Source organism: Castor canadensis, chromosome 14 (assembly GCF_047511655.1).
Source record: "Castor canadensis chromosome 14, mCasCan1.hap1v2, whole genome shotgun sequence".
NCBI classification, from domain to species: domain Eukaryota; kingdom Metazoa; phylum Chordata; class Mammalia; order Rodentia; family Castoridae; genus Castor; species Castor canadensis.
In genome coordinates, this window is record NC_133399.1 from 64,117,603 (window position 1) to 64,261,781 (window position 144,179).

Consider the following 144,179-nt stretch of genomic DNA (forward strand, 5'->3'; position numbering starts at 1 on the left):
GGGTAATAATGACACTAAATTGGTATAACATTTCACACTGGTCTTAATTTAAAATGTCTATTTCTTTCTGGTCCTATCAATGTGTGAAAAGAATGGAAAAATTCCAGAGGAGAGCTGCAAGGAAAGGCGAAGCAATTATTTTGTCCTACTTCAACATTACTGTTCTTGGATGAATTTCAGCCCTCAGTTTCCTGCTATCACTTTGAAAAATTCTATCAGTCATCTTGCTGGGGGAAATTTCCTTCAATCATTAATGGGGCTGGGGGCATGGCTCAAGCAGTAGACCACCTGCCTAGCAGACACAACAAAGTTCAAACACCTGTATCACCATAAAAAAAATTATGGTTTGCTGATCATCATGGCTCAAGTCTGTAAGTCTAGCTACTCAGGAGCAGAGATCTGGAGGATTGAGGTTTGAGGCCAATCAGAGCAAAAAGTCTGTGTGACCCCATTTCAATCATTGACTAGGCACAATGGAATATGCCTCTTATTCCAGCTAGGTGTGGAAGCACAAATAGGAGGATCTTTGTTTAGGCCAGCCTGGGCACAAAGTGAGACACTATCTCAAAAATAACCAGCATAGAAAGAGCTGGCAGAGTGACTCAAGTGGTAGAATCCTTACCTAGCAAGCATAAAGCCCTGAGTTCAATCCCCAGTATTCCAAAAAGTGAAGAAAAAAAAAACCAGTTGTTGAGGATTTCTCTATTATTATTATTGGTATAGTCTACATGACAAGGGTCAAATGCAATTATCTGATTGAACTATAATGTATAAAAACACATAAATATTGTATCATATAGGATGGAATAAAAATTAATGTTTTCAAATTGCCCCCCCACCCCATTTGTTTTGTAGCTGACCCACATCTAACTTCAAGAGTGGGATAAACATCTGTTTCCAATGGGGCAAATAGCTCATCATCCAGGTGTTAGCTAGGAAGATCAGTGAGTACAGGGTGAGGCTGGGAAGGAGCAAAGAAACCCAGGAACCTCAAAACCTACAGGCAAATCTTTTTGCTCATGGTCCAAATCTCCTATTGGCAGATAAGGTTTGGATTTGAGATAAGGTTTGTCACATTATCCAAGAAATAATCCATCATTCAAAAATAACCCACCATTAATTTTATCTAATACATTGATAGATCACATGTTCTCTCATATTCTCTCTCTTCCTCTCATATTCCTTCTCTCTCTCTCTCTCTCACACACACACACACACCTCCAACTCTGACCATTACATTTGTAACAGATATTTAGCTTGAAGTACTTTTTCTCTTGATTTTAGTAAAGCCATGTTTTCATTATTTCACAAAAGGGAGAAAGAACTTGGCTGCAGGACTTTTCTATTTCTTGCCCATCACTTAGCATTATTAATTCAGCTTTGTGTCCACAGATGTGCTTTTAAAAGTCTTCGTAAATACATATGACACTGAGCTTTTCAACAGCTGCTGTTTTGTGTATGTTGGGCTCAGTTGTGTTGGTGATATTAGCATACTTTTGTCTGTGCCCGTGTCTCCAGCTGGAAAACAGATTCATGTAATTCACTTCACCTTTGTTGACAGGAGGTCAGCAGTTTGAACGATTTTATTTATTTATTCTCTTGCCCTTTGTTTAGGTTTTAGTGGGGGGGACGAATTGGGTCAGGATGATGTTGACATATTTTTTATAATGATGATAAATACGCAGTCTGAGTTTTAGAAAATTGAAATAAATTTGCATGTGTCAATTATACATATACTTTATAATATATAATTTGACTATACATACAGCAACTATGAAGTATGGGCCAATTGATTTTGAGGAATACAAATTAATTTTATTCTACTTATACTCTCTGTCCTTAAGTCTGATCTTAAAGAAGACACTAAAAATTGGGGTTAAAAATACATGTGTGCGTGGCCAAGCAGTAACAACACTCTTGAAAGATTAAGGATTAACAATAGGAAAATAATATGTGGCATGGAGTCTTCTGCCACCTTCCTGTGCTCCTACTTGAACCTCAATCCCAATGTTTTAAAAATGGATAAACATATGAACGCCATGTTGAAGAACACATCTGTACATGGAGTTAGAGGATGCCCTCAGGATCATCACTCCCAGCTTAAGCATGGCCTTTGTCAACAAGCTCTAACTGGACTTGAGAATCTTCACCAGGATTTTAATTAATTGATGAGTGCCTTTCACTGGCATCACACCACAGCAACACCACGTGCTCTGTCTGAGCCTAACCCAAATCTTACTCAGTATGGTTACAAGAGGCATCTGTGGTTCCAATCTAGACTGACCAGAGGCCTTAAGACCTTATGGTGGCTACACTCCTCAGGTAAAAACAGGATGGTACTAAGAATCTAAGAGTATCTAAGATTATAAAAGGTAGTAGTTTGCAACTGTTAGTATTTGTATTATTTTCTGAGTGGCATGCCATATTCCCAGGGGTTAAGTACCAGCTCTTTCTGCTTATTAGACTCTGCCCCAAAGAAGATGTTCTGGTCAAACTTAATCATAAGATTAACTTTCCTCAGACTTCTCTTTTGGAATAGGATGGATGGAGTCTATTTTTCCAACTACCATCTTTCTCTTTTCTTTTTTATTGAGCTGGGGTTTGAACTCAGAGCCCCGTGCTTGCCAGGTAGGTGTTTCACCACTTGAGCCATGCCCTTAGCCCTTTTTGTTTTCATTATTTTGGGATAGGGCTCACATTTGTGCCTGAGCCAGCCTGAAATACAATTGCCTTCCTACTATTTACCATTTCTGTGTAGCTGAAATGACAGGCACATACCATCCTGCCCAGTGTTTACAGGTTGAGGAGGCCTAGTCTGGCCTCTTGAATAGCTACCAGTATAGGTGTAATCCATACACCTGGCTTCCAAATATTACCTTATGAATTAACAACTGCATTTCAGATCTGTTATTCCATTCTACCACAAGCCTGTTTTCTACCAGTTTCAATTCTGTTTACTTCTTCAATCTCTACCCCACTAGCCTTGGTTTTTCTTGCTTAGATTTTTGGCTATTTAGACTCAGGTGGACTGTTTTTGCATCCTTGCTCTGTGCTTGGATGTGCAGTACAGTAAAATAAATGAAAGAGGTCTTCCCTTTTTTTTCCAATTTTCTTTACCAACAAAAATTGGAAAGAAAGAAAACCAGTCCTACTTCCCTGGTATAGACTGAATTGTAGCTCCCCAAATGCATATATTGAAACCCTAACCATCACTGTCTCAGAATGTGACTGTGTTTGGAAATTAAATATGGTTTAAGGAAAAAAAATAGGTGCCAAGTAAACTTGTGTTCGTCAATGTTAAGTGTCAACTTAGTTGTACCATAGTACGTAGGTATTTTGTCAAATATCCTGAATATTTCTGTGAGGATGTTTTCAGATGAGATTGGCATTTAAATTGGTGGACTTTGGGTAAGTCGGATTGCCCTCCATGGTGTGTTGGACTTCATCCAGTCACTGGAAGGCCTGAATAGAACAAAATACTGACCTCCCTGAAATGAGGACATTCAGCCTATAGAAAGCCTCCATACTTAAACTGCAATGCTGGCTCTTCCTCAAGTCTCCAACTCACCTCCCCCCATTCTGTGAGTCAACCCCATTATGGTGTGAGTCAATTCCTTAATGAAAAATTCAAAAAACTAGATAGCATTTGTTGCCCTCAATGCAGAGAAACTAAAGCAGATACTTTAAAGCAACTGAGGCCAATAGGAGAAGGGGACCAGGAACTAGAGAAAAGGTTAGATCAAGAAGAATTAACCTAGAAGGTAACACACATGCACAGGAAATTAATGTGAATCAACTCCCTGTATAGCTATCCTTCTCTCAACTAGCAAAAACCCTTGGTCCTTCCTATTATGGCTTATACTCTCTCTTCAACAAAATTAGAAATAAGGGCAAAATAGTTTCTGCCTGGTAGCAAGGGGTTGGGGGGGTAAGGGAGGAGGCAGGGGGGAGAGAAGGGGGGAGAAATGACCCAAACAATGTATGCATATATGAATAAAATAAAAATTAAAAAAAAGAAAAATACATACAAACACATACATGCACATGCTATTGGTGCTGTTTATCTGAAGAACCCTGACTAATATGCCCTGCCACATCCCATCTTAGTACACTGTTCCTATTTGCTGAGTCTAGAAATGACACATGGGAACTTTCGCATTGTATCTGTTTTTGCAGGACTTACTCTATATAGATGGTTCTGAGGGTGAGGAGTCTCACTTTTCAGATTAGTCTTTATTTATGTAATTAAAAATAAATCTATTCCAATGCATAATGCTTTTATTGCTATATTTCTATTAGACATTTCCCCCACATATCTCATTATCCCAGTTTAGGTGCAGGAACTGTGTTTCTAGAAGAAGGTGAGGGATGGATTGAGGAATAGGACGGCTCTGTAACTTCAGCTTTTCCTTAAGAGGAGGGTAAGGGATGTTCTATTTTTCACCTTTTCCCTTGGGGACTTTCTTTCAATTACCAGGATACCTGCGTACTTCTTCCTTTGGTAGAATCCTCAAGTCCAGGAGCAGAATCCTAAAATCAGATGTGAGACTCATCATTACAGTGAGGATCCTTTTTTTCCCCACATGAAGATTGGACAAAATAAGAAAGAAAGTTCTCCTTTAAAGCCATGATAAGCACCATGATTTATGCTCTATAGTCTGATATTTTAAAAAAAGGTATTATAGACATTGCCAAGTAGATGCATTTTAAGCTTTTTAAAGAAATATTTAAGTATTTTTGGTTTTTTCTTCTGTTTTTCTCTCAGCCCTGAGTCTTATCTCCTATGCTATAAATATTCTTTATAATTTTGTTCATATTTCATTAAAAAAGCATTCTATTGTCTTAGCCAAGTACATAGTTGAATATAGGTTTGTAGGAATGCAACATACAATTTCTCAAAAATGTTGTAATAAACAGGCACTGAAAATGATTTCAGGAATGACCATAAATACATTATGAATCCTCAACATTTTATTCCCACAGCATCATTTCCATCTATATCATTCACATCACCTTGTCCCATGTGGGAACAAACCTATTGCCTGAGGTTTTGCTGCATTCATTTTGCAACTGAAAGAGAAAAAATACTGTATATGCCAGTTAATCATCCCAGATGAGCACCAGCTGCACCCTCCACTTTGTTTATGAGCTTATTTTACTTCAGGTAAACACTGGAATTCTGGCAGAAAATCCTGCCTGATGGATAGGAATCCTGTCCATTACGTATTCATTATTTTTTAAAAGAACATTTACATTTGTACAGGAAAGAATGTTAAATTAGTGGAAAGGGAATTCGAGTTCTTGTCTTGGCTCTGCCACTTTGATTTAGGTAAGTTAATTAGTCTTAGTTTCCACATCTTTAAATTGGGATAATGTTATTTGCTTTATAGGATTGACATGAAAATCAACTGAAATAATTTTTGTGAAATTTTGAGTAACTGGGTATTGCTTTTTTCCAGTTAATTCTTGTTTAGCCCATTCTCTTTTGTTGTGAAAATAATTATGCCTGTTTTATTTGTTCAGCAAATTCTGAAGGAAAAATGTAATAATAACCACAAATATTCTTCAGGGTATCTTTGGAGGGAAATGCACATGTTAACTATGGTCAGTGTGTGTGTGTGTGTGTGTGTGTGTGTGTGTGTGTGTGTGTTGTGTGTGTGTGTGTGTTTGTGTGTGTTTCATTTCTCATGCATACACATTCTGTGTTGAATACATTAGTGTTTCTAGCTGTACAACTCCAATCAGTATAACTGGTACTTCTTGCTTCCTCCCATGTGCATGTCCCAGCTTTTAAGCCCAGTTCCAATCAGTGTGAAAAATGTTAAAGTGTTTCAGAAATGGCTGACATAGTTAAGTCACTGTTCTTGTTGGAAATTAACAAATAACTGCCAGTTAATATCTTGGTTCAGTCCTATTGACAGAATCCATATGCATAGCAGAGTGGTAGCCAGCTGGAGTAAGCCCTTAGCTGAAAAGAGAGTGTGAGCCATTAATTCATTTTCTTGGGTTTAGACAGTTGGAGTACATTCACAGACTTAAATAGGAGTGAGGTTATGTCTCCAGAAAAGCAGGCTGGAGACAAAAGAGAATTAGAGCTTTTCATTTGTTTGTTTTCCCTAGAAATGGAAAAAAGTTAATAAACAAAACTTAGCCAGGTAAAATCTCTCCATTCATAAAATCCAGGTTCTGCTTCATTTGGTCCAGATGCATAACAGATGACAGAACTCAAGGTCAGATGCCACCATGAATACTGAGGGCTACCCTAGAGCAATACATATGTCAAAGCAGTTCCTCCCAGATACATATCTATTGCTTAGAAAGATTTTGCCATTGGTGTGTTTTCTCATTGGTGAGTATGGAAAAGGACAAGACTAACATCACCAAATATTATTCTGCATGTTAAATTCAATTTTTATTTTAATTTTGGCAACACTGGGGTTTGAACAGTGGGGTTGCCTCATGCTTGCTAGGCAGGTGCTCTACCACTTCAGCCACTCTGCTAGCCCCTGCAAAATCACCTTAAATTGCTGTGGGAAGTGGGCTAATGATTTCTGAGTTAGTTGGAAGAAGCTCATTGTTTCCTACTGGTCTTTCTGATGGAGTTCAAGAGAATCAACCTCCAGTAAGAGCAGCTGATCTTTGGTCCACAGCCTCATGTATCCCTAATTATGGACCAAAATGCTTACCATTTTTATAGTGAAACCTGAACATTTATTTATATTTGTTCTCATCAAACATTCTCTTAGTGTTTCTCTTTATCTGGCATATAGTATCTGTATATGGCTCCTCAATGTTCTTAATATCATAAATTTCAAACTCAAGGTATAACTAATTTTTAAAAGCTATTTTATAGATTATTTTATGATACCGCTTTTAATTTTATTCTACCAGGTTCATTTTTAATTTCACAAGCAATACACAATCAATGTAAAAATCCTTAAAATCCCCAAAGCTCAGAGAAGAAAACAAAAATTATCACATGATGCATTCACTTAACCTGCATTTATTGTGCCTGTTAATATCTGTGGTCGAACTGCAGAAATTCAGGCAAGTGAGTATTAGTAATTACGCTTGCAATAGTTCGACATTTTTAAAAAGAGGACATTCAATTTCATTTGTCAAGTTCAACCACGATAGTATTATGAGAATAATGTTAAAATTGAATCAGAAGCCTAGACTCTAGATTAAACAGTTTTACTAGTTAATTAATCTAAGGCAAACTACCGAAGTTTTCCTTTTACCCTTTAGTACCGTCGATATCTAATAGTCCATGAATTTCACTACCAGTAACCAACATAAACAATTCTTTGCGAAACCAGTAATTCAAATGTTATGTAGCGTTATAGCTTCAAAATCAATATTAGGGTTTCTGTGTCAACAATTTGGTGTAAGTACAGGTATACTTACCATACACTTGGTTGTTCCTTAAAGTATTTATCTATGTGACTTAATTTTATCCTTGATTTGTGACTTACTCACAAAAAAATGGACAGAAACACTTAGCTTGAACTATATAATACTCTTGAGACTTCTCAGAATAATTTTCATTTTGCTATTTAACACTAGTTTTTAGCATTTAGAAATATCAAGCATACTTTTTGTTTGTTTGTACACAAAAACATTAATACATGGTCAGTCAGAGACAAAAAACAAGCCAAAAATGGTCAACAAAAGCCAGAGCTGAATAAAACCACTTCATTTTTTAATCAGCACTGCAAACTCTGCAGGGCCCTGAAACCAGCATATTTCTGATGGTCAGAAGGAACAAACCAATCTGGATAACGTGAATGACAAATACCATCTGACCCTGTAAAGGAGTACCTAAAATATGTGGGTTAAAAAAAGAAGAAGAAGAGGAAAAAATAATAAGAATATATATATACTTAATTACAGTGAAAATAAAAAGAGAAAGAAAGAAAAGTGCTATAGTTTGAATGTGGCTTGTTCTCCAAGGGTTCATGTGTTAGAAGCTTGGTCCTCAGTCTGGTGACATTAGGAAGTGGTGTGATGGGACCTTTAAGAGGTGGCTCCTAGTCTGTGTCATTAGGTCATTAGTTTGCTCAGTAGGCACTGCCCTTGGAAAGACTTAATGTGGCTCCTGCCAGATCTTGGTTAGTTCTTTCAAGGGAGTTGCTATAAAAGGGCAAACTTGGTTCTTCCCTGCTCACTCTAGCTTCTCATCTTGCGACGATCCCTCTCACAAGCATGGTCACCATGATGCTGTAGTCATAATGTAACACAGCCCGGGAGGTTCTTCACAGAGTCATGCCACGCTGTTTGGAGTTTCAACTTCTGAAACTGTGAGCTATATAACTTCTTTTCTTTAAAAATACCTGGCCCTGGGTATTTTATTATAGCAATAAGTAATAGACTAATACAGAAAGAAGATATAACAGTAACTTTCTGGAGGATCACCCTGTCTAGTCATATTTGTACACTACAGTAACCTTTTTTGTTCTTAAAAAAACTTTTGTTTACTAGTATAGTATAAACACTTCCCTCAAACAGGCCTGACTTATTCTTATTACACTGGCATTAGTATTAATACTTCTTGGCTTAAGTGTAAATATATAGTCAGTCACAGAGAATTTGGGGAACTTATTTTTGGGAACATAAAAGCTTCAGATAAATGCTTAAGGTTGTCTTTATGGACTATCTCTACCCCAAATCTGCCTTTATTAAGGAACAACACATGGAGCTTACTCCAGCCAGACCCTGTTCTAGAACATTATACAAAGTAATTCATTTGCCTGCTTACAGCAACCCCATGAGGCAGCGGCTATTATCACTCTTATTTCACAGACAAGAAAACTGATGGAATTTGTCTAAAGGCACACGGCAAAAAGTAGCATACTTGAAATTGGAATTTAGGCCCTCTGAATCTAGGGATCATTTTTTTGGTACTGCATGGCTTTCAAATGTTTTTCAATTTAAACTTGCTATATTTCTTTACTGTTCATATTTATTAGGAAAAAACCATTAGTTCAATGATTGATAGTAACTGATTCTTAAATCCCACCAAGTAGTTTTAAAAATATGACAATGAATGTAATCTACAATATTCATTCTTCTCTCCACACTGCCATTTCTATAATGAGATTAAGTGGCATAAATATTTTACATTTATCAATAAAGAGGGTAGAAAAAAAAGAATATGGCTAAAAAACAAACCAGATAACCATAATTCCCACATCCATGGTCCTATGTATCCTGACCAACAAGATAAATACCTGGCCTTCAGAAACATATTTCTGTTGATAGAAGGACAAAAAGCAAATCTATAAAACTTTCAATGAACCACTTTGCAGGAATCATATCCCTTGGTTTGCAATTAAAATCTCACGGTTTTCTTTAAATGTATATTTTAAAATATTTAAACATAATAATATTCTATAATTCTTGTTGAGCTTGACTCTCTGACCTTTGCACTTACAGGATTGAAGAGAATAGGACTGTTAATGGGAGCTGGAAAGAAGCCAAAAATCCCTCAGAAATAGATGTAACAAAATTTGTGTCTTGTAGTAAAGAATGGCACCTGTTTTAAGGATGGTGAGAGGCCATCAGAGAAAAAATTAAGTCTTAGTCAGCATGCTGGTCTAGTATAATAGTTCTTAGAAGAGTTATATTAATAACTGAAAATATTATTAACTATTTATGTTAATTAACTATGACCTTTTGGTGCTTGCAGTTGAGAACTGTGGTTGCCTGAATTAAATTTCTAAATTTGTGCTTTGTCATAAACTGATACCTAATAAGTCATCTGCCCTTGTTCTGGATAAAATATTAATTGCTATAAATGTACATCACACTATGTTAAAGAACCTGACAAATGAAATAGGACATGAAAAAGGAAAACCTTTCTATGGTTGCTTGCATAGTGATAAAGCATCAATGAAAAAATTATATAAATTACCTGAATGCATTATTTACCAAAATTAAATGAACCGTGTATTTGAATGAAACACCTGGGTCATTCAACGAATATCTGACATTTATCCTTATGTGTAGGATCACTTGGATGCAGCCTAAATGTCTATTAACAAATGTGTAAATATGTTTTCTCAGGAAGGAAACTGTAGCTTTCTATCTCAGGTTCCCCTTCTGTAAAACAAGGATGTTATTAGAAACATCATTTACCTTCCAAATAACTGGGCTTCAGAAAAGAGAGATACACAGAAACAGTGTTTGTGTTGTAATGTCGTGATAAAGAACTATGCCACCGAGAAGAGCTGGGTGGAATTCTGCTTTTTAAGGATGAAGTCCAGTACTTTTCCATTTTTATTCCTGAGTTCTATTTTCTACATCTAAGATTAGTAAGCCTTGGTATATTTTGGCAGAGCCTAACCTTTCTCCTCAGTTCTAACTTCCCTTTGTTAACCTGAGATGAAATTCTGTGAAGTTCAGAACAGAAAAATTACAGAACCAAATGGAAAAGTTACATTAGTTATCTTCTGCTCCAAGCTTCTGCTTAATGCTTTAGTGAAAAGATAGAGAATGACATGGAACACCCTAAGGTAAGAACGGAAAAAAATGAGGTGCTAAAGAGATGCATGTGTCTCTTAATGGAATATCTACAGAGATAGAAACCAGAACTTTCTTAGTAGTAGTTTCCCTAAACAACTGACTTCCTAAAAATAGCCTCGGCTATCTCCTTGACCAAATTTTTTCCCCAGACCTGATGTCATACACCATATTTGGGACAATAGCTAGTTTAGGAAGATTTCACCTGTTCATTCAAAATTTCTCTTCACAAAGCAACAGATGTTAGTAACATAGAATTGAACAAGGACCAGAAAATTTAGCAAAAGTCTTGAAATCACAGTAAGTGGAAGGGATAGGGCTATGCAGAAGTTGTAGTCATGATTGTCAACAGGGAGCTACATACTTTTCAGAAATTAACAGACAGTTAAAAAACTTTTCTTATTTTCCATTAAGCAACAGGAACTTAAGAAATTGAAATGAACACTCACTTAAAATAAATCTCAATATTAGCGGTTATGTTGTTTGCCTTCTTCCTTAAATATGCTGCCAATTTAAATCCAGAAATTTTTTAAAAACAAAATTGGAGTTAGGTAGCCTATTCATTATCAATAAATTATGTTAATCTATAAGTTTGATGGTACTTCTTTTTGGCGGAACTGAGGTATAAACTCAAGAACTCCATACTTGCTAAACAAGCACCCTACCACTTGAGCTATGCCTCTGAGACTTTTGGCTTTATTTTTCAGATAGGATCTCATGCTTTTTTCCTAGTCCAGTCTGAACTACAGTCCTCCTACTTATTCCTCCTGATCTCCTCCTGGGAGTACAGGCTTCTCCCACCATGCACACAGGCCCTTGATATGAATACTTTGTAAGAAAAATTAAAAAGGAATTTCAAGAAAGCTACTTAACAATTTAGAGTAAAAAGATACAAAAGAGAATGCTGGACACGTTTATTTTCTTTAATTGGAGATGATAAAGAATTCTTCTAGAGATGCAAGATCAGGGAAGAGTAATTCGTTTGGCATCACCCCAGATTACTGCAATCTAGAACTTTATTTTCCCCGAAGAAATAGACCCAAAGAGGAACAGAATGATGAAAGGCCTCTTACCCCTTTATTGTTGTTTTTCAATCCCAAAGATATTTATTCATTACTTATTTATTTTAGAATCTTAAGTGGTTCTCTGGTGCTCTTTTGTATTTTGGCAGTCCTATTATGAAAAGCGCCTTCTCACAATGAAATCTGAAAGAATGTCTTTGGATGAAAGATATCTCACTGGAGTTCATGTACTGCTGAAAGCCATGTTCTGCTTGCTGTTTAACTGCCAGTATAATTATGAATATGTGGTGACATCTTTATCATGGGAAAAGAAGGTGTAAGAACCTGAGGTGGGGGAGAGACTGCCTTTCTTCCTGTTTTCTTTATTTTACCATCAAAGAACCTCAGAATAAACTAGCAATCTTTGTAGACCTCTGTCACCTAACCAACCACTTGTGCTTTCCTGAAATGTGAAAGTGGCTCTCACTGATTAGACTCACATTATATTACTGATCTAGCTGAATCATCAAAACCACTTCAAAACCAGAGTTGCGATAACTGAGTCCCATGCTTTGTAAACAGAGCTGAGCTTCAAACTCAGGTTTATTCAATCCAAAGCTGTGCTCACCCTGCACTGCATGTGCTCATCAACGCCATTGCAACTTCTCAGGAGTCTTTTCTCACTGGACAGATTTTTCAAGAGTAGGCAAGCACTAGGAATTCCAAAGTGAACATGACAGACAACAATTTTACATTTAAGGTGGTCAATGAGTGCAATAAAACAATGAGCAAACACAAACAGATGAAGATGACGGCTATGAAGGAGGCTGAGACAGTGATGGGCTGGTGCCCAGGCAGGGTAGAGAGCAGAAAGGTGGGAAGAAGTGGTTCTGCCAAGAGCAGAGAGCTCTCTCACAAGCAGAGAGAGCACGTGCATAGATCCCCAAGTGGCAGATCTGGGTGCACACTGGAAACTGAGGACATAGTGAGGCCGGGGTAAGTGGGAGGCAACAGTTTAGGGGTAAGTGTGGGGAAGGTGTATGAGAAGCAATGGAGAGAATGAGAGAGATCTGATTTGATGTCAGCTTCAGTTCAACTTAGAGTGAAATGGGAATTGTGGAGCAGTCTTAAGCAAGGGACCCTCATGATTTGATAATGTTTTATCTGCTGCTTCTTAGAGAATGGGTTGTGAGGTTAGAGTGAAGGCATGGAGACTAGGGGGACAAGTTAAGGGATTTTGCACTAGTCTAGGTGAGAGATCAGTGTAATGGACTAGGGAGGTACAGGAGACAGGGAGGTGAATGGATTTGAGATATATTTTGAAGTTGAAATAGCAGGACTTGTTGATAGGTTGGATATGGGAAGTAAAATAAATAGAGATCAAAATCTACATTGAAACCAGGCACAGTGGCACACGCCTGTAATCACAGCTACTTGGGAAGCAGAGATCAGGATGATCATGGTCCAAGACCAGCCTGGTATGCGTCCAACTTTCAATAGTTAAAATTGCAATGGTAATTGATTATTGAGCATCTGTCAGCTAATATTAGACTCTTTACCAGACACTTTAAATATATTATGTCACTGACTGGCAATCTTGTGGAACAGGGTTGTAATGGACACTTTTACAGCTGGCAAAATTGACATTCAGAAAAATTCAAGTAACTTTTCCAAGGTATCAGTCTGGAAAGTAGTGAAATCCAGGTCTGTTTGGCTTTGAAAACTTGATTTAAACTATTGAATAGTAGATTTTCTATCTATCTGGCTTCCAGTTATAGCTCATATCTAGGTCTTATAGTATATTCTTATTATCTATTTATTACCTAAATAACTACATGCAATTTTACTATGAGTTGATGCTTCTCAGAGATTTGCACATGTATTCTCTTCCAGTTGACATCTTAACCTATGACACTATTTAAGTTGATTCATGACTGTCTTTAAATTAATGCCTGGCTGGGAAATGAACTGCTCTAGTTATATCTCTAGTTATATTCCCATGTCTAAGGTCTTTGTGAAGAAAGAATTGTGGGTACACCACAATGATAGCATTTAGAAGGAATTATAAGAGTCTCAAAGAGAACTCAGGTCCTCAAGACCACTACAGGGGGTCTAGGAAAGGCATGCTTACACACCCTAGATGACTTGAGTGCTGCTTTGATTCTGCCAATACCCCCAATATGAGACTTCTATACCCTCAAGTTTTCTTGTGGATTGACTCCAGTTTTGGGGTCACGAGCATCCCTACTCTGGAGTACACTCTCCCCAATAGGGCCCACTTCACTGTCAGGGATAAGGCTACCCTGGTAGCACCTTTAGTGTTTCCTCTTCTCCAAGAAAATTTCCCATCCTCATAGCATCTCAACTATAGTCTTCATTTCTGACACCCAGCTCACCAGTTGGTTCTACAAAGTGCTATTTAATCTCAGCTGGTCAAAGTATAGGCTTCTCTGCACCTCGCCTCCAGGCAGATGACATACATCTGGAAGATCTCCAAAAAATTCTATGCTTCTGTACTTCACTGCACTGTAATGCTGATTTCCCAAGCACCCATTCTCAGTGATATCCATCACCTGCCCATAAAAATATGTATTATTCTAACTTGGATCTTATCCCTCCCTTCCCAACAGGATCCAAATGTGTAACTCATCCATTCTTCTTTGTCTTGCTGTAGGGGATTATGTGTCAAACTCAGATAAATCCACTTAGAACTCTAGAATAATTCCAGTAAACACAGTTCTGGTATATAAATTTGCAGATAGGCCCCAAAGAACCTTTCACCACTTCTTCAAGGAAATAACATCTGGCCATCCTTAAGACACTTCTGCTTTACTTCTTGCATATCAAGCTACATAAATTTCTTAACACCATCCCTCACAATTGCCATCTTCCTCATGCTTTAAGTTTTGCCATTCCACCAACTACACCCAGAATTCTACACATGCATTCTTCACAATGACAAAGAGTGTGTTACAACAGATTTTCCACAGGGACCCAACCCATAGTAATGAATAAGATTCTCAACTATCTCATTTGGATTAGACTGGCAATAGCATTGAAGTCTGCATTTGTAGCTAAAGGTGGCAGAAAGGAATATGACTAAAGGACACACATGACATCCATGTTCATAACAATATAGCAGGCTTTCACTGCTAACATCAGCATATGAAGCCCATGCCTCACCTCTACTTGGTTGAAGAAGGGTCTTGAGGGAAGAATATATGGCAGATTTATGTGTCTTAATCCCAAGAGGAGTAAGACTATGCACAGACCAATGCTCCTAGCTCTCAAAGAAGCCCTCCAGCAATGAATCCTTCATTCTGTTAGTCCCTCTGCTTGTCTACTCATTGAGACTACTTGTTGGAGCCTAGGAATGGCCCTATAGTCAGTCATGCACATCTTTGTTGGCTGTCATCCCTGCCACTTCATCCTGTGCTAACACAATGTTTGACTTTGGCCACCTTCCCTGATACTTTGTTTCCCAAGCTAAATCTGACACCCTGTCCAGGTTCCTTTACCTTATGACCATATTTTTTATGATGGTTGTTCCTATCTTAGCATGCCCATGTGCTATGAGTCACTGAGATAAAAATTCTCAAACTTTAAGAATAGAAAAAAAAAACTTATCTCAAGGCCTACCCTATATATCTTATAGAAGATGGAATTTAGTGATTGATTTATCCAGCATCACAAATTAAGCTAATTAATTACTTAGAACCATGCATTCTGACTCACAGAACAATGATCTTTACATTAACCATGTCATCCCAGTTTTGGAAAACATGTTCAGCAAAGAAGGGAAATCCAAAGAGAGTGTATCATTAAAATTTGAGTTTGGGAACAAATGACTCATTTTGAAGGTTATATTCTATTCTGGGAAACTACATAAGCATTGAAAAAGAGTGACAATAGCTAATGCATACAGAGAAATACATTCAGGTGTTTTCGTCTTTAAAAGTTTCTACAAAATTTGTCAAACTAAATCCTGATGGGAGGAAAAATGTGAGTTTTTCTTATCTTTATAGCCAATTAATCAGCATAGGAATAAATTCCTACATTTCCCCACTAATCTTGGTTGAGCAATATAGAAGACATAGTTCATATATTTGGAAAAGTAATCTTTTCTCCAAGTGAGGTGCCCTAGTCTCCTGAGTGTGGAAGAGCTTACTTGCTATGTGAGGAGTCTTCTGAGCATCAAATGCCTGGCAATCAGCTCCAAAGTTGACATTCACTCTCAGGGTCAAATATTTGTGGCTACACAGTCCCTTCCCATCTAGACTGCTTTTGTCCTTGAGAATCACCATTGAAGAATCAGAAACAGCTTGGGGATAATTATGAGCATTTTCATGTCTTTTAATAGAAAAAGCAAATCAACAAAAAGAAAAAGATGAAAACTTATTATCTCCCAATTTCATTTTTTTCTTTGACTTTGGTTGTACTGTATAAATTTTTGCTATATACATTTTTGGCTTTTCAAGTTACATTTTCCCCTTCAGTTTCCCTCACAATTATATTTGTTTCTCTCACAGTTAAATTGCTATTTCAATGTCTGTACTTAAAATGTTCACCTAATACATGGTTCTTATTTAATAAGTATATAAAGTTTTACACTGTGTGTTTTTTTCACTAGTAGTTCTGATTCTGCTATTTAGTAGCTGTCAAGCATAGAAAAGAGGTGCTAACAGGGCCTTACTGGTATGTGATTTACTTCCCCAGAGGATTAGCTTAGACCTGTGTAGTCTTAGCAAATATTTTTCCTTTATGATAATCTATACATCTCAGTTAATAAGTCTTTTCTTATCAACCTGTTAATCACAGACATTAGTAAACATTAAAAAATCTCCATGCAGCTGGAATTTGCTGAATGCTATGGATCCTGGTGACTAAGCCTCCCCTATCAGGACAGCTGATGGGTGGTGAAACTGTGAGGCTTCACAGTCATCTCCCGAGTCATCATTGTTGCCAGCTAGTACCACTAGTTGAATTGCAGAGTAGGTAACAAATGGCTTTTGGCAGGCAGATGAAAACCTAAAATCTCAAGAAATTAGTAGTTTGCCACACACTCACTGCTTTCTGGTGATGCACTTCTTTGCATTATGTCCAGACCATCTTTCCCATCCTGACCTGTAGTGAAATCTGATCATTTTATGCTGTCTCGGCACCCATTTTGTCATCTAGCTTAGATGATAAGTTCCCATTTCAAATCATGTGGTCAAGGTCAGAAGGTGAGAAGGTCAGATAGCTCTGGCCCCAGATCCTCATACTTAAGCCAGATTTCAAGGTAACACCTCTTTGACAGACAGGCTTTTTAGGTGAGTTTGTTTCAAATTTCACCAGCTTGTTTTTAAAATGTATACATGTATATTTTTTGATTTATCATACTTTAATAATACAAGGAGATTTCATTGTAAGAATTCCATATGTGTATATATTGAACAAGTTCATACCCTCCATTATACTCCCATTCTCCCCTCCTTCTTCCTCCCTCCTTCAAACAGTGTTTGGTGGGTTTCTTTATGCTGTTTTTTTATGTATATATGCCATGTACTTCCATCCTCTTCACCCATCACTATCATTTTCCTTACTTTAAACTGCTCAATCACTGCCCTGTTCCCTTGATGCTTATATTTCCCACCCCAGACCTCAATACAGGCAAGTGTCCCAGGTCTATGATTTCCCTGTCTGCACTCCCTGATTCCCCTATGTGTGGCCTCTGGGCATGCCATGAACTCCCAGGTCCTGTAAGTGATAAACTCTTTATTTCTGTCATATGTCTCTCCTAATCATTGAAAGGATTTAGGCTCTTTATCTAAAAGATCTTAAATTGAAACATGACCTGACCTAATGGGTCTTCACAACTTTATTGAGAACCTTTAAGTATAGTTTTTCTTAGCTAAATGTTTTCATTTCTTTACAAGATACTACTTGTACAGATATAGCACAGATACATAATAACTGAATTATTGACAGGTAATTCATACATCCAAGTTTTCCCAAGACAATCTCAAATTAAAGTCTGTTGGTCCCAGGATAATTGTTAAGATCACCCCCCTTTCCCACCAGTTTGAACAATACGTTACACTGTCCAATTACCTAATACAAGTGACCGATAATAAGAAATTCTTCCATCAAGCACCAGTCATACTAACAATTTGCTTACTCAAAAATGTTTTTCTTTCACTTAGTATCATCTTGATTGAGATCTTTTCCCACATATGTTTGTTGCAGCTTCTTTCTTCTGGAATTTGTTTCCTATGTTCTATATAATAATTCTATTTTCAGTAATACTAAACAAAGCCTATATAATTTTATTTTCACATTTGATGTTCTTAATCAAGTAAAAAATTTAAATACTGGTAATCGACTCAGAACTGACCATCTTTTAGGTTATCTCAGCCTTGAATTAACATTTCTAAGAAACAATAGTCTGACAACTGAAAATAACAAACATTTACATCTTTACAGTTGCCTCTATAAAAATGCCCCAAACAACTTTTGTTATATATAGTACAGGATCCTTTTCCTACTTCTCTCACATGTAGTATTTTTCTCCAGGCATTCAATAAAGAAATGACTGCCCTCAATGGATTTTATCTTAGCCTATTTCACAGTATCAAAAATTAGAGCAATTTAAACTTTGAAGGTTGCCAGGAGAAAGGGTTTTTTTTAAGTTTTATTGTTAAATTAGCATACAATAATAATATGAAGGGATTTTATTGTGATAATTCCATACATGTGTATAGTGTACTTTCGACAAGATCACTCTTTCCATTATAATTCCATATACCCCTTTCTCTTTCTTACTTTTTTCAAGTGTTTGGTGGGTTTCATTCTGCTGTCTTCATATGTATACATGAAGCATATTTCAATTGTCTTCATCCCTCAGTGTCCTTTCCTTTACATATCTCCACTCCTACTAATTCCCCCTAGACAGTCCCTCATTTATATTCATGGTCCACTTTTATTCATTTGTAATTGTCATCATCACTATAATAATTTTAGGTCTAGGTTCCACAAATGACTGAGAACATGCAACATTTCACCTTTTCAGCTTGGTTTATCTTATTCAGCATGATGATCTTCAGTTTCATCCATTTTCCAGCAAATGATATAATTTCATTTTTCTTTTTGGCTGAGTAATATATCCCACAGTATGTGTATGCATATTTTTTCTTTATCCATTCATTGATCGTTGGGTACCTCAGTTGTTTCCACAGTTTGGCTATTATGAAGAGTACTGCAATAAGCACAGGTATACAGGCATCTCTCTTTTATATTGATTTAAACTTGTTTGGATATATACCCAAGAGTGGTGTGGCAGGGTCATAAGGTAGGTTTCTTTTTAGTTTTCTGAGGAAATTCCATACTGATTTCCATAGTGGTTGCCATTCCAACCAGCAGTATATGAGAGTTCTTTTCTCCCCAGCATCCTTGCTCCCATATCTTGTTTGTTTTCTTGATGATTGCTAATCTGACTGGGGTAAGATGGAATCTCAGTGTGGTTTTGATTTGCATTTACTTCAAGGATGTTGAACATTTCTTCATGTATTTATTGGCCATTTGTATTTCTTCTTCTGAGAACTGTCTGTTCAATTTGTTTTTCCATTTCTCAATTAGAATATTTGTTCTTTTGCTATTTGGCTTTTTTGAGCTCTTTGTTTATTCTAAGTATTAATTCCTCAGCTGCTGAAGATTTTCTTCCATTCTGTGTAATGTCTCTTGATTCTGGTAACCATTTCTTTTATGTGCATCAGCTTTTTAAATTTGATGCACTTCCATTTGTCAGTTCTTGCTCTTAATTTCTGGGTAATTAGAATCCTTTTCATAAAGTAATTATCAGGCGTATTCCTGTCGTAGTTTCAGGTCTTACATTAAGATGATCCATTTGGAGTTGATTTTTGTACAGGTTGAGAGATAGGGGTCTAACTTCAATCTTGTGCATGTAGATAGTTTTTCCACCACCATTTGTTGAAGAGACTATCTTTTTTTCCCCATGTATGTTTTTGGCTCCTTTGTCAAAAATGAGATGATTGTAGTTGTGTGGTTATATTTCTAGGTCTTCTATTCTGTTCCATTGCCCTTTATGTCTGTTTTTGTGCTAGTACCACATTGTTTTGTTTATATGGCTCTGTAGTATAATTTGAAGTTCAGTATTGACCAGTTTTGCTCTCAGGATTACTATTGCTATTTGAGGTCTTTTATGCTTCCATATGAATTTTAGGGTTAATTTTTCTAGCTCTGTGAAGAATGACATTGCAATTTTGGTGGGCATTTCATTGAATATATATAGATTGCTTTCAGTAGTATAGCCATTTTCATGACTTAATTCTGCAAAGCCATGAACATGGGAGTTCTGATGTCTTCTTCAGTTTCTTTCTTCAGGTTTTATAGTTTTCACTGTAGCAGTATTTTACCTTCTTGGTTAAGTTCATACCTAGGTTTTTGTTTGTTTGTTTGTTTTTGCTTTTTGTTTGAGGCTAGTGTGAATTGGATTGATTTTCTGATCTTTTTTCTCAGCCTGTTCATTGTTGGTTTATAGAACAGCTACTAGTTTTTCTTATGGATTTTACACCCTGCTACATTTCTGAAAGTGTTTATTAGGTCTTGGAGTTTTTTGGTAAAATCTTTGGGGTCTTTTAAGTATAGAATCATATCATCTACAAGTAGGGATAATTTGACTTCTTTCCTTATTTGAATCCCTTTTATTTCTTTCTCTTGCTTTATTGTTCTATTTTGAGTAAGAATGGGGAGAGAGGACATACACCCCTATCTTGTTCCTGATTTTAGAGGAAATGACTTTAGTTTTTCCCCACTTATGATGTTGACTATAGGTGTATCATGTATAGTCTTTATCACATTAACATACATTCCTTTTTTTCCTATTTTTTTCAGAGCTTTCTTATGAAAGGATGTTGAATTTTGTCAATGGCTTTTCTGCATCAATTGAGATGATCATGTGATTTCTGTCCTTGATTCTGTTTAAATGTTGCATTACATTAATTGATTTATATATGTCAAACCATCTTTGCATTCCCTGGAATGAAAACAAGGTATATGATGCTTTTAATGTGTTATTGAATTCTGTCTACATGTATTTTATTGAGAATTTTTGCATTATACTCATTAAAGAGATTAGTCTATAATTCTCTTTTTTTGTTGTAATCAGGGATTTTCAGCTAAAGAAGTAATCAAATGAATTGAATAAAACTAATACAAATTGCATCTATGTTAAGTATAAACAGAACCAGAAAAAAGAACCCATACAGTTCTTTTAATGGACTCTATAGAATGATTTGAAGTTACCATTTAAAAAAAAAAAAAAGGACATGTAGTCAAGTGGAAAGAAAGAGACTACCACTTAGTGAGTGCCTTCCAACATTAGGGGAAGACCAAGCACAATTCTCACAACTTAGAAAGACAGGGTCTTAACTATTCTTCATTTCAGAAAACTAAGCCTCAAAGAGATTTGTCATAACCCAAGAACACATACCTCTATGATGGACCTAAAGTAATTTATCTGGCTTTCAAAATAATGGACCATCAAGCTGTAACACAGGTAGACTTCATCTGTCTTGTGTTATCTTTAGCAGAGAGATGATTAATGAAAGGGAAAGTAAAAATATAGCCAGGAATGCTCAAAGTTTGGGCAAATCAGAACTCAAAGCCAGGACAATGAATTCACAACATTTTTCAAATGCCTCCCTCATTTTCTAAAAATGTTTATTATTTCCTCTGTGAGAAAAATGAGAGAATTTTAATATTAATTGAGAATAGTAGGAAACTATTAGAAAGTAGCTCAAAACTAACAGGGAATGTGTCATCTATATGGAGCTGTTACCTTGAAATCAGGATGTTTATGGAGAAAATTAGGTAGCAACCTAAGAGACAGGCAAAGATGGATGCATGGCTGTGATCCTAAAAACTTAGACCATAAAAGGCTTTTCTTTCAAAAAACCTTGTATCATATTTATCTTTTTCTTTTTGACCAACTAAACAGTTTGACACTGGCCTATCTCATCCATATGCTACGGAACTGAGCTTTGATGAATGAAGTTTGCTGAAACTTATGAAACTTTCATGATTTCAAATTTCTCAGATTTGAAATTTTTTAGCTAATCTCAGAGGTCTAACATCAACTCTTAAAATATTTTTAGATCAGAACTTAGGTACTTTTAGAATAGTAACAATTTTAATGAGAATAGAGTTAGTATCTGTTACTTGAAAAATTATGTGTGTACATATAAACTCATTGTAGTTCATTTGCAGCAACTCCAAATTCCAGATGGTGGATCCATTGAGACAGATATTATATAATTACAGTTCACCCTTATAATTATTTCTGATAATTCATCCAAGAGAATTCAATTGTCTTTCTAAGATCCCATAGCTAATATTAATAGCTGTAGAACTCAAGTTCTGGTCCCATGGTATTTGAAATATGTTCTGTTATGTTGTCACTTAGACAGTAACATGTATGGATTCGTACATATTTCAGCCTGCAAGACAGAGCCAAATTTACTTTTTAGTAAATCATTGTATAAGCAAGAATGCAATAAATGTTATCTATTGAATGCTTACTACCCATAACCTCTAAATTATAGAGTTCATATACTCTACTTGCTTTAAAATAAATCTGAAAGGTAATGTTATTACAATTATTAGCTATTTCCTTTCTCCATATAAGGAAACTGGGCATTAGAAAAGTTAAGCAAAGAGTAAGACAGGACTTAAACCAAGGTCATTCTATTCACCCACAAGGTTTTAGGCACTATACCACTTTGGGACACGAAAGATGAAACAACTGAAGAACAGACTATAAAAGAAATCTATTTAACTCATATAAAAAATGCACCATTGTATGTAAGTCATTGACATATTCAATACAAATTAGATTTTTCTAGATGCTAACATACAGCAAAAGGTCTGTGAGAGGCAATAGTTTAAAGAAACAAATGTCTATTAGTAACTGTTCAAGTTACTACATGTTTCATATTACTTGCTTTTATGCTTAAAAACTCATTCATATTTATTCTATTAGAACCATGTGATTTTTCCAAAGCAAAACAAAAAGCACATTGTAAATAGTCTCCACTTCGGAAGTTTTCTAATACCCAATAATTGAAATCTTTCATGATTTTAATTTGCTACAATAAAATTAAAATTAAAATTAATAAAACTTTCTTATTTTTAAAAACTAGATTTTTCATTCTAAATATGAAAATGTGCTAGATATAGAATAAAACTGAATTTTTAAAATTCTTTTATTCACACATGCATACATTGTTTGGGTCATTTCTCTCTCCTGCCCATCTCCCCCACACTCTTCCACCTTCCCCCCTCAGTTCCAGGCAGGTCCTATTCTGCCTTTATCACTAGTTTTGTTGAAGAAAAGAGTCAAGCCTAATAAAGAAGACAAAGTGTTTTTGCTAGTTGAGTTGAGGATAGCTATCCAGAAATATTCCTAGCATTTCTTTTGTGTATGCATATTATGACCCATGTTGATTCATCTCTAACTGATCTTTACCCTGGTTACTGATACCTTGCTCATGATAACCTCTGTTGCTTTAAGGTTTCTGTATTAGCTCCTCTATAATGGGGACATCAAACGCTTTCATGTTTTGGGTTTTCTACCAATTTCTATATCACCCTTATCATGTGATCCAAGTCCAACCACATTGCTGCATTTGCCCTAGATCTAAAGTCCGCATATGAGGGAAAACATACGATTTTTGGTCTTCTGAGCTTGGCTAATCTTGCTCAGAATGATGTTCTCCAGTTCCATCCATTTACCTGCAAATGATAAGATTTCATTCTTCTTCATGGCTGAGTAAAATTCCATTGTGCACAAGTACCACATTTTCTCGATCCATTCATCAGTAGTGGGGCATCTTGGTTGTTTCCATAACTTGGCTATTGTGAATAGCACCGCAATAAAATGGGTGTGCAGGTGCCTGTGGAGTAATCTGTGTTGTATTTCTTTGGGTATATCCCCAGGAGTGGGATTGCTGGATCATATGGCAGGTCTATGTTTAGATTTTTAGGAAGTCTCCAAATTTTTTTCCAGAGTGGTTGCACCAGCTTGCATTCCCACCAGCAGTGGATTAGGGTTCCTTTTTCCCCATATTCTTGCCAACATGTCTTGTTGGGGGTTAAAACTGAATTTTAGCCATTTAGTGGTTGGTACACATTAAAAGTAATGTTCAACTCTATCATTTTCAGGATGTACCAGGAGAGATTAAAAACAAAGACAGATACTAGAGAATTCCTAGAATTAACCATATTTAGAAGCAATCAGATTTTTGAAATATATTTTATATTTTAAACATTTAAAATAAATATTCTAGATTAAAATATTTATATGAGTTGAGGATGTTTTGCAGTGCATCCATGGTTTCTATCATTAGATAGATGCATTTTTATAGTGGTGCCATTATTTCTACTCTGTGTGTTCTCATATTATGTGCCCACTCAAAAAAAATGCCATTTTTGTCCTCTAAGAATTTACTCAATTTCCAGAATTCCTTTTTCTAAAAATGGCACCAGCATGTTTTTGATGCTTTGCCTGTCTCCATCCAAACTTATCTTTCACTCTTCCTCTGAATTTATGCAATTTTTCCTTATAGCTCATTGCTGAAGTCTTTTGCATTTTCCCATCTTAGGTTTGCCTGGCTTTTTCCACTCATGTCTTAGATCACATATAATGTGCATTCCAACATATTCCACTGCATACAGAATGAGAGAACCCTATCTCTGAAAGGAGTTCTATAAGATTGCCCAGTAGAACCTTCTTGTTTTAGAGATGAAATAACTCAGGTTCAGAGAGGGTAGATGTCTTCCTGTACTGTACACATAATGAGTGGCTGAACTGACTTTACAAGCCAGTACTCATGTCAGTTGTTATAAATAGCACTTGTCAAACCATGGTATTTATCTACATGAACACAGCCTAAAACAGTGCTAAGAGCATGGACCCTGGAGTCAGATTGCAATGGCTCAAATGCTAACTCCACACCCTGATACTTTTGTGATCACACTCACAGAATCAGTCACCAACTAGGTGACATCTTTAGATTGTGAGCACAACTTGTGATTCATTTAGTAGCCATTAACTCATCCAACAATTTTTTATTGACTAGTTGCTATTGGCCAAGCTCTGCAAGGTACTAGCAATGGCAGAAGAAAGTCAGGATTCCAGATCTCAGAGAGTCGGTCATCCAAAACAATCAGAATGCTACAAGAGAGGTTGTATTAATGGGACATATCAGAAAAGCAACGGCAATGGAGAGGCAAAGAAGGCATCCAGGTGCACCTGAGAAGGTTAGAGATGTTTCACTAGGGAAATAGATCTGGAGCAGACACAACAATGAGTGTCAGGCCAGAATTAAGTACCATTCCTAACCCAGAATAGCACATAGGGACATGTTTGTGAAATGGACAAATGGAATTTGTCTTCCCTAGCTAGAATGGGGGAAAACAGACATTTGAGTGAACCCTAGGAGGACAGCATTCTTCTCTAAGTGGACTCTTAGGAAACACTCTAGAATAAGCCCTCATTGATTCTACAATAACCATTTGTTGAACTCTGGTGAGGCTTAGATTGCTCAAGGCTATAGCAGATATATTCAAATAATGCTAGAAATTTATATAAAATTAGACAAAATTAGCACCTCCAAATTTGAAGTCTAAAGAACTGTGTCTTAATATACCTTCCAAAACTCAGAAAGTTTTGTCACCCAGTAGCAAGACAACCTTAAGAAAAGCTCTTTCTGCTCCATCTGAACAACACTATAGCACCTTTCTTTCCCCAGGCAAGCAGGCTATGCTCTGAAGAAAGGTCTGTGGTGACATACACACCTCCTGCCAGAGAAGTTCTATGACAAATGCATGAGTGAACTCGAAATATCTCAGAAAGGACCTTTTCCTTTTAAAAGGTCACTACTCAAAAAAAGTAAAACTGTCTCTTGCAGCATGCTCTCTTTCCCACTGACAAGCTTCAGAAGTGCCTGAACTGAGGGGATCCTTTTTGCTCCAAAGCTGGTCAAGAGACTTTCAGAATTTCATATTCTCAGAATTTCATATACTCAGATATCTGTCATGTTATATCATTTTTCAGGAACTCTTTTACTGTCCTAGGCAGGCACCTCTGTTTTTGTTTTGGCTAGATTTTATGTTATAATTTCTCCCTGTGATTTACATTTCAAAATGGCACAACATATTTGGCTCATATTTTTCACCAAGCAACAGAGGCATCTCTTATACCCTCTTTTGTAAAGCAAGACTCTTCCAAAAGTTCACTTGGCCAATGACTACTTACAATGCCTCTGTTCTTTAATTAGCCTCACTATGTGCATTTATCAATATGAAATGCACTGAGATGTAACTTTCCTAGTTATGACAGGAGAGAATAAAAGTAAGTCAGCAAGCAGCAGATAATGGGGAACAAGAAGTCTGATATAATTCATGACCACCTATTTTGCTCACTTTTAAATGTCACCAGTGAAAGACATATGGTGAACAGCATTGCATATGATAAACTAAAGTGAGTATATTCAGAGATCACAAGAGAAAGAGGACCAGCCTGACACTGTAATTGTTACAGGGTCTTAAGGAAAAATATGACCTATCAAGTAGGTAAAGAAAGCTCAGAAACAAATGTGAGCACAAACTGATATATTGAGAAATAAGTGTGTATAGCAAGAGGAATTCCAAGGATGAGAAGTTTATTACATACTCAGAGGTAATACCACATCAGAGGTAAGAATGATAACTATTACTTTGGTGTTTAAAGAAAGTACTTCAAATCCTAAAAAGCAAAGACAAAAATATATACTCATTTTAAGCAATCCACTAAATGTCATTAATTTGAACTTAAATGCTAGGAATCTTTTCAATGAACTAGAAGTCAGGCCATTTGTTCCTTAACGTGTGTATGCATGTGTATATTTGTATTATCTATTCATCTATATCTATACATAGCTATACGTGTATGGACACATACATGTGTGTGTGTGATCCTAACCTACTTTTTGACCTAACATTAAACGATATTTATGTTTGGGGAAAATCTGTGTTGAATTTTTACCACAAACTGAAAATACCAACAATCTAAATACAGAAAAGAAGTGTTTTGCAGAATAGAATCTAAAATTAGAAAGAAAAAGTTGGACAATGTGTGTAAGACTAAGATCCTCATTTCATCTCATGGGGAAGAGATAATGTTGCATATTATCAGAATAAAAAATGGCTTAAAGCTTATAGTTATAAGAAGACAGATAGGAGAGCCGAGTATAAATGAGCAAAATCCCCATTTTTCAAATTGCAGAATCAATTGCCTAAGTTTGAAAAGAAATTATTGAGTTCTGTATTAGATTGCTAAAATAATAACCACTAAAATTTTTCAAAAAAATTAAAATTAAAAAGACTCCTTTGGGTAATAAAAATGTGGCTGGGGAACATGGAGTGGGAAGGCAGCATGTCATACTACTTAACACTTGTTAAATAGTCTTACAGCCCTTTGAAGTATCATCATAGTATAGTCATGCCATGAAATACTTTGAAGAGAAGTAAATGTATATTTGTGTGTACAATACTTTTCATCGTAACTATTGCAACACATGCAATGCATCAGGCACTGATATAAGCAGGATCCTTACTTATTTTATAGGTTGCATACTATGTTCATATATCAAGCTTTATGCAAAGCCTTTTACACAGACATTTCCCTTGAGCTATAACTTCAGTTCTCTAAGTTTTCCTTCTTCTTTTCTTATATTCTTTTTTCTCCTTTTTTTAATGCAAAAATTCCAATAAGATTTACATACAGAGATGTCATTCATTGAAAACAGGATAAAGAGTCCAGAAAGACAATATGAGGAGTCATTTTGCTCATTTTATTATTTCAATAAAGTCCTTTATCTGCGTAGACTTTTAGTTTTAGAACCCAGTAAGTACTTAGTTTATATTTACACAGAAAGAGTGAAAAGTTCAAAAAGACTGAACTGATCCTTAACCCAGTGACCTAAAGGACAGGGCATGTTTACGAAACCATTCTCTTGAAGTTGGAAAATTAAGAAACATGGGGGATGGGGCAGAGGCAGCAGTGATAAAATTCCTTAACCATGAACATTTCACTCAGCCCTCTTGATATATCTTGTTTAGACAAATTCATACCCAGTGGCCCATATTAATGAGGTGACAATTAAATCACAGGCTAAGTCAGAAACTGAAGGATGACTTTAGGGCACATGTTTACTGTGCTCGGCCATGTGCAAACCTTTGAACCTTTGTGAAGTTCAAACTTGCAGCAGTGTGGAAAGAACCAGGCCCTTCCCCAGTGTAGGCCTCAAGACAGAATACATAAATGAAAAAAGGAAAGCAAGTTTAATTAGCCAGGCTAACTCAAGAAAAGAAGCATAGCAAGTAGTTGTTGGCCAGGTGAACTTTTGGCAGAGTCTTGCTTATAGAAGAGGGTATAGACAAGGCCTCTGTTGCTTAGTGAAAAATATAAGCCATATGTGTTTTGCCATTTTGAAATGTGAGTAACTGGGAGAAATTATAAAAATAAAATCACATGACAGTTCCATTATCACGATCTTTACCCATAAAAACACTTTCTTTAAAGGGATTTATTCACACAAATTATATATGCTTGTCATATTGGATTAGGCAAAGAAACTAATCATGTTTGGTCATGAGTCAAAAATTGAGTGTGATTATTCTGATCTTTTTCCAACTTTGTTGTGAGGAAGCTGGTATCTTTGGATATGGGCACCCAGAAACTACATGGGGTGACCTTCTGTATGTCTCTGGTTGTGTAGTAGGAGATGGAAGATAATTCCAGAGCTAGTCCATGAACACATCCAGATGATAACGGAAATGAATCTATTCATTTATGCTAAAAAGTACTTCTATCCTTCAAATCATCTCTTTACTGCCCTGTCTCTAAGACAGAAGAATTTAGTTCTTAACATCTTCGAATTCCTTTTTTTTTTTTTTCAAAGCAAGTCTTATTTGCATTTCAATCTGTACTATATATTAAGGGCAGAGAACACTATTATTTCCCCTGTGAGCCTTGTAATCCTGTGATTTTTGCCACTTGGGGAAATATCAGGGGTTTTCATGTCAAGGGCCAAACTGAGTTGACTAACAGGATTTGAAAATAGAGGATATGATTAAACAAATATAGGTTAGACCAATAAATTAAATGTGTTTGATTTGAGTATTTGGAAATACTCCAAACACCAATAAAGACTAGAGGGAAGTAATCTTAGGGCTCAAGCAATGAAATATGATTGAAACTGTATAAATCAATATTGTGGCAGACAAACACCTACTCCAATATATCATGCCCTTTTTTGGAGAGAAGTAGTTGGTCATAAAAATGAAGAAAAAGGAAAGGCGAAAAACACACACTGTATTACCTACTTTGATCACAGGGACTGAAGTAGCACGGTTTTCATGGCAAGGGCAGCTTGGAAGAGGTGGAAATGCTAAAACCATCTTAGTTGGAAAACAAAATTTGAGACCAACTTATTCCTACTGTTTTGAATTCACATTCTCTAACAACTTTCAGAAAGTTTGGTATCTTGTGTCATTAACCTACAGAGAGAATAAATTTATCCCAACAACCCACGCATATTCTCGTAAGACAGATGCAGTTCTCATTATGAATTGATAATTTGGCATTCTGATCATATTGTGGATTCCTCTGTTGCTTGTTTGTGGGGAGAGGATACTGTGAATTGTTGACTTGAGCACACAGACAATTTCACAGTTATATTTCTCATTTGTAAATTAATATATTCTGATTGGTATTTAATATAACAAATACATTTTGTTAACATAAATCTGATTCTGAGAAGTGGATCCACCCCTACCTACGCAGCTAACAAAATCACACTTTTCAGCCATAGTCCTATGGGAATAAGGCATTGGATTAAATCAGTAAGAAAAACACCATCACTATATGGACAGTCAACTCTCAAGCAAGTCTTCCAGTCTCTCAGTATAATTTTGAGTTAGAAGATAAAGGGAGATGTTTAATTTTAAAGCAGCAGATGAGAACGCAACTAGCTATTCAAACCAAGAAAATGTGTCAGAATATGTAGTAAGCCTTCCCATAGGCTTTGTGGCAAGGAAAGAAGGAGGGAAGAAAAAAAAATAGACTGAGATTATATAATGTGCCAAATGTGGTTATAGAAACTTTAGGTCCTCCTGTATATATCTTCTGAAAAATGCTTTGCCTTACTGTAATCTCTAGAACAGCAACTTCACTGGAATTATATTTGAAGAAATAGAGTAGAGACAGGGTTTAGATGGGTCCCTTACACATATGATAGGTGTATTATATGGGTTCCCAGGGGGAAGACAGCTTAATTCTGAATAGAGCTGACCAGTGTCAGACAAAAAATTCTTGCAATTAGCACATTACCTAGATATTGAAATGTATCATAGAGACAGAATTTTGTCATCAACGTTCAAGAGAGAGAGAGAGAGAGAGAAAGGAGAGAGAGAGAGAGAAGAGAGAGAAAGAAATTCATCTTAAAACTGTTACGGAGGGTTGAGGATGTAGCTCAGTGGTGGAGCAATTTCCTTAGCATGTGCAAAGTACTGGGTTCCATACCAGAAATACAAATAAAGAAGTACCATGGATCATGCCTTTTATTCCAAAACTTTTGAGGAAGAACCACAACATTCCAGCCAGGCTGGTTCTGAGTAGAGGCTTCTTCTGGAAATTAATCTGCTTTGTAAGGATGGGGGCCTTTGAATTCAGGCCTACTCAAGACAGAGCTTACGTGGAAGAGACAATGAAATCTCAGACAGGTGATGCCAATTCCGTTCTATGTCAGAGTGTTTACAGTTACCTTTTGCCTTCATTACCTAATTAGCTGACTTGTAAGGTAGCAATAGCCCCAACATCATAACCAGAAAGTAGAATGGAACTTCCAAAACTTGGTCAAATTTTCTCTAGTTTTACACACAATTTTCAAATGTTATCATTCTAAATGCTTTAAAATGATAATATATTACTAATACAGGCATTTGTGTAGGCATGGAGCTTAAAGCTTTTATTAATGATTGCATTAATACCACCCTTGATTAATTCATATGCATCTACTGTCATGTGCAATAAGTTCCTTTACTCGAAGCAAACATAGTTACATTGAGGGTGCTGTATTGCATAGCATTTTAACTTTCTAGGTTAGTGTTTTTTCATTTATTAATTTCTACAATGAGTCCATGCTATTTTTATAATCAGAAAAAAACAATAAAAATTAGATAAATAAAAGTCAACAATAAAGAACTGATGGACATTTTAAATTTATTTGTGCTGTCCCACAAATAGCACAGATATATAATTATCAAAGCATTTAAATAATATTAAGCTCAATGTGGGACAAAAACATCCTAAGCAGCCTATGAGAACTTCTACTCACCATGATGTCTCATAATTCTTTTTGCTCATGTATCTAACCTACCAGAAACGGTTATAACAACAGAAATGTAGTAAAAAGCCCTTTGCAATTCACCTTTAATCTTTGACCCTTGTTATGTCTGTCACTTTAAATACATGTGGTCTCTATGGTATTAGCTGACATGTTTGATAACTAAACACATCATGTCAGAGGCCACCCAGTTAGTTAGCTTTCATGATGAAAAGAAGCCTGATCCCCGAAACATGACCCCCTCATCCTGGTTGTTCAGTCCAATTCTAGTGCTGCAGTTATTACACAAAGTTGAGTGGCTGAGGCATGCCATGTGTAAAGCTTAATCCAGAGTTCCTGGAACTCTTCATGTTAATTTTAGCCTCAATCCATGGTTGCTAGTGGAAAGTTCACTCTATTTGTTCACTCATTCACTACAAACTTGTAAAGCATATGTCTACCAGGAGCTGGCATTGTGGCCAGCCCTGAGAACTTAAGGCAAGTAAGAATGAAATGGGCACTGCCCTCACAAACCATTTTGTAAAGCATGTATACTCAATGGCCACAGAGCAGCTCTTTAATAGTCAAACCAATAGCCAGGTGACCCTGGCTATTACCCTAGCAGGTAACTTTTCTCCAAAAAAGATCAGCATCTGTCAGTTCTTATGTTTCTATCATTCACTGTTATTCTCATGTACTTTAACTGAAGAGTGTTTTCTTCCTTTCAAGAAAGTTTATTCTGTTTTAATGCTAAGGGGGAAGACGGCATCAGTGGAAGCTAACGTTGGGGATCAACATGGCTGCAGAAGTGGGAGTTTCTTCCTCTTCACACATAATATGACAGGTATGGAGAAGAGAACCCTTCACTTTCAGGGTGTTTATAATGAACTATGCATAGGAAAATGAGGGAACATTACTATTTAAAATTATGAAAACTGATGGTGATTTAGGATTTTTCATTTTGTGATAACCTGTTATCAAATGCAAGGGGATGAAGTCTTTTTTTTTTCTACATTTCTATATAGACAGAGCTTGCTTTAATTCTGTGTATCTACTCAAAATTAGATTTCTGGGCCATATAACTTGCTAGAATATAGACACTTAAATCTATATACAAGGTGAATAATTCCTAATCAGATTTTTATAGATTTGAAAGTATAAATAAACACAAACTAGTTGTACAGCACAAAGATAGCCAAATACCCATTTATGCTATTAGAACAAAATACTATAGACTGAGTGGCTTATAAAACACAAATTTTTTTCTCACAGTTCTGGATACTAGGAAGTCTAAAATTAAGTTGCCAGCTGATTCAGTGTTCAGTTTGATAAAAGCCTAATTCCTGGTTCAAAAACAGTGGCTTATCATTTCCTAATGTCCCACCTACCAATACCTGGAGGTATTTCAACATAGAAATTTGGGGAAGCACAAACATTCAGACCACAGCATTAACCATATGACTGTCACAGAGATAGTAGCTGATATTCTACCTCCCTGTTGGGATTTTCTCTTCTGTACCCTGCTACCTATGATGACCCCTCCCTCATCTGTGTATCCCACAGACACTGTAATATCTCACACTCATTTGCATTTCTCGTTCTCTTCTTTCTTTCTCTCACAACTCGTGGTCCAGGAATGTGAGATTTTTTTTTTTTTTGCATTTTCCAAATACCCCATACTCTTTCTCCCTGACAGCTTTCACACGTGCATTTCCCTTTGCCCTTTAGCAGGCTGAGTTTTCTGGCATGTCATAATTCTATAGAGGCATAAATCTTTGAGGAAATCTCTACCATTTCTTCCCACTAAAGTGTTAGAGTTAGATGCCCTCCTATTTATCATTATCAGAGCATATACTCTCTGGTCACTTCTTTGTATCCTATCATAAGACCATGAACTGTTCCAAATAGAATCTGTGAGTCCTCATTACATCTACCACTGGATCTAGCAGAAGGTGTTGCATTAGCAGTCAGTACATGTTTTTAAACACATAACCAAATGAGGCATCCTTGTATGTTCATTCTAGAAAAATACTGATATCCATTAAAGAAAAAAGAGGAAAATAAGTTTGAATAACTGAAAACAGTCATTTGTATCTTTGGTAGGTCACGAGGCTTTGAGAATTTTACAGTAAAGAATGTGAAGACATTCCATATTAAACTTTTCCAATATATTATGATCTGCCATAGCTTCTTAGCCACACATGAAAACTTTAGGATATAAATGTAACACCCTCTACAGGTACAGAATTTATGGATTAGATCACTCTCTAAATACCCAGAAGTCTGCTCCTCTCTCTTCTTTCTAGGCTTTGGCTTTCTCACTTTCTAATCTGTACATATTTTCTCTACATTATAATTAGCTATCTATTTTATAAATCGTACTTATTTATATTTCTACTTTTCCACACTTTCAGCCTAACTCATGGCCCATGATACTATCTTGGTTTCTGTCTGTATTATGTACTTTCAACTTCACAGTTCATTATCTTGTTCCCCCATGTCAAATTCCCCCAAAATAACATTTTATCTTTTCAAATAAGGCCAGGCCAAATATTCTTGATGATCTTACAAATGACTGGTGACTAAAATGACTGGCCACTGCAAGTATTAGCTTTGGACACGGGGTACATTGAAGTTGGGCTGAGGTCATGGCATCTGCACACTGTGTATGGTATGTGTGGAGGGAGTGTTTAAAAAAAGCTGAGGGGAGGAGCTGGGGACAGGGCAGGGAGGAAGATAGTAGGCATTTTTAGTACACTTGTGAAAGAAAGATGTACCCAATTTGGGTCTAATTTTCAGCCAGTAAGCACTATTCTCACATCCAATAAGTATGATTTTAAAAATACTAGATCTCATTTTTCTATAATGAAAAGAAATCCCAATTCCAGAAGTGACAGAATCCTACTTTGGCATGGGACTCTGAAGCCACAATGAGATCATAGCTCATTGAAGAGGTGATCTCACAGAAACAGACACAATGCTGCCTCCAGCTGCTTCCTAACTTTTTTTATTGGCTGGAAGGAAGAAAACACACAGTTTGTTTGTCTGCTTTCCTTGATAAAAACAGCAATTGACTGACCTAATACCCTTTTATTTTTTCTTTAAATTCTTCTCACTGCCCTTGTGGAGAACCGTACTTCACAACTTACTATATGGTATTTGCTCCTTTGTACAAATCATCTTATTTAATATTTACTCTATGCACTGATGCAGATATTAGCTTCAAGATAAGGAGGCTTTTTGTAATCTATACTCCTAACTAAATGCAAGCTCTTTCTTCCTATAATGTTCATGTGGAGGACACATGTGAGACAATCATACAACCACCTCATTCATTTCATAACTGGTAAACTTTGTGTGTGTGTGTGTGTGTGGTACTGGGGCTTGAACCCAGGGCTTACACTTTGAGCCAGTTCACCAGCTCCCCCTTACCCTCCCTTTTTTTTGTGTGATAGATTTTTCTAGGTAGGGTCTTGCCAGCTATTTGCTTGGGCTGGCTTCGAACCGTGATCCTCCTGATCTTTGCCTTCTGAGTAGTAGGATTACAAGCATGAGCTACTGTTGCCTGGCTCAAAACCAGTAAACTTTGGATCCCAACCCACCTCTCTCTGACATAAATATTACATAGCACTAAGAAGTCCCAGAGCTGATTATGAGAGGTGTGGAGACAGGTGCGGGATGAGTGGAGTGTCTCCAATAACACTCATCTCAGAAATTCTCCACTGCAGTTCATGGCTTAGATTATAAATTATAATTTTCCCTTTCATTAATAAAGGTTTAAGAATTCCACAGCAATCTTTTAGAATCTTGATCTTGAATTTTTTCCTCTCTGACATTCTATAGATGCCTGATTTCCTTTTAAAGACAGTACATAGAATTCTTTACTCAAAATATTAAGGATACACCAATTATAAATATATGCTATTAAACATCAATTCGTATACTCAAAATTCAGTTTTAAGACTTTCTAATGATAATAAAAAGAAGGTAATTTTCTCTCAAGCTGCTGTTTAAACTCAAACTGATTTAATCTGTGACATTTCATTAAAAATTATCCGGAAGCTTAATGGGAAAAAAATGCCAGGATTTCTGCGTTTTATCATCTGCCTTTACCAGGGCTTTCAATTCCCATAGAAAGGACAGGAGTCTAACACTCAAATGACTGGAATCTGAACATAACTGCATGGAATATGCTTAATATATGTCACAAACTTTTTATAAATCCAGAATGGTAATGCTTAGGGAAGGATTAAAAACAGACCATGTCTGATACCAAGCTTTGCAGAGTCGCATGAATAATCCATTTCTCAGGGTTTCCTTAGCTTTGGAGAGGCTTTCACAGCATTAAAGCTGAGCAAATATTTTGCAAATGAATCTGGCCCTAAGTGATCCAGTGTTAAATTCAGATCATTAGTGGAAGGGAAGCTGCCTCTCATCTCAAGAGAAGAACCTTAGCAGTCTTCAAGTTCTTTAAATATTGACCTGGAAAAGAACAGTCTGATCCTCAAGAAAACAACCAGAATTCACAATGGAGCCACAGAATGTTCTTTTAAGCCTTCCATTAGGCCTTCCTGAAAGTATCTCAGTAAATAATCTCTCCTCTGGTAAAAAATATTTGCATGCTTTACATCTGATAAGGGGTTAGTATTCAAAATATATAAAGAACTCAAACAATTTAATACTAAGAAAACAAGTAACCCGGTCAAAAAAGAGACATAGGATCTGAACAGATATTTCTCAAGAGAAGACATACAAATGGCCAAGAAATGTTCAATACCAGTAATCATCAAGAAAATGTAAATTAAAATCACAAGAGATATTGCCTCATACCTGTTAGAATAGCTACTATCAAAAAGGCCAACAATAACAAGTGTTGGTAAGAATATAGATAGAAGGGAAGCTTGGCACACTGTTCATGAACATATAAATTAGTGCTATATAGAAAATACAAGTTTCCTCAAAAATTATAAAAAGATTTCTGCATGATTTTGCAATCCTACTACTTGATATATCTCCAAAGGAAATGAAATGAATATGTTGAAGGGATAATTGCACTCCCATGTTCATTGAAACATGGTTCATAATAGCTGGGACATAGAATCAATATTGGTGTCCATCAATGCATGAATAGATAAAGAAAAACAAGTATGTATGCAAGGGAATACTATTTATCCATGTAAAAAAGAAAATCCTATCATTTACAACTACATGGATGAGCCCAGGGGATATCAAGTTAAGTAAAATAAGCCAGGTGCAGTAAGATAAATATACATGTTCTCACTTAAATGTATAATGTAAGAAAGTTGATCACCCAGAAGTAAAGAGACAAACGGTGGTTAACAGGGGCTTGAGTGGTTGTGGGGAGGTTGGGGAGAGATTGGTCAAAAGATATAAAACTGCAGTTAGATAGGAGGGTTAAGTTCAAGAGATCATTGTACAACATGGTGACTGTAGTTAATAACATCTTATTCTTTAAAAATGCTAGTAGTGGTGTAAAGTGTTCTCACCACAAAAATGATAACTGTGAGATATGCTAATTGGCTTTGTCACTCAACAGTGCAGATGCATCAAACCATCATTTTATGCATAGTAAGTACATATGATCTTATTATCTCTTATCTCTTAATAAAGAAATGAATCTATCTTTTTGTAAAAGAGATCTGAAGAATATCTCCCTGACTAACAGTCATGGTATCCAGCAAGATGAACAGGTTTTCTTGGTAGGAGATTCTTCTTTATAACACTGCTTAGTCCAACTGACAAGTTGGTAAACTGACAAGTATTTTCTTTTCCTGTATCCTTTATTAAGATGCAAAGAACTATTTACCATTTATACGAATGGTTTATAATCTCCTTTCAACTGCCCATATTTCTCCAAAGGTTAATACTACCAGATCCTTTCATCTTTTCACAGGGGTACTGGGATCATGGAAAATTGTTTAAAGCATTAGTAGGATGAAATTCATTCTTGCCTACAGAAGTCTTAAACCTCACAGTTGAGAACACTGATCCGTTTTTAATTCTCTGAAAACCAAGTGTACCTTTGATAATTAAGGTCAGGTTGTAACCAATCACATTTGCCAGGTAACAGTTCTAATATGCAGCCAGTCTCAAATTCTAGTGAGATAATGTTTTATGACATGAAACTTTAAGGAATAAGAAAAACTAAGTGAATGAGACTCTGAGAAGTAGAGTACATCATGTCATTCACTCTTGCCAGAGGGTTTATCAATTGTACTGATATAGCCTAAATGCTGTACCACTCAATAATCAACCTAGAACTTAAGTGGTGATATATCAAAGTTCATTTCTCAAAGACTTCTGAATGCTATATAGGACCAAATCTATTCATGTATCATTTGGAGGTAAACTCAAACGTTAATGAAAAGCTTTATGAGGTCAGTTTCCCCAAATTCTCTTTTTCTGCAATTTTCCTAGTGTTTTTGTTTACTTATATTTCCTCTGTTCAATTCTCTAGCTAGAAAGCCATGGCTTTATTCATTCTCTGTGGCACATTCTTGTAACCGTACCCATGTTAGAAGCCAAGAATCAGCATTTGGTTTCATTAATTTTCTCTCCTGTTTTTATTTTTAATTTTATTGAATTCTGCTATTATCTGTATTATTATTTCTTCTGATTGCTTGTGGTTTGATTTTTTGCTCTTCTTTATTTAAGTTCGTAAGGTAGATGTTTAGATTATTGATTTGGGAATTCATTTTCTTTTTTATTAGCATATAATAGTTGTATAGGGGATATACTGTGATATTTACATATGTGCTTACAATATTATCTTAGTTAGATTTACCCCTCCATCATTTTCCCAACTCCCCACCTTCTCCCTTTCCCCATAAGCATTTGATAGAGACAGTTTTCTCCCAAGTATTGCTTTGTAGGGATCTCATAAATTTGATACATTGTACTTTCATTTTTGTTCAGTTCAAAATAATTTATTATTTCCTTTAATACTTCTTCCTTAACCACAGAGAATTTTTAAGTGTGTTTTTGAATTTCAAACTATTTGAAAAGTTTTCCCTGATACCTTTCTGTTGTTGATTTCCAATTTAATGCCATTATGGGAAAATCATAATATGTGATTTTAATTCTACACAACCTGTTCAAAACTTGTTCTGTTATTACTCAGAATGAGGTCTCTTTTGGTTAATATTACAAGTTTACACTTGAAAAAATGTATTTCTGTTGTTTTGGGGTAGTGTTCAAAATATATCAATTATATTCAGCTGGTTGATTTTTTTCTTCATTTCCTCTAATCACAGAAAATTTTTTGCTTACTAACTCTGTTGAGTTTCCAGAGAATGCTAGCGAATCCTCCAATTATCATTGTGAATGCAACTGTTCGTCCTCTCTATCAGTGTTTATATATTTGAAGTTCTGCTGTTTGATATAGACCCATTTAAGTCTATTATGTCTTTCTGGTAAATTATTCTTTTTGTCATCATTTATTTCCCTCTAAATACCTGGCAATTTTCTCTGTCTGACATCTACTTTGTCTAATATTTATACATAACCCAAGCTTTCATTTGTTTAATTATTACAAGTTATCTTTCTCATCCTTTACTTTTTTTTTTTTTTTTGGAGGTACTGGGGATTGAACTCAAAACCTCACAAGACTTGAACCACACCTCCAGCCTTCCTTTTACTTTTAACATCCCTATGTCACTATTTCAAAATTAGTTTCTTATACACAACCTATTACTGTACCATATTTTTCTGTATTCATGCTGATGATTGATAACTTTAAAACTGGTATTTCAGACCACATACATTTAATGTAATCATCAATATGTTTGGATTACGTCTGTCATCTTATTTGTCTTCTGTTTTCTCTTCCTGATTTTTGTTCATCTGCTTTTGTTTTTCTAACTTATTTTGTGTTATTCTTTTGGCATTCCATTAAGATTTACCTATTGTGCTTTTGCTCCAGGGATTACAATATGTACACTTAATTGTTATATTATATTGAGAATCAATGTTTTTCCCCTTCAACTGGATTATGGATCCTATCTCCCACTGTATAGGTCCCTTTCTCATTCCTCATTATGCTATAGAAGACACATGAATGACACTTACTTGCATCATGAAAACCTCTTCAAACAATGCCACAAATTTCGTTGCAACCACTATGTGTTTTAAAGAACTCAAGAGAAAAGTAGTATTTATTTTATTTCTTCAGATAGCCACCATTCCCCTTGTTCTTCCATGGTGTATTTCCTTATGTCTGAAGAATTTCTTCAATAATTTTTAAAGAAGATATATCAAGATTGTTTTGTTTTTAATCTGAAAAATCTTTATTTTGCTTTAACTCTTGAAGGCTTTTGTTGGATATAATACTTTTGCTTGACAGTTCTTGTTTTCTAGTACTTTAAAAATGCTGTTGCACTTCCTTTTGGCCTCTGTGGGATTTGACAAGAAGTGAAAAGTGCAGTTATGTAAATAGTTTTTCCCTTTCCACATAATGTATCATTTTTCTCAGCCTCCTTTCAAGAGTCTTCCCTATTCTTAGTTTTCAATGATTTGATTATGGTGTTTGCAGGCATGGTTTTCTTTCTGTTTATTTTCTTTGGGGTTTGTAGAGCTTCTTGAATCCCTAGGTTTGTGTGATTTGTTAAATTTGGGAAATTTTCAGTTATTGTTTCTTCAAACAAAAGGATGATGAAGTATATGTGTCTATGTATGCACACACACACACACACACACACACACACACACAGCACTCTATTCTCTTGGTACTGGGGTTTGAACTCAGGGCTTTGTGCTTGCTAGACAGGTGCTCTACCACCTGAACCATGCCTCTAGCATGGTTTTCTTTTTTAAAAATTATTTTCCAGGTATGGTCTACTGGGTTTTTTTGTTTTTGTTTTTATTTTTGCCCTGGCCAACATGGTTCATGATCTTCCTTTTCTCCTTATACCGTCCATGTAGCTGGGATGGGAGATGGGATCCACCGTCTCCAGCTTTTTGAATGAGATGAGCTCTCACTAAATTTTTGCCCCAGTTGGCCAAGTCTACCTCCTGAATACCTGGGATTACTGGTGTAAGCTACTATGGCTGGCCCTGGATTTTCAAAGACATGAATGTTTAAATTTTAATGTCTCACAGGAAAATACAGCTTTGTTTTGTTCTTTATATCATGTTTTTCTGGTTTGTTCAACTACTGATCTATCCTCAGATTCACTGACTATTTTCTCTGCCATTTTCATTCTGTGGTATATTCCAGTAAGTTTATATAAAATTACCTAAATTATCACTAAATGTCCACATCTTTTATTTCTTTGTTGAGACTTTCTTTTTTAAAGAAATTCAAGAGATTTGTCTTTACTCATTGGAAATTTTTCATAATAGCTGTTTACAGTCAGTCACATAGCTTTACAATATGATATCTCAGTACTGTGTTTTCTCATCCTGGTTGAAGTTTTGCTAACTCTTCCTATGCTGAGTAATTTGGGTTTATATTCTAGATACCTTGAATATTATCTGATGAGACCCTAAAGTCTTATTTCAGTTTGATAGGGAATATTGACTCTTTTTAAAAAATCAGGCCATTGATTTATAACTCATTCATTTTTGTGCAGATTTGGTAGCTATATTCAGTGAAAGAGATAGACTTCATTCTCTTTTTTCCATCTTACCTCAGCCCACAAGTTCTGACCAACTTTCAGGGAGTTTTGTTCTTTTCTTTGTTCACATGAGTTGCCTTTTCAAAGTCTTTTTAGCACTATTAATATATCCTATATGCTGTATCACCTAAGATATACCAAAGTCCATTTCTCTAGTTCTTTTTTTTGCAGGGGGTTAGGTACTAGGGTTTGAACTCAGAGATTCACACTCTCTAGGCAGGTGCTCTACCACTTGAGCCACTCCACCAGTCCAGAACTTCATTTCTCAAAGTCTTCAGAATGCTATCTAGGACCAAATTTATTCATGCAGAACTTGGAGGTGAGCACAGGCATTCATAAAAAAGCTTTATGCATTGGTTTCTTAAACTTCTCTTTCTCTGCAATCTTCATGGTGCTCTTTTGGTAACCTATAGCTCATCTTTTTCAATTTCCTAGCTAGAAAGCTGTGGCTTTATTCATTCTTTGCTGTTGCAAACTCTTGTGACTGTATCTCTGTTGGAGGCCAGTCAGGAAGACAGAGAGGAAAAAGGCCCTTTAGATTCCATCCTCTTGGGACCAGTTCCTTTTCCTGAGAGTTTTAGGGGCTGAGGGCCCAATACTGCCATCACTTTCACTGACAGGAGATGCTTTTCCATTCTTTGAGACTAACCTGGGGTCTTTCTTTTTTTTTTTTCTTTCCTTTTTTATTATATTCATATGTGCATAAAATGTTTGGGTCATTTCTCCCCCCTTCCCTACGCCCTCTCCCTTACCCCCCAACCTCTTGCTACCAGGCAGAAACTATTTTGCCCTTATCTCTAGTTTTGTTAAAGAGAGAGTATAGCAATAATGGGAAGGACCAAGGGTTTTTGCTAGTTGAGATAAGGATAGCTATACAGGGAGTTGACTCACATTGATTTCCTATGCATGTGTGTTACCTTCTAAGTTAATTCTTCTTGAACTAACCTTTTCTCTAGTTCCTAGTCCTCTTCTCCTATTGGCCTCAGTTGCTTTAAAGTATCTGCTTTAGTTTCTCTGCGTTGAGGGCAACAAATGCTATCTAGTTTTTTGGGTGTTTTACCTATCCTCATACCTTCCTTGTGTGTTCTCGCTTTATCATGTGATCAAAGCCTAATCCCCTTGTTGTGTTTGCCCTTGATCTAATCTTTCTATCCACCTTCGTGTCTACTCAGAGTTTCCCCAGGGCAAGGCCAGGTATCTTCAAAGGAAAAATATGGCAAACTCGTGCCTGGTTTTCTTATACTATCAGTTCTGGTTTTTCTTAATCCATCTGCTACTGTTTACTTTTTGGAGTCCTTAAAAACATATTCATGCATTTTTTTGTTCAACTTTGGTAGCTATAGTCAGTGGAAGAGATAGACTTCAGTCTCTTTATTCTCTTATCCCAAACTTGGACTTTATTGAAGATTTTTGAGTTGGGACATCCCCTAACAAAAGTGGCAATTGAAAAAGACTAATTTACTGTTTATTAGTTGTCTTTGTGGAGAGAAAGACTGAAGAGAGACAAAAAAAAATTATCCAAGTTTGATTTTAGCCTTCACTTATCAATGTCAGTCATGGCAAGCTTATCCTATAAAAATATTTTAAAACTGGATAACTAGCTTCTAAATAACTGAGTTATCTGTATCATTAAATGATGTCTTAGCACTGGGAAGTTAATTTGAGATGGCATACATTGTCAGATACCATGAATTTTACAAAAAGATAATCCATGTGGATATAAAATAATATACCAACAGCAGCAGTCAAAATGGGACTCAGTTTTGAAAGTTCCTCTCTTTCAACAGAAAAAAAACACCTCTGCCTTCACCTCTGTCTGAGTATTTTCTAAATAAAACCCAGTACTAATAAAGACCTGCAGTGCTGAAATAATCCACCTCCAAACAAATCTCTTTTTTTTTGTTTGAAGTCTAAATTTTAAAATTTAATACACAGTAAAAAAGAAACTGCGGGTATTGTGCATCTGACCAATCCTGTCTTTCAACTGCACGGACATCCAAATGCTGGACTTTCTTGAATTATCAGGTGGCAACATTTGTATTTTTAAAACACAATGATGTGTTTTGAATTGTACAAAAGAATTAACTAACCTATGACTTGAAGTATCTATTAATGAGTTTAAATTCAAGCACATATAGATAAATAGCTGCTCAAGTAATAAAGATCTGGAACTTAGTCTAAGGTCATTTAAATGCCTCAGACTACTTTTTTAGAATTTATAAACAGCATGAGAATGATAATAGAGATTAAAAAATGTTTTCCTCCAAAAGCAGAATCTGTTACTCCCTTTGGAACTCTGGTACTTGCTGAAATGCTGGAAGTGGGATAAAATAATGTCTAGAAGAGTCTGATTTTTACCCTCGGTAAGTTCAGGTCAAGATCAGCTCCTGGGCCAGCGAAGGTGCACAAAAATATTTGTTAAATCCAATCACTTTCTAAAAAGTTTAATTTCTTTACAAGTCCCCATATTCATTATATGCTTCAGTATATCCTCTCCTTTTCCCTTTACCACAACCTGAGAATAGAAACCATTCATATTTACCATGAGAACTATGCTTAAAAACCAAACACAAAACAAAACTTCTGTATTTCCATTTTTCTAAATATCCAGTGGTTGCTGAGTGGTAGCTAAAGCATCTGAGAAACTAAAGAAATAATACCCAGTAATTCCTTTGCTTCCTTCTCTACAAGTTCCATGAAATAAAACAAAACCTAATGGTTTAGGATAAATTATTTGAGAACAATGCTAATATAACAATCATAGGGTAGGAGAAGACTAAACTTCTATTGAATGAATATTCTTATGTCAACAGATGTAGCAGATGTTATATATACAGTATGTGGTATACGCTCTCACAGTAAGCATAGGAGCTATTATTAATATGACTGTACAAATAAGGGTACTGAGACTTGAGTGAGGTAACAGCTAGTAAGTAAACCCTCAGCACATGAATTGGAAATTAATGAGAAAGCAAACTGTTCACTTTTAGTTTTCACAGCAGCACTTATAATACAACAGCAAACGCATAACCTACAACTTTACAATGCCTTGCAAGTGCAACTGTAAAGTCGCAGCCCACTTCCTTGATTGGTAGTCAACGCGTTACACATTTCTAATGTAATCTTTCCTCATGGTTTTTCTCAGAAGACCAGATCATTTTGTGATTCTGTCCAGGACCGGCAAAACAGACAATGAGAGACAAGCTTCCAGGGACAGTATTCCTCTTGCACACAAGCAAAATGAAATTGGACAACAGGTGGGGCTAGTTTCCTTTACATTGGCCCATGCCAGGAAGGAAAATCCTTTTTGCAGTCCTGACTGCTCACAGGAACACCAAGCTCTTTCACAGTCCTCTGCCTTAGTGACAGCAGTATATATATGCTCCTAAATTCAGATCTTTCCGAAGTCCACACTGAATCAGAATTTTAAAACTTGGGATCATATTTATAAAGGGAGAAACCCCTATATAGGAATGATTAATAGCAAATGTAAACACTTACTGAATATTCCCTACTTCTTCTAATTTCATTAGAAAGCACAATAAAACAGAATAAGGAACCAACAAACAAAAACGGGTATCACCATGGTTCTTGTCACTGGTCTGCTCAGTTCTGCTTTAGGCAGAGTTTGCAACATAAATACAAACCTAGTTGGCGCAATTAAATATGAAGAAGGTTGCTGGCTAGTTGTAAATGAAGCCCAACAACATGGATTCCAGAGACAGCCCTGGCGTTCTTAGATATGTGGATGCAAAGGGCAGGAAACAGGGAATCAGCAGTGTGTGGGGACAGCTCCTTGGAGTGCAGGGCAGAAAACACACTCATGAGCACAGAGCTGCAGGGACAAACAACAAAGTTAAGAATTAGTCTGGAGGAACTACGAAGCTGCTATCTTTATCATCTCAGGAGGGGATCACAAAACTTACAGAACTGGGAGAGCCCGCTTGCCTACATTAGAAAGAAAGTTGAACCTGAAGTCCTGGGCTGGTCTATGCACAGAAGCTGCTGTTGCTGGAGACAAAACTGGAGACAAAACTGGAGAGTTTTGTCTCCAGCTGTGGAAGGAGAAAACCGTAATGTGAACACCAGGGATTCATACCACTGTCCCAGGACCAACCAGACCACAACACCATCTCCTAAATGAGGCAGCTACCAGCAATCAGTAAATAACCTAGGAGTCAGAAAATTCTTAGTCAAGCCTTAGGGAACCCTGTGTGATTCAGCTAGAGGGGCACTGCAAAAACTAGAATAACTAGTACTACCAGATTGGTTGAAATGAAGGAATAGCTATAATTGAACTTTGTTAGTACACATGCTTTTGCTGGTTCTTTTAGGGGAAGGGAGTCTTGCTTTTATCTAAAAAGGAGTCACTGACCAGAACTATAACCTTTAAAAGGAGAGATGCTCATGTCATTTTGTTTGATTCTTCTCCCCTCTGGCAGCTCTAACCTTAAGTGATGCTTAAGTATGATAACAGTGTTGTCGACTCGTCTAGGCTTAATCCACAGACTAAGGGGAAGGGATCAATCAGAGACAGAGGCAAGACTCTAAACATGATCATCCTCAAAGTGGTTCTCAGATAGTTATTATTCCCTCTGTAGCAATGGAGTATTTTTCAGTGGGTTTTTAAAGAAATCATCCTCAATTGTGAATATTTTATGTTGTTTATGGAAGAGGCTGAGAAAAGGTATAGAGTTTAAAAGCTGAAAAAAACTGCTAAAAAATAACATTTAGAAACAAGAGCTACCCCAAGTTGGCATTAGTATCAGTGTCTGACCAAATTCTGCTCTTTGTCTTGAAGTTCATTCATAGCCTATGAATGGCACAATAGACAAATTCCTGCACTGGTATCATTTCTGACACTCCCAAACATGAAAGGTTATCATATGATGCCTCAGGTCACCACCATCACATCAGTAAGATAAGCAAGGCACCCCTAGGACCTCCTGTGACAAGTGTTCATGTTCACATAGAGTATGACAGAGCTCAGTGGAGACCTTCTGATAGGAATTATTACATTTAGAAAAAGATCAATGAGCTAAAGTGTAGATTTTTATTTATTATTCAAGTAGTAATATGCTGTTAATTAATGATGATTGTGAAAGCTATTAAATTGATGTAAAAACAATTAAGGACTTTCTACAGAAACAAGTAGGAAAATAGATTAATAGTTAAAATGAATATAAAGCGTCTAATGTAGATCATTTTAAAAGAAAAAAATTGAGTTGATAAATGTTCATTAAATTTTAAAATAATATAAATCTGAATAATAGATTATGCCATAATTTTAAATCTTGCAGATTATTTTCAGGATGGAGCATTCATAATTTTAAACATAATTTCTCTTGAGAATTATATTCAGTTATTAAGTATTTTATACAAGTTAAGTCATAAGACTCTCAGGAAAATTCCTGCTTAGCAATTCTTCACATACACAAGAATAAATTAATAATGGCAGAATATTCACTTTGCGACTCAAAGTTTCATTAGTAGGAAAAACTCTAACATTATGTGAAACATTTAAGTCATCTTTGATCCAGACATAATAGGATACAAAAAGTACATAGACCAATGTGTTATTGAAAAATCAGGTACACAAAGAATATTTGCTTCCTATAACCAAATTTGAAAATAGCATACTTTGACAGAATGACTCTAGTGATGCTTTCTTAAAGTGTTGTGTCAGTGAAAGAGGAGGCTCAGCAAAACCTAGCTGAAATTACTACTGCCATAGGTGGATGCCATTTGTAGGAGTTGACAGTATTTCTAATTTGATATATTTAAATCATGACTCTTAATACAAGATTATTTCTGTTCCAGTAAAATATATTTACTAAAAACTTTTTTCCTTATTCACTTAGGCATGCATGAATAGGAAGGTTATTAAGATTATTAAATGTACCAACTGAAAGTGGCCATTTTTTATATTGTAATACCCTTCCCTTTTCTACTGCAAGAGGAGTTTAGTAACTTATAGTGATGAAAAAAATATTTATTTTTGCACTAAATGTATAGCTTTCAAAATTTAATAAATTATTGGGTAAAATTATACTTATTAATTTTACATAAAAATTTAGTTATTGTAATCCCCCAATTTGTTAGATAAAAGGAATCTCAATTTAATCAATTCTACATTTTTTATTTATTAGCATACAACAGTTGTACAGAGGATACATTATGATATTTACATATGTGCTTATAATATATCTTGGTTATCATTAATTCTACATTTTATTAAGGAAGAAACTGAGGCCCCAATTAAATATCTTGCTTTTGTCACTTCACATCTCATTTCCTCCTCAATCTTTCCAGTCAGGCTTTTGTTCCTACTATTCCACTGAAACCTTGTCAAGGAGCCTCTGACCCACCATCTAACAAATCCTATAGTCTTTCTCCATCCTCCTCACACTTGATCTTGAGTTGCCCATTGTCTCATTGTTGATATGTTTTCTACTTAGCTTGTAAGGTATCATTCTGTTTCTGGCTGACTGCTCTCCATTTGCTTTGTAGGTTTTTTTCATTGGGTTAAAGAGCCCTGGTTCAGTTCTTGGTATTCCCTTTTTTTTTTTTTAATTTTTGTGTTTTTTAATCACATTATTGTTGTATTGGGGGTACATTGTGACTCTTACTAAAGTGCTGCTATGCCCAAAATTTAACTTCACCAACCCAATGTTTATTTTGGTTAACCATTTAACATTCAGCCATTATAAAATGACCTGAAAGTGAAATCCAAGTAAAAATAAAATAATATAAAACTCTGAAGTGGTCTTAGAAAACTCTAAAGTAGGCAAATCCCTTATACAAGTGAGGACTCTGAGTTCAAAATCAAACACTAAATGGCTGATCTGATGGAATCATTCAGTTTGTTAAAGTTCCTGCCCTAGAATTTTAGCTCATGCTCTTCTTCAGGAAGTTAGTTGAAAAATTCTTATAGACATTTTCCATGTAACCATAAACCATATTTATCCAAAAAATATTTTAGTTCTGACATGCACAGCCCTAATCCCTTTGTCTTTGCTTATTGGAAAAAGAGAATCACACTCATAAATAGCAGGGGCAAGCATATTCACAAACAGATCATTTGTGTAATTTTCTTTCCTCAACCATGAGAGCCATCTTCTTTACAATTTTAATTAATGAATTAGACACAGAAAAATAGTAGGGAAAAAGCTGATTATTTCTTAAAAATGGCAGACAGACTATGAATGTTAGTTCATCAAAGAGCCACGATGTGGGGCTGGAAGTACAGCTCAGGTCATAGAAGATATGCTTAGTACATGTGAGGCCCTGAGACCAACTCGCAGTATCTGCAAGTAAATCGATAGACAGCTGATAGATAGATAGATGGATAGATAGATGATAGACAGCTGATAGATAGCTAGATGATAGACAGATAGATAATGAAAAAAGAATCACAATGTGGTGACCATTGCTTCCTACAATAATATGATAAATTTTCTAAAAGAAAAGAAAAGAAAAAAGGGAAAATAAATGAAACTTTGAGCAAAGAAGCAAAAATCCTTTGTTTAGTTAGTATAATTTGGTGCTTATTTGTTACTATATCTTATCACTGACAAAAGGTACAGAGTAAGTTTCCATTTTTTTAAGGAAAGACATATGAAGGTGAAAATAAATTGTTTATTTGAAGCCAACACTTTCCTCTAAAAGTGAAAACTTTACTTTTATTTTTTGCTAAATTAAAGTATCAATCACACTATAATTTTACTGTATAGGACTAGGCCCATATGCTATATCTAACACTACTTGTCTCTCTACTCGCCCATTCATTCATCTTGCCATCTTTTTTCCAGAAATGTACATAGAAATATGTCATAAGATTTTATGCATTTAATGTTGTGAGTCTATCTGTGTGGTTTGCTGTTAGGCACTTAGCTTTTACTAATTAAATGTACTATTTAAGTTGTTTTTAGCAAAACAATGGATAAATTTTCCTAAAAGAAAAGAAACAAGCAAACAAAAACACCAACATGGTAAGGTTAATTCTTAGAAATGGAAATGTGGATTCATTATGTTTTTATCTTTTTAAAACATAAAAAGTAAAACATTCTCTCCACCTCAGCACAGAAATCTAAAAATGAAAAGTCTAAGATCTTCTGTCTCCTTCACTATCCCATTCCATTCCCCAGATGTAACCACTATGTACCAAAAATTATATTCAGTCATCCTTTAGTGTCCAAGGGGAATTGGGTATCCACTGTGGCATCCTCTTCAGGTTCCTTATGTAAAATGGAGTAAGGATTTGCATATAAATGTGGACTTCTCATATATTTTAAATCATGTCTAGATTACTTATACTATTTAATATAATTTAATTACTATGTAAATGTTTCCTAAACTATATTGTTTAGGGAATAATGGCAAGAAAAAAAAGTCCACATATGTTCAGACACAATTTTGATTTTTTGCCAAATATTTCCAACCTACACTTGATTGAATCCATGGATACAGAACCCATGGATACAGAGAGCTGATTCTATAGCTGTAGATATGTTTTTTATTCAATCAGTATCAAATGATTCACAAATTCTTTCTAAACAAGCTAAAAACAATGTATGAACTGAATTTGTTGATTGCTCTTTATTTTTCTCTACAATGTTTGGATCATATTCACACACAGTTTCAATGGATGCTGGAAAATTCCTTTTGCTTTGTAGAAGATAATACGCATATTATAGAAGATTTTTTTATTTCTCAGTCTTTTTGTGTCTGGCTCCTCATTTAGATGTTTAGTTCTTCCCTGATTTCACAATTCTGAACTTTTGATTCCAGGCTTTTGGGTCTTACGGGAGTCTCGGAGATGCCAATTAACTATGGTGTTTGGTAAAGATGGAAAATGGAGCTTGAGGTAATCTTAATTTAATAAACTCCATTGGCTTCCAATGCTATTTCCTGACCATCTTCCAAAACACACAGGGCATTATATAACATTTGTTCCACTCAGGATAACTCCATGCCAGAGCACATTAGAACAGCAGATACTGAGGCGGGCTTCATTCCTTTGTCCTCCCCTCCCTCTTTACTTGCTACATTGTTTCCCTTCTTGCCCACCACATAAAACTTAGAATGAGCTTCTACTCATTTTCATCTACTTGCTTGAATTCAAAGGTTCACTTTGGAATTTTGGAGTGAAGCTCACACAGTTTTACAAGGCAAAAAGGATGAGGCCTGGACTGGGATGTAGCTCGGTGGTACAGCGCTTTGCCTAGCATGCGTGAGGCCCTAGGTTTGATCCCAGCACCAAAAAAACCCAAAAGACATAAAGGATGAGGCCATAGCTCTCCCTATTCAAGTTCATGTAATAGAAGTTTTCAATTAGAATGAAATTACTCAACTAGTCAGGATCACAGAATGCAACAGAAACTACTCAAGAAACTGCCTAGAAATGACAGTGTGGGTGGGGCAGTGAAGTAGAACATTGTGACTGAGATGACTGGAAAGGCCCATCAAAAAGAGATGGCCTCTAGTGCAACTACCTGGCAGCACAATGGTAAATGGTCTTTCTTACTCTGTCTGTCTTTGTGCCTTTGGATGCAAATTTACCCAACAGATTCCAATCTAAATAGGGGAACAAGATAATGGCAAGCCAGTGGTGGTTATAGGTTACCATCTCAAAGCTCATGTTTTTCTAGAAAAAGTTTACTATTAATCTACAGCTGCACTCTTCCACCAGTTTCTGATTTCACCCTAAACAAAGCCTAAAAATCCTGCTTCAGGCGTTTTCCTTCTTCTAGAGAAGTCTGAGTATTTGCTTCTCCCCTTGAAAGCTCTCTCGGGGTGCCTTTGGAATCTCAAGACCAATAACCTCTCTCTGGATCAAGTCACAGCTTTCGCCCCCTCAATCTTTCCCCTGACAATCTGGAAGGACTGGAGTGGGTCCAGGTTTGCGATCCCAGCAGGTGGTCACCATTCGGTTCACCTCAACAATTAAAATGCCAAGAAAGGTTTCTTCAGAAAAGCTGGGGACACTTTGCCCTGCAGCCGCACATACAGCAAATGAAGTGCCAGCCCAAGGCAGAGTCGTCCATCATACTCACTTGCAGCTGTTACCGAATTTGCTCGTTTCCTTTCTTGCAAATTCCAGCATTTTTCTTTGCTGCACTATAAATCAAATTTTATTCCAATTTTGTGACAATTGTGCTTTATTTTTTTTAAAAGCTGGAAAACTATGTCTTATAACATCTTGCCACTCTTTTCCTTTAGTCATTTCTATGTGACCAAGAAAACAGAACAATGTGATTCTAAAGGAATTTGAAGGGAAGTATCAGGTGGCATGTGTAAAATTTGATTATATAGCTAAAATCAGTTAAAATGTTCCAAATATATGTTCTAAAGATTCCCTGAGATGTGGCCCAGTTAAACATCCAAGTCCCTTGATATACGTGACCATAAATGATTTTCCAACATTGAGAATATGTGCATGATTATATACATATGCATCTGACTTAGTATGGCAAAAAGTTTAAGTTACAAATGTAAAAAAGATAATCCAAAAGATTGTACTAAAGCAAAATTTGAAAGCTGTGCTCCCATGCACATTAAGCTGTGAATTTATTAAATCTCTTTATTGTTGAGTTATAGTGGTAATAACATTTCCCATAGATTCTGTGGTTCAATGGCTAAGTGAATTAAAACAAAATGTTCAAATGTTGAGATTGTGGAGTCATTCATTTCTACCTGAAATTATTATACCAGGTGCGGTGAAAAAAATACATAGGTGATTATAAGGTCTAGAGCTACAATTATTTTTAAGTACTGTTATTATACAGGGCTAGATGATTGTATATGTCCAATCAAATGGGACTGAAGTCAAATAATATGTCAATATAAATTGCAGATAAAGAACACAGTTCTATTTACTTTGAAGAGTTCCCTCCCTCCTGCTGTTAGTTGACTGCACTCATTTTTAGAATAAATGGTATGTAGTATGATGTGAATACACAGAAAGCACCTAATGGAGCTCTCTGATACCAGATTTACCTTTAAATGTCAAAGTTTCCACATTACAGGTTTATATGCATATGTGTCTCTGTTCAATAAATCATCCGATTTTAAGATTGGCACAGAGGAAGATACAAAGTCTCTGTTAACATGACTGCCAGGTCGGCTGGAAGCAGTGTCGTCTATATACTAGGCATGTTGATTAATAAATGCTTTTGAATGAAGTAAATTAAGAGTTGAAAGATTCAGGTCACTCTCCAATTCAAATAGATAAAGGGGGAAAAAACTCTCTCTTTGAAATTCGTAAGGATTTTACCCTTTACACACAATAATTAAAGCCCACAAATATCATTTATAAGATTAAATATCTTCTAGCATATATTATTAAAAGTAATGCTTGTTAAAGCATTGTTATTTAACACCTAACATAACAGCAACAGAAGAAACACATATAAAGTTCCACTCAAAATACAAATGCTCAGCCCCAAGCGTATAATAATGGAATATCTCCAACCACTCCTTGTCCTCAAAAGCCCCCAAGTTGCCATTGCTTAGTTTGCAAACCTAGCAATAAGGTTAATTTATGGGTAAGATTTAAGGAGAAGAGGGAATAAGGAAAGAAGTCAGGCCCTCTAAAAGTAACTTTATTTTCTCTGTGATGGACAATTGATACCAATGAGTATTAATGATACCAATATTAATTTACATTTTATCTGAATTTAGAGTAAATTTCGTAAGTCCATGTGGTGAGTTAATAAAATATTAAGATTGACAGATGCTTTTTTGATGATTCTGAAGACTTTCAAGTCTTGCTATGTATTTGAGCCACACGTATCCTTATGCCTGGTTTCACATTAGTGAGTGAAGGTTAATAGAGCTTTTAAAATGATACCTTTCAAGAAAAAAATCAATTCTGAGTCTATTTTGAGTGTTTAGTAAAGCAATGTTATCATAAAATGTAGTCCTATTTAAATGGTGTTTTAACATATACTACAATTTCAAGAATAATAATAGATTTGTTTTCTTTAAAACAACCAACCTGTGTTTATTCAGATAAAAAATTATGCTAGTTGCCTTAAGAGATTTAAAGAAATTTAAGATAATTTTTTTCTGTTTTTGAATTTATGCACTCAGTGTAGAGAAGAAAAATATTTATATAAAGATAGCTTATGGCTTAAAGCTATATAAGTTCTGAATAAATGGATAAGCATTAAAACATGCTAGCTCATAACATTTGCTTGTCTAACAAAGATTTTCTAGAATTGAAAGTGAAATACAAGATACCTTGCAATATTAGTATTTGCTTTATAAACAATGAAACATTTGTTACACATTTTATATTCAGAGGGAGATAATGTGGAGATCAAAGAAACTAAGTTAAATTTGAAATACTGTTCTTTTACTGATAAAAACTATGTATGGTTTGAATAGAAAATTAGTATGATGGTAAATGGACTGAGCAAGTCCCATTGTTGGGAATAAGAAAATGATGTTTAGTATCACCAACTCAGTACTATTCCTGTGGTCTTTGTACTGGTGAAAAGCAAGGAAAGGAAGGAAAAGGTATACGGAGTATAAAGGGAAAAAAAAAAGACATTAAATACACACAACATGATAACAGAAAATGCAGAAGAAACTATAATGAATAATTTAGCAAGGTTGCTGACTAGATTAATACACAAAGATAAATTATATTTCATTTACTAGCAATACAAATTAGAATAAAGTAAAAAAACCACTTACTATAGAATCGACTACTTCAAATAACTAGGAATAAATCTCATAGAATGCATTAAGAGCTCTACTCCAAAAATAGAAAATATTAGTAAGAGAAATGAGTTGAATAAAAACAGATGTCATTCATGTTCACAGATTAGAGAATATAATATACTGTTTAAGTGTCAATTTCCAACAAATTCATCTATAGGTTTAATTCAATAGCACGTAAATCCCTGGAAGGTCTTATTGGTGACAAAGTGATATTATCAAGCTAATTCCAAAAATTGAAAATAATTTAGACTAGCCAAGACTATCTCAAATATATAATAGAAAATTGGAGGAGTTTGATTGTGAATGAAGACATAAAAACAGAATAAAGATGTGTAATAGAGAACAGAAATAGACCTACAGGCAAATGGTTTATGACACAGTCACCATTGTAAATCAGTGGGAGGAAAGGATAGTCTTTTCAATTGTGGAATTACAGGAACTAGCTATCTGTGTGGAAAAAAATAAACCACGTCTCTTACTGTACATCATAACAAAAAATAAGTTTCAAGGGGGTCACAGGTCCAAATGCAGAACTAAAATATCAGTCTTCTAAAACAACAGGAAAATATTTTCATGATTTGAAGGTTGGCGAAGTTGAGAGAAAATAATTAATTGAACTCTACCACAGTTAAGAACTTCTGTTCATCAAAGAATCACTAAGAAATTGCATAGTTGAGACATAGAATAAAAGAACTTATTTGCAACATTACAACATGACAGAGTAGAGTACTTAATACCCAGAATATAAAAAGAAATACTGGGTTTTTTTACTACATTTTTCCTTACTTCCTATGTTAAAAAAATGACATACAAGTCAATTTTTACAAGGACAAAAATTTAAGGAGGGTCTTCACAAAAGATATATTCAAACAACAGAGGCATATTAAAATGTGCTAAACATCATTAGTTATCATGAATATGCAAACTCAAACTGTAATATGATACTAACTTACATCTACTAAAGTGACTAAAATGAAAAATGTTAATTACATTAAATATTGGCTAGGATATGGAATGTCTGGGACTCTCATACATTATCAATGTCAATTTCAACAGTTCAACCATTGTATAAAAGAGCTTAGTGATAGCTTGACCGTTTCCATACGTCCAATGAATGGATTAAGAAAATGTGGTATTTATACACAATGGAATTTTATTTAGCCACAAAGAATAATGAAATTTTGTCATTTGCAAGTAAATGGATGGAAGTGGAGAACATCATCTTAAGTGAAGTTAGTCAGGCTCAGAAGGCCAAAAATTGCATGTTCTCCCTCATATGCAGATTATAGACTAAAACAAATGCAGTAATATTATTGGACATGGGTCACACACTAAGAGGAGAATGTGTACAGGAAGAATAGAGAACGGGAAGGAAACCTAAAACCTGAATGTGGTTGATGTGCTCACTGTAGAGGAAAGAATGTAGTATTCTTAAACTGGCAGAGGCCACTATGGGAAGGGACTAGGAAGTGAAGAGGTCTGGTAGAGATGAACCAATTTGGGTTGTAATACACATGTGCATGGAAACAATACAAGGAATCTTTCTGTATAGCTATCTTTACCTCAAACTAGCAAAAATGCTATGTCTTTCTTATGATCTCTTCAACAAAATTGGAAAACAAGAGGGTGGAACAGGTTCTGTCTGGAATCGGGGGGGTAGGTGGCCCAAATAATGTATATACATGTAAGTAAATGTAAAAATGATAAAATAAAATTAAAATAATAAAAAAGTTTAGTGATGTCAACTATAGTTAAATGTATGTAGCAATTTCACTTATAGGTATAGATCCAAGAAAGACAAATAGGTGTGCTCATCATGAGCCTATATAAGAATGTTCACAGCAATTTTATTTATTATAGCCCCAGGCCAAATCATCCTGTATCTCCATCAATATGAGAATGAATAACCAATGTATCTGTCATTTATATAATGGGATACAATAGAGCAATAAAAATTACTGAAAGAAAAAAAGTTCATGAAAGAACATAAATGAAATTAAAAACATTATACTTAGAAAGAGGAAGAAGATACGAAGAATAAATATTTTCTAATTTTTTTCAGCTCAGATGCAGACAAAATGAACAAAGTAATAGAAGATGCAGAACATCATTCTGAGTGAGGTTAGCCAGGCTCAAAAGACCAAAAATCGTATATTCTCCCTCATATGCAGACTTTAGATCTAGGGCAAATGCAGCAATGTAGTTGGACTTGGATCACATGACAAAGGGAGAGCACATATGGGAGATGTAGGAATAGGTAGAAAACCCAAAACATGAAAGCATTTGATGTCCCCACTCCAGAGGAACTAATACAGAAACCTTAACACAACAGAGGTCAACATGAGAAGGGGATCAGGAACCACTGTAAAGATCATTTAGAATCTTTATGATGAATCAATTTGCGTTGTAACACATTTGTACATGGAAACAATGCTAGGAATCTTTCTGTATAGCTATCCTTAACTGAACTAGCAAAAACACTTTGTCTTCCTTATTATGCTTATGTCTTCTCTTCAACAAAATTAGAGATAAGGGCAGAACAGGTTCTGGTTGGAAGTGAGGGGGGAGAGGGTGAGAAGGTGGGGGAGGGAGACATGGGGGAGAAATGACCCAAACAGTGTAGGCACATGTGAATAAATGAATAATAAAAAATAAAAAAAAGAGAGATAGGTATTTTCTGATAAGGGACATTGGGAACATCACTCCTTTCATTATCTGGGTGGTAGCCACACAGGAATAAATATGTAAACATCTTCAAGATGTACTGACTGATATCGGTGCACTTTGTTCAATATAAATGATGCAAATTAAGAAAGAAAAAGCTCCAAAAGGTAAGTAATCAGTCTTGCAAGCTAGGAAAAAAATAATAGCTCTGATCAAACAAAAGTTGTTGTCCTGCAATATTCTTCTAAATTTTACTAGAACTATGGGACGAACAAAACAAGAAAATAGGGAAATTTAGGTTGAAATATTTTTAAACTTCATTTAGAAAAACTAAACTACAAATGTGTGCGTGTGTCTATAATATAGGGCATGGCTTAATGTGCTGCCTAGTTTTAATTGTCCTTTCAGATTGCACACACACACACACACACACGTACAGACAAGGTTTTCACAGTTAACTTTTTCTGAATCTCAACTGTAAAATGAAGGACATAGTAGGAGAGAGTAGAGAAAGCAGTCACTTTCTAACATCTTCTGAATTAAGATGTTTCTTAGAATGTGAAATGCTACAAGTATTTATACTTTTGATTCCATCTCTCTTGGAAATCTTAAAGAGAAAAATAAAACAACAAATTATCAGGTATCTCTTGTGGTTCACGGAGGCAGAAGTGTCACTGCATAGACTTAATTATACAGGCTACATTCACAATAGCCTTTGATTGTGGTCATTTGTTATTATCAGGTTCAGCTATCCACCTCCTTCACCCAATCTCATTCTCAAAAGTTATCATATTTGTTATTCATAGAATCAAAACTTTAATTGGGATGGCTGCATATCCAACATTAAAAAATAACTTGGGAACAGAAATTACTCAGAATAAACAATGAGGAAGTACATATTTGGTGGTATAGAGAATTTCTCAAAAATTTTTCCATTATTATCCCAAGAGAGAATTAAGGACTGAATTAAAGAAACAAGTAAATTGTATAACATGTTTTCTATGCTTTTAGTGTAACAAAATAATTTAGGAAATCTCTTGACATTTTTAGAAGTAGAATCTAATTTGCATTGCTCAAAACAATTTGATAATAATTTTGTGACAATCTTCCTTAAAATAATTGAATGACTCATTTTTTAAATAAAAGATTCCATTATTTTCCATGGCTCTGGCAGGCAGAATCAATAAGTTGCAGGAATGCATCTGCTTTTTCTAACAATAGACTTTGACAGAGTTGTTTATACCTTAAACAGCCTGTCTCTCAAAACAGTATCTCAGTCACTGCACCTATGAATATTATGCCTGTCTTATTTTCATATTTTGGATTGGGTTTTCCCAAAGACTATAGAATGGTAAGTGCTTCATTTTAGAACTGTACTCACTCAGACATTGCACTCAGTTCACATACTGCCCTCACTTAGCCTACTGCACTACAATGTCAGACACAGAATTATAGAGCTTCTATTAATGAAACATTATTTGCAATTAAATTCTTATGCTGTATTTGAAAATGCAGTACCAGTTCAGATTAAAATTGATATATTCAAATAAGTCAGACAATAAAAAGTAAAACAAGAAGAATCTTTTCCTACTATGAGGTACCAGCTGACTTATCTTGCCAGATTCTTTTGGGCTTTGGGATAGAGAAATAAGGTGATCAAAAGTCAGATGGAAAGTAGATCAGATGGGGTCCAACCATTGCACATGAAAGTGAGGTGTGCCTGCTCTACTTCTTTCTTATGTTTAGAAGATTTGGCACAGTAACTCTGAGACATAAGAAATTACATATGGGAGATGTATTAACATGTTACTCACACACATCTGCATGTGGATTATGTGCTGAATTTAACAAAAAAGATCACTGAGGGCACTGTGCACAACTTAATGGAAATGAGCTGTCTATAATGTGCTACTGTACAATACGGTGGCTGTGTATAATTACTGTATGTTTCAAAAAGCTAGAAGAAAGGATTTGGAAATTTTTCAGCATAAAGATTGATAAGTATTTGAGTACATCACCTGATTTAAACATTACACAAAACATATAGGTACACTGAAACAATGCATGTTATCCCAGTGATATATACAATTTTTGTATTAATAGGCATGTTGTTTAAAGTAACATTAACTTAAAAAATTAAAGATAAAAAAGAATTCATGGCTAAGAAAAAGTTTGTTTTCTCCAAGGAACAGGAATGCTTTCTACTTTATCATAATAAAACCTGTGTGATAAAACACATAATTCCTTTCTCTTTGCTTTCCTAGAAGCTCAAAAGGACTTTATTATTTTTTGGTATTGATATGCACAGATTCCATAGCTCTTAAACTATTTATCAATTTCATCACAGTTTTATTGCTTTGGGGTTTGATTAAGTAGCCTAAAATCTTTCACTATGTGATGTGGAGAATTAATGTACCAATATGAAATAGGTAAAAGGTTATATAATTTGTTAGGACTTCATAAAAAGTACCACAAAGTGGGCAGCTTAAACAATAAAAATTTATTCTGGCACAGTTCTGGTGGTCAGAAGTACCAAATCAGGGTGGGTTCTCTCTGAGAGCTTTGAGGACAACTCTAACCCAGGCCTACTCCAGCTTATGGCAGGCCTTGGCTTATAGATGTATCACCCTGGTCTCTGCCTTCATCTCGTTCTTGAGAGTTTGCTGGTTATCAGAATACAGCCATGTTGGAGAAGGGCACAACCTAATCACCTCCCATTTTATTAATCACTGGCAAAGACTTTATTTCCAACGAAGGTCACACTCATAGGAACTGAGGGTTAGGATTTCAACAATTTTTTTTGGGGGGGGAACAGGTGCCAGCACAATTCAACCCATAACAGAGGTTGCACAAAGAGTGAGAGGACAAATTGGAAAGAGAACACATGCATGTGACTTCAAAGACTACATTTTTTTCTATGTCACCATGTAGGCTCCCTTCAGCCTCCACATTCCAGCTCAACTTGGACATTTCTCCTCCTACTCTGTGTCTCTTGGCTCGTCCAATACCTCTAGAACTCAACTTGCCAGATCAAGAATAAGGAGAACTGATGCAAAAGTAGATGTGACTGGCTGCTGAGAGACAGATTGCTTTACCCAGAGCTTTTGAATGACAATTTGTAAAAGAAAAGGGTAATGTGATGCCTGAGAAGGTACTGCTATCATCTAGATTTCATCACGACCTCTGTAATACTGATCAGGGCAGAGCTATCAATTGTTTTTCTTCAAGTTGGCTATGTAAAGGTACAGCTTTTTCTCTTCATCTACAGTACATTGCATTTTTCTCATGAGTTCACCCTCTGTGTGATGTAGGTGATAACATTTTGAGTAGGGCAGAAGTAAATCTAAAATTAGCACAATTAGGTCAGTTTGGATCAACCCAGTAATTACAATCACTTTCCATTTCCCTTCCTCCTTTGTTTCCCTCCAAGACTGATAACACTGAGTGTATGAATTACAATGAATTTTAAGACCTCAGGAGAGTGGACAGCAAGGTCTCCAAATCAGTGGGGGTCTGGAGATGTCTCTGATGTGGGCTATCTAATGAATGGGGCCCAGTCAGAGATCTGATCTGGATCTTGCAGCTCTGACAGGACTGGAAAGTAGGAGAGTGCTCCCTGAAATCCTTGGCCTTCCTCATTTCTCACTGGCACAGCCTTGCAGCTGCCACCTGTGTATCTTCCTCTTGGACACATGGGAATTTATCCATCCCATCCATGCCACAGTCACTAGCGAGCATGCTCAAGAAACCTAAGAACAGCATTCCCCATGCCCACCTGGCTCACTTGGTTCACTCTGATGCCCCCTCTCCCAACCCCCAGTAGGAACTGGACAGTTAGAAAAACGGTCTCCTCAGCTTTTACCTAATATAAAATACCTTTCCATTTCTGGACGAAGACTGTTCTGCCTTTCTTCTCTTCTCTTCTCATATTCCTCAGATCAGAAGGGATGAACTCTCCCTCCTTTCTCTTTCTGTCTATTTTAGGGCCTCCCTTATGTAAAACCCCATGATCTAGTCTATTCACCAGGCAGCTTGATGGTGATTTTAATAAAGCTTCTTCTTGTTGACAGTCTGGTTTTCACTCCTCCTGTCTAGTCATGCACTGAAAATTCCCATTAGGGATATTGAAAGCTGGATTTCATCTCTTTTGCTTTCTCTTTGCATTTCTCCAGTAACAATCCTAAATCGGCTCTCTTCATGATGGATGCTTCAGCTCAGTTGGGAGAAAGTCATGCATTCACAAAAATGCAAATGCAAAAGAGAAAACAATTCTTTCTCTCTCTTTCTCTCTTTCACACACACACACACACACACATACACACTTATGTCTCTACAAACATTATCTCAATTATATAATGATTGATACCACTTCCTAAGTATTCACTAAGTGCCCAACATAGTATCAGTACTTGATATATATTAACTGAGTCTTAGAAGACATAATTTTTTCCATTTTCTGTTACTTATGATTTTTTAGTTTATTTGTAAATTACTTACAAATAGCCCAAAACTAAACCAAGGTAATTATCTACTTTTACTTTCTTCAACCTACAAAGCTGTAAGTACCTGAACAGTGCCTTACCTTTCAGTTTCATTATAGTGTTTATAAACCTGACATTCTTATAACACAATTCTAAAGTCTCTCTTATTCCCAACTGAGATTTCTACTATGTCTGAAATAATCCATGGCTAAAGGTTCTAAGAAGCTACCTTTCTTTGTTGTAATTGCCCTTGTGTCAACTAAAACTCTCCCACTGAAGAGTGCCATTGATGCTATTTTCTCTATTAAAAAACTAGCTCTTTCAGATATCCTGTTGCTCAAGCATTGAAAATATAATTATCATCAATAACCTATTAGTCAATAGATGCAATAAAACAAATAATGAAGAACAAACAGTTTGGGCTCTAGAATTTAAAGACATCCACAAAGCAAAGAAAGTGACAAGGAAAGTTTACTTGATTCTGATGAACAGCTCTCCTTTCCTCCAAAGGCCAACCTACCTGGCATGGGGCTTATCAGGTTTCAGACTTAGAAGTGTAACTTGTTCAAATAGATGTTATAGCCTTTCATACATTTCTATTTGCTTACCAAAATTTTTCCATTATTTCTTGATATACAGAAATATTTTGTTTTCTGTAAACCATACCAATTTTTCTCATTTCACATATGATTGCTTGACAGGATGCTATTCCAGCTTCCAGAGACTTTCAGAGTTCATTTAAAAAACAAAATTCATGTAAAATTGTTGGGTACAAGTGGCTCATACCTATAATCCTAGCTACTTGGGAGGCTAAGATCAGATGATCATGGTTAGAGGCTAGCCCAGGCAAATAACTTACAAGATCTCATCTCACCCAATAACTGGATGTGGTGGCATACATCTGTTCTGGTATATGCCGAACTACAAGGGAGGCTGAGATGTGGAGGACTGCAGTTCCAGTCAGCATGGGACAAAAAGTTTGTGAGACCCCCACCACAACAGGGGAAAAACACTGAGCTTAGTAGTAAATGCCCATTATCTCAGCAATGGCACGAGACTAACATAAGAGGATCATGGTCCAGGCTATCCTGGGCAAAAATAACCAGAGCAAAAAGGGCTGGGGGCATGGTTCAAGAAGAAGAGGGCTGCCAAGCAGACAATTTATTTTCAAATAAAGTCAATTACCTGCATGGGTTTGTAAAACTGTTTAGGGGTTTGTTTGGTGTATACTATAATACATATTACTCTTTGTTTTCTTTTAGGGCACTACCCTGCTAAACCTATAATATTTGCTTTATACTCATTGTGATATGCTTCTTGCTGTGATAACAAGATATTTAGCCTTCCTGATTTGGTATGTGAAGTAATTAAGAGTAACGCCCAAGCTATTATTGTAAGACACTTGTTTAGTGGAGGAACCTAGGAAACAGACATTCTGGTCAATAAGAGAAATCTGCTTTTGGCTCATACTGTAAGCAGTGGGTGACTGTCCTCCAAGGAGATTTTACATCACCCTTTATCCTGAATACCAAGAAAATGTTGGCATTTTCTTGCTGATGGAAAGAAAGCTTGGCAGGAGTATAGGAGAAGGCAGAGGACTTTAAGGAGGCGCAGGGGTGAGGGAATATTCTGGAGCACAGAAATTTTTCCTAATAACTAAATAGGGCCTTCAACAGTGGTGTAACACCTTGATCATTAAGATAATAAACTTCAGCATAAATCAGCTGAAAATGAATTTAGTATTTGAGCAAACCTATACAATGTCTAAGATCTTGTATGAAGAGCCTAAAATAAGAGATAACATCTTGGTCTATAGAATGTGATACCTCAGTCTTGAAAGTCAGATTATAAGGACTTCTCAGAACCTGAAAAGGAATTAAAAAATGAAACCAGAAGTATTGTATTAGGTACATGATTAAGGGTCTGTGTTAGTCAGCTTTCTATCACTATAATAAATACTTGAGGTAATCAACTTGTGAAGATAAAAGGTCTATTTTGGCTCACACTTCTGGATGTTTTAGTTCATGATTAGTTGACCACACTGCTCTTGGGCATGAGGCAAGGCAGTACATCAATTGGGGAGGAGCAAAGCCACTCAACTCATGTCCAGGAACAAAAGAGAGAGACTGGGGTCCCACAAATCCCTTTTAGGGTATACCCTCAATGACCTAAAACTTCACTAGGCCCTATCTCCTAAAATTTCCATCACCTTCTAATAGCATCACTCTGAGGAACAAGACTTTAACACATGGACCTTTTGATAAGACTAAGATCCAAACTAAACAGGGTTATTTTTTAGATTTCCAGTAAGGAGAAACTACACTTGTATTAGAACTTAATGTGTTATAGAGAATTAGTTGTTCCCTTCCTACAAAATCCCAAGCTGAACAATTACTCTTGATCCATTGCATACAGACAGCATGACCAAGTATCACACGAACCTTAGTTCCTAGATTCTATGAAGCAAAGTTAAACAACACAGGCATTTTTGTGTATATTATTTATTTCCAGCAGGATCTGTTGAAACATTTTTCATATGCTGATTATAAATAACTTTTAATTAATGGTGTTATTTTTCTGTAGTTTTCTTCATTACATGAAAGGCATCTACATCTTTCTAGAAAAAAGTTTAAAACATTGAAGTCATGTTTGGTGCCTCTTTTTTAGTCAAATGTCACATCTAAACAAATCTTCTTGATTATACCTTCAAAATATCCATAATCTGACCAATTCTCATCATGTTTACCGCTCCTACCTTTCTGTAGGTCATCAGCTTTCCCCTAAATGGATGTAATACCATTCTGACTGGCCTCTCTGTTTCTGCTTAGCTCCTTCCCCAATGTTCTTTTTTTCAACATAGCCAGTAAAATGTGCCTTTAAAATGACCTAGGTCCAATCACGTCACTCCTCTACTCAAACTCTCCAATAGCTTTGGCTTTCAAGGACCTACACAATCTAGCAACTCTATCCATCTCTTGACTTCATCTCCTGTTTTTCTTGATCACACTCAATTCATTTTGCTGTGGGCAAATTGGCCTCCCTACAGTTCAAACATACCTGCACATGCTTCCACCTCAGAGCTTTGACACTGGCTATTTTGACTCTGCCTAGAATATTCTTTTCTATATATCTACATCCTCACTCCTCCTCAATTTTGCTCAATAAGCCATACCTAAACCATTAAGAATTTTCTTTCAGTGTCCTTTGCCCCCACAAAAAACTATCCTCTTTCCTGCTCAATTTGTCTCTGTGTTTGTGAACTTATAATATATACTTATTTTTTTATTATCTTTCTCTTGTGACTGGAATTTTAATTGCAACAGAACAATGACCCGTTTTGTACTCTTGATAAATCCTTAACACTTATAAAATTGTCTGATATAGAGTACTCAAGAAAGACCAGGAACTAGAGAAAAGGTTAGATCAAAAAGAATTAACCTAGAAGGTAACACACATGCACAGGAAATTAATGTGAGTCAACTCCCTGTATAGCTATCCTTATCTCAACTAGCAAAAACTCTTGTTCCTTCCTATTATTGCTTATACTCTCTCTTCAACAAAATTAGAGATAAGGGCAAAATAGTTTCTGCCGGGTATCGAGGGGCTGGGGGGAGAGGGAAGGGGCGGAGTGGGTGGTAAGGGAGGGGGTGGGGGCAGGGGGAGAAATGTCCCAAGCATTGTATGCACATATGAATAAAAAAAATACTGATTTATTGCTTTACTGAATAAATAAATATAAAGCTATCCATTGTGTATATAGCTGGGAATGAAATATTTAAGATTGGTAGACTGGTTTTATTTACTGGAAAGAGGAGAGGAAGAAGAAATAGTTGGCATGAGGGGGTGATGGAAGAGAAGAGAAGTGGGACATACTGTGGCCCCTACCAAGTTCTAGATAATTACCTAGATCAAAACATGGTCATATGATCCATTGTGGATTTTTCAGGAATCTTAGGAAGTGTATTGTATTTATCATCTTAAGTTTATAAGAGTTAGAGGAAGCCCTAAGAAATTAAACAGAATGACTGCGGTCACCATACTTAGATCTGAAAGACATCAACAGAGCTGCCTAGTTTTGAACACATGATGAAGACAGCATATCTTGGAAAACATCCTGACCTTGATCTTTTGGATATTTGAATGTGCCTGAATAGAGGGAGGGAAGAGGAATGAGTGGTGAGCACATTTTCCCAATGTGCCTCTGACATGATGACAGTGATGGAAAGAACCAGGACACAAGATTAGTAGGTACAAATAATATTCAACTTTGCAGACTTTTCTGGAACTCTGAGTCATAGAAAGAGAAAAAGCTTCTTCCAAGGCTTACACTACTTTGTTAGACACTAGTACAGGGGTTCTTCCTCTCCCTTTTATACTGAAGCTAATTAATTGATGAGCCTGGCCGGGTGCCAGTGGCTTATGCCTGTAATCCTAGCTACTTGGGAGGCAGAGAGCAGGATGATTGTGGTTCAAGGTCAGCCCCCATCTTGAAAAAACCCTTCAGAAAAAAGGGCTGGTGGAGTGGCTCAAGGTGTTCAAGCTCTAGTACAAAAAAAAAATGATGAGTCTGGTTAATTGTTCTCAAATAACTAGTGTGACTTTTGTATTAGGAGTCACTGAAAACATTTCCATTGTTTTCTTAATTGTCTAAGCACATTCATATATTAGAGTATTATATATATAGTGTGTGTGTGTATATATTTATATATATAAAGAGAGAGAGAGAGAGAGACTCACTATTATATAGATATATACATAGCATTATAATCAAGACAATACTCAGTATTTGAAATATTCACACTGAGAAACTAACTTAGGCAGATTAAACTTTACTTACAACGAATCAATTTCCCCAAAAAGCTATTTTTTCTAGCAGTAGATATGAGGTGTTTTCTTCTGTTTCTCTTATAATTTAGCTCATTTCAAACTCCAAAAGAAGTATGAATGGGATGATTATAAATGGATAGCAGTTCTCTGGTGTCTGACCCTTGAGGGACCTCAAATTCAGTGGGGGAAAATCTCTAAGTTTAAAATAGCTTCAAAAAAAGCCATGCTTTCTACACATTGGGAAAGCATGCATTTATAAATATGTGAACAAACAAAAGTAAACTGACATTTATCTTTGCTAAGCAGCCTATTCACCAAAGAAATAAGATATGTCTTAATGGTTCAAGGGGCTCATGCAATAGACACATTCTTTAAGTACTGCCAAATGGATGGAGAAGTGACAACAGAAATATGCAACCCAACTACACTAATTCCAGTGAGGTGTTTTATTCCTGGAGCTTTTTGTTTTAGTTTTCATGAGGAAGCATATCTTCTAGCAGTTTTTCCTAATCCTTGTCAGGTATGGGACTAGAAAGTGAGTGGTGAGTAAGGGACTAAGTAACAGGTTAGTCATATGAAGCAGGATAGGGCACAGTCATTATGGGCACTCATTACCATTCTTCAGATATGTAGCACCATAGATTTGCCTTCTAGCCAATTTTCACACAATTCTGGGAGGCAGATCAATGTTGAAATGGCTTTTAGAAATCTAGAGAATATCACAGCTTGGATTTAAGACATAGATATACTGGCCAGCAGGATTGGGGATATATTTTATTTCTTAAACTAATCTGAGGTCAAGCCTTTGCAGAGCTGACATGTTGGCACAACTTAGTGCACAAAAATACGGGAAATCAAGAGAATTGGATTGCAGTTCTATCTTTGTCATGTCCTGGATGAGAACATTTGAACTAATAATTGAACCTCTTTGGGTCTCTGTTTTCTCAGTTGCAGAGAGTGACCTTGAGCAAGCTGGTTATTTCCTGTAGACTTCATTTAATTATCCATTAAAAGCAAGCTTGTTCTGGTATTTTATGATATTATTCGGGAGACTCCTATTATAACATTGCTCTTTGAATCTAGTTAATGTAAATCGATATTTAAAAGAGGATTCCAAGCAGAATTAGCCAAGTGATCAAACAAGGTTAGAGGATTTGGGATTATTTGCCTGATCAATTAAAATACAAAGATCAGAGCCAGTGTGACCTGAGCGGAAAGGTCTCTGGGTTGGAAATCTGCAGGCCGGCAGCTAGTATCAACTTTGCTTCCTACTACCTTTGTCATCCAGGTGTTTGGATTTACAAAGTCCCTTATGGTAAAAAATGTTATGCTATATATCTTAACAAAGAAAACTTTAAAATTATTATTTTACATTTTTGATTAACATGCATTAGTTGTGTATATTAACAGGGTCCACTAGGATATTGCTACACATATATACAGCATGCAGTGATCAAATCCAACCTCCCTTTATCTACCCTCCATTACCCACTACTTTCCCATCCTCTATTAGTCACTAGTCTACATTTAGGTCAACTGTTTTTAGTTTCCACATATAAGAGGGAACATGCAGTACTTGTTTTTCTGTGTCTGGTTTATTTCACTTAGCATTGTCCTCCAGTTCTATCCATTTTGCTGCAAATGACAGGATTTCTTTTTTTCTTTCTGCCTGAATAATATTCCACTGTATATATGAGGCACATTTTCTCCACTCATTCATCTGTTAATGAGTACCTAGATTGATTTCACATGTTAGATACTGTGAATAGTGCCACAATAAATATGGGCATGCAGGTATCTCTTTGGATTGCTGATTTTATTTCCTTCAGATATACACTCAGGAGTGTGACAGCTAGGTTACATCACAGTTCTATTTTCAGTTTATTGGGGAACTTCCATACTATTTTCCATAGTGGCTGTGCTAATTTGTACTCTTCCCTCCAACAGTGTTTGAGTTCCTTTTTCTCCACATCCTCACCAGCATTTGTTATTTTTAGCATTTTTTCTTTTTTGATAATAGCCCTTCTACCTGGGGTGAGATGGAATCTCATTACAGTTTTGATTTGCATTTCCCTGAGGGCTAATGCTATTGAGCAATTCCTTATATATTTGTAACTGAAACTTAATAAAAGAGATGTATAATCCTTTCTGTGATGTCTGAGAGTGACTATTTGTTTAAATTAAAACACAAATAATGTCAATGAAATGTGAGGAAACATGGCCTGGTACTATGAAATAAACACTGGAAAAGAATCCTCTGAACTTGAAGCCATAAACAACCATTTGTTTGAGGTTACAAATTATCAAACCCTTAGCAGTTTAATGCAGCATCATTTATTATTTTACAACTGTGTAACCTAAAGCCCTGGTGAGCTTAGATGGGTCATGACTTGCTGGGCTCTTATCTGAAGGTAGTGGGAAGATAGCTCCATTTCTTTCAGGTTGTCAACAGAATTCAATTCCATGTGTGTCTAGGTTCTAGCTCTAGTTTCCTTTGTTAGGTGTCAGCTGTGAACCTTAGCTCATGTGGTCTTTCCATCCCCAAAGCCTTATTCTACCAAGTCTCTGTTGACTTACCCTTCTTCTTTCCTCTTCTATCACTAGCACAAGAAAGTCCTCTGCTTGTAACAACTTGTGTGGTTAGATGACACCCACCAAGGTAATCTCTCCTTCATAAGGCCAGCAGTGACATTTAACATAACATAAGCATGCAAGTGAGAATTCACCATGTTCAAAGGCTCCACACATTAGCTATATGGAATGCAGAGGCCCATTTCTTGAAGTTCTTCCTAATGGAAATTCCCCAGGGATCCTTTTGTGGATACAACAAGGCCTAAGCAGTAATGACCTTTTGCCGGGCTATTAAAAATAATATGAAGTCATGCAAACAATAAATAGTGTTATATCCATGCAATAATCATAAAAGAGTGTCTTCTCTTTTTGTGCAATTCAGAGATTCTGACCATTCTTGGAACTGGACAGAATTGACTCGTGGACTTTCTAAATTAGCACTCCCCATTCAAATTCCACATGGTCAATCCATGCTTCAAAAGCAATTCAACCTATGTCCAAACAACTAAAATGAACTTGGAGAGTTCAGCGAACATCTGAGAAATAAGATTACTCTAAGTAACCAATTTATATAATTAATAGAAAATAAAACTCATCCTTTTAAATCTGGAGTTATTATGGTTTGAATAGCTATTAGAACAATTGTCTTAACATTCCTTCCCTTTTTTTCATTGTGCGTATTTCCAAAGTATAAGAACAGAAACCTCTAGGCTAAGACAGTGAATTGGATAGACAGTGAGAAAGTGAGTTTTAATATGTCAGGTGAAATAAGTAAAACCAAAAAAACTTCATATGATGGAAATTCAAATAAAAACTCCTTTTCATGCTCCCCTTAGTGACCTACAGTGCAATGAAAATTAAAGCAGAAATGCGAAGGATGAAATGGGAATATCAGTTTATGGATTACATAAAAGCCACCAAAGAAAATGATTCTGCTCATTTTTCTTCTAAATAATAATAATTTAGCACTCATCTCTCTGAACATTTTGTTTCTGTGCATTTGCTTTGAGGAGACATTTGAATTACCATAGAAAACTTTTACTGTCAGTCAAGTGTCTAAAGCATCACACCAATTGTCTTTGGAATATTTTAGGATAAATAAAAAATCTTGATGTGCAAAATTGCTTTTGATATCTATTGAGAATCATCATTCAATAACCTGTGAGAAATACTTGAAATAAGCAGTTATACCAGGGTTTTAAGATAACTGTGTTTCAGCAATTATCATTTTGAAAAATTTGAAGGTTATCTATTTTTTCTTTGACAAATATCTCATTTCATCCATTCTTTGCCAATATAACCAGTTTTACAAGAATAGTTTACATGTAAGTGTCTATACACTACAAAACTTTTGTAGTTGGAAGCGGTGATACATGCCTATAGTCCTAGCACAAAGGATGCAAAAGTAGGAGGAACACAGGTTTGAGGTCAGCCTGAACAACACAGCAAGACCTTGTCTCAAAACTCACAAAAAAAATACCTCCCCAAAATGAAGTAAAAAACAAAAACAAACAAAAAAAGTTTGCAAAACAGATCAAGGAAATCCTAAGATGCTTCCCATTGGCTCTCCATTCTGAACCTCCAGGAAAGCCTAAGAATTTGTGAAAAGATCTTCCCCCTAATTTACACAATCTACAGAAGAGCTACACCACCTTCTCATCCTCCTCTACATTGTCCTCTCTCCCTCCCTCAATCTCTTCATTCTTTCTCTTTCCTTCCCCCTCCATTCTTCCCTTTCTTTTTTGCTTTCTTCTTTTCTTGTTTTTTATTTAATTTTCTTCCTTTCATTGGACACAACAAATTTTCATCTTCTGGTTTGAGAACTATACTATCAAACGGTACCCTTTCTTAGCTACTTCCACTGAACTACACATACACAAACAATTTATATTGCCCCAGGACAGTATCTCAAAACAATATTCATTATCACACTCCTGAGGGCTCCTTCTACCCCACTCCACTCCATCATGTTTTTGTTGGCGGTGGTGGTTTGGTTTTTGTTTTGTCTTGGTGCTAGGGATGGAAACCAGGATCTTACACACGTTCTGCTACTGAGCTGTACCCACAACACCCTGTATCATGCTCTTTCTTTGAGAACATTTGGTCTACATTGTCTTGCATAAGTTTTTCTTCTTGGTTATTGCTTATTTACAAATAATAAACCTTGCTGGCAGTTTTCTTATCCATACTTTCCACATTTTCTTGTGTTCTCCTGGATATCATTCTGTCTTTATTTTTCTGGAGTGAAATGATTAAAAGAAAATGAATAGAATTTATACATTTAAAACCATCTTAAGCTACTGCACGGCTTACATTTGTAATCCTAGATACTCAGAAGACAGATATTAGGAGGATCAACTTTAATGGCAGCCCAGACAAAAGGTTCATGAGACCCGCATCTCAACCCCCAAAAACTGGATGTAATGTCTCATGCCTGTCATCTTAGCTATGCAGAGAAAGGATAAATAAGAGGATTGCAGTCTAGGCCAGTAGGTATAAACACAGACCCTATTTAAGAGTTAACCAACGCAAAAAGGACTGGGGCATGGCTCAAGAGGTAGAGCACCTGCCTAAAAAGCACAAGACCCTGAGTTAAAATTCCAGTAAATAAAAACTAAACCTAAATACAAACCAAAAATACAGGGTGCCTATGTACTCCTCCCTCCACACATACACTTGTGTGTCCCTGTTATTAGTATGCTTCATTAGTGTGGTACATTTGTCACACTCATGAAGTCCATACTTTACATTTCAGCTTTCTTTTTTGTGCTATACATTTTATGGATTTTTAACAAATGTACAATGTCATGTATCCACCACTACCATGTCTACAGAATAGGTTCACTAAATATCCCCTGTGCTCCACCTGTTCATCTCTGTCCTTCCTGCCCCCTAAAAAAACCACTGATGCTTAACTGTTTCCTGACTTTGCCTTTTTGAGAATGGCATAGTTGGAATTGCACTTATATATTCAGACTAGCTCCTTTCACTTAGCAGAAATACACATTTAAGGTTCTTCCATATTTTCCATGAATTACTAGCTTATTTCTATTTACCACCAAGTAATATTCCATTGCATGAATCCATCATCAGTGTTATCTTCAAAGTATATTTTGGGTCATAAACCTAAGAATAAATTTGTTTGACCATCATATTTAAATAATATTGTAGGAAAATATAAAGCCCCAGCATCCAATGTAATTGGTGAGAAATATGGTAGCAATTTAATTCTTGTTCCTTCTCTATCCCTGGAATATTTTGCTATGTTCTCTTTGTCCTTGATGCCCCAAAATTCACAAAAATGTGTCCAGGTATATGTTCTTTTTTTTTTTCAATTTTGCCCAGTATGAAATCCTTCTATATGAATTCTTATACATCTATGTAATTTCAAAAATTATAAGACATATTAGAAAATAATATTTTTCAGATATGTTCTACACTTTATTTTTCATTGCTTCTAGAACATCTGTTTTATAGATATTACATTTCACCATTTTCCCTCTATTTTACTTTTTCTTTCTTTTGTATGTTTCACTTATTTATCCCTTTATCTTCTCTGGAAAAAGCTTCCCAAAATGATTTCCAATCTCCTGAATTTGTTAAGGTATATTTTATGCCCCAGAATATGGCTCATATTCCATGTGAGCTTGAGAAGAACATGTATTCTGCTGCTTTTGAAAAGTCCACACATATCAAGTAGATTAAATTGACGGTGATGTGCACAGCAACTACTGAATTATATCCTGTATGATTTCCTGCCTCACTGCATCTTTATTTTTGTTTTAATTTATTTTAGTCTTAGGTACTCCAGAGTTTGTAATATGAATTCATCCCAAGATGCAATGTAGACTGTGCTTAAGGAATCTTACATGTATGTAAGAGTATCATCTTACATGTAATGTATGATAAAACCTCACTGAAGAGGTTTTGGATAAAAGTTGCTTAGTACAAAATTTTGGAAATGAGTGTAGTCTTTAAGTCTAATGGCAAAAGGACCCGCATAAAAGCACTGTATTTGATAAAGTATTTCCCCTACACCCCCATCAATATAGGTTACATTTTTGGTTCTGCTTCATATGGGTTCTGGAATTCAACAGTTAAGTACATGGATGGAGAGTAGATGTCAGGTTCCTCACTTTTGGAGTAGGAATTTACAGATAAACGATGGGGGGGGGTGGTGCTAGAATGACACAGGTGATACCAGAGTGGATATATCAACTGAACACACAACCAGCTATGTATAGATACATATAAAATACTTACAGACAGGTGCACGTGCACAGGCTAACACATAAGCATAGGCCCATAGACAAGAACTCCAGTAGCATCAAGTCCACCTAGCATGCAAATCTTAGCTTCTAAAATTACTCTCCTACTAAAGGAATCAGGCTCCTTGAAAAACTAACTGATACAAAGACTGCAGTAGCAAATATACAAAATGAGCTTGGAGAATTTTGTAGCTCCAGAAAGTAAGGAAGTGCTAAAAAAATAAATAAGTCTATATTGTTAAGGAATATAAAAGTAATATAAGAGCCAATGGACAAAGGTGAAATAATTTGAGCAACAAAATGGTCACACTGGATTATAGTCAAAAGTACAAAATCACTATTCAGGAGTGCATATAAACATAAATGAATTACTGAATAAATGAATAAAGTAGAAGAGACAAATCTCCCTGCAAAAGAAATCCAAACAATTTATGCAGACTCTATAACTTCAAAGAACTGAAAAACAGCTCCCAAATCTTTAAGTGTAGGCTGGGCATAGTGACTTCTTTCCAGGAAGCAGAGGAGAGGGGAGAACAGTAGCTTCATAGTGGAGAAATCTGAAAATACTACCTTAGCCAGGGGAGCACTGTAGTGTTCCCTCATGTTCACAGAGTGTTCTCTTGACATTTTCATTGACTTTACCTGTGCCATCTTCATCCTAAAATATATAACCTCCAACAAATATTGAGAAAAACATGAGATAAATTCCAGATAGGGGGCAAATGCAAAGTACCTGATCCAATATTTCTCAAAAATGACAAGGTTATCAAAAACCAGGAAAAGCTGAGAAAATGTTATGGCCCAGAGGAGGCTATGTTGACAATGACTAAATGTAATGTGGCATCCTAATGGAGCCCTGGAAGACAAAAAGGAAATTAGGTAAAAGCTAATTAAATTCTAAAAAATTATGGATTTTAATTAAAAATAATACATTAGGTGTTAGATAGGGCACCTACCTAGCACGTGTGAGGCCCTGAGTTCAAACCACAGAACTGGAAAAAAAAGATGACAAATAATCTATCAATATGTGCTCATTAACTGTAATAAACGTAGCATATTAACATTAGATGTTAATAACAAAGGATACTGGGCATAGAAAATAAAGAGAGTTCTTTACAATTTATCTTTAAATCCAAGTCTGTTTTAAAATATAAGGTTTATTTTTAAATGTCAGTGCAAAAAAAGTTTAATATTATTTACAATATTAAAAAATTGAAAACAACCTTAATATTTAATAAAGAAATTGTTTAAAAGTAATGCTTGATTAATATGGGAAAAAAGCGAAAAACCATTTATATTTTTTTAAAGATCAATGTGAATAATGTACCAGTTTAATTATCAAATGTAGTTTTCTCTAGGGAAGAGAACCAAAAGAGGAAGGTAGAGAAGAGATTAGTTTTTCAACATAAGTCTGTTTGTCTTATTTTGTATCTTAATCATCTTCATGTAAATTTGTTGAAAATAAAATTTTGTAAAACAGGGATAAGAGGCTGAAGACGTCAGGCTCTAATTCAAGGACAACTTATCTTTAAAATATTTCACTAAGGTATACTAGTCTCGCCTTATCCATGGGGGATATGTTCTGAGACTCCCAGCAGATATCTAAAACTAGAGATAGTATCAAATCCTACAATTTAAAGCCATTTCCATCTGTTTTTATTTTCTTTCCTCCCCCCCCTCACATTTTGTGGTACTGGAGTTTGAGCTCAGGGCCTTGCTTACTAGGCAAGCACTCTACCACTTGAGCCACACCTCTAGCTCTTTTTGCTTTTAGGTTATTTTGTAGACCTTGTGTTTCTTATAGGGTCTCACATTTTTGTCCAGATCAGCCTCAGACCATGATCCTGTTATTTATTCCTCCTGCACAGCTGGTATGTACACTTGGATTATTAGTGACTTTTTGCCTGGACTGGTCTCAAAAGTGATCTGCCTGTACTCCACCTCACAAAAATCTGGATTACAGTTATAAGCCACTATTACTGGCCAATCCCTTTTTACCTCAAACCAGCACTTATCATGTACTGTCCTTTTAAGACATGAAGTTTGAGGACAATTAGCACAAATTTTGTTTTTCTTCTTCACAGTTTCATTTTTTTTAATTTTATTGTTCATATGTGCATACAAGGCTTGGGTCATTTCTCCTCCCTGCCCCCACCCCCTCCCTTACCAACCACTCCGCCCCCTCCCTCTCCCCCCACCCCCTCAATACCCAGCAGAAACTATTTTGTCCTTATTTCTAATTTTGTTGTAGAGAGAGTATAAGCCATAATAGGAAGGAACAATGGTTTTTGCTGGTTGAGATAAGGATAGCCATACAGGGAGTTGACTCACATTAATTTCCTGTGCGTCTTCTTCACAGTTTCATGGATAGAAGATTCATTCTTACCATAGGAATCAGCAAACTTAGCAATCAACTTTTTCTTTCCTTATTAAGTAAAGACCTTTTCACTTAATGAAAACACTGTATGACTTCTCTGGCAGATCCAAATTGCCAGTATCACTACCCTTGTGCTTTGGGACCATCAGTAAATAGATTAAGAGTTTCTGAATATAAGCACTGCAATACTGCAACAGGTGATCTGATAGCCTAGACAGCTACTGAGTGACTGATGAGCAGGTAGCATATACAGCATGGATACTTTGTACAAAGTCATGATGAATCTAGGAAGGATGGAGCAGGATGGTGTGAAATTTTATCACACTACTCAGGATGGCGTACAATTTAAAACTTATGAATTCTTTATTTCTGGAATTTTCCACGTAGTATTTTTAGAGCACAGTTCACCCTGAGTATCTGAAATTGAGGAAAGCTACACTAAAGGTGAGATGGGGGGATTATCTTGCAAAAACAGAGGACACTCCTGGGCACATATCAATAATAACCCAAAATTAATATCATTTACAAAGTGTATTCTAAATAATCTGTCTCAGCCAGCATTGTTAAGAGTTCAAAACCTATAGTTTGTTACCAGTAAATATTTTATTTAGTAGACATTAAAGTTATTTACAATCCTCAGTGATAGAGCACCTGCCTGACAAGTGCAAGGCCCTGAGATCAAACCCCAGTTACTGCCAACCCATACCTGCCAAAAATGGAACCCCAAAGACCTACCTTATATTCTGTTTTAATAAATATTTCATAGCTATCCCTCTCTTCATCAGTTGCATACCTGCAATCCAACCATACTGGCTTCCATTTGCCTTTCCAAATTTCTTTTCTTTTGTTCATACATTTTTCTTTGCCACAATGCTTCCTCCATTTTGTGAGTTTTTAAAGCTCTATGCATAACTCAATTCTCAGCTCAAATATTTCTCTTCCATAAATCCCATTTAGATTTGCCAATCCGAAAAAATATGCCATTTTTGTTTTCATAGCCTTTTATTTACACAAAGGAATGGATGGCGTTTATTTTCATTTGCTAATATTATAATCATATTGTCCATGTCTGTCTTCTTTCAGTATTTACATATCTTTTTCTTTATTTGTTTATGAGCTCCCAGTAGGAAGAGACCATCTCATACATCTTGATATCTTTCCCTCCTCTTAACTCAGTGCTTTACAACAAGTAGTGGCTACAAAACATCTGAATTAACTGAAACAGATTCCTTTAGAGAAATTACTAGCAAATGTCGATTTTAAACTTTACTAAGATAAATTTCAGTAGTCAAACATACAGGCATTAATCCCTCCTCTCTGAATTGCACAAGGGAAAATTCTGAGCATATCATAGAAATTGGTCTCTTCAGTTAGCTCATCCTTTGGCTACTGAGCGACACTTCATCTTTACTATGTGTCAAAATATATACATCTATTGCTAAATGAAAACCAGTGGGCCACTTCATTGTGACTATGAAAAGCCATATAGGAAAGACATATTTAGACATGCAATTTACTGCTCAGCTGCCACAGGTCATCTGTAGAAGAAGTGAGTGTTGAGTTGCTTAAGTGTGATCAGGATACTTAATGAGTATCCTGCATTTCCTGATGGAAATGCAAGCAAAAATTTAAATGGGATGCTTTCATCTTAATAGTGTTGTGATGATTCTTGATAGTCTAATAATATTCCTTAATTGTCAATTCTTTAATTTGTCTGTTCCCACTGGAAAATATTTCCAGTACCATTTTAGTTTTTAAGAAGGGCAATACATTTTGGCAAAGAAAACTTCACTTGTGATGTTATCTAAAGGAAGAACTACTGAACCTACTCAGAGTCTTAAAATGTCTCCAACCAAAAACTCTTTTAAAGGAAAAATCTGACGCTCTCATCCACTACCCTTGAATTTCCAGCTTAATAAGCAATGTAACAGTCAGGGAAATTCATTCAGAATTTATGTTGAATCAACGGTAATCAAAATGAATACTGCATGTCCACAAAAAGATATAAATAGATTGTTAAGAATTGATTCTTTGAAACATGAAAGACTTGTCTTTTTTAAGGTGCCCAATTTACATCCAGAGAGGGAAGACTGGGGTGAAGCCAGGAGATGTTTTTTTAACAAATGTCCATGTGGTGGATCCTCTCATGGCATCACAGTGTGCTTTAAAATTATACACTTTATAAAATATATTCACAGCAGGGGTACATCCACAAACCCCTTTGAAGATTGACTCTGGAATTAATAATTAAAGACAGGATTGCAAAATAGGTACAGTGTGGGGGGTACTTTTGGGAGGGGGAGGGGGAATGGAGAAGAGGAAGGTGAGGGAATATGGATGATGGGCTTCATATACATATACAAAATAGAACAATGCAATTGCTATGAGTGAGGCAGGGAGGGGGCTGATGGGCGGATATGATGGGGTGAACTAACCAATGTACAATGTAAGCCTATTCTGAATTGGCACAATGAATCCCCCCCCTTCACAACAACTACATCCTACTAAAAAAGGGGGAAAAAGATAAATGTAAAAAAAATATACAATTTATTCCCACCATTGTATAAAGTCCGCAGTGACTGGTAGATTAAGTTATAAAAAGTTTGTATTGGATGAGATTCCCCAAAAGAACTCATGTCCAGTTATTCCATGCACCACAATTTGCCTTTTCCTCCCTTTTACCCAAAGACAAGCTCTAAAGTTACTGTTTTCTTCTTTGCTTTCTTCATATTAAAGGATTTTCATGTTTCTCTGAAGCTTTGTACCCTTCAGAGACTTATCAAGTATGTGTGTTCAAATGTATTTCCTTTATTAGACTGCAAGCTTCATGTAGATATTATCCAAGTGGCTAACACAGTCCTTGAAATAACAAATGCTCAATCAATATTTGTATATATGACTGAATAACCGGAATGCTCTAGTGTTTGTCTCAAAATTAGAATCTTCATGGCAATAGCCCTATTCTTAAAGCCAGGCACTATGGTCTCTTATCTAACTTTCTTAGCACATGGTGCTAAAGAGGCTGTTCAAATTGGTGTGTCTGTGGAGAGACCATCTCAGAAGCATCCTACTTAGTGGCCATCTTGCTCTGCCTCCCAAATGGACTATTTTTGATACATTCCCTAGACTACAGTCCATGGTTTCTAACCACATACACATTTCAGTTTGTCTTACTCAATCAGGAGCCATCCATTCTGGAAAGTGGTATACTTTAAAAGTAAGAATTGTTGAAATTCTTGTTGCCATAAGTGGTGTTAAGAAGCTCACCTGGAGCTCTATATTCATTAGAAAAGCCACTTATAAAATATTTAGTGGGTTTGATAGTTGAAGAGACAATAGAGGATGGTGGTTCAGTATGCATGCAATTTCTGGAGGCAGATGGTCTAGACTTGAGACCTACTGATTCCATTTATGGGTTATGAGACATTGAGCAAGTTAATTCCACTCTATGTTTCCTTATTTATAAAAGGAAGATGATATTACCTACCTTATGGGGGTTATAAGTATTAATTAGTTAATACATGTAAGTGCTTAAAACAGGGTCTGGAACTCCACAAACATTAGTTGTTTTACAGTAGCATGTTACAGACACAAGCTACTTAGTTCAGCAGGTAAGAGCCCAGCCCAACAGAAGAAGACAGTGTAATGATGTGGAAAAGGCCCTGGAGTAAAGTAAGAAAAAGTAGATTTAAGCTCTGGCTTTGAAACTAACTTTATGTGATCAGCCAAATCATTACCTCTTTGAGTGTCAATTTTCTCACATTTAAATTCAGAAAATAATACCTAGCTCACAGCATTGTTTATGAGGATTAAATGAGGTAATGAACATGAAAGAGCTTTGTGAAATATAATGTGTTATAAAATGTGGAGTGTTATTGCTACTTCATCACAAAAAGCACAGTGAAGAACACCTGCATTCTATTGCTTAGCTGGGAGAGGGACTGTACAAGTTTGCACCAGGCAATTCTGCTACTGGTTCTACTATTAATATCTACTGGTGGCATAGACATTTTAAATCAAAAGTAAATATATTCTTTCCTTTGAACCTAACAAGCCTAGAGGATGCTCTGGAAAGTGAACTGCAAGCAAACACTAAAAATAAAACAAAATCAATGCCTTTATAGTAAAAGGGCAGTTACCATATAAAAGTGTAGCATTTTCTCAATCTATTTTATGAGACTGATGTGCTACCTACTGCACTAACGAGGCTCCTTCTCAATCTATTTTAGGAAAATGATAAAAAGATTCTTTTTCAAATTTTTTTGGAAATAAGAGAAACAAATTTTACCAATATAGAAAATTTAATTTTTATTTAATGATGGAGTTAGTTGAGAAATAAATGGGTTAACATGGCATTGCAAATGAAATTTGAGATAATTACTGGATCTACTTTATATAATCCATAGGATAATGACTTTTCTGGCACATAAACCCATTTTATGGACATGAGGCAAGGGGTGAGAGAGCTTGCTCAAACAAAAATATGGCTTCCAAAGGTCTTTTATACAATTGTCCAAGTAGTAAAACATGGGCAAATGATGCCTTACTCTACGAATCAATCCAACCCTTTAAGCTGAAAGATTTATATTTTTCATTTCGACTTTTAGTCAACTGAGCTAAGTATATGTGTTTTCGAGTAGGTCAGAAATCACTTGCTCCTTCTTTGTGAGTCGTTTCACTCTCCTAAATGCCTCTTCCACTAATAACAAAACTTAACTCTCCATCGTCCATGCTATTGTGGCTTTCATGCAGTACACTGACCAGGCTTCCAACCTTCATCTGGACATGGACTTTCCCCTTAATTAAAGTGACAATAAAAAGAACATGAAAAAGATGTCATATCCACCTTCAGGTGCTTGTACCTTTGAGTACAAAGACTTCATAGAAAAAATGAAGTTATAAAGAGATTATAATGGAAAAGAGATGAGGCCTGTTAAGTGGGGAAAAGAGAAAGAAAAGTCTAGGGGGAGAAACAAAGATAGAAGTAGGTACGATAACAATGCAAATGCAATGCAAATGAAGAAAGGACATGCATATTTAAAGAGAGAAGTAGGAGAAACAGGCACCATGAAAGTGCAGAAGAAAGACAGACATGTACATAACACCGAGAAAAGCAAACCATTTGCCATGATAATATTTCATTCACAACAGGCAAAAAAGCCACTTGGAAGCAGAAGAAGAATAATTTTGTAGGTAACCAGACCACAAGAAAACAATTTTGTAGATAAGTAGACAAGAAAAAGGAAAGTAAAATGAAAGGACAGGGTGAATTTTCTATATATCATTATGTAATTGAAATAATGATTAATATTGGACTCTTTCTAAATCTGTTTCTTCTCCAAATCCACTGTTCAGGAAGAAAGGTAACCTTTTTTTCCCAGAAAACAAGAGACATAAAGGGAATTAAGTCATCTGGAAACATGGAAAGAGGGCAAATTCAAATACACACAGTAGGTCTTTAAAACCCCCAACTTTCAGACATAGTGCAGAGGCCCCACCCTCAAAGTCAGTCTCTCAAAAGAACAGCACCTGGCTATACAATAAATGAAGAGGCACAGTGCAGATGGCTCTCTGCACCCTAAGCAGGGCAGGGCATCCCAGACAAATAGCTGTTATTATTTGACTTTCCATGGGATCTTTATTTTAGAGAAAAATAATGCCCAAATTCAATAGTGAAAATGTCTGAATAATTAGAGATCTCAGAAAAAAATAAAGTGGGGAATACGAGGAGGATTTTTTTAAAACAGAAAAAAAGACCTTAGTACAATAATATTGCCGGGTGTATAAATCACAATACAGCCACAGAAGGGTAAGAGATTAATTTTGTGTGCAAAACAGGCAGAGGGAGAAGAGGTTCTTCCTGTGCCATTTTGTATAGTGACCTCAATAAGAAAAATTTAGAAAAAAAACCATGAACTTGTAACTCTAGGAAGGAATTCTATGGGGATATAGAGTAAACTAGCCCTAGTATTTTGCTGTCTGGCAATATAACAGTACAGAAATAAACTTAGAAAAACAAAAGTTGTTATTAGATGACTTGTCACTTGAATGTTCAGATATTGTTCAGCGAAACAAATGCAGCACTTAAAATACTGGATCTTTCCTGTTGGCAAAAGAAAGACATCTAATTATAAAAAAAAATTAAAGCTAGTGATGATTTAATATTTTAATTTAAAATCAAGTGTCCTAATTTATATTTTCATGCAGACAGAGGTCTTCTACCTCTAAACGAAGTTGGGTCTGTGGTTCACATTTTTTCACCAAGAATAATTGTGAAGTCCTCAATTGCAAAGTCAGGATTCTGTGTAAAAGTACGGAAGTGAAATGTGAGGCATTCCAATCAGCCTTCTCATAGGTGGACTATTCGGAATATTTCTCTAGTCTACGATACCACTCTAGACAACACTCATCTAAGTTAACATCTAACTTTGCCCTTGACATTCATGCCCCAGTATCCTTCCATTGAATCCATTCTGAATGGGGTTCTCCCCTCTCCCAAGTTGAAGCACTCTTAAAGAAATAAGAACACTCTGTAGATCCACATGCTATAAATTCATATTGCTGAATATCTTTTGTTTAACAGATTGGAACTCTACTCAACCCTTCTCCCCTTGTTACTGCAGAATGATCTAAAGAGCACCATATAGTTGGCTTTAAGAAGACAACTTGCCCTGCCAAAGATGCATCATTATATCTTTACTTTACCATAGCAAAAACTGAATTTGTTAAGTCTATTAAATCAGAAACTCTCTTCTCCTCCTTTCTGCCTATTTCTTATTGTTGGGTTAGAATCCTAATTCTACCTGGGTTGTCCCACAATCACCTCTTGTTTCCGTGGAGCCAATTAGTCAGTAGTGTTGGTTGTGGGCTATTTAGTATTCCTGTCATTGGGCTGAGCTATAAGGAACACTACAGTAAGGCAATTGCATGGGTGAGCAAATTGTGTTTACACCATTTAACAGAAGTAATAGGGCAGGTGCCGGGAGGCAAAGTCTTTAGTCCAAAGGTCCAGGGTGTAGTCCAAGAATGAAATGAAGCAGAACCAGGGATTACAAGTGAAGCTCCCTGGAGCCCAGGCTGCAGCAGAGCTGTTCCTTAACTGGCTGCCTACAACACCTCTTGTGCTCTGCTGTTCTGACTTTCAAAGTTCCCTTTTTCTCTGGCCAGCTCTGCATTTATAGACTTTTGTCATCATAATTTCTTAAAACCTTCACTGAGCAATCACCCTGGATTTGCGTCAATATCACACAATTTGTAACTGACTGGTTCAACCTAAGGTATTATGTGTTGCTTCTGTCCCTCATATTAGATTATAAACTCCATTAGGGAGGATACTAATTCTTATAATCCTTCTACATTCCACATCAGTTAGGAGAATAAGCATCAATAAATATCCATTATCTGACCAATTGTTTGGCTCATTGACTATATTTAAGAGTAGTAAGTAATCATAACTTATTACTACTATTATCTGGAAGACAGCTTACTTAGGTACATCTGGGTTTTTGAAGACTTTTAAATGCTTCAGTACTCATTTATTTTGGAGAAAAGAAATGTACATTAGGTTTTAATTCTATTTGATAATGAAGCTGATGCTTATAGCTGTCAAAAGTTATGACAAATGTACTGTCTTCCTCAATGTCTCTTGTTTACCACTAAAATCAGTAAAAGTGTAAGTGATTTTGTGACAACATTGGTCTCAAATATAGAACTAAGGTGAGTGTGAAAAGATGAATAGCTTGCCCCAGCAGATCCCCCTAGCAGAGATCAGTAAAGCCAATACAAGATGCCCCTCCACCCCGGATGCAGGTGCAGGACCAGATAAACAGGATGAGGGCACATGAAATGTGGGCGGGTTGTGAAAGAGGACCAGATGTACATGCAGGAAGTGTCCTGCCTGCTTGCTAAATGTAACCGCGCGCGCCAGTGCTGACCTTTGAATCTATAGGCTAAAAAGTAATGTGCTTTTAAAAGGATAGGCTAAAGGTGTATGTGGTGTTACAAACTCATTGGCTATGTACTGCGCCGGCTTTGCTGTAACGGCCAGTAGGGGCCTACATAAGATCTTCCCCAAAGAGGCTCGGGGTCTTGTCTGCCCAGTCGGACCTGTGTGTCTGTGTGGGAGCTTGACCCTGGCTTGCCAGCCCAATAAACTCTGCTTTGTTGATTGCATTCACGCGTGACTCTCTGTTTCTCGAAGGAATAGGATTCTCGGACCCTAACAAGTGATGTATAATTAGAATGTTTTTCACAAAAAAACCCAAATCTTTTTAGCTAATTTGGTAGGAGTCATGTGTCAGAAATCTTTGAATTTATTGTGGAAAATTCCATCTTTTCAATTCTAACTCTTTTTCCTCCCACAGCCCACAGCCTTCCTCACCTGGACTTGGCTCCTAGTTTTAACATCAAAAGTTGTTTGTCACTTACCCTTCATTTTCTCCCTTGCCTAGGATCTGATATACGTGGTCAGAGTTAAGTGGCCTGCAAGTATCTTTAAATTGATCATTAGACATTTCTGTTCTTAAATGACATGTAGATAGTACAACCTGTTTCTTGATCACCACCACACTCTCCAATTGTTTGGTACCTCCTTTTCTTTTAGGAATCTTGTACAGTCAAATCACAAATTAAATTCCTCCCATTTTCCTTTTGAAGCAAATCATTTCTCTCTTGCCCTTCTTTGAACATTTAGAAGGCTTTGAGTGAATTGCAGTGTGTCGTAAACTTTGAGTCTTTTGCTTTCTCCTCTCCTTAGCATGCCTCTACAGAAGAAAGGGAACAGTCAGTAGTATTTTTCCTTTAACAAAATATGTGTTAGCCTATTCTATATGAGCATTCCCACCTCCCACACTTAGAAAATACTTTTCTATGTAATAACTTAAAAAAACTTCAAATGCACAGCTTATGACTTGGGTATATAATGACTAATTGATAAATGCAATCTAGGATAAGCATCTTACCTATAAATCTAATGTAACATAGTTTAATGAAAAAGGTTGACCTACATTAGGGTACTGAAGATGCAGTGTTCTACTAATTTCACTACCAATCATTTACATATCAGCAAAAACAAATTAACCAGCTCTTCATTTTCCCATCCATAAAACAATACTTTTAAGGTTTAATTTCAGAAAACCACAATGAAATTGGGAGTAGAAATATCTATTTGGTATCATAAACTCCTTGGAGGCACAGGGGTGCACATATCAGGATATTCTCTTATTAGACAACACTGATTTGGATAACAAGTCAAAGTCTGGAACAACATTAATCTGACTATATTTGCAATGCATTCACACATAACTCTGTGGATATAATTCATGAGAAGTCACTTATTAGATATAATACCTTTGAGATATAGAGAAATCTCATAAGTACCCCGTCCAGAATGGCTAAGGCATATATCAACGGGTAAGAGGAATTCCAGCCACAGCCATTCTTCCAAAATGGTTCCAGTCAGTCAACTTCACTGGCATGTTCTGGAGCACTACAATTGCCAAAGGTAATATATCAGAGAAAAAAGAGGTCACAAAAGGCCCATAAAGACTCAGGCAGGATAGAGGATTCCAATGGCATACTTATGTTAGATTACTGTTCCTTCTAGTGCAAATTCTTCTTTATTCATTTAAAAATAGTCAAGTTCCAGATCTCCTTCCAAATATTTTGTCAAGAGTGGCCCAAGAGGACCATATGCAAGGCAGATACATAAAGGTTAAAGGAAGTGCTTGAGGTATAACAGTTTTGGAAAGGTGCTTGGAAAGTACTCTGGAGATTATTTCTATCACTGCTGCTTTACTCTGTATGAAAGATGATGCAAATTGGTCTGAACTAAAATAAATGGTTTGCTACTCAGGACAATGATACATACAACCGATGCTCAGAAAACAGCAAGTATTAGGAATGTGATGTTCCTATTAAAAATATATCAAGACTTTCTTCTACATGCATAGTTGTATTATGTAGATAAGAAATAGAAAATCTTCTTTAAAAAGGGAACGATAGATTATTGTAAGGATAATATGTCAGCAAAGATTAGAAAATTCAGAAACCTCACAAGAAAAGTATGGATACTTGGGAAATAGAACTGGAAAAAGAAGATCTGAAAAACCTCAAGTTTCCAGACTCACTTATCCTCAAAATACACATAACACATAATAAGCACAAATGTATTATTTCTACTTTTACATGATATGCAAAATCTCCATGTGTCTCTAGTCTCCCTGCAGCTGCCATACCTCCTTAATGCCACCTCTCTACTCTATTTCCTATCTTCTGCTTTCTCATCATTCTGACTTGCTATGTGTGGTTTCAGATTGACTCCTTTCTCTCTGCATCTTTATAGGACCAGAGTAAGAGAGAATATAATTATCCCAGCTATTGTTCATCATTCCATTTTACAAAGATGTTTTCATATATTTGGCAAATTTACAAAGTGGCTGCAATTGAGTCAGTGACCTTGGTTTATGGCTTATGCTCCATGGTTAGGGGAGGTCACATGAGTGGAATGTTCAGTAGGATTGTAGGTTCAGTATTTCCACCAGAAGAAGGCTATGGGATTAGAAGGCACTTCAAGGAGCTCATCCTTCTTCAGTTATGGTCAAATTCTGATAAGCAAGGGCCAACCAATTACCAATTATAATCATTCACTCAATTGTCAGTAGTCCCCTTGTCTATGCAAAGCACTAAACTAGATAGGCCAGTTAATATCCTCTGCTAACAGAAATTTATATTCCTGTTTTTCAGTAAGGAAAGCTAAGACAGAAACATCTGGCTAAAAAGGGTGGGAGTGATATTTAAATGGCAGTAGAATTATTATTAAAGTTAATAAACTCCAAGGCAGTATGGCGTAGAGAATAAGTACTGAACTGTAAATTAAAGGTCTGGATTTTTGTCTCAGCTCAGATTATTAGAGTTCTTTTTTCTATAAACTGCAGAGCACCCTAGAATTAAGTACCTTATCTCCTGATGTCCCAGTTTCTTATTCCTATAATGAGAATGAAGACTTAGGAGTGCAGGTCTACAATTTTATGATTTTTGGTTGACTATTACTTACCTAAGAAGAACATAGAATACAAGATATTATTTAAAATTCTGATGTTAGAATAATCTAATACTTGTCTTAAAGCAAATTATAACATATCATAATTTAAGGTAATATATTTCAGTTGCCAGATTTACTTCAAAGTCTATTGCATTAAAATACAATAAGGAGTCATAGTATAGTATTCTAGTCAAATTGTTCCATTTATGACTTTTGCCTTTTTGAATTTAAAAGTCAATGAGCTTATATAAATTTCTCCTAATTTAGTAAACTGTATCTCAAAGTGAAACAAATATTATGATTTCCTCAGATTTAGAGTCAACATGATGAAGGTGCATAGGAAGTAGAGACATATCTGTCTCCCATAGTGAACGTCATCAAGTTTTGATCTGTACCTGTGGCTTATGTTAGCCATTCTGAATTGCAAAATGATAGCAATTGCTAGCCATTTCACACCAAAATCATCTATTTTTCTTATTGTGGTTTAGACTTTATTTGAGAAGAAAAATAAGTGAAGAAGATATTTCTATCTGTATAACTAAGAAATATTTCATGTTCCACTATCTCTAATAACATTGTGGGAAGGTGCTAACTACAGGAGCTAGTCAGACTTGTATCAAATTCTAATTTTATCATTTACTGATCTATAAAGTATCTTAAGCAAGTTACTTGAAATCGCTGGCCTTTAATAGCACTCAGCTTTCAGAATCATTTCAAACTCTACACAAAGCAATGCATCAAAAGTACCTACCAGAGAGCACTGTATGCATTGCTGCTTAATATGGGCAGGTGCTTCTTCTACTTCTTACCCTGTTTGCCCATTTTGCAAGCCACTGTTCTCATCCTGATGTACTCTAGGCAGTCACAACCCTCCCCCAACTTATCTGAGAAATCCACTGAATTCCTTCTAAGTTACATGTAATTACTCATAAGGGTTAAATGGACTCCACAGAAGCCATTCAATATTGCAGTCCTATGAGACAAGCAAGGGCAGCAATTGCTTTAGAAAATTTCATGGAAGCAAAATGAAGACACCAAGTGATTTGACTGATATTGCTTTAGAGGGTAAGTTGTAAGTGGATATCTGATAATACAATTTGCTAAGAGTTGATGCAATGGTATTATAGAACCATTTCCCCTGAAGGTTACATTGAAGATTTCAAATTAAGAAGCAATGTTTTGCCAAGTGCCATACTGCAGAACAAGGATACATCATCAATAACTCTTTAAAGAAATGGATTACCAGTATAGCCCCCAACAATGGGCAATGTGAATATTGCAGTCATTTTAATATATTTGGAAATACAATCAGTGCGGAAAACAAAAGTCTTCCAAGACAACCAATAAACTGGATTTTTTCAAGAGGTAGAAGTGTACATAGAACCAATTAGATATTATATAATACTTTAGATATTATATAAATACTTTAAAATTAAATTCCATTATATTTTTGTTTTCTCTTCAGGTAGAAAACATTCCCCAATGTCTTTATAAATTCTGTTCTGAATAGCTAATGTTAAAAAAGTCAAAGCCACTTGAAACTAAAAGAAGATGTGGATAAAGTAATTTTATTTATATCTAGTCCTTTCAGTAATAAATAATAACACCATACATTTTCTTTTAGTGACCATGAAATGTGTTCTTTGCATTAATCTTCAGATGTTACCAGGTGTTCTCAATTGAGACAATTATTGCCTCTTTCTATAAATGCTTGCTCATTTTGGATAGAAAAAATCTAGCCTAAAATTTTGTAATTTTGTTGCTTTAGGGCAATGTACAAGATGAATAAAAATAAAATTCAGCTCCTTAACTGTTTGGTCTAAAAACAACCTCCCCAACCTGTTAAAAACAACCTCCCCAACCTGCTAACCTCTCCTTCTCTTTCTCTTCCTTTTCTTGTGACTTTCTCTCTAAGTCATCCATTAAATTTTTCCTGTCTAAATAGTGATTACAAACCTCACTATTCCCCCTTTAAATACATTCTGACACATGAATATTAATAATTATTTAGTTCTTCTCTGTACAGCAGTTAAGATCATCTTTCAGTAAAGAAAAATGAGTTACTTCATCTTATTCTTACTCTTGAAGAGTCTGGAATAGGCTCAACCCCCAAAGACTGTACTGTCTTAGACAAGCTAAAAAAATCATTCCTTTCTTTTCAAAAAATGACCACCTAGTATAAATGCTTTTTAACAGTTAATTCACTGGTGAACAGCCAATAAGAGCTGCAAAACATTAAAATTCTTTAAATAAAAATATTATGTGCTTACAATGCAAGATGTCAGCAATCCCCTTCATGCTTTGTAACCAAAGGTACACAGAGGCAGTGTGCCTAATGTTGAAAGACCAGTGAACAGAACTGCTGAGAACAAACTTATCAATCATGATTTGCCTCTTTTTTCTCCTGTTCTTGGCTGGAAGAGTTGGAAAGGCAAAACTCAGGGATTCATAGCAAATGTGGTCAGTGCAGACTCAGGCATCATACAGTTCTCATCCAGAAGAGCCAACGTGAGCATCCTCTTGGGTGGACACCATTTCCATTCAAGGAAATGGGACCTTTAGCCTCTCAGTCCCTCATCTGCTGACTGAAGTTACATATTGTTCAGTGAACTTTCACTACATTATACCTCAGCCTGCAGAATAAGTTCCGAATGTCTTAGGGTCACCATTTGTCTACTTTTAAGGACTAGCAGCATTGCAGAATTTCAATAGGGATTTATAAAGTAGATCTTGAGAAAGGAAACCACAATCATTAAGGTGGAAAATCAGGCATAATTTGAGCTATTTTCTATGATAGCAGACTCTGAGAAAATGGACTCCGTTTTCACTTTTTAAAAGTTATTAACATAGCAATCATTTTATGATTTTCACTTTGCTCATAGTTTAAGAACTTGTATTTTTCAGAATTTCCTAGTTTATATTTTATCACATTTCTTGAAAGTAAAAACTTTTCCTTCCAGGACTCAAATTTTATTGTTGTGAGATAAAAAGAGACTTTGCTCTGTGACTCTTCAGTCTTTATATTTGAAGGATTTCAGACATGGATTTAAAGGTATCTGACAAACTCTTTAATTTGAATACACCACCCTTGAGAAAATACCCTCTGCCTACTTGTCTTGCCTTTTACACTCCCCACTAACTATAACAACAGTTGTCCTATCTTGTCCTTCTCTTCTTTCCCTTTGGTCTACAAACACTCCCATTGCTTCTTTTTGCATGGCCTATTTCACTTCAGTCTCCAAGATTCGACTTAGATCAAGATTCAACTTGGGACCACCAGTTTCATGGTCTATACTGACTCTGCCTGACTGGATTAGGATTTCTCCTGTACTCCCTTAGAACCATGTGCAATCATTACCTAGCATGTTTGATAATGCTGGAGCATGGCCTGCTCTCTTGTCTAACTAAATTATCAGTTCAAGAGGGAAAGAATTATTCCTCTTGTAGAACCTAGCATGTAGAAGATGTTCATTAAGTGCTTACTCAGCAGATTATTTAGTGATCCACTGTGGTAGACTATATTCTGAATTTTTAATTTTAAGTTAAATATCAATAGAACCTGAACTGTAGATGAAGACAGTAAGATTCAGTGTCGCTGAAATAATGATTCTATAATAAAGATTCTAGAAGCTAACAGATCTGAGTTTCAGACCAGGAACTTAATTCCATGGACAATCCTCTTACCATGCTATTTAATTGAGTGCTTTATAGCAGCAGTCTGAAATTAAAACACTTTTTGAAAATTTTCCAAAGATGACTAAAAGACTGACAAGTGAGAAAGGGGATATGAAGATCTCTGGGGGTTATTTGAATTATTGATTCAATGTTTTGAAAAGACTCAAGGGTTGTAATATATATGATGATATCATTGAAAGAAAAATATTCTGCAGACTTTATCCAGAAGACTAATTCCTTCTAATGTCCATTTTAGGCTTACAGTTGTACCATATAATTCACATTAATTGATTGAAGGTACTATGTGCCAACCTTGAGTGAGTCACTGTACGAGGAAGAGAAAAGAACAGTGCTGCTAATGGAAGCAAAAGACTCCCTTCTCCATTCTTCAAACACTCCTGCCAGGTTGAAACTGGCACTGATTATTTGGCAGAAATAAATTTTTACATTGCCATTCACCACATAATCATGTTGGTTATTAATAATTACTTACTAGGCATCTATGCCCAATAGACTCTGGGAGCTTAATGAAAGATAATTAAAAGTCTTAGATGAAAACAGCAATTTCTCAATTAATCTCATAAGAGACATGGAGCAAGAGTTGAATAGGTCCTTTTGTTTATACTCAAGTCAACAAAGAAACTAAGGAAAACAACAGAGCATCCATTTCAGGTGAAGAAACAGAGAAAAAAATATATGGGGGTTATTGAGAAAAGAAGTTTAAACAAATCTAAACTCATGTACTTTCTTCCAAAACCCTTCCTTCTCCTACAGTAATGCCCATTTGAGTGAAAGGATGTTTTCATCTGACTGCTTATCTCAACCAGAACCAGGGATTCATCTTGGACAAGCACCTATCACTCCTGATATGTAACCAATGACCAAACACTGGCAATTTTATTTCCTTCATATCTATTGGGTCCTCTCTGTTCCTATGTCCGTCAACTTAGTTTTGATTCCCATTATGTCTACTGTCTAGTGCCTCACTTACTCCATAAAAGCCACCCCTCACATCACTAGACAGACCTCTCCAGACTCCACATCTGCTTGTGATGCGATGCTTACCATTCTGCAGATATTCCTCTTTTCCATCACTATCACACAAAAGAACTCCATAATCTGGTCACAACTTGTCTCTCCTTTGCCATCACAACCAACAAACATTGCTCCATGTATTCCAAGTGACTCTTAGTTCTTTAAGGGCATTGAAACATGCTCTTTTAGCACTTCTTGTTACATAGTCATGAGTTGTCTCCCCATCTTTGCTTTGCTAATTCCTATTACACGTTGGGTTCCCCAGCCATGTCTCTCCATCAACTAATTTAAATTGTCAAAATTTCTCTGCAGAAGTAATTTTTGAATAGTCTCTTCATAGCTTACCATTCTTCAGCCTACACTTAGCTAGAATTAGACTGTGATTCTCATTTGTTAAGGGTCTTCAATGAGTTTCCATAGCTCTAAAGACACAAACATAACTCTAATTAGAGCCTAGCCTATAAGGTAGCGCATGAGCCACCACTTACTCCATCATCTCCCTGAGCTCCTTTCTCCCATAGTCTTCTTGAACTATGACCATAGCTTTATTTTCTCAAAACCTCTGTTTCCATGCATCATGGGACATATTTATACATCTTCTCCATCTTCACACAGCATACCTACCAATTTGATTAGATAGCTCCTATACATTATTTAAATATCAGCCCCTTTGCCCAGCACACAAATACTTGCTAACTGGATAATATTCCATTAGCTAAGCTCCAATATCACCATATTCCTTTTGTTTGTAAGCTCTTATTTAAAATTAATTCAATTAAAAGATTAATTGATTATTACCAGAATTGACTGTTTTTATTTAATATTTCAAGGTGCCAAAGAAGAATATTAATCTGGTGGTCACAGAATGGATTTGAAGGCAGAAATACAAGAGAGGAAGACATAAAAAATAGGTGCTTTCACCAGTAACATAGGAAGGTATGAATCATGAACAAAACTTTCAAATACCTATAATGCTAAGTCATTGGATAGGCATGTTAGGTTTGTTCTTTTCCCCTTGTACGAACTACAAAAAAGTATGGTTTGTGCCAAAGGTTCCTAGATAAAAATATAGATGTCCTCTGGGTTAGACTTCCATTCCAAACAGGGCCTGCTATTCTGTAACAGTGGCTCCACTTTTCTACCTCACACGATGCTGCTTTTTTTCTGGCACCAAAGTTTAGGACTTTTAATTTGTTCAAAAGTCACTGAAGCAAAAAAATCATGACAAAACATTCTTTCTTTTACAACCCCCCCCAATGTAAAAAAAAAAAAACCAAACCCATTTGTGGGAAAAATGGTTTTATACATGGGATGTACAAATATAAATTCAACTTACAGATAAGGGTTAGCTCTATCACTCATCTCTTCAAAAAGTTTATATGAATATCCAGTGAAAACCAGTCTGGCATCTCAACAATGCTGCTCTTTCGGGCAGTTAATGAATAGAAGGGATATTTTCTCATATACATAAATATTGAATAGTTTACTTTTAATCATTCCTCCCTTTCTACTAACATGGAACATTGTCACATTCATTGACACATAATTTCTATTACAAGAAAACTTCAAACATTGACTCTGTAGATGACTGTCCACCAGTTCTTTCTTCTCTCATCTAGAATTAAACAATCCATTGTGAAGTATGCATTTTTAATAAACAGAAAGATGATAACAATACATTACTATTAATATTAACATTATACCAAAATCTATGGATTTTGTTTCCAACTTCCAACTTAGGCCTTATGTCAATTTTAGAAGAAACAAGGAACATTACTGGTAATGAATTAACAGCTTTTGGTTTTTCCACTATTCTAATTCTGCAAATAGTACTCAGTTCCACACTTTATGTTGGTTGCCTAAATATAGTCAGTGGGTATGGATGAAAGTATTTTCTAAACCAAATTGCAATTTTCATTTAGTCATTAAAAACTCTCGCAGTTAAGAGCCATATTCATAAAGAGAAGTTTTTTCATTTATTTATTAGCATATAATAGTTGGACAGGGGATACAATGGGATATTGCATATGTGCTTCTCATATATCTTAGTTAGATTTACCCCCCTCATAGTTTTCCCTTTTCCTCCCTCTTCTTAGAACAATTTCAACAAATTTCATTCTTCTACTTTCATATATGAATATAAAATACATCCACCATGTTCACACTCATTCACCCTTTTGTTATGCTCACCCTCTTTCCACTGATACTCACCCCCACAAAAGACCTGTTTTATACTCCTGTCCTTCATTTTCTAAAAAGTGATAGTCCAAGGGAGTTTCACCTTGGTACTTCAGGCCTGTATACATGATGCTTTAATCAAACTAGTCTCCCCTTTATTTACTTTATCACCATGCTCCCCTAATATTTAATATTCAACAGTTTATGGTGCATTACATTACATTATGTTCATATGGTAGTTGATATATCAAAAAAGGAGAGAAAGAGAGGAACAGAATTTGAGACAGTGTAATTGGCAGGCTGAGCTCAAAGAATGGTAAATAAAGGTGCACCTCTTGCCAGGGCCAAAGGACAGGCCCAGAAAGACTGGACTGAGGGTGACTGTGACTGAATGAACAGAATTTGTAAATAATACTCAGTGCTAATTAGGAAGAGAGGCAGAACACTTCATTCATTATTTAGGGATATTCTTCAGTCCAAATTATTCACAGATTAAAAGGCATCATATAAACATGTGTCCAATGAGAGTTGGTCCTAGGGAAAATGGTTCCTGTGGAAAACCAGACTGAGAGGTCATTGGGCGGGGGGGGGGGGGGGGGGGGTCTGTGATATATATACACTGTTTTAGGTAGATAACTTCCAGTAATTTTGCCCTTAAATAAAGGATGTTGGGCACGATAGCATATGAATAGGAAAAATGGTAATTCAAAGGAGAAGTCTCACAGGACTCAGATTAGATCCATTCTTAGGCTTTAGATTCCTCTTGTCTACCATTCCATTAAAGTTCTGATTCACTGACAATATGAAATGTACCTTTATTTATTTTCACTAAAATGCAGATGGTTGTTTGCTTTCAAATGAATTAACACCCAGTCTATACACATATCATACTGATAAACAGGAAAGCAGCTTATTCTCTGAGAAAGTTATTGCCTAAACTCCTAGAGCACAATGGTTAAAAATGTAGGCTAAAATTCTGACTCCGCTACTGACTAGCTCTGCAACCTTGACTGTACTATGTTCTGGTAGATCAATTTCCTCATGTATAAAATAAGGATAACAACAGTGCCCATTTCAGACGGTCGTCTTGAAAGTTAAGTAAGATAATATTTGTAAAGTACATAGAAGAGTATTTGGCACATCAAGTGCACTATTTTAGTATTTTTAAATAAATAAGTTAAAATGCCACTGATTCAAACCAGATAATGAGGAAGCCATAAAGAGATAAGGAAACATTTTCACTAGAAAGCTTTATTGAAGAGAGATATTATTTTTTAAATCAAATTCTTACACCTATTTTATATGAATATGTGGGACAATACTGAGAAAGAGGGTTTTTTTAAACTTGACTAAAAGATTTGTTAATTTGTTAGTTATTCACAGTTTGCCAAAGCCCTGGCACAAATGTGCATAAGTCAGTATTTGTCCTCACTGTGCTTATAATCTAGCTTGGGGGAACAGATAGATAATCTCTGAAATTGAAAAACAAAACACAGTGTAAGTACAATTTTCAGAAAATGTAATGAATGTTCTCAAAGCAACACACCATCTAAATAATTATAACAAAATTAGTTTTGATAGGGATTTTGGAGAGAAGAAGGCTGTTCAGCCAGGAAGTCAAATAAGATGTTATATAGGAGGTGAGACAGCAATTGAGTGCTGAAGTATTTGACTAGGCAGACAAGACAAAGTTTTTCTGATGAGAAGAAAGACATAACTGTAAGTTGAGAGGAGAAAGAAAATAGCCCATTTGGAGAACTACTTAGTAAAGACTGTTTAGGGAGAATGGTTCAGAATAAAGGAATGAATAATTGAAACATGGCTAGAAAATATTGCTTAAATTTACCTTCATTACCCTGCTTCATTACCCTGCTTCCATTCATAAGCAAGGATTTGGTTGACCAGTAGGGAATAAATGAAGCAAAGATTCCCGGTTCAGTTGTAGAAACAATTCCTATAGGCTTGGGAAAAGAAAAGAAAAGAGAAGAAATTCTTAGTAAGTGCCTGAAGAGGCCAGAAGGTAACCCACATCTTGGGTGTGAGACACAGATGGATCTGGAAATATGAGAGAGAAGTCAGAGCGGGTAAGAAGGACCTGCTTTGGAGAAAACTGTGGACATCAGCTCTGACCTTATCACATAGGCTATCGGGACCATTAAAAGTTTTGTTGCTTGTGAGTGGAAACTTAGAGTATTTGACTAGTATGTGCAAGGTCCTGGGTTCAACCCCCAACCTCACAAAAATATGAAAAATATAAATGAAGAAACAGACTCCATATGGAATCAACTGTTCAAATTCCTTGCATAGAGATACCTGGAGAAAGACTGGAAACATTCTCCTTCTTCCCTCATTTATGTACATGCTGGTTTTTCACAATAATAATTGTTATTACCTTTAATTTTAAATAGTTTGCTATTCTTTTTAAAAAATATAAGAAAGTGTTAAAATTTTACCTAAAACTGTCTTGCCTATATACTGGATATCAACTATGTGGTTTACAGATAACAAAAGATGGAGTAACAAAGATTCATCTTGTACCACTGGAGAAGAAAAATGGTAGGCAGAAAGATGAAAAATAAATAAATCCAATAGATTAATAAATGTCTAAGATGAAGGCCCTAGACATGAAGCTAAAAAGATAGGTGAAAAACATAACAGAAAGGCAGAATTTCTGGATGTTATGATAAAATGAAAATGGATAACATAAGAGGAGTTGATAAGGAATACTTTGAGGTTCCAAGATGATGACAGGAAAAGTTATATGAGCGGAAGCCAGTGGGAAACGTAGGATTATCCTAGAGATTGAGGATTTCTGAATTAACCTGTTGCATTTGAAGTTAACATGGTAAAACAAAGAGATAAAGAAGGATATACTGGCATATACATATTTAAAATATCAATTATGTGTACATAGCTGCTTCTAAAATGTTTGAAGACAGTTGTTTGCTGAATGTCAGTAACCAAATTGCATTGATTATTTTTTAACAAACTGGCTTCATGCACAAAGGCAAAGAGCTCACACTCTGAACTAGTATGATCAAGATTAATGGAAACTATTGAAGGAACAATTATTAGTACTAAATATTTTGGCATGAAAACAGCAACATTTAGTCTTCATAAATAATACTGCTTGTCCCTCTTTTGAGTGACCAACACATATCAATGTTTATAATTTTCCAGATTTCATTTGTACATTTTCCTATAGAATAGATATAAAATTCTCCTAAACAGTTGGCAACAGTACAAAAATAATGTTATATTCACTATGAATTGTTGGGTTTCCTTTCATTTTTAGCATTTGCCTATTTTAGATAAGTAACAGCCATGAGACGTTCTGTCTCTCTCTTTTTGTCTTTCTCTCTTTTTTATCTCTTCTCTTCTCTTTCTCTCACACACACACACAAACACACACACATATACACACACATATACACACATACTATATCCTCCCACACACACACATATACACACATACTATATCCTCACACACTGACCCCAAAGCTCCTCAAAAGCAAAATAAGCTGAGACAGAATAATGAGTGATTAAGAAAAATAAAGTAGGAAAACAAAACGTTTGCTATTGGGTTGACTGAAGAATTCTTTAAAAATTTTGATATCGCTTCCTAATGTTATGTAATAAGTTAATTTCACCTCCCAAGAGCACCCACATGTAGCATGTTAAGAGAAGAAAGTGATGTCAATTTACAACAGAGCACATGGTTAATAGATGAAATTAAGCCAGGCATGGTGGTTTGTGCTCATAATTCAAGCTACTCAGGAGGTAGAGATCGGGAGGACCACAGTTCAAAGTCAGGCTAGCAAGCCTGGTAAAAAGCTAGGAAGACCTCATCTTAACCAATAAATCAGGGGTGGTAATACATTCCTGTGATCTCAGCTATGAAGAAGGCTAGCCCAGGTCAGCCCATGCAAAAATGCAAGACCTTATTCGAAAAACAACTAAAGCAAAGAGGGCTGGAGGTATAACTCAAGGGGTAGAGAAACTGCCTAACAATCATGAAGCCATGTATATATGTGTGTGTGTATATATATGAAATTAACTAGTCAAGACATCTAGATAATGCAAAAATAGCAAAATGAAATTCACAAAGATAGAGGGAGACCCAATTGGAGTTCAAAATAGGAAGAGCAGAACCAAGGAACTATTCAAGTATTGCCTGTATCATGTTAACACATTGAGAAAACAGTGGGCTCCATTACCAAGCATCTCAACCCAGGTCTCCAGTCTTTACCAGTGATAATTACCAGACATTGGTAGGCATGAGAACCCTTCAGTGAATACTGACATTTTCCAAGCTCATGTCCTGTTATGACACATGAAGCATATACAATATGGCACCTGAAAGCAATTTAATCCCTGGCTGCATTACAATCACTGGGTGAGCTCCTAAGGACTCTTAGCTTGTTTTGGGTTTGTTCTTCATCTTCAACAGATGATGTGGACTTCATAATATCAATCACTCAGGAACCTATTGCAAAGGAGACTTTGCAAACAAAAAATGAATGCAAAAGAATTATGAAAAGCTATAGAATGTTTACGTTTACACATGAATATTTACATTCATGTTTATGGCATTCAGTCTCCTGGGAGACTTTTTCATTTAAAGTGTCAATTTAGGCCAGTTTTATCAATACACTTTGCCTGTACTTACAATAGTGAAAGAGACAAAGAAAAGAAGTGTCCTTATAGCCAGGCAGAAATCCACATTGGAAATCCACATCAGAAAGATATATTATCTGATTACCCAGATAGCAAGTATTGTATGAGCCATAATTACTCTAGAGAAATTGTCTGTGAGGACTGGGAATTGTAGTTTTACTTTCTTGTTTTTTCTTTTGAAACTGTCACATTTCCTGAAATGTCCTCTTGTTTCCCACTGAGCTTGCCATCCTCATGTGAGAATGGCATCAGTAGGAACCAAGCTTTTGGAAATGTCTGCACACTAACATCAAGGACATCCTATAAGTGTTTAAAATTCAGCTTTAGAAGCTGTGGCTCTATCATAACACAGCTCCCACCCCAACTCCAGCCCCAGCAATTTCCAGTCTTCCTTTGCTTCAGGACAGCATAGGGTAGAGAAGCTACTGGTTTCTGTCTGGGATTTGGAGATGCAGGGATCCAGCTTCATCCAGGCTCTGTGTCATTGTGCAAGTCACTCAACTCTCTGAACATCCTTTCCGAAGAGGGGATGATATTATATGACTTACAAGGTTGTGGTATAAGAAAAAATGTCTGCGAAGTACCCAGCAGAGAATTTGACCCTTAGTAGGTATCAAATCAATACAGATATTATAATTATTTGCATAGAAACAGAGAACACTGAAAGAAACAGATGAATACACAAAACAAAGGCTTAGGACCTCATGCTGTTTCTACAAGTCAGAGACATACTAGCAATAGCTGGAAGCAATTTTTGATCCAGCTGTCAGGTACCCTCTGATATGAAAGCTTATCTCATACTGACTGGGCTGAGGTGTCCCCTGCTGTGGGTCTCAGGGTTCTGTAGCTCACAAATTCCAGTGAAATGATACCTTCAAGGACACTTCAGAGTCTTTGGAATGCATACAAAAGATCCAATCAGCTTCATAATAAACCAAAGAATTAGCCGGCTTGAAGGAACATTTGTTCATTCCTTGCTATTTTGTCAGTGAAGGTCATAGAATCCACAGTGACAAACTCGTGGGAGATTAAGTAGTACATTTCTTGCCTGTGACGTAAAAGGTTCACGTAGCCATACTCTCCCTAGTGTGGTGCCTGACACGGAATAGACGCCACCAAATTATTTGATGACTGAATGAACAGACTATCATTCAGGGTACAGTAGTCAGTGGGCAGACACCAGATGCACAAAAATTTGTCAGATTGGGTTTACTCCTAAAAAAATAGAACCTTAGAAGTACCATAAAGAAATGTGACGTGTAAACCTGTTTGTTTTTTTCTATGAATATGCAGACTCATTGTTTGGTCACAAATTGTGGTATTTTGTGGAGCACATTCCAAGCACTCAATATGAAGTATTCCCGCTCTGAGAAAGGAGCTACAGTTGTGGAAGATGGCCTTTCCAGGTGTGTTTGGAGGTTGAGAAGGATAGTCCATCACAATGCACACAGAATTTCTCTGTGAAAAGTGCTCTGTTAGGATGGGGAATGAGTCTCATTAACAGACTCTCTTACCCAGTTCTTCAATACAAAGTCTCTGTACTATCGATGCTCCTCTAACTGCAGGACTCTTAATGATTCTCCACTGGTTGATAAATTTGGTTCAATAAAGTCAGTTTGGTCTATCTAGACAGCCAACAAATCATTATCAGGAACTTTCCTGCATTTTTGCTCATTCCCTCCCTTCCTCCAGCCTGAAAATTTATCTTATGTTGTACCATATTTCCACATTAAGTTGTAATTGCCAGATCAGTCTCTCATACTAATTTATGGGATGCAATAGAATATGATAGAAAGAGAACTCTATTTAGGGGCTACAGAGATAGGTTTTAATTTGAGGCATGACACCAACCGGCTGCATGACCTCGCACAAATTATGATTGTTTATTGAGTCTTAATTGTCTCACCTGTTCATCAGGAGAGCTGCCCTATAGATCTCTTATTACTTTTTTTTAATTTTGAAATTTGAATAAATCCCAGGCTTCAGTGTGGAACATAATAGATGCTCAACAAATATTTGTTAGTTTATGTGAAGTGACAAAAGTGAAAAAATTGCTTAGAACCGTATCTCGATTTGGAGTGATTTTTGCCAGACAATGCAATGACAGAAACAAGAAAACGTTTGTATTGTAATTTTATCTTTTGAAACAATGATAAAACCCATATAACCATTGTGTGTACATGTATATCGATCTACTCAGATACATATGTATGAGTCTGTATATATTTTTAGAATGTTAACTTGGGGAATAAAACCCAGATACATTCTAGACTGACATAATTTTTCTAGGTGTATGTTTATGAAGTAAGGGTTCATGTTGATGCAATGAGTAGGAAGAGAGGATCTGGAAACCAAATCAAAATGGAAAAAAAATCAAAACTTGCTAAAATTTTCCTCACACATTTATACATTCAGTACAGCCATGATCACATTTTCTCATTTCTTTAAAATTATATATTATGCATGTGCATATGTAGAAAGAGATTTTAAAGGCAATTTAAGAGAGAGACATAGGCTTGTTATGAACTCACAGGGTCTGTCAGGTCATCTTGCTGGGGCATGCAAAGGGCACAGCCAGTGTGAATGACTTATTCCACTACTGTTATTCATCTTACTAGCTGTTCTGAGTAGCTTTACGAGTAGCAAAGGTCACAAAGAGAACTGCTCCAGGGCAGAGGGTCTGTTAAAAGTATGAGTTTAAAGGTCAAGGAGTCAGGGAATTGTTCAAAGAACAATTCAAGTGATCAACACTGGGCTCCTAAAAATGATATTCTCAGAGGCTTGAAAAAGAGAAAAGGAAAAATGGCTCAATATGGGATGTTCAGAAAAGGTCAAAGAGTAGATGGGTCTGAGAGGGAGGCAGGGATATGTGAGATTCTTATTGAGAAAGAATAATTGATACAGCTCCATTTGTGATGACTGGACAAGGAAGTAGATTGCTGTGTACATTGAAGATGAAGGTTGTCAGAAAAATCAAATTCAAGGAACGATCAAACTGAGCTATTTGGTGGATCATCTAAGCCGATGAAAATATCAGTACCAGCATGACAGAGGTTCAAGGAAGGCCTTGACTCTACTGCCTAACTCACTTATCCATGAAGAATGTTTCCAGAGCCACAGAAGTGAGGTACATGGAGGAATGAACCACATGCATTCCAATGGTAAAGACTCCAAGAGGGTACATTATTAATTTTTTGGCATAAGTCAAGTATAAAATATATCCAAAAACTCCAGTGGGAAAGCAGGAAGCTGCTAGACTAGCACTTCTATTCTCCAAATCTCTCTATCTCTGTCTCTACCTCACTCCATGAGAGAGTGTGTGTGTATGTGTGTGTGTGTGTGTGTGTGTGTGTGTGTGTGTGTGTGTGTGTGTGTGTGTGTTGGGGAAAGGAGAGTTTGGCTGCAGGGAACTAGTGCCCTAAAAGAAGACATAGATTTCAAAAGCAGGGAGAAAACACTGAGAAGATTGAAGATTTGCTAACAATTCTGGCAAATGAACATCTGGGCTTAGAGTCAGTAGTGGTAGACAACAGTGGAAAAGAGACCTAGAGGAGATGAGAAGTAAATTTTGCTAACCAAAACATCTACAATAACGTATCAGGGTTTCAGGGATGAGAAAATAAACAGAAATGCATGGCCTGAAATTTAGTCTTCTTGTTGATTTGGTGCTGGTATTAGATTGAGGCACTGGGATGCTGTATTCTGGAATGACTCCTAAGCCTTCAAAGTGTTCCATACCATGTTGTCTGCATTTCAAACGACATAGGACATGGCCACTGCCCCATAATTCACAAGGAGTAGCTATGCAGGACAGAAGATTTGCACCTTAAGACAATGGACAACAACAGGCCAAATGAGAACAAAGAAAATGCACTGCCGAGGTGAAGCTGATGGTTGAGCTGCATATAGTGTCAAAACTCATGTGACTTCCACCCAGACTCAATTTTACTGTAGGACTTGAGTAACCTCACCTTGCTGGGGCTGCCCCCAAACTCCCTCCTGCCTTTAACTTTGACATGGTGGCCAGGTCATGCTATGTTATTAAATTGTCATCAACCATTTACTTGTAATCCATAGGAAGAAGGTAGCAATGTCTGTAGGGTATGAAGAAATGGAGTTGGTAATCTTGGAAATCATTTAAGTGATGAACATTTAGAAACCCTAAGAGCTACCTTTAGTCAGTTTCCTAAAAATGGCCACTGGCTATATCTGAGTTTACTGGAAATTTTGAGTTGTGGGGTTTTTTGTTTGTTTGTTTGTTTTGGCAGCACTGGAGTTTGAACTCAGAGCCTAATGCTTGCAAAGCAGGCACTCTTACTATTCAAGCCACTCCTTCAGCCCTTTCATTGTGAAGGGTTTTTCAAGATAGGGTCTCACAAACTATTTGCCCAGGGCTGGCTTTGAACCATGATCCTCCTGATCTCTGCCTCCTGAATAGATAGGATTGTAGGTATGAGCCACTGGCACTCAGCTAAATTTACTGAAAAAATTTGTATGTTCAGAACCCTCACGAAAGATGAATCAATATTTTCACAATGAGATAAACCAGATCAGCATTTGCTTTACACTAGGACAGTAAAACAGTGAAAGTATGAAAGACACGCTTGGCGGTCATTGATAATGTAGTCTTATTACCCCAAGAGTAAATAACTATATATTTGTTTTATTTGTCAATTATTTTACATATTCTTCATTAGGATAAGCAAACAAGTAAATCACAGACTAAATACAGACAATATCATTTCACCTTCCCATGCTTCAGTTGCACAATTATAAAATGGTAACAGCACGAGCAGTGTTTTGTCTATTGGTCCTTGTCATATGTACTACCCATTCCTTTCCCAGTCAGCTAACACACTGGAAAAAGAAAGAGGTGCTACTTTTTAAGAGATCTTATTATTTTTTTTTATTTCCTTATTGACTTTTTCTGAAATAGGGAACTTAAGAAAGAAACAGGGAAATTAGGTTCTCCGCTGTGAGAGTGGAGCGAAGGAGAAGGGGTTCACAGGTATAAGAGGGCATACATATGTAATAGGTAGGTACCCATTGCGTCTTGTAAAAACAAGCTTCCATCGTCCATCTGTCCTGTCTAGAACCAATCACAGCAGAGGGGGCAGCAGCAGTATTTGTTAAGATGTGCGCAGGTGGAATATGAATCAGAAAGGGTCCCCTTTGAGATCATTAGCACCAAACATTCCAGGACTTGCTGATGTTCAGTCAATTTCTCCCTCAAAGCATCTTGACAGTGTTATGAAATGCCTTACCTTCAATAAAAACCTCCAAATTCCTAAGAAATGTGAAGCAACATGAATAAAAAGGCTTCCGCTGCCTTGAAGACTAGATCCCAAAGTGATATAGGCATTAAATTCTTAGGATTTAATGTTTCCTGAGGTTACCATACAAGATAATAAATAAGAAATACTATGGGTTTGAGAAGAAACTCAGCAGTACTTTCATCTGTTATGTAGTTAAATTACAGAAAGAAGAAATCAGATGGTAAACAGATGGAAGAGATGACACGTGGGGTAAACAGACAACATGGGAACTTCTAAAAACCAATTATGGCCTCTCTATACACAGGAATTACAAAGGGCTACAATCAACTTACTGCTGATGCTTCAGTGATTCTGACACAGTTTAGAAAGGTTTGAGTCCTTGAATTTCCATATGGTAAAATGTAGGGGTATGAGAGAAACACAATTAAACTACCAAAAGAAATGAATTTTTCTTACGTAAAGTGTTTTCTTTAAGTGAAATTTGAACATGCTAAATTCAGAGGAGCATAGCATAAAAGGTAAATCTTCCTCCTATTCCTGAATTGACCAGTCATGGACAAGAATGAGGAAACAAGGCTCAAATTCTGGGGGAGTTGAGGAGTGTGGTACTATGAGTAGATACACCATGCTTTAACATAGTGTGTGATAAGGGACCTGGTACTGCCTCTTTCCTGATTGGGTGAAAAACCTCTCTCATTGAATCAATGGTTGCATTTATTCCAGCTGGCTACAGAAGAGGCATCTCCCTCAAAGTACAAAAAAGTGTGACTCCAACATTGCAGTAGAATGTGACTCCTTCCTGGACTTAGAACTCCCAGAAAATTATTTCTGATGTTGATATATGATAGCCCCTGCAAGTTCTAAGACAGAAGTTATCCAATGAGGGCAGGAGGACAGGAGGTCAGACCATAAATCATGAGGAGATATCCTGTGGAACAAACCCTTCAGGGTGTTTGCTCTTGTGGGGCCTCTAGGTATAATTATAGTAAGTATTCTAATAATAATCACATAATAATTCAAATAAAAATTAACTGCTATTTAATTTATATTGGCTCTTTGGGAAGGGTGAACATCTCCTTGCCAAGGGTAACAAATATCAGGCAGATCTGTCAACACTCCCTTTTTCTCACCATGGCAGACTGTTGCCAATCAATTATGTTATTGGGTTGCCATACCCTTCCCTACACAGAACCCTAGTGATAATCAGTGTCAGACCTATAAGATCTGAAAACTAGAGTTATGTTATACTTGACATGTATACATATTTATTTCTACCCAACGTGTTTTCTTATTTTTTTGTCTTTTCTTTTTTGTGCTGGGATTGAACCCAGGGCCTCGCACATGCTAGGCAAACACTGCATCACCAAGCTACATTCCAGGCCTGCCATCTTGTTTTCTTAGTGCGTTTTATTTCTTGTTTCTTCCTTAATGTTTATGGAAAATTTTCAATCTCCTTTTCTTAGCTATTCTGGAAGAAACCAATGAAAGATACAGATGTGCTTCTCCTTTGGCCATATTTTGGAAAAGAATTCAAAGAACCCAGGGATTACATCTAGTCTTGATCACAGCACTTCAGAGAATTTAAATTGAAAACTGAGCTTCCAAGAGGGAGGCTGGAGGTCTGCTGTGTAAACATCCTTCTCCACTGAAATTTTTATCTGGGTGATGTTTGGGATGGGGGTGGAGGGGGCTTTGTTTTAAAAGTTATGACCACCAGTGCTTAAAGATGGTTCTTTAGCACTTTTGGCATTGCTTCAGTCACAGAAGTAGTTGCGTTATTTCACTGTTTTCTCTGCGACTCTGTGTGGTCTTGCTAGATATGTTGATTTGCTGCTCTGCAGACTGTTGGTTTCTTGGCTTGGGTGAAATCTTGCATTGGTAATGGCATTCCCTCCTTACTGCCATGTCATGCCATTATTAAGAATACCTGCCTGCTTTCTGTTCCTTCCTCACCCCACCTTGTTGCTTTCATGGAACTTTGGATCCCTGGATGTATGCTAAGCCTTCAGCAAACTGCCTTGATTGGACTTATAAAAATTGTGTATTGAGGGGGTCTCTCCTTGCTGCTGGGCTTTGATGCATGGCTTTGCTTTCAGCCCTGGATCTCATTAGTATTACAGCTCCTGCCTGCTCATACTGTTTCTGATACCACTGTCTACACTGCTCAGAACTAAGTACTTATCACCCAAGGTCTAGTGCTGATGTCCTTAGATTTCTCCTTTTCTTTTGAGCTATTTTCCATGCCTCCAATTAGAAAGTGAAAGGAGGAAGAAGAGAAGAAGGAAAAGAAGAAGTAGAAGAATAAAAGGAAGAGGGAAAGGAAGCAGAGGAAGGAGAAGTATGAAATTTCATGTAACTGAGGTCTTAGAGCTGTTTGCTCACTAGTCATTCCCTTTCCATTTCCTTACGCATTTTAGTGTTGGCTTTCCTTTGTGTAAAGTGCTGAGGATCATCCACAGCCTGGTTTTTCTAATCCACTCCTGGGGCTCCTTTCTAACCCATCAGATCAGAAATACAAGTTAATTTCAATATCATCCAAAAATAAAACATAATTAGAAGAGCAATGTGCTGTGAAAATTATTATAAAAAGCACTTAAAAGCCAAGTATAAATGCATTTGAATTATCTATGGTTTAGGGTTATTTGTGCCACTGTTCCTCTCCATTAGGGCAGAACCAAAGTTGACTTTAGCTACGATTTCATGGTCTATAAAAACAACCATTGAGAATTGGGTATGGACTACAATTGTGTTCAAATATTGTATGAGTTTTCTTCAATACCAACATTTACTTAACTTCTTTCTCTTATAATATCTCTCTTATATTACTTCAGTGTAACACACACAAGTTATTCTCAGTAGATCCAGAATGTGGCTGAACCACTCAATGGTAAAATGCAATTCAGAATTCGACAAGGGAATCCTGATGTTCTAAGATTGAAATTCATTAAGAAACTCCCTTAAGAAGCACTGTGCAGTTAATTTCAGTGGGGAAACTGTAATCAGAGATAATAAGAAAAATGTCGCAAATAGATATAGGCACAATTCAAGTAATGGGACATAGCTACAAACTACTCTAGTGCACAGCTTTAAAGGCAGGGATCATCTCTTGAATTTGGGCTCTCAAGTACCTTCTCATAGGTCCCCTGGGGTAGAAACCCTTGTATTTTTTACAAACGGTTAAGAACAATGATAAGATGGTTGGTTTCTTATTGCCTTTGCTAGATTACTACTCCAGATACAAGAGCAGATCAAGGGGACATGACTAGGGCCCTAGAATGCTTGTACCTTGGTTTCCTAACTTTCTATATGGTAAGGAGTAAGAGAGTGGCAGAAACACAGGAGTCAACCTAAACTTCCCAAATATGAATCTTTTTCTCTTAATGTGTTTTCTTTAAAGGTACAATATGAACATATGATAATGATGCAACAGTAAACAAGAATCTAGCATAACAGGTAAATTTCCCTCCCATTTCTCAATAGACCAATCCTGTACATGAACATCCTCATTGGAAAAATGACAAGAATGATTACTCTTACAACAAGCATTGTCTTTCATTAGAAACATTTTGAGAATAATAATCCTTTGAAAAGGAGGACACTGTTTCACTTATGTTCTGCAGACATGTATTAAGTGACTACTACTCCCTGGGCTTGATTCTTCTTCACATTGCATTTCGCCTTCACCTCTTAGTGGTGGTTATTTTGCTCCAAGGTATCCAGCTGCCCACCATTCATTAAGACCAGTTCCGTCTGTGGGCAGGAAGGATGTTAACAAGCTCTTGGCTGAAGAGTCAGCTCCAGGACTGTACTTGGTTTGATCTGTGCTCTGACAATTATGATGGATATTTTTTTTTCTTGTGTACTTTTATCCCTGCTTTATCCAAATGTGACACGGTGAAAGCTTTGCTACCTTGTCCAGCAGAGTAGCATGCTGATCACCATGAGCTTTGGAGTAGACTCCCAGGACAGGTATATATCTGCTTTCATGCTTGTTAGCTCTGTGATTATAAGAAAGTAATTTAACTTTCATATGGCTTTGTTTCCTCATCTGATAAATGAAAATACTAATAACACCAATTTCATAACTTCAAGAGATTAAAACAAACTCTTTTAAAGTTATTAGCTTAAAAATGTGGCTTGCATTACTCCCCAACTTATAAGAAAGACTGGGGCCCAGCATTGCTTTTGAACATCATTTTCTGAGACTAAAATCTAGCTACTGAATCCTAGTACTATTCTAGAATCTTCTGTCTTTATAATAAGTCTCCGATAACGTACCACCTCTCCACTTATCTGCCTATCATGGCACTTTCTTCTCTCTTCCTAGACATCTATGATATAGATCTGTACTGTCCCTGCTGTCTGTTGCCATGGCATTATGCATACATTCTACCCTGCTGACTGGACTTCCTTCTCTGCCTGGCAGCTCTTTCCACTCTGCTTTATCATAACCAACTCCATTTCCATGAGCGTGTGGATTGGAAAGCCCTACAGCTCCAGTATGAGTTATTGCTATTCATGCCAGAAGTCTGGTCTTCCAGACTGGTGTCACCTGCTACTCAGTTGTGAAATGACATCACAAGTGGTCAGTAGCATGTTTATGGAAGAGAATATGAAAATTTGAAATCACCCTAGTTATCTCCAATCCATTTTCTACCAGATATCAGTGAAGTCAAACTTGCCTACAGATAATTGATCTCAATTCCCTCAGACAATTCACCTACAAAAATGGCAAGAGTAACCTTGCATTATAAAGATAACTTCTGAGCTCTCTCAACCAATCACCTTCCCCAGCTAAGGTGGCCACCTGAGATTTTCTGAGCAACTGACCAGAAATCTCTGATAGTAGAAAGTAAAAGAACAAACTGTTCCATTTTATTGTGTTTGGTGGTTAGAAAGTGAAATCACAAACTGTGTGATTGTTTTACCACGCTGAAAGGAGCCAAGTGCAACACCTTTGAGGATGAAATGAAAGATTTCTTTGGCAAAGAGAAGAGAGGTAATACACAATTGTCTGTCATAAATAAAAATTGGCTCATATTATTTTGGTTTGGAAAGCCACCATACATGTAGAAATATGATAGCATTTTATACATCACAACTTAATTTGCACTATGAGATCACTATCGGTTTAATTGGCTTACAAACTGTTAACATCTTATTTGTACCCAGAGGCACTGGTGTTTTCTAAGGCAACCCAAAATAAAAAAATTCAGATATTCAAACTGCTGATATTTAAAAAAAAATAATAACAGTGCAATCTATTCACTTGAAATAGTGGAACACAATTTAGCTGATGCATTTTGTTAGTTAGACCAAAACAGAAGGATAAAGAAATCAAAGGATTATTTCCATATCTGCTAATTAGCCCTACTGTTTCACAGACACAGCCTATACTAGTTACAGCCTACAATCTGTGTCACCATTGGCTACTACAGAAAATCTTCAGAGCACTGATAGATGATTGTGACCAATATCACAAAACTAAACCTCAGATATTTTTCTTAACATAGGGAGAGAGAGAACATACTCAATTAAAGACCTAGAATATCCCTCCAAGTTAAATAATCAGGTGCTGGATATCTAGAAAGAACAGTCACTTTTTAATGATATCTTGCATTTTAACTGTCTATATAATATGTTATATCTGCTTCTACTTTTGTCTCTTTTCTCCTTTAAATATAAATGAGCCTTCCCAAAGTCATATTGATTCTCTTAGAAAGGATTTTAATACTGTAGGTCTAGTATGTCACCTCTTTTTATATAGATATAGCTTCCAAGCTTCAGGAAGAAAATAGATCTAAAAAGATGGCTCCTTTCCCAAAGTGCCTGAATATAAGAGAGATGGCAGAAACTCCAGGCTTATACCCAGCAGGCCCAGGAAGAAGCAGAACTTAAATGAATTAGATATTGATTACTTGGGTATTTCTGAAATTTACTTTAATCCGAATTGGTTCCCTAGACAAGAGATTGGATTTGGCCATTAAATGACAGCAAAAATAATTCTTGAAAATACAAAAAGCTTAGAGTTTGTATGTCCCTTACAGGTCATTTATTCTAAGTTTGCAATGTTTGCTACATTTCCTTTACTGTTTTCTTAGAATGTCATTAAACACCTCTTGATAAGGGACATCAATTAGTATGTTAACTAATGGGGGCAATTTACAAGGATGGAAAACAAGGTCTCATCACTTAACTTTCACAATTCCAAACTTCTATTATTGGAAAATTATAAGTCATTTATTTCCTTTCTGAAAGCCATTCCCATAGAGTTTGAAAAGGAATTCGACTTTTAAGACACCTTACTAACCAGCCTGAGGATTTTTTTCCCCATACATTCAGAAAATGATATACTGAAATTCAGTGTCTCTGATCAATGCTACCATAAAATCCACTGAAAGGAAATAGGTATGGATAAGATATATGAAAAAATCCAAACATAATATATTAGTAAAGGTCTATATTTTCCTTGGCAAATTTAATGGAACTTTTCAAACTTATATATTGTTCCATGTGTGCCCCAATGGTCATTGCTTCATCAAGAGATTTAGTCATTTGCACAACTAAAAGTAAGCAGACATCATAATTGTTTTAAAACCTTAGAATCTTAGTTTCTAGTTTTTTCTATATGTTTCACTTCCTATAAAATATTCAAATCTCAGTTGGAAAAGCAAGGCTATCCCTTTGCTGTGAAGAAAGGCATTCCTGATTTTATTCTGAGCAAGAAATGTCTGCAGGAAAACCAACACACATTTTCCTCTCTCCTCTTATGCTTTATAATGATTATACCACTTTCTGCTCACTTTCACTTTGAAAGGCTGGCTCCATCTTTATTTCCATGGAACTGATGAAGAAAGGGAGTCTTAAAGTGTCAGATAACTTGCCGAAGGTTATACAGCTAACATGTCGAAGAGCCAAGATCCCAAGTCAATGTTCCTAACCATACCATTCCCTGAATATATTGGTATGTAATTCTGGAAATTTTTTACAGCTATCTATAAAAGAGACACACAATTACATTTCATTCTTCAAATGTTATGAGCAGAATAGGATGCCATGCCATCGTATGCACACTCCCTGATGCCTTGTATGTAAAAACATAGTAATAACCCAAGCTCCAAAGTTAAACTGCTTCTGGAGTCAAATTCCAGCTGTACCATATTAATAGTGAAAATTCATTCTTTTTTTTAATTAACTTTACACAGTAGGCTGTCAATAAACCAACAACTACCACAGAGGACCTACTAGAAGCCCAAAAAGTAGAAACATTTTTATTTCCAAGTGCTATATTTTCATTCTTAAATGAGAATATTCCTAGGCAATAGATTACAATGTTATTATGAGCCTTGTTTATAGTTAGAGAATCTTACCTCTAAAACAAAGACTGTTATGAAAAGAACACAGTTAAATTTAAAGCTACAAAATTAAATGTAATGAGTTAAATATTTGCATGAAAGGCCAAAATATGGTAGGAACTGTCCTAGGAAAATGGCCCCATTTTTCCTTTTGGTAGATGAATGGAAACATACCTTCACTGACCTTGGTCTTTTAAAAAAGAAGAGGAAAGAAAAAACATTTCCCTGACTTCCTCCTCCTTGCCCTTGAGCAGTAGGGGAAAATGGACCAGGGAGAAAGAATTCTACAAGACCCCTTTCTTTAGGATTAGGATTAGGTGAATATAGGAGGTGGGTATCTCACTGAAGAGGCAGTACAATTTTACATCTGTCTAATTTTAGCCTACATAAACTTTTTGTAAATAAGAGAATAAATAACATTTATGTTGTTTCATACAAAAATGTTAATGGAAAGTGGGATAACAACAGAATTCCTTTGTTATTTTAAGTAGACCTATTCCTCTTAATACTGTGCAGACCAAAATGTTCACTTGAGTAACCTTCTCTCCTTTTAACTCAGGGATAAGGTGCAAGAATCAATATGTAAAAAGATGCATTTTTAAATTTTTTCTGCAAGGATCCAGTAAGTCTTTCTTCCTGTACTGATTTGGATTGTTTTCTGGTTCTCTGAATCCTTCATAAAGGAACAGCAACAGAACAGAGAATGCCTTTTGTTTTATTGACATGATTTACAGTGGTTTCCAAAGTGAAATCTGCATGTCTCAACCAATTTAAATGTACTTGACTTTGCTACCCTGAGTAAATTAAGCTACTTTTAATTTAAACCCACACTCAGCACACATAAACCTCTTAACACAAATCATCTTCTGAAGTCTTGCTTCATGAAATTATGAAAGTTTCACTGAGAGGCATATCATTAGATATGTACAGAATAGAAATAGCTAAAGCAAAGCAAGGATAAATGAGGAGAACTAGAAGTACTGCAAATTGTAACTGCACGGTGAGAAAACAACCTTCACTGCTGATGTTCATTCAATCTTACTGTAGCTACTGTACCATTTCACAACAGAAATGCTGCAAAAGTGGATTGGTGCAATTTTATATAACGTTCCTTTGCCTGGAACAGTGGAAGAGTCCCAGATGTTTTGGGCTGAGCTTCTTATTTGGAAAGGCTCTGATCATCAACTGAGTTTCAGTATAGCACTCTGAGAATTATCACTTCTTTGACAACAAGCTGCCAAAAGTGGTTCCCTAGACTGGAAAGCAAAATCATTGGATGGTTATCAAGATTTGGAGAAAATAAAGTTAATTATTCTGGAGTCTAACATGACTCAGAAGAACAATGACAGAAGTTCCCAGGTTTGATGGTCACATTTCCTTGGTGGATGAACTTGTCATCATCAGCTGACCAAAGCCTGTAGGCAATCCAGACTTCTAGAGACTTCTAGAAATAGCTTAGAAGAAAATGGATCTCCTTTGTAGCTGCTTCTTTAGTGTAGCATCAGGGTGTGCCCCACTCTTAAGTCCACCTCTTTGCTCACTCCCTGCATGAACTCATTTGTTCTCAAGGCTTCAGCAACTATCAGAAAGGAATGTCAACCTCCAGAATAGCCTGGAATAAAACCACCACCATCCCTTGAGAGTTAAAAGTAGACAATGAGTCTGAATGGATCAGAACAATACAGATGTCTTCTTTATAATCTCCATCCACACTGTCATTAGCAATCCTAAATCTGCCCTTCCTCGTGATTCCCAGCAAAGTTTTCAATGAAGTCTCTCAAGGTTTTCACTTGGTTTGCAACACTGCCATCGCAGACATTTCCAAAGGCAAATTTAATTGAGTCATTGTTCCTTCTCTCTCTGCTCTCATGAAACTCAGTGTCTGCAAACCCTAAAATGGTAGTTGCTCACCTAGAATCTTCACATCCCTGGAATTTTTTTAAAGTGTCATTTGGGGCCAGCAGGCTATTCTAAATATCTCAAAAAGCTTAAGGATAGTCTTGCATTTACCCAGGTAAGGATAAGGATCTATCAATTAACTATAGGCTGAAATTATTTTAATTCAATATGGAATCTTCTGTGTTTCTGACCAATTGAGATGAGGGCAGAAACCAGACTTATGTTCTGGGATTCTGACCTGCTCCCTATTCAAAACTACAAGGCTGAAGAGGCATCACCTGGTGACTCTAATCTGCATATGAAACCAAGGTAAGGCTCCTTTATGCCCATGGTTGTATCATTTACTGTTGTTTTCCCAGAACTTCATGGGGGAATATGGTATTTATTTTACTGAATTTTTAGAAACTTGACTGATTGTTTTAAGCTTCTAATTAGATTAATTGCATCAATCAATACAAAATGAAGAAGATGGAGAATTTTAACTTAAAAATCAAGTCAAATATGTATGCTGACAGAACATTTCAAGGTGCAAGGGTCAGGAGGAGAGAACACAAATAACATGCTTTTGAAGGAATAAAGGGGGGAAAGTAGTATTTATTGAGTAATCAGTACGTGTTAGACCCAGATGCTTCGGACAAATGTCTTCATTTCTTCATCAGAGCAACAGTACAAAAGAGTGCTTACATTCATCAAATGTAAACAAAATGAGATCCAAGAGATTAAATGATTTCCAAATTACAGAATAGCTATGTAGCAGAATCAAGTTCCAGTCTTTGTGACTTAAAAGTCTCTTGTCCACAGGCACAGTTTCTGTTATAGGGAGCTAAATTACCCACAGTCATTACACAGCCAAATGACAGGCTGGTTGGACAGTTACAAGCATCATCATCATCCTAAAGGAATCTTAATGAATGAGTCCAAGAATTAAACAATTAGAAAAACCTGATTGTATAATAAATACCCAGAAAAATTTGAAGTTTTTATTAATTTCCCCTAATGTTTATATCAGAGTATGGCAGACAGCATGTTCTCCTACAGCTAAGGCTCACATCTGTCTTCTGTACAGATTTCTACCAAGACTCATGGCCCAAGTGAACACGTTAGTAAGCCTCCTACCACACAAGACTGTGCCTCTGTTTAGAGCAACAGCAGAGTCACTCCATCCTCTATACAGTGTGGATCCACAAGAACCTGTACCTGCCTCTCTCCTTAGGCAAATCCAAGTTCTCTACCCCATAGTCTGACAATCAGTGATTGATTTAAAAATGTAAGAGTCACATAATGGGCAGAATTGAGCTTTCTTATGATAAGGCCTGTACCCAATGGCAGTCCTTTTTCTGCTTGTTTGTTTCCTTTCAGCTGCAGAAGACCAAGAAATAGTAAAATGTTACTCAAATTGATTATCATCATGGAAGGCTTTATTCACATTCTTTCTTATATTATGGTCTTATTTTGGACTTTAACTCTATTTAAAAATACAAACAGGTTTTTATTAGGTATTCACTTCATTTACCTATCATCTTAAATCAGAAGCTTCAATGTGTTATGTTCTGGAATGTGTGCCAATTCCACATGTATTTAGGAATATATATACATATATAAGTATATATTTATAAATATATATATAAAATATCTATCTAATATATATCATATATTATATGTATGTATGCATATATATATTATAGATATACACACAAGCACAAACATATTACACACACATGTATGTAGAGAAAGTGAGAGTCTTTTGCTTTGTCATAGATATTAAACTTAATGACAGAGATGATAAAGATTTAATTTTCCTGAAAAAAATCAGGAAGGTAATTCCTATCAATTAAATGCCATGTGAAGTCCTCTCTAAGGAACTCATCCTACATACTCCTCCCTGGGCTCCCTTATGTTCTCTGATGGGGTAAAAATGTGTACCCTCTTTACATAAACATATGAGATGATGGATGATAGAAAACATATTACATGAATGCCCTGAGCAAATACTTTCCTATTCTACATGAATATGGGAAATTCTAGCCACACAGGGCTATCATACCATTGAAGTTTGCCTCTACTGAATTGGGATGTGCTAGAAGCACAAAATTCACACTGGAGTTTGAAGATTTACTAAGAAAAACTGTAAACTATCTCATTAATGCTTTTTATTGATGTGTTAAGACATCAATTTTGGTGTCTTAAATTACTTTTTGGAACTATGTCTACTGAAAACCTAAAATTACATATGTGACTCAATTTATCTTTCTAATGTGTGGTGCTGTTTCCAATATACTGACCTACGTCTCAGAACTGTAAAGAAGTTGGGTAGGTGGTGGTAATAGTCTAAGTAGGCAATGTAAAAAAATGTCTGAAAAATAGGGGAAATAATGGGAGCCATGGGGCCCATTGGCCCAGTAAACCATGTTTTGATGACTTGTCTTTTATTCATGGATCTGGGCATGTACAAGTGATTGTATAAACGCAGGGCTACACATGAGTATGTGTGTGTTATAACCTAAACATTATCTGTAGGTCTCATGTCACCTCTTTTAAGGGACCCCTTGAAAAACCTGCCAGAAACAAGACAAAACCAAAACGTCATTTATATGAATCAGGCAGTGTAAGTCTCCTGTAATTTTCTAACAATAAATCCTCTCTATTTTTTACTAAGCAAGTATTATGGCATCCAACAAATATGGCAACTATCACTTTTCTTTCAATATCTAAATTTGCCTTATACCCCATAGCCAATATTACCAGAAACCTGAATCTTTTTTCTCTCATTTGCTTTTTATTTCTCCTTAGTAGAAATAATATGATTCAGCTGCTTCTCAGCAAGGGATTGAATAATCAAAATTCACGCCTATTCTCCAAATCTTATTTAGTCAATACTTTCAGTCAAAGCAGCTAGCACAGAAAAAATGAAAACTTAGTTTGAATTTCAGCTTATTTTCCATCTTTTATCCACCTAATGGTTGAAAAATCTTAAACCAGATGGCACACAGCTAAAGCAACAGAAAATGCAATGGAACTTGGTCTACAGGTCTAGGTTCAAGTTCTGGCTCTGTGACGTGTTAAGAATACCATCTTAGCGGGGCACCAGTGGCTCACTCCTGTAATCCTAGCTATGTGGGAGGCAGAGATCAGGAGGATAGTGGTTCGAGGCCAGCCCAAGGGAGGAAAAAACCAAGACCCTATCTCAAAAATACCTAACACAAAACAAGGGCTGGTGAAGTGACTCAGGTGGTAGAAAACTTACCTAGCAAGCATGAAGCCCTGAGTTCAAACTCCAGTACTGAAAAACAACAAAAAAAGAATCACTTCTTATCATCATGCTACTTTGACACATTGTTGTGAGGATAAAAGTAAGTAGTATATATAGAAAATAGCACTGGGCACATAGAAGATTCTTACTGAAAGTTGGCTCCTTCTTCCCTTTCTTTCCTGTTATAAACTAATCCTGTGCTTCCACATTCACATTACACCACATTTATCAACAGTGATTCTTCTTTCTGTTTCCCTTCTCCTCCTTCTCTTTCCTCTTCCCATCCCTCTGCCATCCCCCATTGCCCTTTCCCTTCCCCTTTCCATTCCCTTTTCTCCTCTTTCTCCTCCTTTTCTTCTTTTTGGCAGTGTTGGGATAGAACCCAGGGCATCCTAAATGCATGCTCTACCACTGAATTACATTTCCAGCCTTAACATTGATTCTGTTTTAAAATGCTTGGCTAGGGGAAGTCACAATGACAGATCACATTATCAGCTCTTCAGGTCATATGAAGGAAATTGATTTTCACAATCACAGAACTGATGGATATTGCATAAGATGAAACTACATGCTTTTCCAAGGTTGAGCTTTTAAATTCAAAAATATCCTCCAAGCAGCTGCCTACATTTCTACTTTTTAAAGCTGGGAAGGAGCAGCAAACAATGGGAGATTTACTTATCTTGTGGAGTTACAAGGGCTTCTGACTGACAAAGCACACTTAGCCTGAATTACTCAATTGGATTCCTGGTGCCTCCATCCTCACCTTTTACAAGCCCTAACCTGTGAATCAATAGTGTCTTTTACAGTTGGATCAACAGAGCAAAAGCCAATAAATTCCCAAGTGAAGCACACTTCTGACTTTTTCCTCTTCCTTTCTTGCCTCTTAGAAATTGTGTTCTGGCATATTTCCTAATCTGTAATTTTGAGATTGTGAATACTTATTCACAATTTCTTCTATTTATATCAGCTTCTCAGTTGCAGCATACAAGGATTTGAATTGCATGCTAGAAATATCCTTCACAGGGTCTTAATACTCTGAGTTGTTTGCAAGAGAGGTTATTTCTTTCACTGATTTTCACCTGACTTATTTTATTATAATTTCGCATGATGCCTTGTTTTATGGCATTTATTTTTATGAAATGTAATGGTATTAAGACTCCAATAATTTAACATTGTCTGCAATAAAATCCTATTCATTACCTTTATATCCTGGCCCCTCTCTTTCCCTGGCTTCTCTTATTTCTCTCTTCTGTGATAAGAAATATAATCCCCTAGTAAAAATTACCCCCATCTTTGCTCTGATTGGAACCATCTAGCAAAATACTTACATTCGAAGCCAGTGCAGGCCATTTTAATATTCAGTGCACCCAGAGATGTTAGTTCAAAGTTGTGAATCTTTGTAAGGAAAAAATGCTATTTTTCACAGAGCCAATAAGATACAAATACAGAGACATTATTAAGATATTCATTGCATTTTTACAAAGGGGGAAGCAATCTTTACCATCCCTAACTCTGCATATATCTATAAAGGGTTGAGAAATAATCTATAGATTATAGATATTAACTTGTAATTAAAAGAGTTAAAAGTGATTTAAATAATGGAGCAAGGATCCACATAGCAAGGCTTAACTGTACCACACAGTTCAGTAGGAAAAGCTTAATACAATATACTTCAACAAATGTTTCAGGGAACTTCCAAGGGCAAATATTTAGTCCCACTTATATATTCTCTTCTAACAACATAAAAACATTCCCAAGCACTTCTCTTATTCTTAGGAAGCCGTAAACTATTTTTAAGAATGAACATAACCTTTCTTCAACCTCTCCCTACACCAAAAGCTTTATTAGACTAGTGTTGCTCACTTTGTCACCAACTTGTCATGTGGCCCGAAACATGTCACATTTCCCCATCCACATCCTGATCTCTAAATTGGCTTGGGGTGGAGTACCTGTCCCAAACCATGGCAAGTCCTTTACAGCTCATGGCAGAGCTTCTGGAACTGTATTAGGGCAACAATGGCAGGAACACTAGAGAGTGGTGAGAAAAAGAAGACTATCTCTCAAGCAGACTTTATGTATTCTTTTTCTCCAATTTTGTCTCCCTATGTAGGTTAATGACATTAGTAACCATTCATGACTGTCCTGCCATTTAATAGATAATAAGATTAACAGATATTATTGGTCATATTTTACAGAATTAGATAACAGAAGCACAAAGAGGATAAGTAACCCACTCCAAGTCAGAGTTAGCAGACCCAGTAATTGCTCCCTCTTCAGGGCACTGTTTTGAGTCCTTCTATGACTTTATCACATCACCTTAGTTATTTTTCAGATACGGTCTCACATTTCTCCCAGGGCTGGCCTTGGATTACCATCCTCCTACCTATGCCTCCCACATAGCTAAGATTGCAGATGTATGCCATCACATCCAGCTTCTCGGTTGAGAAAGGGTCTCAACTTTTTGTCCAGGTTGGCCTTGAACCCTGATCCTTTTGATCTCTGCCTACCAAGTAGCTAGGATCACAGACCTGCTTCATCACACCAAGCCCCCCAATGTTAAACTTTCTGAAGTTCTTCTTTGCTTAAGCCTCAAAGCTTAGCACAATACCTAGAATCTATGCAGCATTCTCTATGTTGAAATAACTAAGAAAGCAGGAAGTTTTATTTATGATACACAATTGGAAAATCTATTTATATATTGCTGAGTGGGCTAAAGATCTGATCCTTATAGAAAACTACTTATTTTCTGAGAATAAGAAAAGATTTATCTGACATATTTGTAAGCTAATGGTGAGAAAAGATTGTGTGTTTTGGCTCTTAGACCAATTATTTGTGTCTAAATTTTGATAAGTCACAGAAATTTGTCTTCATTTTAGGTATGTCATAAATCTTATCCAAGTAGATCTACCAATTTTGGTCTATGGTACCACATCTTTTTTCCCTTGACATTAATTATTCTATAAAAATCACATTCTGCAAAGTTTAGATAATTTAGAATCAATACATATATTCTCATAACCACTGTCTACCATTAACATTTTACTAGTCAGTTGTAGTGGCTCACGTCTATAAGCTCAGCTACTCTGAAGGCAGAGACCAGAAGGAATAAGGTTTGCAAGACCACAACTCAACCAATAAAAAAGGCGTGTATAGGGGTGTATACATGTTTTCCCAGCTTTGTGGGAAGCATAAATAGGAGGAGCATGGTCCAGGCCAGCCCAGGCCAGGCATAAATACTAGACTCTACTCAAAGCAAAAAGAACTGAAGGCATAATTTAAGTGGCTGAGCATCTACCTGGCAAACCCAAAGACCTGAATTCAAACCCTAGTACTGCCAAAAATAACTAGCCAACTAAATAAATAAAACTGTACTAGACTTGCTTTATAACCTATCCATCCACAGATCTATCCCATTACCTGTCCAGTGATACATCTTCTTTTTTGACACATTTCAAAATAAGTTGCAAATATCTTTTTACTTCTCCCAAATATTTTGAAATGCATATCTATGCTCCATTATTTTTTAATTATATGAAGTCTCTGTAGTCTTTCCTATTGAATCTCAGAATGAAAATCCTTTTTTTTTTCCTCTAGCTTTTTTGGTCACTTGTTATTAATTTCAATAGGCCTCAAACCTACCAATCACAGCCTGATCAAGAAGAAAACTGATGAAGAGGTAGGACCATCAGAATAAAAGTCTTAAATGTATTTGAATACATAAAATTGTCCTACATATATTGAAAATTCCAGCCTTTCTTCTTCATGAAGGAGACAATAATGATTATATTTGTGGTTGCTTCATGATTTAATGCATGAACAAATGATGGCATAGCAGGTGAGATCATTAGGACATCATCACTAACACTTAAGGCCACAAGTTCACATAGGAAACATGACCATGACATTTCATGGTCTGGGTCAAGTGTTTGACAAGGACAAACCCACAGGCCTGCACTATCCATCTATTCTTAGGTATCAGCTCAGAATGGGCACAAGTCCAAGCTAGGAAACAATTCAAAGAGTAATTTTCAAAGTTAATGATCTAAAATAATTAGAGCAAATGTAGCAGTTGTTTGCAAGTTGTTGGGAAAAGGCAAAAAAACAAGTGAGAAAAAAATTAAACATTTTAAATAATTATGTTTAAGTCTCAAATTCAAGTGGTACTTTTCCTACCTTAGTATAACCTTTTTCTGGGTGTTAGACAGCCCATTTCCAGTCATTCTGTGGTCTGAAGAGGACATTTTTTGGTACCCTCTCTGAGAATCTATTGACCAACTGAAGTGGAAAAATGGCAGGTTAGCAGCAGACAGTAACACAAGCTTAGATTCAGGAACTCTAAACAAAAATATGTAAAGTTGGTTTCTTATGGAGTACAAACATTAACAAATCCTGTTTGAATCACAAGTCAACACTGAAATGCAGGGCTATTTAAATTGAATTTTCACCCTGACCAATGAGTATGTAGAAGGGACTGCCCTTCTTGATGGAAAAGCAAAATTATTTTACAAAAGACAAGATGTAGTTTTCTGACATGCCATCCTGTGATCAAAGAGATGTTTTCTGTGATCCTTTTTATTCTCTGCATTCTACTGCCTTCTATGCTTAAAAAAGGGAACCTTGACGACAGGGAAAAGCATGCTCATTTTGGTCATCATCCCAGGGGATGTGGCACCAAGGATCTCTGCTGGGTTTGGCAATTTCTTTCCCCACATCAATTTATCAGAACAGGTTTCCTAGCATTACAGTGACACTGCTTGCATTTCCCCTGCAAATTTATCAGCTCCTGTCATTATAAATCTGAATTTGGATATTTTTAGCTGGACTGGGAAGAGAGCAGTTCTCCGGAGACTCAATGTCAATGCTGCTGTGTGAATCAGCCCAGCAAGAGGATGGAGAGCTGCAATCTCAGCCACTGTGTTTTTTTCCTAGAGCAGGGATCACCTTTTTGGCTCTCTGCCAGAGATGCTTCATGTGCTATTGCAGTTCATGGGGATGGAACAGAGCTCTGTCTCCATTTGGCAATGCAATGTAATACAGCACTGAGCACCCCACGACTATCCATTGACTGATGGATCACCATGGTGAAGAGGAAACCCTCTGAAGGGAAAATGAGGAAGCCTCTAAGACTGGATCCCCAAACTTAGAGCAAGAATGAAGTCCATGAGGAAAACAGACATCTCTAAAGGGGAAAAGTCAGCTTCCAGTGCAGTTCAGTCAGGAAATCTTGTACCCTCACAGCTCTTTCTTTCCCAGCTTTCTCAATGGACAGAGGAAGACAGGAACTATGAACATTCTCACAAAATCCCTCCAACCTGACAAATGAGCAAAAGACTACCTTGAAGTTAATAAGACGATTAACTGTCACAGAAAGGAATGTACTGCCTTATGCTAATCACTATTATTTTCCATGACCCAGATTTGAGGCAGTTTTAACACAAGTCAGTTTGGAAGTGACTTTTCATAGCATTCTTTCTTCATGTTTGTCTTGTTTTTCTCAGTTATTTAAACATCATATTGACACTGTAAGAGGCTAGATTTCCCAAGGCTGATAGAATACAAGTTTGCAAAAGTGGGAAAACACACACAGCATACCTTTATCTCCTCTGGAGCCATCCCTGACACAGAAGGCATATATGCAATAAGGTAAGAAAACATATTATATAATTCAAGGTTTAGCTTACACAAAATGATAGGGATTATTCCCAATTTATCAGGGTGAACAGGCAAGAGAAACAAGAGAGACAGAGGAGACAGAGAGAAGGGGGAGAGGGGACGGGAGGGAGGAAGAAAAAGAAAAAAAACCCTTACTAAGAACAACATAGAATATTAGAAAAGTTGACCGTTGTTCCAGCTTTGATTGTTCAGAAATAGGAAGGGCTGGAGAGGGACTCATTGAACTAACACTCACTGAAACCCTCTGATTCTCACCAATTTGTTTTACTGGTCGCTGGTGAGAAATGCTTGTAACAAGCCATTTCCTTAATAGCAAAATCTAGGAAAGAGTTCTCTGTTCAGTTTAGTTCCCATCTTCACCATTATATTTCCTAAGTGATATAATTTACTGTCCTGAAGGGCTTCCCAGAACAGGAGGTCAAGGTTATACTATAAAAGGACATGGAAGCTTCTTAAAGATAACTCAGCCACATTGACAGGCATGTGTAGCTCTTAATTCTTTGTCTATATTTTCCATGATGGTCTTTTAAGTGAAGACTGCCTCGTCTCTCTCGAGTTCCACTTGAAATATTATAAGAGCTCCTTAATAATTCACTCTGCCTCTTCACTTCCCTATGCCAAACCTTTGTTCACTCATTGAACATTCACTGTATACCATGTGGAGGGTGATGGCAGAGTGACAAAAGAGATGGGAAAAAGTGGAAAGATTTGGGAGACTGTGGAAACAGACAGCCAAGACTAAGCGAAGAATCATAAGTGACTTCTGACTGTCTTCAACAACTGGATGGAAAAGACTGGAGAAAAACAAAATCAAGGATGTAAAAAAAAAAAGAGTTCCTGTTCATATGGACTAAATTTAGGTAACCTTAAGATATCCATTGTATTTTATGTGCCTACAAACATGAGCTATCATATTGCTAAAAAAAAAAAAAAAAAAAAAGCACATGGTACCAACAGGGTTTAGAACCCCTGGCATGGAGCAGAAAGCCAGAGGCAAGATAAGACAACTCAAAAGCCAAACCAAAAAGATCCAATAATAAGAACTAAAGCAGAGGAAGAGGTACTAATGAACAGAAAGGAACAACTAATGAGTTCAGAGAAAGCACAGGAAAGTGCAGTACAGGAAATCAAGAGAGGTCCCTGTTTCAAGGAGAAAGGGTCAGTTGTGGCAGGAGCTACTGAGAAGTCTAGTGAAATGAAAATACTATATTTGGGAATGTGGAGAAGAGCTGCCCCTCTAGTGGTTTCATTTCAGTGGCAGCCATGGATGCCACACTGAATGGAATAAAGACCAGGTAGGGGTAAAGAAGTTGAGGTGATCAATATAGACACCAGTTTACAAGATGTTTAGCTAAGAGGGGGCAAAAGAAATAGGATATGCAGTTAAGGAAGGATTTTATTTTCATATACAACTCCATTTCATCATTTATAAGATAGGTGTAATCATAGCCAAGTATGATAGTTCATGCTTTTAACCCCTGCTAATCAGGAGCTGGAGACAGCATGATCACAGTTTGAGGCCAGCCCAGGTAAAGTTAGTGAAACTATCTCAAAAACCAACTGGGTATGGTGGTACATGCCTGTGGTCCCAGCTACTTGGGAGGTGGAGGTAGGAGGATCATGTTTCCAGGACAACTTGGGCAAAGTTAGTCTAAGACTCTATCTGAAAATCAAACTTAAAAAAACAAACAAAAAAAGCAAAAGGACTTGGGGCATGGCTCAAGTGCCAGCAATACTTGTCTAGCAACAAGGTCCTGAATTGAATCCCCTGCATCACAAAATAGGTACAATCACAGAGCTTAACTCATGAATTTGTTGTTAGGATTGAAAAAAGTACTGTGTGAGAAATGCCTACTACAATGTCTGACACATGATAAATGCCCCCCACATTAACAACTATTAGGACCATCTTTTATTGTACCTTGTTCAGATATGTGCCACAATCCTTCCACATACTATTTTAGTTATTTTAATGTCTCTCTTCTTAATTGAAAAACATAATAATCACTTAACAAATACTTTTTTTGTTGTACTGAACTGCCATTGAATCGAATAACGAAAAGCAAACAGCATAGACAATGCGTTCAAATAGCAAAAAAGAGACTTTTGAATTCAGTAAGAAGGGCCAAGTCCTCTCCAGACTTTTGGTTTAAGTCTGACCTTGTCTCAGGGTAGCCATCCAGAGCATACCCTGCTGGGGGTAGGGAAATGCCTCTCATGGCATGAATCACCATACAGGCAGCCAAGTCACCTTTCATTTAGATTTATGAATGTCATATTCTTTATTGACTCTCAGAAAAGTCCTCATCAAAAGGCTTCCAAACAGGTTTCAGCCATCTCATTAGGGCACAGGAAATTGGATAAAGAGGATAACCTCTGAAATCCTCCTTCAGTCATTGATCTTTGGGAAATTAGCCCTCTATGATTTAGATCACTCTGCAGATTATAAACATGTCCAGTAAATATAACCTCCATCTAGATTTGTCCAGCAATTGCAACAGCATTTGGCATCAGAGAAAATGCCTGCCAAGAGCCAAGCAGCTGTAGCAGGTGCAGTAAATCAATGCAGGATGCTTATATGGTTCTGTATTCCACTGAGGCTCAAAGCCTTCCAAGTAGATTATCTGCACAGATTTCAGGGTGGCAAAGTAGCATTAGGAACACACAACTCCCACATCCGTTTTCTTTCCATTTACCTGAACAGCAGATTTGTTAAGCAAGGAAGCTATGTTGTTCAACAATTGTTCTACTAAAGTGGAAGATGCATTTTGATTAAAAACAGTGCTCAAGGAAAATGGCAACAAAGGGAAAATATAGGGTGCTTAGGTAAATAATTCAATTATATTTGATTTATAGAGATCTATAATGTACACATATACATTTTATATGTTCATATGTATGTATATGTTTGTGAACACATGTTCAGTTGCCCAAACTTCCAAGCCTTTATAAACATCTAGTAGTTTAAGTCAAAGAGTGCAAGGATTCAAAACAGTCACTAAGTAGTGACAGTTCTGTTTGCTAGGCATATCATTGACCTGACCAATGATAATCTCATCCTGGTGCACGTCTGTATAGTGCTGCCTGGACCTAAACAAACCTAAATAGGTAGACCAATTCACATCAACTGCAAAAACAGTGAAAAGAATCTCTGAGCTCAAGGTATTTATCTTCTTCTCCAAGATCTTTTCAGAGCCTGTAGTAGAGAATGAGTGTAACAACATGACTGAAGCAAAGTCAACACATTGCTGAAGATTGTAAGAAAATATATACTAAATTTTTTCTCTTCCTTCATAAGACAAAACACAAAGCATTGTTGGAATGCAGCACATAATTATAGAACTCTAAGTTAGATCCCTATTTATTCTCTCTGGAGAAAAGCAATATGACATGGAGGAAACTGGATTAGATTCAACCCCAAATCTAACTCTTACAGGCCTTTTATTTTTCATTTAAGTGGGAAAAAATCAGAGCGATTATGTATATTTGGACAGGATGTGCCAATCACAAATATGTCCAGCCTATGGACATATGGTCAGTGGATGCTTAAATCTAACCTCTGTCAGCTGGCAGGCATGGGCTACATCCTGGGGAGGGGATGCCTTTTGTTGATCCTCATGACAAAACCTTCCGGGTCAGTGTATATCTGAAATACCTGTCTTTCAGGCTTGTGGCAATCATGACACATGAAATACAGCACATCCTATCACAGTACCAACTATATTGTAGAAAGTTAAGGTTCTTATGGATTTTAAAAAATCTAGTCATTTGATTTTTCAGTGCAGGTTAGATACAAATCATCACTCAAAAAGAGAGACAACTGATTTCTATCTTTTTGGATAGAACGATCATGGTTAACTCTTTGCTTTTACATGCATGATTCTTTGTATAAACTATGTTGATTTCCCAGGAATGGCCATATAGATGCTGAGTCTCTCTGTTCTCTTTGTATTCTTTTCCCACTACAGTCAAGGTTATACAGCAATAATAAATGGGGGAAATCAGAGTGGGCATACATGCCATCACACTGAGATTCTCTAGTTTAGAGGATAATGGAAACTGCCAATAAAATTTGGATTTAATAAGAAGTAAATGCTGCCAGACAAACCTGATGAATTGTTTAGACAATTCTGAAGTGCTGCAGGAAAATCACACATTTATGAATGCAGTCACTTGGGTATGAGAACAGGGTGCTCATAGAGGGAACTGGATGAACATTGGCAAAAAACAAAAAGAATAAAATAATGGCCATCAAGTTATGAGAAAAGTTCATAGAAATTCCACAGATGTCTATGTAAGGTCTTCTTCTCTGTTTATTCATCTTTATTAATGATCTTCTGAACATAGTAAACAGTGTGCTAATGAAATCTGCAGATGACAGTAAGCTAAGGAATGTTGCAAAACATCAGTGAGGACAGAGAAATAATGCAGATGGTCTAAGAGTAGTTACAGATCTTAGGATCAAATAACCAAATGAGAGTCAGATTGGGAAAAGGCCAATGTCTACACTTGAGGAAAAATGAATGAAAACACAGATATACACAGGAAGAAAAGTGAAACCTGGAGAAGCTGTCTTTTGAGGAGGACCTGTTAGAAGAGAACAAAGGCTAGACAGTGCCACCATTCAGGTGAGTTCGTGCTGCAAAGTGGCAGCGTTGGTGGAAGTTTTGAGTTGAATTGGAGCTGGAAAGACATCACAGTAAAAAGTGGTGCAAGTACTTCCCTCTACTCAATTGTCAAGTGTTTGCACCTGGGATACTGCCTTCGTTATAGGGGAATCTCCATTAGAAAATCTGGAACAAATTGAGAATGTAAGAGCAGAGGTATGAGTAACAGGAAGCCTGTTATAACAGAAGATTAGAAGAGCAAAGTATGGATGACTTGGCTCAAGGACTCAGAGGAAATCCCAGTGACAGTCTATAAACTCTGGAAATAAAGAAGGAAACTTATGGTAAAAATCAAAGCATCAGAATGAAAAAGAACATATTAAGTTAAAAAGAGAATGCAGCCTGAATAGTAGGGAAAAAATCCAAGTACTTCAACTGGGGAAATAGTATCATGAATTGTTCTGGGGAATCCAGAGGATCAAGTTCAAACATCACTCATAGTAAGAAGCTTAGAATGATAAAGAGCATTTACTCTAAGGCAAAAAGGACCTCAGGGAGTGCTATTTAATCCACCTCCCTCTTTCTGGACAGGAATACACCTAAATCATTTCTGGCCAATTACTATTTCCAAAGAAGTCAGGTCAGAAGTATGTAAAAGGAACTTGGTACTACAGAGGTTTTGTAAGTTAACCTTCTATTTGATACATTTGGAAATCTAGTTGATGATTCCAAATCATTCTCTCATGCAAAATCATTCAACTAAAAAGTACATATAGTTGGTTTGCCATAGAAAGAATAAGAGTCAAAATATATAACTAGTACATGAATTACTTGGTTGATTCACTAGTTCGCAAGTAATTGAGTCCTTATATCAATTCATTAAACACTCACCAAAACATCATTCATTACTTTCTCTTTGGGGAAAGGTTTAGAGTGTATCAGGTATGTTTACACAAGTAGGATCTGTCATATAAGACTGAAGTTAATACTTCATTTCTTCTCTTTTCCTACTTACTGGTTTAAGAATTATGGTTGTACAAAGTACTTAGAACAAACAAGGACCCTGAAATAGAGAGAGTTGTGGGATAGTGACTTTGTTCTACCTCTGCCACTAAATTGGGAAGTTGAGGGTTATGAGCTGGTGCTGGCATTGAATGCCAACATTCTCTTATTAACTGTGTGCTTATAGCAAGCCAGTTTCTGCATATCAGTCATCTCATTTGTAAAATGATGACAATACAATATGTACTGCATGTGATGTTTGGAATAATTAAATGAGTGGTACGTAATAAAATGTCAAGACTGACACATAATACACACTTAATATCATTATAGCTTCCATTTTTCAAAGTTTCTGTCTTTGTAAATGAAAGGGTTAGGTGAGATCTATATAAACTTAGTTCTGTGCTCATGGTTTTTCTTTGAACTCAGATCTTCTGATTAGGCTAGAGAGACCAAATTAGCACACATGAAAGAAAAAAGAGAAAACATAAATGCCACTCTACACAGTGCTAATCATTTTGCTAGATAAGGTAAGAGAAGAAGTGGGTATTAACTGCAATCACTGAAGAAAGCCTGTGGAGCTGGAACTGAAGAATGGGTACCATTTTGATAAAAAGGTAGTATTGATAAAAATATCTTAGATTAAAGATTGGTATAAACAACTTGTTTGGGAAATATAAGGGAACTGAAATCAAATTGTGGAAACAGTCAGGTACACATAATATGTTGATTTGGTGCTGTAGGCAACGTGAAATCCTTGAAGCTTCCGCGTGGACGTCTGCTCATTAAGGATCTAATCCAACTGTGCATTCACTCATCTTGCCTTCAGCCAGAAAAATGATTATGTATCTGTGGAACACAGCTACCTGATCAAATTACTTGACACTGTTTATCCACAAAGGTAAGAGGATGAGGAAGGTTAGCACATGTTCACCTCATCCCCATCCCATCACCCCTCTCTTCATTTCTTCACTAACAAAGCTTATTTCTCTTGCTTCCTTGCCCAGGAAGTTCCTTCATTTCAATTTAGATAAACTTATTTCCTGTCTAGTATTCCTTGCCTTTTTTTACCTCTGGGTTTTCACTTGTCACCACTAATACTTAAAGTGCCTTTTATTTTTTCTACCACCTAAAAAGTATGTTTGGTGTTTTTGTTTGTTTGTTTCCCTTTAAATAGTGCTAAAAATCTTACCCTTTCAGCCAGGCATGGTAACATATACCTGCTATCCTAACACTCAAGAGGCTATGGCAAGAAGATCATGAGCTGAAAGATAGCCTGGGCTACATAGAAGATTCTAGGCCAGCCAAGACTACATAGTGAGACCCTGCCTCAAAATGAGAACAAGAAAAATATCACCCTTTCCATTAAATTTTCTCAGGGTAACAACTTTCAACACTATTTAATCCAACCAACAGAGCAAAGTTCACAGCAGTCTTGTATATTAATTTGGGTTCATTTACATTTTTCTTCTAGAAGAAAAACATAAGTGGACAAGATGTGATGGCAATCAGTGACAGATGGAGAGGCACATCTAGATGGGAACATAGGCTGCTACTGAAGACAGATGGAAGGCAGAAGCATGTGGAAGTTCATGAATGAGCTTTACTGAGGGATCATGAAATATGATTTGAAACCAATCAACCAGCATATTCAAGATAAGCATTCTCTTCACTGCCTTTTTATTTTTTTAATTTCTCAAACATGATTCTTGTATTTATCTTAAGTGTGTCATCTGTAAAAGGCTTAACATAAAGGTAAATTGTGCTGGCTACCCTTTCTTAGCTCTAAGGACATTTGCATCATATTAAACTTCTCATAACAACTTGCAATACAATTTAAATATCTACAAAGGGTTACATTTATCCCATTTCAATGTCTGGATGTACTGAGTTACTTTGACTTCATGTTCTTATTTGTATTTATCAACAGCCTGATGAGAAAACAGCATAAAACACCAAATGCACTCTAGACTTCATGTACCCAAAACACCAATGGTAGCTGTTCAAATCCTAAAATGTATTATTATTCAGAGTCTATATATCTGGGCTATTCTTTAGGGTATTAAAATACAATGAGTGAGTTTTACATCTTAGGAAACTTCTGAGGTATAAATTATGTAAATCAGAAATGTATTACAAAGTTTTACAAATCTGGCCACTTTTGGAAATTGTGCTGCTTTGCTTTTCCTGAACCAAGACAATGAAGGTTTAAGTCCAAAATTTTCAAGTTAATTGGAGAAAAAAAGAGAACCAGTAAAAATTACTAGAAATTGCAGTGCTTGCAGAATGGAATATAAAGTTGAAAACTTATACCTGGCTGTGTACCAATTTCTGAGAAGCCTCTCAACTGTGAAATCATAAACTATTTTAAAAGAAAAAACTTTTTGAAAAATGTATGACTTTGTTTTAGGGTTTTGTTCACTAAAGAGTTTTCTGTATTTGGTTAAGTTTTTAGAATATGCTCATTTACTCAGTTTAAATTGATAAACATTTATTGTGCACTACTGTATACATAATACTTAAATGTAAATAACAAAATAAAACTCTAAGAATTCCCTTGCTATTGCATTTGGCCTATGGAGGAAGGTATTTTACCAGAACACTTGTTAAAAGAAATGAAAACTCTTATTCATTTCCTGGACCATCCATTTCTCCTATTCTTTTGTAACCTTTGACAATTGCCTTACATTTCTCCATTCTTTCTGCCATTTCTCTTTTGTTACTGCTCACTTGCTCTATGTGCTATTTGTTAATATCCTCTTCTCTCTTCAGCTAGGTCATAGTTTCTTCTACGCCAAAGAGCTGCTAAGCAAACTGTGTAAGGAAACATAGTATTAAGCAGTAGTCTGGAGCTCTCATAGAGCCTTACATGATACTTAACATAAAGGAAGAAACACATAAAACTCTGTATTTAGCCAGGATGTGTAGCTATACAAAGGGACACTTGTGACCTTGAAGAACCCCAACAGATGCTCCTCTCTGGCCCCCAAGAGCCTCTGAAGAGACAGAGAGTCACAAGTGACACTGGAGACGGTCAGATTCTACTCCAGCTTCCACCCTGTGACCAGCTGTGACATAGGCCAGTAATCCATTCCATCTGAGTCTCAGTTTTCTCATCTGTCAAGCTGAAAATAATGAAAGCTACCTGATAGAGATTTTGATTCAATTTTGTGAGCTTATTCTAAGTGTCCTTCACTGCCAGGTACAATTTTAAGAGCTTGGTACATCAGTGAACAAAACTCATGAAGGCCTCTGCCATCATGAAGTTTAACATCTTGGGAAAAATTAAGGAAGAGATAAGATAGATGGACGGATGGATAGATAGATAGATAAACAGATTGAGCTCAGATGATAACATATAAAAAGGTAGCTATCAGATAGTCTACATATAAATCACCCACAGAAGTAAAACATGGGTACCCTTCCTTGGAAGATAAGCAACTTTTTCTGGGTAGAAAAATCTATTTTCATGATAATAAAGTTTGTAGAGTAGAAAGTAAAGAGAGAGAGAGAGAGAGAGAGAGAGAGAGAGAGAGAGAGAGTGTGTGTGTGTGTGTGTGTGTGTCTGGAGAGAGAGAGAGAGAGAGAGAGAGAGAAACAGAATAAGTGCCTGTACAGTCATCCCTCAGTACCTGCAGGGATTGGTTCTAGGACCTTCCACAGATACAAAAATCCACTGATTCTCAAGTTCCTTGCATAAATGGTATGGTATTTGAAAACAGACTGTGCATATCCCACCACATTCTTTAAATCATTAACTTATAATAGTTAATACAATGTTAAGAGTTATGTAAATAATTATTGTACTATGTTGTTTAGAGAATGGTGATAAGAAAAAAGAATGTACATGTTCAGTGCAGACACAATTTTCCCTAATATTTGATATCCACAGTTGGCTGAATCCAAGATGCAGAACTCATAGATATGGAAGGCTGAATGTATGGTGGGGTTTGAGGATGTCGCCAGACACACTGTGCATATACCTATAGAACACATATGAGTATTTGTAATAAAGTTCTTTCCTTATAAGCAAGATATGTAAGCCACATGAAGACAAGGAAAATAACTCAGCTTTGTAACTTATTCACTATATGTATTAAAAAAGGTTTATTAAAATTCAAATGCTCCCAACTAAAGTGGTTAATTTCCAGCTTATTAGATGTATTTATATACACATATGTATATGATTTGTAAAAGTACATATATGTGAATAGGTTTGGGGTTGCAACAACTATAACTCTCTTTGTAACTCTGACCTCTTTGATATTTTATAAAATATACATGAAGTGTGTTCTAACTGAGAGCAGACTTAGCTACTCAGGCTTGTGACTGCATTCTTCCTGTCATAGGCACTTGAGGGCCCCACATTCTGTTGTTGGCATTAAATAATAAAATTTAGGAATATACAAGGTTATTATTGACTCTAAGTATATTTTAGACAGTTATAACTGATAACTTACATAAGATAGAAACTATACATATATGTACTATAAAATAAATTTTATTCATGTTTAAGCCAGTTATATCAATTATAAATAGTAAGACTTACTACTGAAATATTTAAGAGCAAAGAGATTGGAAACAGATTTTGTTTTGAATTTTAGTTCTTATAGTTTCTATCTTTGTGGATCTTAGACAATCTGCATTATCTCTCTGGACTTGTTTACTTGTCTTTTTTTCTCTTACTGTTTAAAAATACATAATAGTTATGTGTAATTATTGACACATAATAGTTGCACATGTTATAAGGTATTACAATGTGCTATTCTGATACATGCACATGTCATGCAATGATTGGATCAGGGTAATTCACATGTAGCACCTCAAATGTGAATCATCGCTTTGTGGTAAGACCATTAGAAACACACTGTACAGCTATCTTAAACAAACAAAATGTCAATCCTTTTTTTTGAAAACAGAGAACAGGAAGGAAAAATAGGTTCTCACTGGGGGGTTGGTACCAGTGGGGGGATATAAGGAAAGTGTGTATGGAAAAATGAGACATATTAAAACTATTCCAGGAATGGGGGAAGGGAGGATAAAGGAGAATGATGGAAGTGGTGAATTCAACTATGATATATTGTAAGAACTTTGTAAATATAACATTGTACCCCCCGTACAACAATAATTAAAAAATTAAAAAAGAAATCCCTTCTTTCAACTATTTTGAAATGTACATTAAATATTGCTATGATCAACTTATTCTGCAATAGAGTATCAGAACTTATTCTTCCTATCACATTGTAACTCTACCCACTGAATAATCTCTCCCCGTCTTTCTCTCTCTCTACTCTCTCCAGTTTTATTTCTCTACTTCTATGCAAATAGCCACACTTTTATTTCTCTACTTCTATGCAAATAGCATTTTTAGATTCCTTGTCTTTTAAATGGAGATAGTAAATTCCCCACAGTTTTATGTGGGGATCAAATGAGCTAATGTATTCAAGGCATTATGAAACCTATGTAAGTGTTAATATTCCTTAACAAATGCAAGTAGACTGTCATAAACTATACTACATTTAAATGAGTAATTCAGTTTCTCTTTCTCTTTTCTTCTTCTTCTTCTTTTCTCTCTCTCTCTCTCTCTCTCTCTCTCTCTCTCTCTCTCTCTCTCTCTCTCTCTCTCTCTCTTCCCCCCCCCGGGCCCATCTCTTCTTCAAAGGTAAGAAACTTTGGGACTCAGATTTTCATATGAGACTTGTTTTTTTCTGAGCAGACACTTCAATATGAAAAATGAGAACTGAATGTTTCAAATCTCCTAGGATCCTGGAATAAGGTGATATCAAAGGAAACACACAACAGTGAGTCAACCGACGACTTGACTGTGTTCTTTATTTCCATCATCTAAAAGTTTTGCTTTTTCCTTCTGACAATATTGTCAGGTAGCAGTTTCTATAAATCTATAAAATATTTCAGAGCCCTGTCTGAAATCTGGGCTTCCAAGTGTTTCCATAAGTAATGTGTGCAAGGTAGGAGATCTTGAGAGGATCCAAGATCAAGGACTGCTCATGATGGAATAATTCAATATTATTTATAAATCACACTTGACCTGAAATCCAGGAACCCATGATTTGCAACACGTGCTGTAATTGGTAAACTTTTTTTTTTGGCAGTACTGGGGATTGAACCTAGGTCCTCACAATTGCTAGGCAGGTGCTCTACCACTTGAGCCACTCCTCCAATCCTTCTGATTTTAGTTTGTTTTTCAGATAGGGCCTCTTGCTTTTTCCCAGTCTGGCATCAGACCATGATTCACCTACCTCTGTCTCACAAGTAGCTGGGACTTCAGATGTGTACTATCACATCCTGCCTGTAACAGGTAACCTTTAATGAACAGATAAAAATTGGTTATACCAAATCTTTCCTTAAAGTTACCAAGAAAGGAGTCAGAGGTGTCTGCAAATTTTCATTTTCTGGTGTTTACTTAGGTCTATGACACACTCAATGGCAGGTATAAATGCTCCATCTCTTTTGAAGGGCTTCATTGCTGAAGCCCTCCTTTGTTCAACAGAGTGACAGCTCCTTTGTTTAACAGAGTGACAGCTCAGTTTTCTGTGTTTTCTTTGAGAGCAGTGCCTCATCATATGACATACAGTGTCAATGAGAGTGATGAATTAGTTACAGTCAGAACCAAGCTTTCAAAGGGCAATGAGCAAATGACAGAAGTAAGGCTGCCCTCAGACCATTGTCAGAACAACCTCCAACCTGTAGTAGGGACAGAGTCCACTTCTCTTCCACAGTAACTTTCTAGAATAAGTCATTAAAAATCCCAGACCCAGAAAAAGTACAGTCTTCCACAAGTTGGGGCACAGAACTATGTTATTTGGGTTTTTAAAATGTCTTTATTTTTCAGATAATACTTGTTAAGTATATATAATATATGCTAGACACCAGGCTGAGTACTTTGAGACAGCTATCAATTATGATTTTAATACAAACATAATAAGGCACATACTCTTATCTGTATTAATAATTATGATCACAATAATTTCATAGGTTAAAATATTGAGGCCCTAATGAGTTAAACAGTTTGCCAGGGTCAGGCAGTTAGTACGTGATGGGGCTAAATTCATATCATGGTATATTTGTCGTCAAAGCCCAGATATTAATGGCATGCTTCATAGGCCTTTATTAGTTACTTTAAAAAAAAAAAAAGAGGGGTGGGGTCATGCTTTCTTTGATAGGATCCCACCAGCAGGGATGGATATGGAAGCCATCATCCAATTAAAAACAATCCCTGTTTCTCTCTTTGATTGAAGGTTTAGGTGAGGGGTCAGTATACTCAATATATTAGTAGAAAAAACAATGGTAGCTCTCACCCTATCAGAGGAGGGGAGAAAGAGCTAATTGTCTTTCACTGTTCTCGGGGGAGGAAGCAGATGAGCATGAGTTCATTGGAAATATCCTCTATCTGAGTTGAATCCAAACTCTAAACCATGGAGCATTCATAAAAACCTGACCTAAGACAGAGACATAATACAAATTCTGAGAAACATGGGGAGGAACCAACAATCAAATCACCAGAAGGAAACCTGAGCCTGTAACATCTGGAGAAGCAATCTAACTTTCAGATAGGGCATTCAAAGCAAAGAAACATTTGGAAAAGAGCGATTGCCACAAATGATTCTTCATTCATGCAGCATAGTTCAAGTTTTATAAAATTAGCCAGCAAGATGCCCTGGGAAAAAAACATGCTATCACTGCTCTACACTTAAGAAAACATAAATTTCAGCAAAGTTGAGGGAATTGTAAAAGGCACACAGCAAGTTACCTCCAAAATAAGATACCATTTTCTACCAGTCTTAAAATGTCAAAATATGCTTATCCCCTTAGCTAGCAGACACTAAGGGTTTGGAATAGCTAGCTATTTGTGGCTTGATGATAAAGTTGCTTAGGAAACAATAATTACAAAACAATTTAGTAAAGGTGATTGAAGAATGGAAGCCATGAACATTTAGAATACTGTGAAATACTTTGCTAAATGATTATGTTGCACATGGAATTCTAGTCAATGAAAAATTATCGACTAGGTTCTGGTAACTATACTACTTGCTATGTTTTCAAGGACCCATTATTGCTCACAGCTGTTAAAGTCAAAGGAGTTCCATTAATGCCAGCTAATCAAGAAATGATCTTTTAAACTTTTTGGTAATCAACAAATTAAAAAGTTCAACCTTTTCTTTGACTTTGAACTCTTTTACAAGTTAGCTGAAGCTACTTCCTAGTTTGTGAGTAGTAATGACACTTCTTTTGATTATGATATCAGGATTCTCATGTCACAAGACACAACTAAAAAGAGCCCTATCATAGGCACCAACTGGTCAGAACCCTTCATTTTAGCCCACTAGTCAATTTCCTAGTCTACACATCTGTTCCAGTGACCTATAGAGCAATCAGTCGCAGTCAGTACCCAATATCAAACATATACTAACCAGGGAACAAAAGAGGAGCAGATCCTAGAGAGATGCTTTGAGGGGGAAGATATAAATGATGAAATATTTATTGTCAGGTCAAAAGAGTCTTGTGTTGTATACGGTGACTATCTTGCAAGACCTGACAAGCCTATAAATAACAATGAGAAGATTAACAAGTAGGAGTGGTGAAGGAATGGTATATGTCTAATAAGATATACATACGGGTTTTAGAAACACAAGAAAGGAGGAAGTGAAATATAGTAAAGAAAAATTTAGTAGTTTATCAAAGGTAGTGATGAGATTACAAGAAGTTAAATGTCTTCATTTGGGAATTTATAATAATTTTCCTAAAAATTCTTCCTGCACTGAATATTATTTATGATACAAAGCAAATCCAAAAATAAGGAAACAGTTAAATAAATATTTATCTTAAGGGAACAGGTGCCACTGAAAAATGTAAAGTGTGTGTGTGTGTGTGTGTGTGTGTGAAATATGTAATATGTATGTATGTAACATATATTCATATAAAAATATGTAATATTTATATATGCTATGTATACCACTAAAATGACGCTTACCCAGAGATTACAATATCAGAAAATATACACAATTTAAATTAAAATCTACATTAATATTAACAAATCAATATTATGAATGGGCCTCATCATATAGAAAAGTATACGAAAGACAAGAAACAATTCATAAAATTCTAGCCAGGTTTATTGAAAGATGCAACCTCAGCTGCTTTTCTCTCTTTTTTTTTTTGCAGTGCTGGGATTTGAACTCAGGGCCTTGTACTTGCTAAGCAGGTGCTCTACCACTTGAGCCAAATACCTCAGCTCAGCTGCTTTTCTCATTTTTCATATTTATGTATAATAAATACTTTATTTAGATAAAATAACAGGCATTTTTAACTTTTAAAGAGAGATGGCTGTCCCTGTAAGAAAGAAAAGGCATACTTCCATTTTAATTGATGAATAAAATCAACTTCTGGTTTGGGTTGTGGGTTGTTTATGTTGTCTTCCAAGTACCTAAGTTTTCTACAATATCATTTTAGTTTGTATTGGACCTAAAACCAAACTTAACAGTCAACAACATGTTGATTTATAATTTAACAAACCAGAAAAGAACCCCTTTACAGATTCTCCTCATCAATAGAGGCTGAGATGCTATTTGGCTTTTTATCACACAATCAAATTCGTTACATCCTTCACCATGGGTGTTTAAATTAAATAGGGGCTTTTATTATTTAGAGTTAATTTGCTTAATAAAACAATCAAACTGAGAGATTAGGAATTTTAAAAATGTATTGCAGAAAAAGGCAGCATAGAGAATAGAACTTAATGCTAGAGTATTAAACACTTTAGAAAAAGGTACGTAGGCTCAGACTACTGGAAAAATAGACTGAGTGCTAGGATACCAGAAAGAAGTGCTCATTCAGGAAGCAAGCAAGAAGTATGGTAAAGAAATCACATGAGAAGACACCAAGATGATAGTCTTCTTGGGCATTTGTTACAGGTCCTAGTCTTTTCTAATTTCAAGTTATTACTACTAAAAAAACCTGGGGGTTTACAACTTGAAATAATTGTATGACATACATTAATCCTCTTAAGACTTCCAGAGTTGGAGCTTAATAGGGCTTTAGAGAACATTTTCTATCAAAATCTTTCACCATGCAGATGAGGATATTGATGTTCAGGGAAATCTTTCTAAAATGCAAATCAGATCACATCATTACAATGTTTAATATCCTTTAGTGGAAGGATTTCTGCTTCCAGCTATAATGGGGTAGCTTATATTATACTAATACAACAGCAACAGCTATAAATGCAGGAGGGGAGTGTTGTCTGAGGCATTAGAGAATGATAAGACTGCTGCAACTTGACAGGTCAGATCGAGATCCAGAAAGAAGGGACATGCATTTCACTTGGGGTAACTGCCTATTCATAAGCAGTACAGTGCAGAGAGGCAGAGCAGAAAGCAGTAGCTCAGAGCTTTCAGCAGTGTCATGGAAATGGGAGACAAAACATAGAGTTGGAGGCCCATAAAGGAAATGGACATAGCCTTTTAATTGAGACCTCCAAAGGGCAATGTGCTGGGAAAAAGCAGAAACTTAAAAGAGTAAGCTCTCAGAAAGACTGAAATTTAACTAAATCATCTCAGTCCTTATTGGATGAAGCTTATCTATCCCTACTTCAATTCCTTCCAGAAGATAATACAATCTTGTCTCAGATAATGTCATCATCCAGAGCCTTTAACATTTTTTCTTATACAATGTCTGATACCCAAACAAAAATTACCAAGCATACAGACACACAAGATCAAATGACAGAAAACCAAAGAAAAGACAGTAGAAATGGACCTATCAGATGACTTAAAAATAGCAGGTACATATGAAATTTAAAATAAGTAACTTTTATTATTATGTTTAGTAAAACAGATAACAAAACCCAAAAGTTATATAACTGAAATTTAAAACAGGATTAACAGTGGAATTGAAACAAAGTAAGACTAATGAGCAAGAAAATAGATCAGAAGAAAATATCTGGATGGAAGCATGGAAAGAAAAATAAAAGTAAACAAGAAAAGAATATAAATACATGGTATAATGGAATAAAATACAAGGGATTAGGTTCTAAAAAGGAATAGAGACTGAGATAGAAGAAATATTTGTAGACACGTGGGCCAAGTGTTTCCCAAACCCGTTGAAACACATCAAGTTATACAATTAAGATCTACCAAATGCAACCAGAATTAGTACATCACATAACATTAACAGTATGAGACTTAGAGACTGAACATTCTAGTTTTAAAGGCAAATTATTGCTATTGTTCTAACAAAGGAGACCTTAAAACATTATTAGAGATAAATTAAAAATTTCATAATGATGAAAGGGTCATTCAATCAGAAAGATATTGATGTTCTTATATTTGTAAACCAAACAACATGGCTTTAAAGTACACAAAGACTAGGCAAATCCATATTCAACACTGGAAATTCTAATAGACCTTTCCAAGTTGCTGACACAATAGGTAGAAAACAAAAATCAGTAAGGATGTACAAACTTTGACTATCATATACAAACTTGCTTTAATTAGCATTTAGAGTGTGCTATATTTAGTACATGCAAAAACACATTACCGTTATGAATGAATTGAATTTTTACCAAAATTGGACCCTACAATAAGCAATAAAACAAGTGTTAAATCTCACTACATTGAAATCATACAATCTATGTACTGTGACCATGGTAGAATGAACTAGAATTGAAATATAGAAAAATAGCTAAATAATCACCAAGTGTATTAAATTATGCAGCACATTTTTACATAGCTTATGAATAAAAGAAAAATGATACTGAAAGAAAATATTTTAAATGAAATATTATAGAAAATATACATATGAAAACTTAGAGAATATAGCTAAGATTCATATCAGAGAGAAATTTATGGCTTTATACACATACATCAGAAAAGCAGAAAGCTGAATCTCAATGATCTAAGCTTCCAACTCAAGAAGTTAGAAAATAATTGAAAATCAAGCCCAAAGAAAATAGAAAAGGCAGAAAACAGAGCACAAGTCCATAAAACAGAAAATAAACATGCTACAGAGAAACTCAACAGAGCCAGTAACTTATTCTTGGTGAAAGAGTAATACAGTTATAAACCTCTAACATGCCATGTTATAAGAAAAAAACTATAGTACACATTATCAATGTCAGATGTAAAACCATTAATAGACATCTACAGATGTACAGATAATAGGAGAAGGAAATCTATGATAATTTAATAATTTGGATAAAACCAATAAACATTTTTTTTGAAAAACAGTAACTTGAAGTCAACAGACAAATATGAAATCTGAAGAATTTTAAGTCTTTTAAATGAATAGAGAGCCAGGAACTAACAACATGTTCAGACTACAGAAGTTTAGGCCAAGATTGTTTCCCTGTGAATTCTCCCTATTTAAGGATGAAATTATAGTGATCTAACAAACTCTTCCAAGGAAGAGGAAAAAATTAAAAAAGGAATTACTAACACATTTTTTGTGCTCAAAATAATCTTGATATAACAAGAGCATTATGACAGAGGAATTACAGAACAATCTGTCATTAATGTAGTGCCTCAAAATATACACATATGTACATATACACATATACATGTATGTGTGTATATGTTTTTATAGAAATTTAATGTTGGTTTAATAGTTGAAATTGAATCACTATAATTCACCTCATTAACAGAATAAAGGAAAAACATATAAATGTTTTAAGAGGTACAGAAGAAATTGACAAAATTTGACATTCCTTTTTGAACTTACAAAATTGTTTTTAATACAGTGAAAGGTTTCTTTAAAAAAGAAAAGAAAAATCCTGAAACAAACATCATACTTAATGATGAAATATTGAAACCTGGGATTTGGAATCAAATAGAGATGCTTCTCCTCTCGTTCCCTGTACTTTCCTACTGTTCAGACACTTTTCTGTGTTTGGTACCCACTCACCCCTTCCCTAAAGTCTTCCAGGACTCTTCAAGGTCAAGTTCCACTTCCCTCCTGTGTGTTTCCTCAGCCAATGCTGTTTATCTCACTTTATTATCACCTGTTTTTCTCTTTCCTCCTAAACTCTAAGCAATTTTTAGGCAAAACATCTGCTTGTTTACCTACATATCTTCCAATACCTGGCACATAGCAGGCATTCAAAAATGATTTGTCCAAAATCTCCAAGATATTTATTAGCAACCCAGACTAGAACTTGGACTTTTCACTCCTACCCAGTCATTAGTTACCTGCCTAACAGCAGGATCTCTCATCTCTTTCCACTTTGTTTTCCAGCTTATCACTTCCACATACAGATCAAAGGCATGAATCATAAAAGTAAACACAGAGGCCTTTGTTTCTGTTGTAACAAGAACAATGATATTATCAGTGATTTTATGGCATAAATTTTACTATAGTATCTAAACCTATGGGCGGGGAGAAAGGTAAGGAAAAGTCAATTAACCTACAATCCACTGAGGAGAAAAATCGTATTAGGGCTGTCCCACTGGAGTATATTGCATGTATCTTTTCCTAACTCTAACCTAGTGAAATCATGTTGGTAGCCTGAAAATAATCATGGGGGGGAGTATTCATACAAGGATCTGTAAGCCAGGAATTTTCTTTTTCTTTGTTTCTTTCTTCCTTTCTCTGTCTCTTTCTCTTCTTCCTTCCTTCCTTTCCCCCCTCCCTCCCTCTCTCTCTCTCTTCCCAACCCCAACTCTGACCTTTACTGTTACCCTACTCATCTACCATACAAGGTACATTTAAACTTTCTGAAACTGCTGTTTACTGACCACCATGGCCACCATACTAACAAGGCAACAGAAAAGCAATCCGAAATGAGTTAGCATTTTGGTGGCAAACCTCCTAACCCTTTGCAAAGTCACTCCCCTGATTTAGATAGAGTTTGTCAAGAGGTCATTAAAATGCTTTTTTGAAATCAGCACTGGAATTCTAGGGCCTGAATTTCAGTGGAAATATTCTAAAACAAGCTTGCTGCTTGAATCACTTAGGAGATGGTAAATGATCGTGATGTGTATTCAGGGAAACATCAACTGAAAAAGAAAATTTCTTTTCCTTCATAGAATTAAAAAAAAATTGAAAACCAAGGAAATTAGCACACCAAGAAAATAAGGGGGATGTGCATATTAGGGACTACTTTATTTCTTATTTTAGGGTTTAGATGAGATGGAAATTGATCTATCAACATCTCTATAATTGCAAACAATACCATGAAATAAAATTCTGAGTGTTCACCAACCATATTTTAGTGCTGAACACTTCATGCAAACAGCTGTTAGTGATCCCAAATATAGTTTTCACAGCATGCAAAATGCACTAATAACCAATCCTACATTTTGGATCTCAGAAAGTTTTTTTCATTGGTGCAATTAATCCTAAATTCCGCAGAAATCACAGTCTGCTGATCCAGAGGTCACAGGGAAGAACTGGGTATGATGTCATGGGCTTATATGGTATGGTCTTCCTGTTACCAAAAGTAAAATCATCAAAACTTGTATGTATGTGGTGTGTGTACCTGTGTATGTGTGTATGTGTGTTTGTGTGTGTAAATAAATAGGTGCAAACTAGCTCTGTTCCTTGAGGCTTTCTCCACATTGCCTGTGATCATGAAAAAGAACCCCAGTGGGACCCAACAGGCTGGGTTTAAGAGTCAGCTGGAATGCTTCATTGAACTGGGGCGGATCACCAAGGCAGTAAAGTTGAGAACACAGCTGCCCATCCATGTTGTTCTGCCGACAGACATTATAAGCTGGAAGGATTTGACTTGTTATCCATTATATTGTGGTAACTTTCAGGAAATAGATTCAAAGTTAAATTAAGTATGTCTCCAAATTTTTAGAATTGTTGTACTTCCCTAAAGTAATACTTAGTAACAGGTAGTTAGGAAATTATTACTGCATGTCTCAGTGAGGAGGTATTACACATCATAATTTTGCACCAGAAAATCCCACAGCATTTGGATCTTCCAATAACTATCTAAAATTTATCCTGTAAGTTTAGTAGGACCAATATGTCATCAATTATTACTACATATAAAAACCTAAGAGGAATTTTGAAATATTGAAGGATGTTTTTAGGAATATGTTTTTATATCTTTCTAGATCTTCTATATTGTATTTTTTAAAATGGTCAATAATTGAGTGCATATTGCTTATCAAACATTTTAAGAGCTTGTTTTACCCATTATTACCTTTGAATATCCTCACAAACAACTCTACTATGAGACTACAGTATTTCATCACTTTGCATATGAGAAAGGGGCAAAGCAGGCTGCCCACGTTACAAAGATAGTGGATAGTAGACCCTGGATTGGAACTCAGTCTCTCACCAGAGTCTGATATAGTACCCATGGTAACGTAAGGTTTCCCAGGAGCCAGATGGGCCCTGAATAAGTCTGAAGAGCCATTTGGAGTTACTCAGAACAAAACTCATTACATCAGAGCCACATCACAGTTTTTGACAACAGAACAATGCCAGAAAACTCCATGTGTTTGGAATTTTGGTATTACTGAAGGAAAGACACCATAATTGCATCAATGATGACTATTTACAGCTACAAAATATTTATCAATGTATTCTTTCAAAATTAAAATATTTGGGCATAAAATAGTTTTCATTTTTTATTTAGAACACGCGCGTGCATTATTATTTTTTTAAATTTTAAGCATGAATTTAGTTCTAATTGGTGAAAATTATCCAGAATATTTACATACTTTGAAGAATTCTGATACCAGCACAAGCATCTGCCCATTCGAACAAGGATCATTAGACAAGCAATGTGTAGGTTTCTGCTGTTGACTTTTTATTTGTCTCTTCCATAAATATGCATCCACACAAACTTCTCAATTTCAAATCGCATTTAATGTTTTTCTCTTCTCTATCCCACGGCTTATACAGCATTGCTTCTAGACAGTGCCCTACCCTAACTTGTATTTCATAGATTCACATACTTAATCTTAGTTTTCTTCCAGCTACTACAAGCTCTTGAATGGCAAGAACCCTCTTACTCGTCTCCCTAACCCCTGAAGTAAGCAGCAGAGTGCCTGGTACTCTCCATGCTGTCCAGGCAGCATTATGAACGGAGGTGATAAATCAGGTTGCAACAAATCAACCATGTGTCATTGGGACTATTTTGATAATAATAATTGGATAAGTTTCTGCAATGTGTCAAGTTTAAAGTTGCTTCCTCAAAATTTATTTGGAACAAGAGTTTCTATAAATAAATACAAAAATTTTAAGTATTATAAAAGACACAAGCACATGCACATTTTCAAAATACTGAATCTTCTACTAAAGTAGTTGACTTCTTTTTCTCTAAAATTTTATAATAAATTGAATAAAAAGTAGAAAAAAGTAAGAATGACAACCTCTCCCTTCTTCATTTTCTTTTGTTGGACAGTATAAGAGCAAGGACATAAAGAAACCAGCAAAAGCATTCTGTCCTTCAAACAATATAATGAATATTGAGATGTAAAAAACAATACAAACTAAAATGTACTGAGATTATTATGTAATTTTCCTTGAAAACATACTTTTAAATAATACAGCCAAACTATTCTAGTATATTCTATCTCCTGGACTATTTTATCTTTGGGAGATATCAAAATCATTAGAAGCAAATGTAAAAATCAATGAATGCTTTCCTGTTTCCTTAGACACTTCCATTTCCTATGAAGTGTGCTGGAAGTAAATGAAAGTAAAACTCCAATTTCAGAATATGCTTGGTAGTGAGGATCATTCATTTAAGAAATTCTCATTAAAAACATGTTTACTATTTAATGTGTTACTGAAAAGAAATAGTATTTTACAGCAGGGATACTAATGCAAGGTCAAAACTCATAAAAATAGTAAGCATAATAAATATAGTAAGAAAGTACTCAAACTGACAAAATATGTCAACTTCAATAATCTGCTAACCAGCATGACCTACTTTATCGGTCACGTCTTTGGTGCTAGTGGCCTTTTTGGTCAGAGATATATGAAGCAGCTTGTAAAGGATGTAAACAAAGCATGTATTTATAGAGATGAATTCTGTGTACTTTTTATAACTACCTTGCAATACTGCAGGTGTAAGATTGTGAAATATCCAATTTAAGCTAAATTGGCTCATGGCGATTAATATTTAGGCTCTCTGTAACTACTCAAGTGCAGCTAAGACACCCTTCTCAGTTTCTGTTATTTCAGGAATAAATATAGTCAGTAAGGAAAAGGTAAGCTGACAGAGCTCAATGTGATGGGGATGTTTTTTAAACTATAACTTATACAATTCCCCCAAGGAATTAATGTAGAGATGAATGTACCAGAGCTGACCTGAGGATGAAAACAATATTTTATATAGTTCTGTCAGCAAACCATGTGCCTGCCATCATAATTTATGGTCTTAGCTATTTTGCCCTTAGCAAAAATAACTATATGCAATGTTAGCAATTATTTGGGCATTGAGCAGTATTTTGAGTAGAAGTGTTTTTAATTAAAATTAACTAAAAACAGAGTTTTCAAATCACCAGCCCTCAGATGAATGGTGAATATTACAGTAATTTAAAATACTTAATACTTTCAACTTCTAAGTGACTTTAAGCTATTTCATAAAGGAATAATTTGAATAAAATTAATTTTTGGAAATCAATAAAGTATGAAAAATGGTCTAAATAAATGACATTGATACTATTAATATATAAATAACTGATAATTGTGGGAAAGCTTAATAATTTATACCATGTGATGGTTTTTGAAAGGAGAAAATATCACCAGTCAAGTAATAAAATGCATTTCATTGTGCTAAAATTCTGGCCATTTTAATTCTTCCAGGTTTTACCCAAATAACTAAACTGCAATCAGAAACAATGCTCAGAGATACTGGATGTTCACTGAAAAGATGATATATACTAAGAAAATCCAGAAAAACAAATTATTTGATGAAATAACAGACATCCAGATTAGAATAAACTCATTGTGTTTTCAAATAAACAAGTAATTGCATTAACTGTCACTATCGTAAAAGTGAACAGCACTGGGTATGGGTCCCTTAAAATCTCTA

At 36.0% G+C, this 144,179-nt stretch overlaps 1 long non-coding RNA gene across 1 annotated transcript; it reads left to right on the forward strand.

The window, feature by feature from the left end:
• Window positions 1–8,131: 8,131 nt before the first annotated feature.
• On the forward strand, window positions 8,132–91,386 carry LOC141416875 (uncharacterized). The gene is made up of 3 exons (XR_012441449.1): window positions 8,132–8,300; window positions 31,702–31,790; window positions 91,080–91,386. It is a non-coding gene; the product is annotated as an uncharacterized lncRNA (long non-coding RNA).
• The last annotated feature ends 52,793 nt before the right edge of the window (window positions 91,387–144,179 follow it).